This window comes from Oncorhynchus masou, chromosome 1 (genome assembly GCF_036934945.1).
Source record: "Oncorhynchus masou masou isolate Uvic2021 chromosome 1, UVic_Omas_1.1, whole genome shotgun sequence".
Taxonomy (NCBI): Eukaryota; Metazoa; Chordata; class Actinopteri; order Salmoniformes; family Salmonidae; genus Oncorhynchus; species Oncorhynchus masou.
Genome location: NC_088212.1, coordinates 54,859,425 through 55,003,603, shown reverse-complemented (window position 1 = coordinate 55,003,603; position 144,179 = coordinate 54,859,425). Strand labels below are relative to the sequence as shown.

The following is a 144,179-nucleotide window of genomic DNA, read 5'->3' as shown; positions in this document are numbered from 1 at the left end:
CGTATATTGTGGTTTCTGAAGGGGTTCTTCAAGAATCAATGGCTATAAAAAATCATTCAAAAGTTTAAAAAAATTGACAGATAAGACAGGTATACAAAGATACCAATTCCTCTGTGAGATCATGAAATGAATTGAAACAATTCAAATGAATATGGAATAGAACATAGTTGTATGAGACGATGTTCTGGGCGACACAGTGGGTGGTACATTTTCGGGGGTCAGTTTGTGTCGACCTACATCTGAGTAATTGTGATGTAATTAGCTTGGGATTTACAATAGAACGTGTGTGTGTGTGTGTGTGTGTGTGTGCCTGACTATGCCTATGTCCATGTCTGTGTGTGCACTTCTACAACCAAAATCAATAGTCAGCCAGAGCTTTATAATTGAGCGCTATTCTACAAGCTGCTCTTATCCCTCAATCTCCCAGCAATAAGGCTTAATCTACCATTACCACTTATATCCCATTAAACCCCCCTCAGTTTCCCTGCTACGAGCCCTAACACCGGTTTCCTTTAGGTTCTTCTTTAATAAGCCTTAACTGAAAGGCTGCATTTGCTCTGCATTTATCCAGCTTGTCCAGTACTTTATTCACACAATGCTGACTGTGTCCCCAGCTCTTAAAATGCCGCAATACCTCTAACTAACTCGTGAAAATCTTTAGAAACCCTTACAGTCCTAATACCCCTAATAGCTTCACAGATTGCCTTAAAATCTCGACTAACCCCCCTCTTAGCCCCCAAATACCCTCCCCGTTTGTTAATTTATACTCAGAGCGTTGGAGTACATTTTGGCGGTACATAATGCCAGTTCAATGATGCTTCATAGGATAATTTTTTGTTTGACATTTATTTTATCTTTATTTAACTAGGCAAGTCAGTTAAGAACAAATTCTTATTTTCAATGCCGGCCTAGGAACAGTGGGTGCTTTTTAGTGTAAGAGCTAATTGAAAAGACTGCCTGAAATGTCAGCCTGTTTTGGTGGGAGGGAGTTGTGACCTACCTGGTGAAATCAAATTGGTTAATAGACCAAGAAGACAGATATTTCCAAACCTCTGCCAATAACAGCTAGTTTTCAGTTTCCCCCACCCCACTCAGACCACTCCAAGACAGTCCTAGCAAAAGTTTTGCTTGAGAAATTGCTCTTTGCTAAGAAGCTATTTTTGTGTCTTTTTGACCATTTTCATTGAAAAACAATCACAGGTTTCCATCCAATTTGTGACAGATTTTCAAGCAAATAGAAAAATAAATCTGCATAAAACAATAGGGGCATTTTCCACCAGAGATGTGTTTTCATCAAACTGACTTTTTGCGGATCAAAGGCTGTGCGTATATGTAGTGCACTTAGAAATAACTTTTGCCGTTAAATTCCGTGTCTTGAAGTTTAGTGGGTTTCCATCACATTTTCAATTCTGCTGATTCTCAATTCAATTCTCTATTGAGATAAATGTTCCCACTCTATTGAGATAAATGTTCCCACTCTATTCAGATAAATGTTCCCGCTCTATTCAGATAAATGTTCCCACTCTATTCAGATAAATGTTCCCGCTCTATTCAGATAAATGTTCCCACTCTATTCAGATAAATGTTCCCACTCTATTCAGATAAATGTTGCCACTCTATTCAGATAAATGTTCCCACTCTATTCAGATAAATGTTCCCACTCTATTCAGATAAATGTTCCCACTATTCAGATAAATGTTCCCACTCTATTCAGATAAATGTTCCCACTCTATTCAGATAAATGTTCCCACTCTATTCAGATAAATGTTCCCGCTCTATTCAGATAAATGTTCCCACTCTATTCAGATAAATGTTCCCACTCTATTCAGATAAATGTTCCCACTCTATTCAGATAAATGTTCCCACCCCATTCAGATAAATGAAAATGACTACATTGGATCTTTAACCTTATTGACCAATGGACGGACAACAGTGTAGATGGATGAGTGGCCGAGTGTGGATGCATTTTGTGTGACTGCGGCGGATGGATGATGAATAACACTGACAGCGGAGAACCACTTCGATTCCTGAGAAAATATGTCTGTGTAAACACAGAGTAATGGACAGTGTTGTCACCATCACTGCTGATCTGAGTTTAATTGATGCACATTATTCTCTCCCTGTCTATGTTCTGTTCTGTGGTCTGTTCTTTTCTGTTCTGTTGTCTGTTCTCTTGTCTGTTCTGTCTTATCCTGTTCTGTTCCGTTGGCTGTTCTGATCTTTTCTGTTGTCTGTTGTGTCTGTGTTGTGGTTCCTCTATGCAGTGGTGTAAAGTACTTAAGTACAAATACTTGGAAGTACTACTTAAGTAGTTTTTTGGGGTATTTGTACTTTACTTTGCTCTTCATATTTTTGACTACTTTTACTTTTAATTCACTACATTCCTAAAGAAAATTATGTACTTTTTACTCCATACGTCTTTCCTGGCACCCAAAAGTATTCATTACATTTCGAATGCTTAGCAGTTCAGGAAAATTGTCTAATTCACACACTTATCAAGAGAACATCCCTGGTCATCCCTGGTCATCCCTACTGCCTCTGAACTGGAGGACTCACTAAACACATGCTTCATTTGTAAATGATGTCTGAGTGTTGGAGTGTGCCCCTGGCTATCCGTAAATAAAATAAATAAAAATAAAATGGTGCGTCAGGTTTTCTGAATATAAGGAATTTTAAATAATTTATATTTTTCCTTTTACTTCTGATACTTAAGAATATTTTAGCAATTACATTTACTTTTGATACTTAAGTATGTTTAAAACCAAATACGTATAGACTTTTACTCAAGTAGGAATTCACTGGGTGACTTTTACTTGAGTAATGTTCTATTAAGGTATCTTTATTTTTACTCGAGTATGACAATTCGGTAGTTTTTCCACCACTGCCTCTATGGCCTATAATTCCTTTATGGTTCCATTTTGTCTGTTTTCTGTTCTGTTTCTGTTCCATTCCGACTGTGTTCCTATGTTATGTTGCATTCTGTGCTCTGATCTATCTTTGGTCCCTTTCTTCTCTGTTCTGTTCTCTTCTAATTTATCTGTGGTGTTCTAACTGTACTCACAAACAGTCTGTTCACTGTGTCCATCCCGAACATCGTAATTGTTGCAAAAAAAACGATGGACCGAGAGAATGTTAACCTCGTTCGACCATCGTAAACGAGCAAGCTTCCATTCTGAAACTAAATGAGAGTGCAGCGGTCAACATGGCGGATCAGTCTAACAGAATGTGGCATCAGGCAAAATAAGGTAGAGACCCATGGTCTACACTTTATCCTGTCCATGTCATTCTGCAGAGACCCCTCTGACATTTGCGGCCCATCTGGATAACGTGGTGGAGATTATAAAGGTTCTGAAGAATGGAGGGGCCCACCTGGACTTCAGGGCCAAAGATGGCATGACGGCCCTACACAAAGCCGCTAGGTCCAAGAACCAGGTGACTCTGATGGTACGGACACACACACACCAACTCACGCATGCATACTCATATGCACATGAACACACACAACATTAACCCTGCCACTCTTAAGCTTACTCATACTTTGTATTGATAAGTATTGTAGTTGTATTTATTGTGGATCCCCATTAGCTGCTACTCTTCCTAGGATCCAGCAAAACTAAGGCAGTTTATATTTTAAAAACATTACAATATATTCACAACAGATTTCACATCACATTAAGATGCATGTGTCTCTGCCTGTGTTTGTGTCTCTTCACAATCCCGCTGTCCCATAAGGTAAATTTTAAATCTAATGTCAATGTGTGTGCGCCTGCCTGCATCTGTGTGTATGTGTGTGTGTGTTGCAGACCCTGTTGGAGCTTGGTTTGTCTCCAGACTATAAGGACAGTCGGGGTCTGACGGCGCTCTATCACACAGCCATGGTGGGAGGAGATCCGTTCTGCTGTGAGTTGCTGCTACATGAACACGCCACCGTCTGCTGCCAGGACGAAAACGGCTGGCATGAAGTCCACCAGGTACACACACACACACACACACACACACACACACACACACACACACACACACACACACACACACACACACACACACACACACACACACACACACACACACACACACACACAGAGAGGCTGAGGAAAAACACACACACAGGCACACACTTGTACACACACATTTTCTTCTCTGTACGTGTGTGTATTTGTGCGTGTGCATGTGTGTGTACTGATGGTTGATAGCTCTCCTAGACCCTCTCCCTTCCTGTTCTACTCTGATTGCTATCAGCTCTAGCCAGCAGTAATGTCACACTTCCTGACGTACTGTGCTGTCTCTCCTCTAGAACATGTTACTGCCAGCATATCAAACACAACCCTCCTCTAGGTTAGCCTATCAGTTAACTATCATCAAAACGCATTAATTTTCATCCCCCGAAAACGAGCCTTGCCCATGGGCTACGGAAATGCCTGTTTCCTTTGCTCTCTCCCTCGCTCCCCCACTGACTCTCTTTCACTCACTCTCTGTCAACCTGATACTATAAATTACTTTGGATCTATGTAGGCTTTCGAATTATACTTTGATACATCATTCCTAATTTAGCACGGGTGTCTTTCTACATCTGTTCACTACACCCCCCTAGAATTGATTCTTCCATCTGATGACTGGGTTCAAACTAAGGACATAATATCACAAACTCCAAGGCCTCAGTGCTGCCTCTTATGCCGAACACTGACATCTACTGGACGTGACATGTAACTGCAGCCTGAATCTCGGGAAACGCCAAGACTGAGACTGTTAAATAGCTTGTTTCACCATGTGTATCATGTGTGGTATATTTAACCAATAAAGCACGGGGGGGTGTGTAAGAACAGCTAAGGGCTGTTCTTACAGACAACGCAATGCAAAGCGCCTGGATACAGTCCTTAGCCATGGTATATTGGCCATATAGCACAAACCCTCGAGGTGCCTTATTGCAATTCTAAACTGCTTACCAACATAATTAGACCAGTAAATAGTATTTTCTTTGTCATACTCATGTTATCTGTTAATTATAAAAAGGCTGGTTCGAGCCCTGAATGCTGATTGGCTGAAAGCTGTGGTATGTCAGACCGTATACCAAGGGTATGACAACACATATTTTTACTGCTCTAATTATGTTGGTAAGTATTCAGAACCTTTGCTATGAGGTTCAAATTTGAGCTTAGGTGCATCCTGTTTACATTGATAATCCTTGAGACCTTTCTAGAACTTGATTGGAGTCCACCTGTTGTAAATTCAATTGATTGGACATGATTTGGAAAGGCACACATCTGTCTATATAAAGTCCCACAGTTGACAATGCATGTCAGAGAAAAAACCAAGCCATGAGGTCGAAGGAATTGTCCGTAGTGCTCTGAGACAGGATTGCGTTGAGGCTCAGATCTAGAGAAGGGTACCAAAATATGTTTGCAGCATTGAAGGTCCTCAAGATCACAATGGCCTCCATCATTATTAAATAGAAGAAGTTTGGAACCACAAAGACTCTTCCTAGAGCAAACTGAGCAATCAGGGGAGAAGGGCCATGGTCAGGGAGGTGACCAAGAACCTGATGGTCACTCTGACAGAGTTGCAGACTTCCTCTGTGGAGATGGGAGAACCTTCCAGAAGTACAACCATCACTGCAGCACTCCACAATTCACAAGACCTTGATGATAGAGTGGCCAGACGGAAGCCACTCCTCAGTAAAAGGCACATGACATCCTGCTTGGAGTTTGCCAAAAGGCACCTCCTAAAGGACTCTCAGACCATGAGAAACAAGATTCTCTGGTCTGATGAAACCAAGATTGAACTCTTTGGCCTGAATGCCAAGCATCACATCTGGAGGAAACCTGGCACCATCCCTACGGTGAAGCATGTTGGTGGCAGCATCATGCTGTGGAGATGTTTTTTACTGGCAGGGACTGGTAGACTAGTCAGGATCGAGATAACGATGAACAGAGCAAATTACAGAGAGCTCCTCAATGAAAACCTGCTCCAGAGCACCCAGGATCTCCTACTTTAGCAAAGGTTCACCTTCCAAAAGGACAACAACCCTAAGCACACAGCAAAGACAAAGCAGGAGTAGTTTCGGGACAAGTCTCTGAATGTCCTTGGGTAGCCCAGCCAGAGCCCGGACTTGAACCTGTTCGAACATCTCTGTGATCTGAAAATAACTGTGCAGCGATGCTCCCCATTCAACTTGACAGAGCTTGAAATAATCTGCAGAGAAGAATGAGAGAATCTCCCCAAATAGAGATGTGCCAAGCTTGTAGCGTCATACCCAAGAAGACTCGAGGCTGTAATCACTGCCAAAATTGCTTCAACAAAGTAAAGTGTCGGGAATACTTACAGTATGTAAATGTGATATTTCAGTTTAAAATGTTTATTAAATGTGCAAAAAATAATAATGTTTTTGGTTTATCATTATGGGGTATTGTGTGTAGATTGATGAGGGAAACATTTTTAAATACATTTTAGAATACGGCTGTAAATGTAACAAAATGTGGAATAAGTCAAGGGGTCTGAATACTGTATATAAACTGTATATGTGTATCTAAAAGTGATTAAAACCTCTTAGGGATAGGCGGGACGCAAATGTCTCAACTGGCCAATTGCCAGGGGAAATGCAGAGCGCCAGATTCAAATAAAATGATATAAAATTCAAACTTTCATTAAATCACACATGTAAGATACTCAATTAAAGCTACACTCGTTGTGAATCCAGCCAACATGTCAGATTTTAAAAATGCTTTTCGGCGAAAGCATAAGAAGCTATTATCTGATAGCCTGCACCATCTGCACCAGCAGTGAACAAAGGAGCTAGCATATTTCAACCCTGCAGGCGCTACACAAAACGCTGAAATAATATATAAAACATGCATTACCTTTGACAAGCTTCTTTTGTTGGCACTCCAATATGTCCCATAAACATCACAATTGGTCCTTTTGTTCGATTAATTCCGTCCATATATATCCAAAATGTCCATTTATAAAGCGCGTTTGATCCAGAAAAAAACAGCATACAAAAAAACGCAACGTCACTACAAAATATTTCAAAAGTTGCCTATAAACTTTGCCAAACTATTTCAAACTACTTTTGTAATTCAACTTTCGGTATTTTTAAACATTAATAATCGATCAAGTTGTAGACGGTGCAATCTGTATTAAATACAGGAAAGAAAACAAACCAGCGCTGCTTTTCACGTCTTGCGCACCTCACAAAAGTGTCCCCAGTTCCGAGTTGGCCTACTTCTTCATTGCACAAAGGAATAACCTCAACCAAATTCCAAAGACTGGTGACATTCAGTGGAAGCGGAATTTGCAAATAAATTTCTGGATTTATTTTCTCATTTTGTCTGTCATAGTTGAAGTGTACCCATGATGAAAATTACAGGCCTCTCTCATCTTTTTAAGTGGGAGAACTTGCACAATTGGTGGCTGACTAAATACTTTTTCGCCCCACTGTATATCTATTGTTTTTGTCAAAATTGCAAAATTTGGTTGGGGATCATTGATGGACAGCGATATTCAAACCTTATCTCGGATTTTCAATCAGATTTAAGTCAGGACCGAGACTGGACCCCTCAGGAACACTGAACTCCTCTTGGAAAGCTAATCTGGTGTGTCATTGGCATTACAATTGCGACAAGCATACACACACATACCATGACGATGCCCAACCACATAAATTGACAATACAGATGGTTTCACTCTGTGTGATTTATTGGATTGGAAGTTTTTATTTTGAGCGAAAAAGTTTATTCCCTTCTCATTTTGTCTTGCAGTACTACTTAAGGACCTTTTTGCAAACATAATGGAGGATTTAAAATAAATGTTTTAACACAGACTGTCACGATTGCAGTCGTCGTAGAAATGACCGGACCACAGTGCAGCGTGGTGAGCGTACATTTTTCTTTATTATAAATGTTGCATACAAAACAAGAAGCAACAAAAACGAACGTGAAGCTTACTAGGGCTATACAGGCCACTAACAAAGACAACTACCCACAAATACAAAAGGAAAAAAGGCTGCCTAAGTATGATTCCCAATCAGAGACAACGATAGACAGCTGTCCCTGATTGAGAACCATACCCGGCCAAAACATAGAAACAAAGAACATAGAATTTCCCACCCGAGTCACACCCTGACCAACCAAACATAGAGAATAAAAAGATCTCTACGGTCAGGGCGTGACACAGACTTCCTTTTTGTCACTTTGTCATACCGGCCAGTAATGTGGAGAGAATGCAATGTTGTGAAACCCTCTGTATTTTCGAGTATTTTTGTTTTTGTATTTATTAGGGATCCCCATTAGTTCCTGCCAATGCAGCAGCTACTCTACCTGGGATCCAAACACATTAAGGCACTTACATTACATATAAAACAGTGCATCATATAACATTAGCGCCTGTGTGTGTATGCGTGTGTATGTACCTTTGTGTGCGTCTCTGCACATTCCCCACTGTTCCATAAGGTGTATTTGTACCTGTTTTTTAAAATATGATTCTACTGCTTGCATGAGTTACCTGATGTTGAATAAAGTTCAATTTAGTCATGGATCTACTGTATGTAGTACTGTGCACCTCCCATAGTTTGTTCTGGACTTGGGGATTGTGAAGAAACCTCTGGTGGCTTGTCTTGTGGGGTATGCATGGATGACCGAGCTGTGTGCTAGTAGTTTAAACAGACAGCTCGGTGCATTCAGCTTGTCAACACTTACAACTACAAGTAGTGATGAAGTCAAGTTCTCTTCAACTATAAGCCATGAGAGATTGACATGCATATCCTTAATGTTAGCTCCCTGTGTACCTTTAAGGGCCAACCATACTGCCCTGTTCTGAGCCAATTGTTCCTCTTTGTGGCACCTGATCACACTACTGAACAGTAGTCCAGGTGTGACAAAACTTGGGCCTGTTGGACCTGCATTGTTGATAGCATTGTTAAGAAGGCAGAGCAACACTTTATTATGGACAGACTTCTCCCCATCTAAGCTACTCTTGTATCACTATGCTTTGACCATTACAGTTTACAATCCAGGGTTACTCCAAGCAGTTTAGTCACCTCAACATGCTCAATTTCCACATTATTAATTACAAGATTTAGTTGGGGTTTAGGGTTTAGGGACTGATTTGTTCCAAATACAATGCTTTTAGTTTTTGAAATATTTAGGACTAACTTATTCCTTGCCACCCATTCTGAAACTAACTGCAGTTCTTTGTTAAGTGTTGTAGTCATTTCTGTCGCTGTGGTAGCTGACGTGTGTAGTGTTGAGTCATCTGCATACATAGACACACTGGCTTTACTGAAAACAAGTGGCATGTCGTTAGTAAATATTGAAAAACAGTAAGGGGCCTAAACAGCTGCCCTGGCTAATTCCTGATTCTACCTGGATTGTGTTGGAGAGACTTCCATTAAAGAACACCCTCTGTGTTCTTTTAGACAGGTAACTCTTTATCCACAATATAGCAGGGGATGTAAAGCCATAACACATACATCTTTCCAGCAGCAGACTATGATCGATCATTTTAAAACAGCCCTCACAATCGTTTTATTATCAATTTCTCTCAGCCAATCATCAGTCATTTGTGTAAGTGCTGTGCTTGTTGAATGTCTTCCCTATAAGTGCGCTAAAAGTCTGTTGTCAATTTGTTTACTGTAAAATATCATTTTATCTGGTTAAACACAATTTTTGGTGGTGGCAACATCATTTTATGGGTATGCTTGTCACCAGCAGGGACTGGGGAGTTTGTCAGGATAAAAATAATTATGAAAGAAGCTAAGTCCAGGTAAAATGTTAAAGGAAAACCTGCCTCGGTCTTCTGAATACCTAACCCTGCAATAGAGTTTTATTTTTCAGTGGGACAATTACACAAATATTAATGAACACACATAATGGCTTTTCAATAGGTGTGGAGTGCTCCCAATAAGTCCAGTCTCAGTCCTGACTTTAAATATGCTTGAAAATCTGAGACAAGGTCTGAATATTGCTGTCAATCCATAATTCCCAACAAAATTTTTCTGAGCTCGAACAATTTTGCCAAAAACAACAGATATATGTTGCCCTAAGAGTTGTCTTGAGCTGGTAGAATCATCAAAAAATGATTTACAGTTGTAATTGCTGACAAAGGTGTGTGTGTGTGTGTGTGTGTGTGTGTGTGTGTGTGTGTGTGTGTGTGTGTGTGTGTGTGTGTGTGTGTGTGTGTGTGTGTGTGTGTGTGTGTGTGTGTGTGTGTGTGTGTGTGTGTGTGTGTGTGTGTGTGTGTGTGTACAGGCTTGTCGGAATGGCTATGTCCAGCACCTGGAGCATCTGCTGTTCTACGGGGCGGACATGAGCGCACAGAATGCCTCAGGGAACACAGCGCTGCACATCTGTGCTCTCTACAACCAGGTGAGGTGTGTGTGTGTTTGTTTGTTCATACAAGTATAACTGCCCTTCTCCCATCTGGTTTGATTGTGTAGGCCTGGAGGTCTTCCTGATGTTTCTCTGTTAACCTATTCTACTTGTGTTAAAGTCTGTTAAGTGTCAGCGAATGAACTGAACACATCACCACTCATCATTGACCTTAGAGACACACACACACCTGCTTCTCGTTCCGTTCATATGAGTTTGAAGTATATCTACAATTAAATCGGCAGTTATTCTCGTTAACATAATTCTTTTCCGCAATTAAGAGAAATTGGAGGATAGGATCATGAGTAAGGGTGGAGAATGTGTGGCAAGGGGTTAAGTCTGTCTCTCAATCCCACCATTCAGCACTCCTACTCTAGACTCAATGAGACCCCAGATTTGCACATGTTCATTAGCTAAATGTGTTCTATTGAACATCACATCGTACATCATAGCATTTCTTAAATGCATTTGAGTCCTGACCCCACTCTTGCTTGAAAAGCTTTTCACATCTCAACCCACTTGTTTCTCAACTCTCCCACTACATCCTTATTCAGAATCATCTGACTCAATTAGCACTATGGCCTAGAATAGAATAGAATAGAATTGCGTACATTAAAAACATAGAGGACATTAGTACATTCACTTACAACCGACCTCTGTCCCAGCTGCACTGGATAGATAAGACATATACCGATACAATTTACTTTGCATTTAGTAGTCCAGCACAAGGAACAAATGAATGAACAGCACAAGGAAGGAAAGAATGAACAGCACAAGGAAGGAACAAATGAACAGCACAAGGAAGGAACGAATGAACAGCACAAGGAAGGAACGAATGAACAGCACAAGGAACGAACGAATGAACAGCACAAGGAACGAACGAATGTTTGAACACGCTCTTCTATCATGTCTTGTATCTATCCTCCTCTCTGTCTCTTCCTCTCTCTCTCTTCCTCTTCATCCCTTTCAGATTTGGGGATTTTTCTGCAAATGGTTGAGGGCGGAATCCCCACGTCTCCTAATGTTCGGTAGTTTAGTGTCTGTACACACACACTGTTCTCCTGGTATTTAAACCTTCAAGTCGTATTATCCTGTGACAGGGCTACAATTAGAGTTGGGGGAGGGGTCAGAGTGAGAGAGACAGTGGGAGAGAAAGAGGACGGGCAGAATGAGAGAGAGAGGGGGGTTTACACGTCATCCATTTCTATTTCCAAATAAGCTTCAATGCAAATGGAGGGTGTAAAATGCCAATACATGGGACTGTTAGTTTTTTGAACGTGTCAAAATATAGAGAGCATATTATGCACTCTGCAAATGCCAGAATTCACATCCTTCATGTTAGTTACTTTGCAAACTGGCATGAGTACAGAATTGATTGTGTGTGTGTCTTTGTGTGTGTGTTAATGTGCGTGTTTCTGTATACAACACTGTTCATGCGTGGTTGAGCACTCTGTGGGCGAGTTGTGCTGCACATTCACACCCTTTAACTGTCTCTCTCTTTCTCTCTTTCACACTCTTTCTGTTCAACAGCTTTTTTCCTTTCCTTCACACATAATCTCCCTTCATACAGGTAGCTGTGTGTCTGTCAATATCTATTTTATTCTCTCTCTCTCTCTCTCTCTCTCTCTTCCATTTTTGTTTTTTAAAATTTGGGGGTTGTGCCCACCTATGTTGCTTTTTTTCCAGTCTACTTGTTTACTGCTAGTTCAAATAATCGAAAACTGGCTTCTGGACTATTCGGATTACTGTACAAGTGTTCTGTCTTTGTCTTTGTGAAACTCAGAGCCGCTCCTCAAAGTCCCGTTCTTCCCTGTATTTTCTCAGGATAACTGTGCCAGGGTGCTACTGGTCCGTGGAGCCAACAAAGAGGTGAAGAACTACAACAGCCAGAGTCCCTTCCAGGTGAGACCCGTAGTACATCCTCCCAATCCAAAAGCATTACCGTAGTTCTGACATATCAGTGCCGTGGGTTTACTTCCATCATGGGCTATCCAATATATTCTGGGTCATATTCTGCCTGTTAGCTAATGGCTTTAATGTCCTCCAACGTTCCTCCTACATTCAGCTAATGCTCTCATAGTATTGTGACGTTGGTTCAGATGGAGAGAGAGAATGTGTACCGTCTCAGACTTCTTTCATGTGCTGCTGTGGGGAAGTTTCCTTATCAGCAGGTGAAACCTGGGTCAGAGATGGCAGTGTGAATGGGACTCTGTTGAGAAAAACACACGTTTCAAGTCCCAAGTAATACCAAGGATGCATCTCAATAGTCGGAAGTGGCTTCCTCTACTGTAGCTAACTCCTCTACTTGACTCCTCTCCTGTATCTGCATCTGAAAAGCAAGTGCTGAAGGGAATGGGTTGAGTCTTACTAGGCTACATCGTTGTGTGTTTGACGCAGTTTTAGACATCTCACAAAGTTGCATATGTCCATGGGTTGGCTAGATATTCTGCGTGTGTCTCGCAGAGATAATATGTAATTGCTTGAATACACAGAAGGCAGTGCAGCTGACATTATTGATTCCAATGAGAGTCCCGCATGAGTCACGTCTGAGTCACAAAGGAGCGTTTTGATGTAAGGCAGTCCTCGGATCCTCGATGGCCCTCCACAGGCACTTCAGTGGCCCTTTTAATTACTCTGGCCTTCAGTGGGGTTGGACAGAACAAGTTTAACTTGTCTAATTGTCTCCTATTCTTTTCCAATTGGAGAGAAGGAAAAGACACACGCAGAGGATGGCTCAGTGGATTAGAACATGGTGCTCCCAATGCCATGGTTGTGGGTACAATTCCCGTATGGGTCCCAGAAACGGAATATAGGTGTCTCTACCAACGTTGCCAATTAATTGATCAAGTATTGGGGCAGAGTTCAATGGAGTGGAAAAAATAGTGTGTGTCTACCTGTGTATCTGGAGCTAAAAATAGAGTCCCAGCAGTACAATGAGATCCAGCAATTAGAGCTCTGCTGAGTGACTCAAAATCCCTCCTCTGTTGGCCCTAGCCTGTTGTATATAGGTGTTTCACAAGAGTCTTATATTCAGCGTTTGCCTATTTCAACCTTCCTCTCCCCCCTGTTCCCTTTCTCGCTCCCTTCTTCCCAGACATGTCCTTTATCCCTTTCACATGTTTTCATTTTCTCTCCTCGTCACTCTCTTGTTTGATTCTTTCTTCACTATTCCCTTTCTACTTTATTCCCATTCTTTCTCATTTCCTCTCCCTCAGCTCTATTCTCTTTTTAATGTTTCACATTTTCTCTCCTTTTCTCTCCTCTCGTTCTCTTTAAATGTTCTGCTCACTTGTCTATCCTTTCTCCCATTTATTATCCCCCCTCCCTCTCTTTCTCTCTCTCTTTCCATCTCTCCCTCTTTCTTTCTGTCAGCAGTGGAAAGTGAGAACAGTTTCTTTCACTGTGTTGCATTCAGATGAGATTGGAATCCCGCTGGGCACACACTGGTTGAATCAACTTTGTTTCCCATGTAATTTAATGTAAATTACGTTCAACGGTCTGTGCCCAGTGGGATGTGGAATAAGAAACTGGAATGAGATGAAACACTGGAATCAGTGAAACATGCAGAAGTGTTCAACACTATACTGAAGCTCCAATCGCTATTTGTCTCTCGGCGAAAGTCTACCCTTTTAGCCCAGGGTATGGGCTGATCTTTATCAGTATTGAGAAACTCATGATGGGAAACAAGAATATGCAAATTCAAGAACGAGGGGAAGGGAAAGAGAGTATTTCGGCTCTCTGTCTCTGCATCTCTAACAATTCCTCCTTTTCCATCTCCTTTCCAATCTCCTCCATCTTCCCTACTCGCGTTCTCCTATGTGCCTGGCCCTTTAAGGATTCTCCCTGGTCTTGAATCAGAATTAATTTGTTGGATGTAATTTCAGGCACAATTCTCCACCCATTCCTCCTCCCCTACCTCATTCTCTTCCTGCTACTCCTCCTCTCATCCATCACCATAGACAACAATGTGTCTTCATGGGATACAAGGGGTCATTCCGAGCATTTTTATGCCGTGGGAACGTGAAGGAGTAAGGGAGTGAAGAAGGGGATGCAATCAAGGCGTTAGTGGACTGGTTTCCCCTATACAAGGCTATGCACTACACTACAGCCGTGTGGGTTAGATGTGGTCTTTAGACTTTGAACCACACAACAGCTATACACTGAGCAAAAAGGGTTCAAAAAGAGTTCTGCCGTTGTCCCCATAGGAGAACCCTTTCTGGTTCCAGGTAGAACTCTTTTGGGTTCCATGTAGAACCCTTCCCAAAAGTGGTTATTCAATGTGTTCTCCTATGGGGACAGGCGAAGAACCATTTTTGGTTTAGATAGCACCTTTTTTTAAATCAGCTGTAGGCTTCATTCTGTACCTTCCATCGCCTCAGTGCTATCGCTCTCAGTTGACCAGTGTTCAGTTATGATACCCAGTGATCTGCAATCGGTGTTATACCTATCACAGCGGCTCATAACAAATGAGGGCATGTTATGTTTAAGCGTGGAAGGTTTGGATTTTGTCTCGTCAAAGTCTCGTCCAAAAAGACTGCAGTAAAACCCCCCACGTACCCCCCCCCCCCCACCCCCAGCCCCCTACTCCCCCCTACTCCCTCTCCCAGGAATTAGTTCTCCTGTAATGTAATCAAAGCACTGTCCCTCTCACTGTACACTATATGTACATCCACTGCACCCTGGGGACAATATGATATTGCGCCCTTTCCTCCAGTGGGTAAGACTGAGGGTGACTTATCACCAACCCATAGATGCCCATGCTGCCATGTTGACCAGCTGACGGTGGCGCTATGGTGCCAAAAGGCTTAAAAACGGTCATGGCTGCTTGCTGCTATATTTACATTTTGTTTTTGTCCTCTGATGGAGAAGTGGTAATGAAGAGAAAGGGCAGAGAGGAGGAGAGAACGAGAAAGATGAGAGAGGAGAGTGAGAGGAAAGAAAGATGAGAGGGGACGGGTGAATGTGGGTTTATGATTCTTTCATGTCACACGAGGCTAGTGAGAGGGTCCTTCTTCCATTAGAGCCATGCTAACAGGATGCCACAGCTGACCCGCCAGCCACCACACTCGGTCTCTCTCATGTGTAGGTAGGATGGCCTCTCAAGCTTTTCTCACAACATATCCCTATATCCCTCTCTCTGGCGACCCTTTGCTTTCTCTCTCGTCCCTCTCTCTCTCTATTAAAAACTATTGCTCCCTCTCTTCACTTTCTTTCTCCTACTTGCGCTCTTCCACCACTGCTCTCTCTCTCACCATCTCTCACTCTTTCGCTGGTGGGTGTGGGTGTGTGTGTGTGTGCTAAAAGGTCAGGATTTGTAACAGGTTGCAGATGGTTAAAACCAGATAAGAATTTAGTGGAATCATGTCCAGATTACTACACACACACACACACACACACACACACACACACACACACACACACACACACACACACACACACACACACACACACACACACACACACACACACACACACACACACACATACAATGAATTGTGAACAGAAAACTAAATGTGGCCCTCAAATTGCAATCCTCCTGATCCCCCCTCTCTCACAGGTGGCCATCATAGCGGGGAACTTTGAACTGGCCGAACTGGTCAAGAACCACAAAGAGACAGATATAGGTGAGTAACCATGGTTACCCTCCTGTTTTCTATGTCTGAAATGGATATATTATCGGATAATAGGTTGTCGATCTTTTCTTGTGTCTGTATGTGAGTGCATCTGCCCCTCTGCAAGTATGCTCTCCATCATTTTATTTAACTAGGCAAGTCAGTTAAGAACAAATTCTTATTTTCAATGACAGCCTAGGAACAGTGACTTAACTGCCTTGTTCAGGGGCAGAACGACAGATTTGTACCTTGTAAGCTCAGGGGATTCAATCTTGCAACCTTTCGGTTACTAGTCCAACGCTCTAACCGCTAGGCTACGCTGCCACATGTGTGAGTGCGTGTTAGCGTGGGTGCTAGGAAACCATGACAGGATTTGACATTCAGTACAGCCCCCCCTTCGTGGGATTACCCTATCACACTGGGGAATCCAGGATCCTTCAGGTGGCATATGAGAGAAGGGTTAGGGAGGGATAGAATGGGGGCAGAGATATTTCCTCACAGACTCTCTACTAAATCCCTGCCGAAAAAAGGGTGTCCTTCTTCCAAAGGAATTTAAAAAACAGATTTCTACTTTCTCTGTGGGTTTATCTGCCATGCACTCCACACCCCCCACGGCCCGACAACAGCATCATCTTTCTTAATTAAACTATTTCACATGGAGGGAAAAAGGTTAAGCAGGAGGGATTACCATCCCCAGACAAATGAAATAAAAATGTAATAAATAAATAGAAAAAGAGTGACTAGATAAATAAACAAAATCATCTAAAGATGTAATCCACGATTGCCGCCCCCCCCCCGAGCGAAATTCCCGAGGCCTCACAGCTGCAGCGAGGGCTAGATGAAACGCAGCGCTGCAGGATTACCCCGTGTCTCTCACATCTGCTGCTGTCGTACCCGCTCCCCCCTCTCAGAACCCCCATCCCGCTCCCCACGTTCAGCATGGACCCTCTCACACCGGGACGCCGTCGCACCACAAACTCTGGTGGGGCCATGAGAGCCAGCCACGCCCGAACTCTGCCATTGACCAGTAGATGTTGCTAGCGGAATGAAAAGTCCCGGATAACTGTCCTCTGTTACAGTCCTCGTTGCTTTTTCTTTCTCTCTGTCTTTCTCTCTACCTCTTTCTATCTCTATCTTTCGGCTCATTGTCAGTTTGTGATGGGATATTGGCGATGCTGGATTATCGGTGATGGGTTCTGCATGTTGCAAAGCAAAGAAAGGTGGGTGCTCTGAAGCTCAACCACCCCCCTCCTACCTCCTATACCCTCCAACCCTCTGCCCTGTCCAGCCATCCCTAGTCCCCTTCTCGCCTGTTCCAGGTGGGTGGTAGCTTGCTATGTTGGGAGACAGGTCGAATTCTGTTTCTGCGGTATGGTGGGTAGTTGTCTATCCTGCCTGAGCTGAGGCATTACCCCGGCATGGGTACATAATTGTGTGTGTGTGTGTGTGTGTGTGTGTGTGTGTGTGTGTGTGTGTGTGTGTGTGTGTGTGTGTGTGTGTGTGTGTGTGTGTGTGCGTGCGTGTGTGCGTGCGTGTGTGCGTGTGTGTGTGTGTGTGTGTCTGTATAGTATTTAGAATGTGCACTATCCCAGATGTGTGATGGACAGTGTCAGTGACATTATAGTCTCTCTCTATCTCTCTTTCTTTGTGTTGGAGTTTGATTATAAGATAGGCATGAATTTAATCCTGTACAAGAGAGCACAGAGCACTTCAGCTAAGCCTGACACTGCCTAGCCCTAGAACCCAACTCAAGGTTCTCATGAATCAGTGTATTATTTATTTACTATCATGGTATGTCCCAACACTCATATTCAATTAACTAGTCTGTTATTCAATGACTGTATTAGACCCTTAGGAGATACCAGAGAATCAGACCAAAACAGTAGAAATGATTGGATAGATTATGGTGGATGGGTTATATTACCATATAATGTATGCTTAGGGTTTTGGACTGGGTTAGCAAACACAAGGCTAATATATGAATATTAAAGTAGATGAATTAATCTCCTCGGAGGACGAGGCGTCATTCTCTAGCTCAGCCTATATTGAGAATTCCCAAGTGTGTGTGTGTGTGTGTGTGTGTGTGTGTGTGTGTGTGTGTGTGTGTGTGTGTGTGTGTGTGTGTGTGTGTGTGTGTGTGTGTGTGTGTGTGTGTGTGTGTGTGTGTGTGTGTGTGTGTGTGTGTGATCTACATCCATAGTAATGACACAGACAATGGCGGGAGTGATGAGAGGTGAGTCTCGCTATGTTCATCTCTTTTGAGTCAGCGGACTCTCGCTCCTAGTGAAAGCAACACACACCTCACCGGCAAACAGGTTACCATGGCATCAGAGCCTGTGTGCTAATCATTACAAGACTATGGCATCTGGCTGATGTCCCAGATGGTAAGAGAACGTTGGGCAGAGGTACAATTCCCAGTTTGAAGGAAAGTTATAGAGAGGGGATAGTTGGAGATAAAGGAGATAAAGGAGGGGTGGGGAGGGGTGGTGGAGAGATGGAGTAGAAAGAGAAGTATAGATGGAAAGGGGTAATACTGTAGATAGAGATAGGGATGGGAAATAACTAGTGACAGAGAGGGATCTCGTAGAGAGAGAATTGTATAGAAAAGAATAGGACTTTATTGTTCATTTGCATAGAAATGTGTATTTTTACTGACACAATACTCCTGGGGCAGTAACCGAAAGGTCGCTAGTTCGAATCCACGAGCTTACAAGGAGAAAAATGCCCCAGGGTCGCTGGATAATGAGCATTCTGGCTGTGACCCCATTCTCAGGGGGTTTCTAAGGGAGAGTTAGGATATGCCAAAAATACATTTAGGATAAAGTTAAGCACCCATCCATATCCTTATATCACTCTGACACAGCAACATGGTCAGCCACAGAGCAGCACCCCAGGAGAAGTTTAGCAGAGAGGGGTGGCAAATAAAGATGGTGAGAGCTATAAGTAGATATAGGGGTTAGTAAGTAGAGGTTAAATTGACATAGGAGTTAGTGTGCAATGTGTCCAATCGATCAGTGCTTTAGTATCTAGGTGTGACTGAATGTGTCCAGACACTCTGCTTTGGTAGACAGGCTAGTAAATCTGTTTCTTAAATCCAGTTAGTTTTTTTCCCATTCTGCCGGTAAGCCTCTCTAAGAATGATTGGCAGATGTGTGTATTAGACATCACGCTGCAAGAGCGTGATAATCCGACATGGGGGTCAAATCAAACACACAGATACACAATGTGCGTACCATACACAAACATGCACACAGAGACACGTGCACGCACACACTCAACACACTCAACTTAGCACACAAAAGGCCATCCAAACAAACACTCAACTAAACACCCAGACGACCAAACACACACTCGACCAATGCTCAGCGACAACATGGCATACTCTTGCAGGGCCATGACGTAATTTAATAAGCCAATTTTTAGTAGCATGTCTCCTCCTTAGTGTACCATGGTAGTGAATTATTGTCTTAATGTCACTGACTAGCAAATTCAGTCTCCCTAATTAAAGAACAAACACAGCCTGCGTGGCTCTGAGTAGCTGGTCACACGGTTCACTGCAGCCTGTTCTACACAGCTTTTGATGAGACAGCCAGAGAGCACCCTTTAGTGATGGGATTTAGAGGAGACAGCGGGAGATGAAAGGAAGTGAGGGAGCTACTTCCTGCTGTTGAGGAGAAGGTTGAGTAGTGTTGTGGAATATATTGTGTGTCCTAGTTTGCTGCGGTGGAACGTGTGTGGTGGGTGTGGATTAGGGTTTAATGGCGGAATCAGGGTTACCGAGATTTACCGAGATTTCCCACCAAAACCCATTCACTTTTCCCAATTAAGTAAAATGTTAATTTCAATAAACATTTACCTATTGCATTCGTTACCATTCATTAGCATTAGTTAACCAAAACAATCGATGGTACGCCTATTTCTAGCAATAAAGTAACATTTTAATTTAAATAAACTTTTTTTTAAAACATGGAGAAATCAGAATCTACCAATTTTCCATCCCCAGAAAATAGCAATAAATGAACGGTCTTTCCAGTATTCCCATTTAAACCAGAAGTGCTATTTAAAAGCAAATAATTCAATTTAAAAAAATCGGACATGATTATAACACCAACGCATCACCGGGAGCACACTGCCTGCCCTCCAGGCCACCTACAGCACCCGATGTCACAGGAAGGCCAAAAAGATCATCAAGGATATCAACACACAGAGCCACGGCAATAGGTAAAAGCGAACATTTACCGATTGCATTCGTTACCATTTATTAGCATTAGTTAGCCCAAAAAATCTATGGTAATCCCATTTCCAGCAATAAAGTACAATTTAGATTTACATTTTAAAACTAGTGTTTTAACATCAGTATTTACAGTTGAAGTCGGAAGTTGACATAAACTTAGGTTGGAGTCATTAAAACTCATTTTTCAACCACTCCACAAATGTCTTGTTAACAAACTATAGTTTTGGCAAGTCGGTTAGGACATCTACTTTGTGCATGACACAAGTCATTTTTCCAACAATTGTTTACAGACAGATTATTTCACATATAATTCACTGTATCACAGTTCCAGTGGGTCAGAAGTTTACATAAATTGAGTTGACTGTGCCGTTAAACAGCTTCGAAAATTCCAGAAAATGATGTCATGGCTTTAGAAGATTCTGATAGGCTAATTGACATCATTTGATTCAATTGGAGGTGTACCTGTGGATATATTTCAAGGCCTACCTTCAAACTCAGTGCCTCTTTGCTTGACATCATGGGAAAATCAAAATAAATCAGCCAAGACCTCAGAAAAAAAATTGTAGACCTCCACAAGTCTGGTTCATCCTTGGGAGCAATTTCCAAATGCCTGAAGGTATCATGTTCATCTGTACAAACAATAGTACGCAAGTATAAACACCATGCGACCACGCAGCCGTTATACTGCTCAGGAAGGAGACACGTTCTGTCTCCTAGAGATGAACGTACTTTGGTGCGAAAAGTGCAAATCAATCCCAGAACAACAGCAAAGGACCTTATGAAGATGCTGGCAGAAACAGGTACAAAAGCATCTATATCCACAGTCCTAAATCGACATAACCTGAAAGGCCGCTCAGCAAGGAAGTAGCCACTGCTCCAAAGCCGCCATAAAAACACCAGACGACGGTTTGCAAATGCACATGGGGACAAAGATTGTACTATTTAGAGAAATGTCCTCTGGTCTGAGGAAACAAAAATAAAACGGTTTGGCCATAATGACCATTGTTGAGTTTGGAGGAAAAGGGGGAGGCTTGTAAGCCGAAGAACACCATCCCAACCATGAAGCACGGGGGTGGCAGCATCATGTTGTGGGGGTGCTTTGCTGCAGGAGGGACTGATGCACTTCACAAAATATATGGCATCATGAGGTAGGAAAATGATGTGGATATATTGAAGCAACATCTCAAGACCAGTCAGGAAGTTAAAGCTTGGTCACAAATGGGTCTTCCAAATTGACAATAACCCAGAGCATACTTCCAAAGTTGTGGCAAAATGGCCATCACAAAGCCCTGACCTCAATCCCATAGAAAATGTGTGGGCAGAACTGAAAAAGCGTGTGTGAGCAAGGAGGCCAACACACCTGACTCAGTTACACCAGCTCTGTCAGGAGGAGTGGGCCAACGTATTGTGGGAAGCTTGTGGAAGGCTACCCAAAACATTTGACCCAAGTTAAACAATTTAAAGGCAATGTTACCAAATACTCATTGAGTGTATGTAAACTGCTGACCCACTGGGAATGTGATGAAAGAAACAAAAGCTGAAATAAATAATTTTCTCTACTATTATTGACATTTCACATTCTTAAAATAAAGTGGGGATCCTAACTGACCTAAGACAGGGAATTTTTACCAGGATTAAATGTCAGGAATTGTGAAAACTGAGTTTAAATGTATTTGGCTAAGGTATATGTAAACTTCTGACTTCAACTGTACCTTTAAATGTTACTTTATTGCTAGAAATAGGCTTACCATAGATTTTTTGGGGGCTAACTAACAAATGCAATAGGTAAATGTTCACTTTTATGTCAAATATAACCTACCTTAGAATGGCATATGATTTATGGCGAGTTTCGATTCATGTACAATTGATCAACCACAGCGCTATCCATGGTATTGAGTATTTTTGATTAGCAGAAAATCGGGATATATTCCTCCTGACAAGATCACCACAATAAAAAAAAAATGGAAAACAGCAACAACCTTCCCAATTCCCTCGATGGCCAGGTGCAAGGGGATAGAAAATGACAAAGCTGCATCTTTCAGTGAGCTAAAATGAATGTCAATAGAGTCTAAACTCATAATCGTTTAGCAGTTGGCCAACAGTGGCCAGTTTAAAACTAGACGACGTCAACAAATTTGTGCGGTGACATTGAGAGAACTTTGAGTTGATTCATTTGCAACAAATTACAACAAGAAACCGTTCGATTCAATGTGTATGTTTCATATCAGATCAAATGTTATCGTTCACCAACACACATTTAGCAGTTGTTTTTGCGGGTGTAGCGAAATGCTTGTCTTACTAGCTACAACAGTGCAGTAGTATCAAACAATACAACAATACACGCAACTCTTAGAGTAAAATAATGGAATTAAGAAATATATAAATATTAGGACGAGCAATGTTGGAGTGGCATTGACTAAAATACAGTAGTGTAGATTACAGTATATACATATGTAATGAGTAAACCAGTATGTAAACATTATTAAAGTGACTAGTGATTCCAGGTCTATGTACATGGGGCAGCAGCCTCTAAGTTGCAGGGTCGAGTAACCGGGCGATTCCCAGTTAGTGATGGCTATTTAACAGTCTGATGGCCTTGAGATAGAAGCTGTTTTTCAGCCTCTCGGTCCCAGCTTTGATGCACCTGTACTGATCTTGCCTTTTGGATGGTAGTGGGGTGAACAGGCCGTGGCTCAGTTGGTTGATGTCCTTGATGGTCTTTTTGGCCTTCCTGTGACATCCGGTGCTGTAGGTGTCCTGGAGGGCAGAAAGTGTGCTCCCGGTGATGCGTTGGGCAGTCCGGACCACTATCTGGAGAGCCCCTCAGTGGTATAATCATGTCAGATTTCTTTCACTGGTATTATTTGCTTTTAAATAGCATTTCCAAAGTAAAAGCATAAATAATTTCAAATTCCTTATATTAAGCAAATCAGACAGCACAATTCATTTTTTAAAGTTCCGAATAGCCAGGGGCACACTCCAACACAGACATAATTTACAAACGAAGCATGTGTGTGTTTAGTGAGTCCGCCAGATCAAAGACAGTGGGGGAAACCAGGGATGTTCTCTTAATAAGTGCATGAATGTGTCCATTTTCCTGTCCTGCCAAGCATAAAAATGTAATGAGTATTTTTGGGTGTTAGGGAAAATGTATGGCGTAAAAAGTACAATATTATTTTTATGAATGTTGTGAGGCTAAATCTTTTGTAACCGCTCTTTCAGATTGTAATGGGAACCCAATTAAATTCAGGGAAAACTGTCAAATTCCTAAAGTGTTCTTCCTCCTCTCTGCCACTGCTAAAGTGTGCAAAGCTGCAATCAAGGCTGTAATTAAGGCAAAGGGTGGCTACTTTGAAGAATCCTAAATATAAACTGTATTTTGATTTGTTTAACACTTTTTTGGTTACTACATGATTCCATATGTGTTATTTCATAGTTTTGATGTCTCCACTATTATTCTACAATGTAGAAAATAGTACAAATAAAGAAAAACCCTAGAATGAGTAGGTGTGTCCTAACATTTGACTGGTACTGTATGTTATAATATTGTCTTCGTATCTCAAAAGCATTGTAGTGTGGTTAACATTAAAAATCTAAATGAAAATTTTTAAAATCTAAAAGATCAAATTCAACCAGAGAGCACCTTCAGATTGTGCTGAAAGGCTCACTCCGCACTCTTGCACTCCAGATTGAATTTACGTACACACTCTAGTTCTACAACTTTCCGACCTAAGGATCACTAGCGTCATGATTTGACCTCGTATTTTTCAGAGTTCCCAGTTGTCTTGTAAGCGCTATAAATCTCATGGTAGGCTACCCTTCTTCAGCTCATATCTGTGTGAAGCTGGATTCAGTGCTTTTGTCTGCATTAAAACCAAATATCGAGTCAGGTTGGATGTGACAGCAGAGGCGCACTGTCGACCACACCCCCTGACTTTGAAAAGCTCCAACTTTACGTATCAAGCAGTGAAGGCTGGTGAACACACGGAGAACACACGGAGACAACAAATTGTGTTTCAAAAATGGTCAAAGACAAAAACGTTTAATAAAGACATTTATAGTACAATATTAAGGGGAATGGGAGGGCTACTTACATCGTGTTGGAAAGGGATCACAGCAGTGATTGAATGAGGGTATGAGGCATGAGTTGAGGTGTTCAGAGGCTTGACCAGTACAGGACAGGATTTGACTAGGAAGACAAAAAACAATTACACAATACACTACACAGTTAGACAAAATAGCTAAGAATGAGTTAGTCCAAGCAAGGAGTAAAATCATTGATGTGTAATAATGTGAATGTGTATGTGATTGACTCTACATATAGTAATGAGAGACAATTGACAGGGGTACTCACAGTGCTTGCTTGGAGGGGAAACATTCAATGTGCCAGTGGATGAGCGGGCACATGAGATGTGGTTTCAGTTCATGTCAGGAGAAAGTTGACAATGGTAGTGGAGTGGTCATCACCTCTTAATCAGGGAACAGGAGGTGACTTTGCTGTAAATACAAATAGCAGATACATTCCATTACAGCTGCACCATCATAGGTTTGGACAACAAGTTTCTCTATGAACTTAAACTCAGACATCTCAAAATTCATGAAGTCAAACACAGACTGCACATCTCACCCTCTTAACACATTAAAGTATCCCAAGAAATGTTCCTGAATAAAGCCCTGATCATCTACATACCTGACAACTGCAAGCAGACTGGTGGCACCATTGGTCCCGGTGGGAGCGGTGGGGCAATTTTTACCCTCTGGAGCCTGGTTTTTCCTTATATGTTAACCTAACTAGGAAAACGGTGGACCCTATAAGGTATGACATTGATTAATCTGTTGTAAAAAGGTTTGATATGGATTGTGATGGGACCAGTTTTTCCTAATCAGGTCACATGGTTTTAAAAAAACTTCTAAAAAACAACTACTGGTCCTGGGGGGGATGAAAACCCTTTCAAACTGCAGCTACCTTATATTTGGTGATATACAATTAGACTAGATTATGAGGGGGATTACCTCTAACCAGACATATAGACAACAACTAATAGACAATATAACTCACAGGGCAAAGCTTGCTTTATGCATGTTTGCATCATGCAGGCCTATGCAACTGTAGGCCTTACAAAAGAAATGTAATATAGAATATAGAAGGGTTCCAGACACTGCCATCCTCCTTTCCCCGATGGGAAAAGTAGGGAGTGACTGGCACACAGACATTGTGAAGCCAAGAGATAATTGGTTCCCCCTCAATCATCCCTTCACATGGTTTAAAAGATATGTTTACATATGAAGACAAGCTTGACCTCTCCCCTTTCTGTGGCCCAAGTAACTGATCCCTGACAGAGAACAGATAACTGCAAACGGCCAACACTATAGTACAACAAAATACATTCTAAATGACAAGTATCTCACAAGAATATTATGAAAATAAATATATCTATGTTACCCAACTAATTCTGATTCTGCTACAACATCTGTCATCACTATTATGTTGAATCAATAATTCCAGTTAATAATTTTGGATTAAAAACATATAGGTAGCCTAGCCAGCCCAATTTTGAATATATTTTGAATATTTCTCCTGGCACACAAATAGACCATAAATACATAATGTTACTAATTAGTTTACCCTGACCAGATCGACAGGGCGCTTAGGCTGTATGCAGCTGCTCTTATTAGTAGCCAACGGTCGATCAGACTGAAAAATAGTCTCATTTTCAACCCATACAGCATGTCAGATTTCTAATGTTTAGGTGTAGCCTAAGCTGCTGACACATTTATATCATGAGTTTTTGCTTGTGCCTGTCCGGATTGATTATGTGTTATCATCTTTGCTAAATAAATACTGGAGGAAAGTGAAACGCCTACTTGAGTGGACGCAAATAAATGCACTGCGTCTACCTCTTTATACATTTAATGGATAATGTGATGGAAGCTATCAAATCATTCGGAGTTGACAGTCGAAAGTTTGAAATGTTCAACAAGTAAAGCATCGTAACGTGCAATTACCTCTGCAACCGTCTTGTAGTTGCCCCTGTCAGTGGAACTTTCCCTCGTGTCCTCTAAAAGCAAATTATTGCATGCCCAAAAACGCAGTGCTGTTGATACAGTGTCTTGCGAAAGTATTCACCCCCTTGGCATTTTTCCTATTTTGTTGCCTTACAAACTGGAATTAAAATAGTTTTTTGGGGGGGGGGATTGTATCATTTGATTTACACAACATGCCTACAACTTTGAAGATGCAAAATACATTTTTATTGTGAAACAAACAAGAAATAAGACAAAAAAATGGAAAACTTGAGACCCACATTTTGCATTAATTACAGCTGCAAGACTCTTGGGGTATGTCTCTATAAGCTTGGTACATCTAGCCACTGGGATTTTTGTCTATTCTTCAAGGCAAAACTGCTCCAGCTCCTTCAAGTTGGATAGTTTCCGCTGGTGTACAGAAATCTTTAAGTCATACCACAGATTCTCAATTGGATTGAGGTCTGGGCTTTGACTAGGCCATTCCAAGACATTTAAATGTTTCCCCTAAAACCACTCCAGTGTTGCTTTAGCAGTATGCTTAGGATCATTGTCCTGCTGGAAGGTGAACCTCCGTCCCAGTCTCAAATCTCTGGAAGACTGAAACAGGTTTCCCCTAGAATTTCCCTGTATTTAGCGCCATCCGTCATTCCTTAAATTCTGACCAGTTTCCCAGTCCCTGCCGATGAAAAACATCCCCACAGCATGATGCTGCCACCACCATGCTTCACTTTTGGGATGGTATTCTCGGAGTGATGAGAGGTGTTGCGTTTGCGCCAGACATAGTGTTTTCCTTGATGGCCAAAAAGCTCAATTTTAGTATCATCTGACGAGAGTGCCTTTTGGCGAACCCCAAATGTATTTACTTTTTTTTCTTTAAGCAGTGGATTTTTTTCTGGCCACTCTTCTGTAAAACCCAATTCTGTGGAGTGTACAGCTTAAAGTGGTCATATGGACAGATACTCCAATCTCTGCTGTGGAGCTTTTCAGCTCCTTCAGAGTTATCTTTGGTCTCTTTGTTGCCTCTCTGAGTAATTTAAAATTTAAAAAAATATTTTGCTGGATTGACAACTTTGATATTTTTTATTTTAAATGGATACTTCAGGATTTTGGCAATGAGGCACTTTATCTACTTCCCCAGAGTCAGATAAACCTGTGGATACCATGTTTATGTCTCTGTGTCCAGTATGACAGAAGTTAAATGTAGTTGCACAAGCATGCTATCAGATACTCATAGACTTCCAATAAGCGTCTGCCTCTGGTTCCAAAGGTTGCATGTTCAAATTGTTGGGTTCTAAGGTTCTGAGAATATGAAATATACTTATTCATGTCACTGAGGGAGTGCTGAGGTTTAGAGGGTATACACCAGAAGTTAATCTGCAGGGGGGAAGGTATATAGTGTGGGCAATTAAGCTTGGAATGTGTTGAGTGCAGGGAAGCGATCACGTGGCAGGTGTTGATAAGGGGAGAGAGCCATGGATTAGTGATGAAGGGGGTCAAGATCAGGTCAGGTCACGTTAAGGGAGAAATAAACATTTATATCCCGTATCACTTAGTGTCCTGCCTAGCAGTAAAGATACAGTGTTTGTACAGATGTGTAGGAGAAGACTCGTAGGAAGGGTTAAATATCAGTGCTTGTGTGAAAATGTTTTTGTCTAATGCAGCTGTATTGACCCTCTCGGAAGAATAAACTTGGTTAAACTCTCATAGTGTCTGATGAGTTTTTTACTCTGGGAATTAGAACCTAGCAGAATCCAGCGATAGAAAGTTGTTTTGGATATTTTTGTTTTAAAGGGATACTTCAGACTTCATTCGACAGTGGGTGGACCGGCGGCCATCTTTCTAGTAGTAATTGGAAGTTAAAGTTTCAATTCAATTTAAATGTTAATGGTGTATCCGCTGAATTGCAGGGCTCTGAAGTGATAGGTCCATTCTATGAATTATATTTCTATGATTGAAATGACACCCACCATGTATTCAAGAGGATACTGTGTCTCAACCAATTACTGGCACAACACAAACACTTCAAATTATGTAAAATAGAATCTAAGCTACAACAAGCTTTAAAAAATTACATAGTTGTTTAATTAAAATAATATAATAGTTTGACAACCCTGTTTGTAAGCTTTCACATTATATCAAGCTTAACCACTTACATGGATGTCTCATGGTAGGATAGGGTATGCACAATGGGTCAACTTTGAGCACCTCTATCTCCTGAATGTTTTGTCATTCAGGTAACTTTCTGGCCTCTTCCACCATGGGCAAATATGTATGAAACGTTTCGTTAAAATCAGGAGTGCAGTCCGAAAATGATTGAAATCATGTGGAATGATCTTTTAATGAATTAACAACATCAGTCAATGAAACATTATGTCAAGTTCACCTTAAAATCCGTATATTTCCAACTAGTCTATATTTCCAACTAGAGAGAGAGATATATATATATATAGAGAGAGAGAGGTGGATGGGTGGCAGTATGGCAGTGAGTGTGCTTTCACACCTCTGCCAGGTGGGGTCATGTGCGTGGCGCTCGGGCTCCCGATTTCCAGCGAGCTAAACTCCATTGGTCGCTGCTACATTCTTCAATTACCACAGTGAAAGTCTTCATTTTTTCCGTGCTGTTTTGAAAGGTGCACTGATTATGCAAGTATTGTGAACATTGGAGTAACGTTAAAAAAGGGTGAAAATGAAGTCTTTTCTCAATGCCTTAAAAAAGGAAGGTAGGTCTATCACCTTTATGAGTCTGGGTCCAAGTTTTATTTGCTTTTGACTCATAAATAGATGGAATTGTCTACCTTTGCTACTGCGTGTTCATTTTCAACTTTCTCAGGGGGTATTTTTATCCAAGTTCAATCATTTCATCTGCTCCAGGAAGTAATTCTACATGGGCTTTTTTGAATGTGACGAATATAGCAAGGTCTTTGCGTTGTGGATTCATGCGTGCAATTGTCGTCCTAATTTAAACTAGTGGTACCTATAAAAGGAGATGTGTGTCGTTCTTTTTGGGCTAGAGGTTCTTTAACATGCAGGATAAATTATAGGTTATGTCATAGATTAAGTGTTGGCACGCATTGGAGTGGTTTCCAAATAAATGTGTTATGATTCAGTCTTCTACAAAAGGTATTTGTAGTCTCCTCCACCAATCACCTACCGTATGTAGATTATAGCCAGCGAGAGGACACACGGCATATCTATCGATCTCCTGGTCCACGGGGGAGAAAACACACCCACCAAAATGAGTGGATGACTTACGTCACCAAAACGGCTCTGCTGGGTGCATTATGGATCCATCTGCTTGTGTGTGAAAACAGTTGGTTCCTTAACCCTTTACTTCCAACAGACAGACTATTCCTCAATGAGATTTACTCAAAATGGATATATGAGTACAGCATTTTTGACTTTTATTTCAAAGCGTGGTATAGTTCCATTGGTAGGCTACATTATGTCAAATCCCTTGGTTGCATGACACTGACCAGAGCTGATCACTCATTGCCCTTTGAACTTAGTTCTCTTAGTATTAGGGAGCAGCAGTAAATTCTATAGATCACACTGATTGCTTTCCTCTCTTATATAAGACAGCTCTGGATGTTTGTCATCTTCTTTTCCTTGGTTCTCTTTTCCTACAGAGGGAATGTGTGCTTATTACATTCCACAATTGAGAGCACAATTAAGAGCTGTGTGTGTGTGTCCGTGTGTGCATGTGTGCATGCATATGTCTGCATACATGCATGTACAGTGCCTTGCAAAAATATTCATCCCCCTTGACGTTTTTCCTATTTTGTTGCATTACAACCTGTAATTGAAATAGATTTTTATTTGGATTTCTTGTAACGGACATACACAAAATAGTCCAAATTGGTGAAGTAAAATGAAAAAAATAACTTGTTTCAAAAAATGCAAAAAAAACTAAAACGGAAAAGTGGTGCGTGCATATGTATTCACCCGCTTTGCTATGAAGCCCCTAAATAAGATCTGGTGCAACCAGTTACCTTCAGAAGTCACATAATTAGTTAAATCAAGTTCACCTGTGTGCAATCTAAAGATCATATGATCTGTCACATGATCTCAGTATATATATACACCTGTTCTGAAAGGCCCCAGAGTCTGCAACACCACTAAGCAAGGGGCACCACCAAGCAAGCGGCACCATGAAGACCAAGGAGCTCTCCAAACAGGTCAGGGACAAAGTTGTGGAGAAGTACAGATCAGGGTTAGGTTATAAAAAAATATCCAAAACTTTCAACATCCCACGAGTACCATTAAATCCATTATTAAAAACTGGAAAGAATATGGCACCACAATAAACCTGCCAAGAGAAGGCTGCCCACCAAAACTCACAGACCAGGCAAGGAGGGCATTAATCAGAGAGGCAACAAAGAGACCAAAGATAACCCTGAAGGAGCTGCAAAGCTCCACAGCAGAGATTGGAGTATCTGTCCATAGGACCACTTTAAGCTGTACTCTCCACAGAGTTGAGCTTTACATTAGAGTGGCCAGAAAAAAGCCATTGCTTAAAGAAAAAAATAAGCAAACACATTTAGTGTTCGCCAAAAGGATGTGGGAGACTCCCCAAACATATGGAAGAAGGAACTCTGGTCAGATGAGACTAAAATTTAGCTTTTTGGCCAACAAGGAAAACGCTATGTCTGGCACAAACGCAACACCTCTCATCACCCCGAGAACACTATCCCAACAGTGAAGCATGGTGGTGGCAGCATCATGCTGTGGGGATGTTTTTCATCGGCAGGGACTGGGCAACTGGTCAAAATTGAAGGAATGATGGATGGCTCTAAATACAGAGAAATTCTTGAGGGAAACCTGTTTCAGTCTTCCAGAGATTTGAGACTGGGACGGAGATTCACATTCCAGCAGGACAATGATCCTAAGAATACTGCTAAAGCAACACTCGGGTGGTTTTTTAACATTTAAATGTCTTGGAATGGCCTAGTCAAAGTCCAGACCTCAATCCAATTGATAATCTGTGGTATGACTTAAAGATTGCTGTACACCAGCAGAACCCATCCATCTTGAAGGAGATGGAGCAGTTTTGCCTTGAAGAATGGGCAAAAATCCCAGTGGCTAGATGTGCCAAGCTTATAGAGACATACCCCAAGAGTTTTGCAGCTGTAATTGCTGCAAAAGATGGCTCTACAAAGTATTGACTTTGGGGGGTGAATAGTTATGCACACTCAAGTTCATTTTTTTGTTGTCTAATTGCTTGTTTTTTTCACAATAAAAAATATTTTGCATCTTCAAACTGGTAATCAAATGAGGTTGTAAGGCAACAATATAGGAAAAATGCCAAAGTGGGTGAATACCTTCGCAAGCTATGTCAAATTTGTTCAAGTACTTGATTTTTGCCCAGTACAATAGAACGAATCAAAGGAGTCGAAAAGTTTGAACTCCATTCTCCCTGGCGGGTAGGAGTGTTGGGCCAGTAACCGAAAGTTTGCTGGATTGAATCCCTCAGCTGACAAGGTAAAAATATCTTGTTCTTCCCCTGAACAAGGCAGTTACCCACTGTTCCCCTGGCGCGGATGACGTGGATTTCAATGAAGGCAACCCCCCCATACCTCTGAGTCAATGCTTAATTTTTTTTATTTAACCTTTATTTAACCAGGTAGGCAAGTTGAGAACAAGTTCTCATTTACAATTGCGACCTGGCCAAGATAAAGCAAAGCAGTTTGACACATACAACGACACAGAGTTACACATGGAGTAAAACAAACATACAGTCAATAATACAGTAGAAACAAGTCTATATACGATGTGAGCAAATGAGGTGAGATAAGGGAGGTAAAGGCAAAGAAAAAGCCATGGTGACAAAGTAAATACAATATAGCAAGTCAAAATGCAGAAGACACATTTCAGTTGAATGCATTCAGTATTACAACTGACGAGGTATCCCCCTTTCCCTTCCTTTCCTTACTTCCAGATCACCTCAGTTGTGCTAGGCATTGACCTTTTATTTGTTCCAAAGGTCACAACCAAAAATGTTTGGTGAGGATACCTTCAGCCACGATGGTTCTGGCCTTTGGAACAGCCTGCCAGACGTTTTATTTATTTTATCCCATATTATATATTTTATTTATGTTTATTTATTTTAATGCATTAGTCTCTCATATCTTTTTTTATAATTGTTTTTACTATTTGAATATCTATTTTAGAAAATGCAGTGTTTTATTTGTCTTGATTGGGGTGGCAGGTAGCCTACTGGTTAGAGCGTTGGGCCGGTAACTGAAAGGTTGCTGGAACGAATCCCAAGCTGACAAGGTACAAATATGTCATTCTGCCCACGAACAAGACAGTTAACCCACTGTTCCCCGGTAGGCCATCATTGTAAATAATATTTTTTTCTTATCTGACTTGCCTAGTTAAATGTTATTATTTTTTAAATGTAGGTGTATTCATTGCCTTTGTGTGTATCGTAATCACGTCAGTGACACCAAGCATGTTCAGCATCCTACAACACAAATGGATACTGTTTTCTCACCCCACAAAACAGATGTGCACTACTATGGTTTACTGTAAGTGTTTGGAATGTGGTTCCTTATCGTTGTGGTAAGATAGCAGTGTGGTCCAGGTTGTAGTCGGGGAGTGTGGTTGTGGTCAGGGTATACACTCTGCTGGTGAAGTGTTACTTCAAGTGTGGTTGTGGTCAGGGTATGTGTTTGTGATTTAACAGGATGTGGTTGTGGCCAGGTGGTTTGTAAAGCAGTGTGGGCCTGGTTGAAGTTGAGTTAGAATTGATCAGGCTGTGGTTGTGATAGTAGTTATGATAGTGTATTAAGATGGCTCCAGTCTCTGCTAAATCCAAAAGCCTGGCTGGCACATACACACACTCTCTCTCTCTCTCTCTCAAGCACACACACACACACTCTCTCAGGTGTGTGTAACAACCCCCGCAGTGTGTGTGAAACACATGCGGTTCTAGTTCAGTGCGCTCAATCAAAGGCTGCTTCATATCTCATGCATTTATGAGGAATCAGATTGTTGATCGCCTTCTCACATTGAAAACATTATAGGGTCTTTGGTGCGACTCCAGGCTCCTGCTACTTCCCCCACTGCTTTAATTTCGAGTGGAGACGAAAGTGCCGCAGTTACACACTTGTCAGTGTGATATTATACTCTAATGCTGAAACTCCACTGGGAAATAAGGTTCAATCATACCATTGCTGGTGGGGCAGAGGAGCTCAGCTGTACTTGGTGCAATAATCATCATCATCATACTGGGATCATAATGACTTGGATTTTTATGAGAGGGCCAGACAGGGCCATCGAATAATGCAGAGCAGACATCCCCCAGGCAAGGGTGTGTGTGTGTGCGTGTGTGTGTGTGTACGTGTGTGTACGTGCATGCAGTGTGTGTGTTTAAACTGTTTTACAATAAGGGATAGATGAACGCCTTTGGGGAATAAATTGTTCTTGACTGATTCCCATCAAGAAAATCAATCAGACACATCGCCCTACAGGTAGCGATTGATACTCTGTGTTCATGTGCGTGTTAGTAAGCAAGTAAGTGTGTAAGTACGAACATGCTTGCATGTGTGCTTGTGTGAATTTGAGTAAATCGCAGGGCAATAAATGAATTATTGAAGGTTATCTCTTGGAGTGCTCTCCATTTCATTCTCTACCTATCAGGTAGGCTCGTCCCAGAACAGTAGATGTGAAGGAAGGGAAAGGGAGGAGTGCTACTCTGTTCCTCATGTGTCTTTCCACCACAACGTCTAGCTCTCTAAGACATGAACATTAACAGAGAGTGAAATGGCTCGTCAGACACAGACACCTATTTGCAAGGGTCAGGTAGAACTGGTTCATCAGATAATCAATGACTGTCCCTCTCTCTTGCTCTTTCTTTCTGTCTCTCATACCCAGTGCCTTTCCACGAGGCCCCGGAATACTCCAAGCGGCGTCGGGTCCCTCCCTCTACCAGCAGCAGCGGTAGCTGCCTGGTGGCCCCCCGGGTCCTGCTGCGCTCCAACAGTGACAACAACCTCACAGTGAGCCAGGGGCCTCCCCAGGACTGGTCCCAGCCCCAGGGATCCCCCCAGCACCACGGATCCCAACAGGGAGGGGTCGGACCCCCCACCTCCACCTCTCACCGTAGCCTCTCTCCACAGCTGCTCCAGCAGATGCAGGGGAACCCAAATGGCACTGTGAGGACCATGGGCCAGAGGTCCCGCAGTACCAGCGTGGGGGTGGTCCTGCGGAGTCCGTCCCCGTCCCTCAACCGGCTGGGAGAGGAGGCCTGCAGGCCACACCCGCAGACACATGTACAGACACAGCAGACTCAGCACAGAAAGACCAGGTCAGTAGAAGGAGGAGAAGCAGCAGAGACACACAGCCATGTACGTCGGCACATACTCTTTACCCACACACCACCCACACACACATGAATGCGTATGCACATATGTGTGTGGCTGTATGTTTGTGTGTGTGTGCGTGCGTCCTGCGGATTAGACACTGAAGGCTTTATATTGCTGGTGACGTAACCTTGGCTCTGCACAGTACTGATTAAGACACCATGCTCCCTGTCCTCCTTGACAGATTAATACAGACATATGGCACTGTCTTTCATCCACACACTCTGTCGAGAGAGAGAGAGAGAGAGAGAGAGAGAGAGAGAGAGACCAATTAAGAGCTTGACAAAGAGAAACAATGGGCGAGAGGCGGGGAATATAGGGAGGAGAGAAGACATACGGAGTGAAGGTAAACAAGGGAAAGTCAAAAAGAGAATGAGGTGATAAGTGTGTCTTTTGCCCTTACATGATGACAGCCATGTCATTTTCCTATTTTGTATGTTTAACACTGCAACCCTGGAGGATGGGTTAGACGTTGGAGTTCCACTTCATCTCCATCCTCCCCTCCAAGTCCTTCCCAATCCCATGTCCATCTTGCCTCTGGTCCTGTCCACTTCTTCATCTCCTTCAATCCCTTCTTCTTCCATCCATCAGCCTTTCCCTCCTTATTTCTTCCCTCTTACCACTCATTCCATCGTACTCTCCTCTTTGCTCTCAGTCCATCCTCCACCTCCATTTCCCCCTTAAGGCGTCGGCATGCTTCAGTTCGGCTGACGCCTAGCTGAACCAATTGTGCTCGAATACTTCCTTAAAAGACCTTAGATTGAAAAACAAGAAAAAAGCGACAATAGTACTATTTGTCAATTTTAAGACGCCGTACCAAGAATACCATTCCTCAAAATAGTCAGCATTGAACTAAAATAACTAATTAAATTCATTAATCTTTCATTTGTAAGTTTTTTGCTCAAGAGATCTTAGTCACACAATTAACTAAGCTGTGTGGTGTAGTACTTTTCTAGGATTTTTATTAATGAAAACGAGTTGTATCTTGTTGAATGACAACAAAGACTTTATTGAAGAATCCCTACAGTTGACCAACGAAGGGGCGTAGACTTGTCTCCAAACTTTAGCTTGCCTCCAGAAACATGTTTGTGTGCCAAAACAGCCGGGGAAAAAACCTCACCGAAGTCCAAAATGAACAAAAACGTCACAAAATCTCATGGTAATATATGCACAAACTCTACCAAACTGTTTCGGCAGGGAAGCATGCGGACACCTTTATTCTGCCCGTTCCCTCCATCCTACATTTTCCCCTATTTTCATCAACTCCCTCCCTCGCTTCTCTTCTCCCTCTCCTCTCCCCTTTTGTTAACCCTCCTCAATCTTTCCATCCATCCTCTCACCTCTATTTTTTCCCCTTTCCTTCTCTCCTCTGACTTTTTTGCTCTAGAAAAAAAAACTCAAAGCATAGCTGAATCAGAAACTATGGCGACGGATCCTCGTCCTATAGCCTGAGTTTGTGCCTAATTCACGTACTCTCCAGAGAGTCTAGACAAATCAAATGAGATTCCCTCTCTCCTGCAAGAATATTCTTACCCAAGACTTTCCAATACAGAAATACGATGTGGACTAAAAGATAAAATAAGATCAGTATTTGACTCTGGAAGTCTTGCTTAGTATAGTGTGTGTTGTAATCTTAACTGCAACCTGAAGATTAATATTAGCTGCCAAAGCTAATGCCTTGGGCTATAGCTTGCTAAGGTCGTCTTCAGCCACCGAAATGACCCAGATTAGTTTCTGCAATCAATTGGGACAAAAAAAGGAGCAGCCAACTCTGTTGAGCATAACCAACGTTGATTTAATCGGGTTAGGTTTTATTTTGTGTGGACGATCCCTTTATACTGAAAATCAGGCTGAGCACCGTCTGAGAGGATGTGTCAAGGCAAGTCTCTCTCTCTCTCTTTCACTTTCTCTCTCTCTCTCTGAGGGCATCATTGATTAACTGTGTCAACATACGCAGGAGGTTTTAGCCAACACAGATTATGTGCCCAGTCATCTGGAGGAGACACTGTTTTTTCACCTCTTTTTCCTGTCCTTTCCCATTGTTGTCACTGATCTAGAGGGATCAATGGAGTTGGTGAAAGCAATATGATGGACCCTTCTTGGCACATATTTCCCAAATGTAGCGTTTAGAACTGACACCATTTGGAAGTCTTTGCATTTGATCGGTACATTCTTTATTTCTATTTATGGTTTGGAAAGTCATGCCCCCGATTTGTTTTTATACAACCCTGGCCTTCCCCTAAGTGTGTGTGTGTGTGTGTGTGTGTGTGTGTGTGTGTGTGTGTGTGTGTGTGTGTGTGTGTGTGTGTGTGTGTGTGTGTGTGTGTGTGTGTGTGTGTGTGTGTGTGTGTGTGTGTGTGTGTGTGTGTGTGTGTGTGTGTGTGTGTGTGTGTGTGTGTGTGTACTTATTTTTCTATCTTATCAGCACGCCAATTTCCTAACAATTTACCCGTATGTCCTGACATGGTAGGAAAACAATAACTTTTCTGAAAAGTCAGGACTGTTTTAATGTCCTGTATTTGTTCAAATGTTATTTTAAGCTTAAGGGTTAGGTTAAGGGTTTTGGGTTTAAGGTTAGGGTTATGTTAATGATTAGGGGTAGGGTTAGGTGTTAGGGAAAATAGGATTTCTAATGGTCAAACATTTTTACTCCCCAAAAAGTACTGAAATTTAACAAATATTAAAAGGTGTGTGTGTGTGTGTGTGTGCGTGTGTGTGTGTGGATCTGGAATGGGGCTAGATCTCCATAGGCTCAGGGTTGAGGAGAGGAGTGGTGTTCAGGATAAGGTGACCCACTTACCGTGTCTCTCTCTCACACTCCTCCTAAATGCCTCCTCCCTCTTTCTCTCCCCTCTCTCTCTCTCTCTCTCTCTCTCTCTGACAATCACTCTCATTTTATCCCACCCGCTCACTGTCTTTCTCTCTGTTTGACTGTGTTTGAATACTTACAATGCTGCTGTTGCTGGGGTTTACCACCAAGTGGCGCTCCAATACAATACTCTAACAGATCAACCCACACACCAATGGATACACAACATTAGGTCCATCTCAGTAGTGTAGTAAACATGCGTTTTCATCTGTAGTTGGACTCAAGCAAATGTACACGTGTGCTTGTTCCTCTCCTTTGGTTATGCTGGCGGGGTTTTGGCGGGTACACAAAAAAAAAATAAAGACTTCCTGTAGGAAATGTATCAATTGCGTCTCAGAAAGGAAAGCACAGACTCTCTCTCTTTTCCCTGAGTTGGGATGTCTTTCTGTTTGTGTGGTGGGTGAACCCAGCGTCCTTTCTTCCCTACTCAGAGGACACTGCAGGGATGTGCGATACTTTATGTGTCAGCTTCCATCCTGCCCCATATACAAGCTCCATAAGGATAGCGGTGTAACTTAAGAGTTTGCAATATATACTGTGTATACTGTGGTACTCTGTCAAATGTGGCATGTACTAATATGCACTACTCCTCTATCTGCCTAGTTAAATAAATGTTAAATAAAATAAATACAAATAAAATATTCCTCCTTTCTCCTTTTCTCTTCCATCTCCTCTCCTCTCTTCCCTCTCCTCTCTTCCTTCCTTCCCACCTCTCTGTCCCCACCCTCAGCCCCAGTGGTCATGTGGAGGTGGTGGTGCAGCGGAGGAAGCTGTACAGTGCCGTACCAGGTAGGCACTTTGTGGTGGTCCATTCCTACCATCCACGGGCCGAGGGAGAGATCACCCTCTACAAGAACGACAGGGTCAAAGGTGAGACATTAGGAAATGTTAAGGAGAGAACATACAGATACAATTGTATTATGCTTAACGCTGCTCTACCACTGGATACATTTGTGACACCAAAGGAAATGAGTTGTGTATATTGCCAAATCTGGTTCAACATTTGTTGCACATGTGGTCCCTGAGAAATAAACTAATAGAGAGCAATAATAATGGCGTCTTTTTGTAAGCACTAACTCCACCATGGCTTGTTGGCCAAAGCATATGGGGGTTTTGGAGGGTGGTTTGGATACTCGTAGAAAAAAAGTTCTGTGGTAAACACAGGCTTAAGAGATCTTACACGTTTTGTTCAATGAGATCATCTTCATCAGCTGAAGCATTTATGTATTGTAACAATGGTGTAACAATGGAGCTGGAGAAGAAGGCTGACGTTTTACGTGTCCCCAACCGATTGTGTTTTTTATTTGTAACTTATTTTTTTTAACTTATTTTGTACATAATGTTGCCGCTACAGTCTCTTATGACCGAAAATAACTTCGGACTGGCAGAATCGTTTTTTTCCTTTAACGAGGCTGACGAGCCCGGCACGAAAGATATACTGTTTTCTCGGGAACAGGCCCAGATCCCCGTGATTTGCGTGAAGAGGAGGCAGAGAAAAAGGGGACAGAGGGCGGGCTGCATTCTGAGAATTTGTAGGCAATCGAATAAACCCCCACTTCCTTCAATTCTGCTAGCAAACATACATTCTTTGAGGAATAAAATGGTTTACTCCTCAATGCCCTCGGAGGAATCGCGGAACATATTTCAGTCTGTGCTAGCAAAACAGTCCTGTAGCTTAGCATCTCCTTCATCTGACCACTTTTTTTATTGATCTCGTCACTGATGCTTCCTGCTTTAATTTTTGCTTGTAAACAGGAATCAGGAGGATCAAATTATGGTCAGATTTGCCAAATGGATGGCGAGGGAGAGCTTTGTATGCGTCTTTGTGTGTGGAGTAAAGGTGGTCCCGAGTTTTTTCCCCTCTGGTTGCACATTTAACATGCTGATACAAATTTGGGAAAATGGATTTAAGTTTCCCTGCATTAAAGTCCCCGGCTACTACGAGCGCCGTCTCTGGGTGAGCGTTTTCTTGTTTTCTTATGGCGGAACACAGCTCATTCAATGCTGTCTTAGTGCCAGCCTCAGTCTATAGTTGTATGTAAACAGAAAACTCTCTAGGTAGATAGTGTGGTCTACAGCTTACCATGAGATACTCTACCTCAGGCGAACAATTGCTCGAAACTTCCTTAGATATCATGCACCAGCTGTTATTTACAAAAATACATAGTCCGCCGTCCCTTGTCTTACCAGATGCCGCTGTTCTACCCTTCCGGTACAGCGTATAACCCGCCAGCTGTATGTTGATAGTGTCATCTCTCAGCCACAACTTCGTGAAGCATAAGATATAACAGTTTTGAATTTCCCATTGGTAGTTTAATCTCATCGACGGGGCTGCAGTGGCGCAGGTTGAGAGCTTCAAGTTCCTTGGTGTCCACATCACCAACAAATGAACATGGTATTAGCACCCCAAGACAGTCGTGATGAGGGCATGACAAAACCTATTCCCCATCAGGAGACTTGGCATGGGTCCTCGGATTAGGCATGGGTCCTGAGATCCTCAAAAGGTTCTACAGCTGCAACATCGAGAGCGTCCTGACTGGTTACATCACTGCCTGGTACGGCAATTGTTCGGCCTCCGAACGCAAGGCACTACAGAGGGTAGTGCGTACGGCCCAGTACATCACTCGGACTAAGCTGCCTGCCATCCAGGACCTCTACACCAGGCGATGTCAGAGGAAGGCCCTAATAATGGTTTAAGACCCCAGCCACCCCAGTCATAGACTGTTCTCTCTACTACTGTATGGCAAGCGGCACCGGAGTGCCAAGTCTAGGACAAAAAGGCTTCTCAACAGTTTTTACCCAAAAGCCATAAGACTTCTGAACGGTTAATCAAATGGCTTCCCGGACTATTTGCATTGTGTGCCCCCCCCCCGACCCCTCTTTTATGCTGCTGCTACTCTCTGTTTAACATATATGCACAGTCACTTTAACTATACATTCATGTACATATGTACATACTACCTCAATCAGCCTGACTAACCGGTGTCTATATGTAGCCTCATTACTTTTATTCCTCACTACTGTATATAGCCTCGGTACTGTTTTTCACTGTCTTTTTACTGATGTTTTTATTTCTTTACTTACCTATTGTTCACCTAATAACTTTTTTTTCACAATTGGTTAGAGCCTGTAAGTAAGCATTTCACTATTGGACCTAGACTTTGGCGCACGTGACAAATACACTTTGATTTTATTTGACATGCACATATTACCTCAGCTATCCCGTGCCCCCACACATTGACTCTGTACCTGTACCCTAGTGAGGTTAAGGGCTCGTAAGTAAGCATTTCACTGTAAGGTCTACACCTGTTGTATTTGGCGCATGTGGTTAATACAATTGTATTTGATTTATTCAAAACAAGCACATAAACCACATGAAGGCTTCATAATTCTTAAAATAATGTTAACTGGCTGATATTATCTCATACAACAAAACGTATAAGATCTCCTAAGCCTGTGTCAAAACCCCATTCTTTCACTATTCACAGGAATGGCTGAACGAACCAGAGGTAATTAATAAAATAAAAATTAGGACTACAAGCTGGCGAGCTCTATAAACACAGGTGCCATGCATTCCGCGAGTGACATTTACTACAGTACATGTGCTGCCTATAATGATTCCCTCCCTCCCTCCAGTTCTGAGTATCGGAGAGGGGGGGTTCTGGGAAGGCAGTGCCCGGGGCCAGGTGGGCTGGTTTCCTGCGGAGTGCGTGGAGGAGATTCCTGCCAAGGCCAGCGAGGAGAGGACGCGTAAGTCATTAAGCATGCTGACCCAGATATTTGGGAATAGGAGAGTTGGAAAGAGTGGTTGGGGAGCTCTGTGGAGGAGGAGGGATGATTTCTGCTCTATGGATCCCCCTGGTGGCATCCTAGGGCACCGAGACCCACTTTTCCACCCAGTAGATGGGCTCTGCACAGAGACTGTTCAGTGTGTACAGATCCAAAATATTTGGATTGGTGTAATGTGGAGGAATATGGAGGAAAGTCCCCTAAGCCCAATTAACACACTAGATGGAGCCATCAGCATTTGACTGCCTACCAAAGGTGTGTAGGGGCTCGGGCAGACCTAGGCAATTTCAGTCCTCGGGGGGCCTGATTAGTGTCACACTTTTACCCCATCCTTAGCAAACACAGCTTATTTAATCTAATTGCATTTTTAACTGAAGATCATGATTGCTGATTATTGGAGTCAGGTGTGTTAGCTCGGGCTGGGGCAAAAGTGTGACACCAATCAGGCCCCTGAGGACTGAAGTTGCCCAGGCCTTGGCTAAGGGGTCTTTCCAGGCTGACAGGAAGGAGGAAAGAGAGGTAGAGTGCGAGAGACGGAGGAGGGAGGGAGTTGTCATTGTTACCGCCCGTTTGGATTTGGCTTCACACCAACGACATCACATCAAAAGCAAAACTTAATTTACAAAAAAAAATTGAATTGTAGCATTTCGTTGTGTTTTTGTTCTCTGGTGGTTAGATAGCTGAAATCATCCCTTTCTTAAATGAACTATGGAGGGAGATAGGGATTTGGACTTTTGGATTCTAGATACTGGGCAATGATTATAATGGCGATTCTGATCCAACCATAAATGCATACATTGTGCCCCTGGGCCTGAGATGAGGAATGTTCAATGTAGCTAGCTAGATGTAATAGGCTAATGTTAACTTGCTGGGCTTGCACGTCGTTGCCCATGAAGGAAGTTAGGATAGCAAGCAAGCATTTTAGCCAGGTAGCCTAGGACAACAAAAACTTAAAGTGTGTACTGTATGACAGACAGACAGTTTTGGCAACATGAAAAAGAGGAGGATGTCATTGGTGTTTCTCTAGAAGTAGGGTGAGTCAACATGTTTTTTCTACTGGCACGCATGACACACACACACACACACACACACACACACACAAAATCAGTAACATGGGTAGCCACATCATATTTAGCTTACGTTGATTGGACGAAATCGTTTTTGGTATCTTTTAGTTGTCACTGTATTAGACCACGCATAGGTGATTTGATGATGAATTTGAGGCAGCTCCCGTTTTCTTTTCGACTTGCGGTAACTCTCTGTGATTCTAAACCAATGGTTGTTTATTCGTCCGAAAATGTTGTAAACATTAACTTTCTGGACCATGCTATAGGTCATGTAACTGTTTGCTACATGCAATATGCTTTGTGGACTTCAGAGGTTTCTCTCTGGTTTTGTGATGAAACAAAGGTGTGGTTGAATTTATTCTGCCATTGTCTGCTTATTCTCTAGGCCTTAGGCCTATATACCGCGGTAGCAAGGCAAATAAACAGTGGAGGCTACTGAGGGGCGGACAGCTCATAATAATGGATGGAATGGAGTCAATGGAATGGCATCAACCACATGGAAACCACGTGTTTGATGTGTTTAATATAATTCCATTGACTCCATCCCAGCCATTATTATGAGCCGTCCTCAACATCAGCAGCCTCCACTGGTATTAACTAACAGGTTATAGAGCAAACAATGCAATTATCACAACACATAGGTTGTAATATGGCTTTCTTTCCCTGGCTTGGCTTCCCCAGTGATTTTATCTATGCACCGCTACTATGCTTTGAGCTAGTATGTTACTGTGTGTATGTTCACTGCTGTGTCATCAAAGGCCCTTGGATATATTTGCCAGCTTTGTACTGTATGATTTGCCGCATGCCCTTTAAAGCAAGGGGTCTTCTGGGGATTATACACTGGCATGCTGGCACAAGTGTGACATCACTCCTGTATGTCGTGGTTGTCATTCTATTGCTGATAACCACAATAATTTCTAGGAAAATAAATAAATAAATAATAATAATAATATTTCTGGAGGCTTAGCTTGGGTTCCTTCCCATTCCCATACTATTGGTCAATAACCAAGTTAGGCTCCAGAGTGGCGCAGCGGTCTAAGGCACTGCACCTCAGTGTTAGAGGCGTCACTACAGACCCTGGATCGATTCCCGGCTGTATCACAACTGGATGTGATTGGTAGTCCCATAGGGCGGTGCACAATTGGCCCAGCGTTGTCCGGGTTAGGGTTTGGCCGGGTTAGGCTGTCATTGTAAATAAGAATTTGGTTAAATTAAAAATCTATAAAAAAAAACAGCATTAGCAATCACTCTATCTGTGCTAGCTCAGTTATTGTGTTGCTAAGCATAGTTCTGTAAACATAACAGAAATCAGTGCTCTGCTTTGTGCTACCTATAGCACTGGAATGGTCTTAGCAAGAGCCAACTTGCAATTCTACTTCTGTTAGCCATAGCAAAGGATCATTAACATTACAATTACAATTTTCAGACTCAGTGTTGGCTAAATGTACTAGCTAAAGGTGAAGGGATGTCAAGGAAGGAAATGATAGTGTGTTAGCCTCTCTCTGTCTCTCTCTCTCTCACTCTCTTTCTACATATACATGTGCTCCATGTGAATGGGCCCTGACTCTCTGTTCTCTGCTACGCTAGGCGCTACACTGCGCTGCTAAATCAGCTGTGTTCTAATGTCCTCTGGGCTGCAGGGGAATGAACACATCATGCTCCATCCCCTTCTCTCTTTCTTTCTCAAGCTCTCTTTCAAATGGACCATTTATTCTATCTATGCCCACTCTCTCTCCCCCACATTTTGTCACCATACTCTCTCTCTCTGTCTATGTCAATATTCCTCAGTTTTATTTTATTTACTCTGTCTCAATTAAATTATATTAAATTGTGCTTTGTTGGCATAATTGCATAATACAATATGCATTATATCTTACCCTTCCTAGCTACTTCTCTCTCTCTCTCTCTCTCTCTCTCTCTCTCTCTCTCTCTCTCTCTATATATATATATATAGTCACGTGTGCTTTATTGCGCCCACGTGTCACCATCGTCACACGCATAAGCGCCTAATGATACTCACCTGGACTCCATCATCTCCTTGATTATCTGCACTCACTCCCTTTGGTTCCTTCCCCAGGCGTTATTGTCTCTGTTTCGTGTCTGTGCGCTGTTCGTGTTTTGTATTATGTTTTGTTAATTTATTAAATTATTCACTCCCTGAACTTGCTCCCCGACTCCCAGCGCACATGTTACAGAATAACGCCTTACCAAAGGGAAGCATCAAGGAGTGTTTTTTTGTGTTGGAGGTGATGTCGGGTCCGGGTGTCGGTACAGCAGCTACCAGGGAGGCCTCAGACAGTTTCGTCGGACTCTCATGCCTCAGCTGGATTGACAGGTTCCCACGCCTCAGCTGGATTGACAGGTTCCCATGCCTCAGCGGGTTTGATGGGTTCCACTGCCTCAGCTCACTTGACATGTTCCCACGCCTCAGCGGGTTCGATAGGCTCCCATGCCTCAGCGGGTTCGATAGGCTCCCATGCCTCAGCGGGTTTGACAGGCTCCCATGCCTCAGCTGGCTCAACAGTCTTCCATGCCTCAGCAGGTTCGATAGGCTCCCATGCCTCAGCGGGTTCGATAGGCTCCCATGCCTCAGCGGTTTCGATAGGCTCCCATGCCTCAGCGGTTTCGATAGGCTCCCATGCCTCAGCTGGGTGAACAGGTTCCCGTGCCTCTGCCGACGCAACCAGGGAGGTCTCAGCCGGCTCATCAGGCTCTCACGCCTCAGCCGGTTCGTCAGGTTTCTGTGCCTCAGCGGAGACGACCAGTCCGCTCCTGATCCCCAGGACTCGTCCCTTTGGTTGGCGTCCTGCGGCTGGAGCTGCGCACCGTAGAGGGGGTACTGTCACATATGCTCTCTCTCCGGGATTGTCATTTTGGTCGGAGTCCTGCGGCTGGGGCCGTGCGTCGGGGAAGGGGTACTGTCACGTGTGCTGCCTGTCCAGCCTCTAGGTCACCAGACTGCTGATTATTGAGCATACCTGTCACCATCGTCACGCACATCAGCGCCTAATGACACTCACCTGGACTCCATCACCTCCCAAAACTATCTGCCCTATTTATGTCACTCCATTTGGTTCCTTCCCCAGACGATATTGTTTCAGTTTCATGTCTGTGCATTGTTCGTGTTTCTTGTTTTGTATTATGTTTTGTTAATTTATAAAATTATTCACTCCCTGAACTTGCTTCCCGACTCCAAGCGCACACATTACATATATATATACAGTACCAGTCAAAAGTTTGGACACACATACTCATTCCATGGTTTTTCTTTATTTTTACTATTTTCTACATTGTAGAATAATAGTAATAATAGTGAAGATATCAAAACTATAAAATAGCACATATGGAATCATGAGTGTGCAAAGCTGTCATCAGGGCAAAGAGTGGCTACTTTGAAGAATCTAAAATCTAAAATATATTTTGATTTGTTTAACACTTTTTTGGTTAGTACATGATTCTGTATCTGTTATTTAATAGTTTTGATGTTTTAACTATTATTCTACAATGTAGAAGAAATAGTAAAAATAAAGAAAAGCCCTTGAATGAGTAGGTGTGTCCAAACTTTTGACTGGTACTGTATATACAGTGCCTTGCGAAAGTATTCGGCCCCCTTGAACTTTGTGACCTTTTGCCACATTTCAGGCTTCAAACATAAAGATGTAAAACTGTATTTTTTTGTGAGGAATCAACAACAAGTGGGACACAATCATGAAGTGGAACGACATTTATTGGATATTTCAAACTTTTTTAACAAATCAAAAACTGAAAAATTGGGCGTGCAAAATTATTCAGCCCCTTTACTTTCAGTGCAGCAAACTCTCTCCAGAAGTTCAATGAGGATCTCTGAATGATCCAATGTTGACCTAAATGACTAATGATGATAAATACAATCCACCTGTGTGTAATCAAGTCTCTGTATAAATGCACCTGCACTGTGATAGTCTCAGAGGTCCGTCAAAAGCACAGAGAGCATCATGAAGAATAAGGAACACACCAGGCAGGTCCGAGATACTGTTGTGAAGAAGTTTAAAGCTGGATTTGGATACAAAAATATTTCCCAAGCTTTAAACATCCCAAGGAGCACTGTGCAAGTGATAATATTGAAATGGAAGGAGTATCAGACCACTGCAAATCTACCAAGACCTGGCCGTCCCTCTAAACTTTCAGCTCATACAAGGAGAAGACTGATCAGAGATGCAGCCAAGAGGCCCATGATCACTCTGGATGAACTGCAGAGATCTACAGCTGAGGTGGGAGACTCTGTCCATAGGACAACAATCAGTCGTATATTGCACAAATCTGGCCTTTATGGAAGAGTGGCAAGAAGAAAGCCATTTCTTAAAACCTGTTGAAACTCCCCATCCCGGATCCGGGATCGTGACTAAAGCCTCAGGCTCATTAGCATAACGCAACGTTAACGATTTCTGAAAATCGCAAATAAAATGAAAATAATGCGCCTGCTCTCAAGCTTAGCCTTTTCTTAACAACACTGTCATCTCAGATTTTCAAAATATGCTTTTGAACCATAGAAATTGACTAATTTGTGTAAGAGTATGCAAAGCTAGCATAGCATTTTGAGTAGCATTTAGCACGCAACATTTTCACAAAAACCAGATAACCAAATAAATAAAATCATTTACCTTTGAAGCGCTTCGGATGTTTTCAATGAGGAGACTCTCAGTTACATACCAAATGCGCAGTTTTTCCTGAAAGCGTCTGTGTGTAGGAGAAATCGTTCCGTTTTGTACATCACATTTGGCTACCGAAACGAACCGAAAATTCAGTCACCTACAACGTCAAACTTTTTCCGAATTAACTCCATAATATCGGCCGAAACATGGCAAACGTTGTTTGGAATCAATCCTCAAGGTGTTTTTTCACATATCTCTTCATTGATATATCGTTCGTGGAAGCCTGCATTCTCCTCTGAATTCTGTGGAAAAATACTTGCAGCTGACTTTTGCGCACCAATTTCGGCGCAGGACACCGGGCGGACACCTGGTAAATGTGGTCTCTTATGGTCAATCTTCCAATGATATGCCTACAAATACGTCACAATGCTGCAGACACCTTGGGGAAACGACAGAAATTGTGGGCTCTCTCCTTGCGCATTCACAGCCATATAAGGAGACAATGGAAAACAGAGCCTCAAAAATCCTGCTAATTTCCTGGATGCCGTCTCATCTTGGTTTTGCCTGAAGCTCACGTTCTAGGGCACGCACAGAAAATATCTTTGCAGTTCTGGACACGTCAGAGTGTTTTCTTTCGAAAGCTATCAATTATATGCATAGTCGAGCATCTTTTTGTGACAAAATATCTTGTTTAAAACGGGAACGTTTTTCATCCAAAAATGAAATTGCGCCCCTAGAGTTTCAACAGGTTAAAGATATCCATAAAAAGTGTTGTTTAAAGTTTGCCACAAGCCACCTGGGAGACACACCAAACATGTGGAAGAAGGTGCTCTGGTCAGATGAAACCAAAATTGAACTTTTTGACAACAATGCAAAACGTTATGTTTGGCGTAAAAGCAACACAGCTCATCACCCTGAACACACCATACCCACTGTCAAACATGGTGGTGGCAGCATCATGGTTTGGGCCTGCTTTTCTTCAGCAGGGACAGGGAATATGGTTAAAATTGATGGGAAGATGTATGGAGCCAAATACAGGACCATTCTGGAAGAAAACCTGATGGAGTCTGCAAAAGACCTGAGACTGGGATGGAGATTTGTCTTCCAACAAGACAATGATCCAAAACATAAAGCAAAATCTACAATGGAATGGTTCAAAAATAAACATATCCAGGTGTTAGAATGGCCAAGTCAAAGTCCAGACCTGAATCCAATCAAGAATCTGTGGAAAGAACTGAAAACTGCTGTTCACAAATGCTCTCCATCCAACCTCACTGAGCTCGAGCTGTTTTGCAAGGAGAAATGGGAAAACATTTCAGTCTCTCAATGTGCAAAACTGATAGAGACATACCCCAAGCGACTTACAGCTGTAATCACAGCAAAAGGTGGCGCTACAAAGTATTAACTTAAGGGGGCTGAATAATTTTGCACGCCCAATTTTTCAGTTTTTGATTTGTTAAAAAAGTTTTAAATATCCAATAAATGTCGTTCCACTTCATGATTGTGTCCCACTTGTTGTTGATTCTTCACAACAAAATACAGTTTTATATCTTTGTTTGAAGCCTGAAATGTGGCAAAAGGTCGCAAAGTTCAAGGGGGCCGAATACTTTCGCAAGGCACTGTATATATATATATATGGGCAGATGGGACACAGCATACCCTTATTTCCTGTCTGGCTGTTCTCACCCCATCCCGCTGAACCCCCTTTTGAACCAGCCCTGGAGCAAGGAGAGCTTGTCTCACACATTGCCAGATCAGAAGTACCTTAGGGTTGCCCCCAAGAATGCCTGTCAGAAAAGGGGAACACAGTATGGTGCAGGCCTTTCATGTGTTCATTACAAATGCATGGATAGCAGGACGTGTAAGTGTGAAGATTGGGTCTAATTGTTTACCGTACTTACTTAGTACTCTTCTTTATTTTTAAAGGCAACACTTTTTATATTGGAAAATCAGTAACTACCCAGCTTAAAATTGTAGGGAGAGAGAATATTTTTGTAATGTTCCCTTAATGTTCCCTAATATTTGACTTTCCAGTTTTCTGTTAGTTAGAGGAACATTCTATCTATGTGAGCAAAAACCTTCTGTGTAACAGAAGATCTGTTTCACCTGTCTTTGTGCTTGTCTCCACCCCCATCCAGGTGTCGCCCATCTTCCACATTATCCCCAGTGTATTTATACCTGCGTTCTATGTTTGTCTGTTGCCCGATTTGTTTTGTTTGTCAAGCCTACCAGCATTTTTCCCTTTGCTCCTGACTGTTTCTAGTTCCTGTTTTCTAGTTTTCCCGGTTTTGACCAATTCTGCCTGCCCTGACCCTGAGCCTGCCTGCCGTTTTGTACCTTGTCACATCACACTGGATTATTGACCTCTGCCTGCCCTGACCCTGAGACTGCCTGCCATTCTGTACCTTTTGGACTGTGTTGCTTCGTGGTCTGATGGAAGGGTTCAAGACCTTGGCCGAACGCCATGACAGAGCGTTGAACACATTGCTGGAGCAATTCAGCGAGTTGTCTGTTAGGCAGCCTACCACGACAGTAACTTCCCAGCCCCTCGGTAACCCAGCTGTTAGCAGCGCCTCCTCCCCGGGCACCCCGGGTTTCCCGAGAGCTGCATCATCGAGCTGCAGCCCTCCTCCTTCCTCTCGGACCGCTCAAAGACAGTGTACCTCATCACACTAATGTCCAGGAGGGCTCTCACCTGGGCTACGGCAGTATGGGAGCAACAGTCGCCGTATGCTTCAGTCTGGAGGAGTTTGTGGCAGAGGTAAAGAACGTTTTTGATGCCTCATTTTCAGTGAGAGGCTGCCCGGAAGTTACTCCATCTTCGGCAAGACTCCCACAGTGTGGCAGACTATGCGGTGGATTTCTACACGTTGGCAGCTGAGAGTGCCTGGAACCCGGAAGCACTGTTATGACATGCTCCTGTATGGAGCTTTGGAGGAAGTAAAAGACAAGCTTGCAGCCCAGGAACTACCGATGGATCTCATCACCTTGACCATTCGGATCGATGGGCGACTAAGGGAATGAACGAAGGAAAGGAGATTCGATTTCACTCGCCCGCCCAAGGATTCCACCTCCCCTCTGGGGCATACTGGAAGTCTCTGTCGGCTCCGTTGCCGAGAGAACCCGAGGCTACCCGAGTTCCCTCGAGAGTCTCCGAAACCAGCCGATTCAGCTCTTCCCGAGCCAATGCAACTAGGCAGAGCTCGACTGTCTCCAGCCGAACGACTATACAGGCTTCACACTCAGAGTAGCCAGTATGCGGGACTACTGGTAATTTCGTCTCCATTTATCCAAAACCAGGCTCACCGGTAGGAGCGAGTACTCTGGTGGGCCATACAGAGAACCTTTCTTCTCCCCTTACTCGCATCCTTTTTCATGCCATTTTGCTGTGGGGGAACCAATCGAAATCTCTCCGGGTACTCATCGACTCTGCGGCCGATGAGAGCTTCATGGGAGCTCTCCTGGCGTCCGAACTGGGCATCCCCACTCAGCCCCTCTCCATTCCCATTGACTCTAGAGCGCTGGACGGGCACTCTATAGGCTGGGTCACCCACCATACAACCCCCATCAACCTACATGTGTCAGGGAACCACAGTTAGATGATCCAATTCCTGCTCATTAAGTCTCCTCAGGTTCCCGTGGTATTGCGATTCTCTTGGCTCCAGTGACACTATCCTCTTATTGACTGGTCTGCTGGTGCCATCATGGGCTGGATCCTGTTCTGCCACGCTCATTGCCTGAAGTCAGTGCAGCCTGCCCCAGGATGTCTTCCTGGGCGCTCGGAAGTTGCCCGGACCTCTCCTCCATTCCCGCGGAATAGCAGAATCTCCTGGAGGTGTTCAGTAAGGTCCGGGCCACTTCGCTTCCAACGCACGGTCACTATGACTGCGGGATTGAACTTCTCCTAGTCACCACTCTGCTGTACTCTCTGTCGGGTGACAGTACTCTCTGTCGGGTCCGGAGACAAAGGCTATGGAGACCTACACTACCGTTCAAAAGTTTGGGGTCACTTAGAAATGTCCTTGTTTTTGAGAGAAAAGCACATTTTTTGTCCATTTAAAATAGCATCCAATTTATCAGAAATACCAAGTAGACATTGTTAATGTTGTAAATTACTATTGTAGCTGGAAATGGCTGATTTTTTAAATGGAAAATCTACATAGGTGTACAGAGGCCCATTATCATCAACCATCACTCCTGTGTTCCAATGGCACATTGTGTTAGCTAATCCAAGTTTATAATTTTAAAAGGCTAATTGATCATTAGAAAACCCTTTTCATATTATGTTAGCACAGCTGGAAACTGTTGTCCTGATTAAAGAAACAATAAAACTGTCCTTCTTTGGACTAGCTGAGTATCTGGAGCATCAGCGTTTGTGGGCTCGATTACAGGCTCAAAATGGCCAGAAACAAAGACATTTCTTCTGAAACTCATCAGTCTATTCTTGTTCAGAGAAATGAAGGCTATTCCATGCGAGAAATTGCAAATAAACTGAAGAGATCTTACAACGCTGTGTACTTCTCCCTTCACAGAACAGTGCAAACGGTCTCTAACCAGAATAGAAAGAGGAGTGGGAGGCCCTGGTGTACAACTGAGCAAGAGGACAAGCATATTAGAGTGTCTAGTTTGAGAAACAGACGCCTCACAAGTCCACAACTGGCAGCTTCATTAAAAAGTACCCACAAAACACCAGGCTCAACGTCAACAGTGAAGAGGTGACTCTGGGATACTGACCTTCTTGGCAGAGTTATTCTGTCCAGTGTCTGTGTTCTTTTGCCCATCTTAATATTTTCTTTTTATTAGCCTGTCTGAGATATGGCTTTTTCCTTTGCAACTCTGCCTAGAAGGCCAGCATACCGGAGTCGCCTCTTTACTGTTGACATTGATGATTTTTTTGTGTGCAGTTTTCCTAAAAGGTCCTTATAAATAAGAATGTACCCGTGTTTGAGCCTGTGTGTTGCTAGCAACTCCTTGGCATTAACATTGGGTAGGCCGTACAGCCCAGTACATCACTGGGGCTGAGCTCCCTGCAATCCAGGACCTCCATACTAGGCGGGGTCAGAGGAAGGCCCTAAAAATTGTCCAGCCACCCAAGTCATAGACTTATCTCTCTGCTACCACACGGCAAGTGTTAGATACATTGTTAGTTAAATAGTTAGTCTGTGTAGCTATTTGGTTAACTATTTAACTATCTGTATTGACCCTTTTTTGACTCATCACATAGGGTGCAGCTGCTGTTTATTATCTATCCTGTTGCCTAGTCACTTTATTCCTAGTTATATGTACGTAATTGAAGTAGATATGTACGTACCTTGTACCCCTGTATATAGCCACATTTTAGTTTCTCATTGTGTATTTATTATTACTTTTATTATGTGTTATTGCTTTTCTATTATTTCTCTATTTTCTGTTTCTCTGAATTTTTGGGAAGGGCCCGTAAGTAAGCACGTCACTGTTAGTCTACAACTGTTGTTTACGAAGCGTGTGACAATTCTTTGGGGATTTGATACATAGGTGGGGAAGCTCAACTTCTCATGCTCTTTGCATACATCCTGGAATGCTTTATGTAAGTAAGAAAATACTAATTCATCATCAGGGATGATTTCAACTCATCAATGTTAAGAACATAATGTAAAAAGCACTGAGTATCAAACTGCTTTTAGCATGAAGTTAGCCCCGATTTGGTAGTGGGTGGAGACACACACACAAAACACACACATTGGCATGCACACACTTTCACACTGTACAGAAGCAGAAACGTTCTCATGCGAACACACACACACACACACAAAGCCATGGTAAAACTAAAATGTTAGTAGATCACAACCTGTGACAATGAACTCTTAAACTCTCGTTCCTGGAAAGAGGGACATTTCATGGAATCATCTGAAGTGGGGTTAGCACTTAATGCCATCATCAGTAGCAAACTTACCATCAGGCAGAAGAGGCGAGGCAATTGCCTCACATCTTCAAGGGGCTTCGTGAGCTGTGTATAATTAAATAAATAAATAATACTAGTAATCTTTTTTTTTACAAATGTATTTTCTCATAGTATTAACAACACTGTCATCTCAGATTTTCAAAATATGCTTTTCAACCATAGCTAAACAAGCATTTGTGTAAGAGTATTGATAGCTAGCATAGCTATAAGCCTAGAATTCAGCCAGCAACATTTTCACAAAAACAAGAAAAGCATTCAAATAAAATCATTTACCTTTGAAGAACTTCAGATGTTTTCAATGAGGAGACTCTCAGTTAAATAGCAAATGTTCAGTTTTTCAAAAAATATTATTTGTGTAGGACAAATCGCTCCGTTTTGTTCACGTTTGGCTATGAAAAAAACCTGTATCCAGTTATAGCCTCAAGCTCATTAGCATAACGTAACGTTAACTATTTATGAAAATCGCAAATGAAATGAAATAAATATGCTATCTCTCAAGCTTAGCCTTTTCTTAACAACACTGTCATCTCAGATTTTCAAAATATGCTTTTCAACCATAGCAAAACAAGCATTTGTGTAAGAGGATTGATAGCTAGCATAGCATTTAGCATAGCATTTAGCGGGCAACATTTTCACAAAAACCAGAAAAGCATTCAAATAAAATCATTTACCTTTGAAGAACTTCGGATGTTTTCAATGAGGAGACTCTCAGTTAGATAGCAAATGTCCAGTTTTTCCTGAACGATTCTTTGTGTAGGAGAAAAATGCTCCGTTTTGTACATCACTTTTGGCTACCAAAAAAAAAAAAAATCAGTCACCAAAACGCCAAACTTTTTCCAAATTAACTCCATAATATCGACTGAAACATGGCAAACGTTGTTTAGAATCAATCCTCAAGGTGTTTTTCACATATCTCTTCATTGATATATCGTTCGTGGAAGTCTGCTTTCTTCTCTGAATTAAATGGAAAAATACTTGCAGCTGAGGTTTACGCACCAATTTCGACGCAGGACACCGGTCGGACACCTGGTAAATGTGGTCTCTTATGGTCAATCTTCCAATGATATGCCTACAAATACGTCACAATGCTGCAGACACCTTGGGGAAAAGGCAGAAATTGTGGGCTCTCTCCTTGCGCATTCACAGCCATATAAGGAGACATTGGAAAACAGCGCTTCAAAAATGTTGCTCATTTCCTGTTTGAAGTTTCATCTTGGTTTCGCCTGTAGCATCAGTTCTGTGGCACTCACAGATAATATCTTTGCAGTTTTGGAAACGTCAGAGTATTTTCTTTCCAAAGCTGTCAATTATATGCATAGTCGAGCATCTTTTCGTGAAATAATATCTTGTTTAAAACGGGAACGTTTTTTTATCCAAAAATGAAATACTGCCCCTAGAGTTCAAAGAGGTTAACAAGTGTCATTAATCACCCACAGACTGGTTCATAATAGAGGACTATTCAACCCTGACAGAGTTCCTGTGCATTGTTTCACGCGCTATGATTGCAAACGTGACTTTCGTTGAAATTAAGTTGCAGGAATGAGGCGCTTTCAGAGCGGGGTAGAGAAACGAAAAAGAAAGAAGATTTCATTTTAACAAAAAAATTACCTACACTACCAGTCAAGAACTTTAGAACACTTACTCATTCAAGGGTTTTTCTTTATTTTTTACTATTTTCTACACTGTACACATCAAAACGATCATGGAATCATGTAGTAACCAAAAAAGTGTTAAACAAATCAAATTATTTTATATTTGAGATTCTTCAAATAGCCACCCTTTGCCTTGTTGACAGCTTTGCACACTCTTGGCATTCTCTCAACCAGCTTCATAAGTTTGTCACCTGGAATCTATTTCAATTAACAGGTGTGCCTTGTTAAAAGTTAATTTGTGTAATTTCTTTCCTTCTTAATGCGAGAGAGAAAGACACAAACACACACATGCGGGTGTTTCTTTGAGAAGGGGAATGCCGCACAGACAAAGGTCCTTATTCTCTATTTTGTATTTAAATTTTTTGGGTGGGGTATTTAAATTTTCTCCTCTATTTGCAAGACAGTTAAAGATAGTATTGGCATGTCTGTGTTTCTGTTTGTTTCAGAACTTCAATCATATACAGTGGGGAGAACAAGTATTTGATACACTGCCAATTTTGCAGGTTTTCCTACTTACAAAGCATGTAGAGGTCTGTAATTTTTATCATAGGTACACTTCAACTGTGAGAGACGGAATCTAAAACAAAATTCCAGAAAATCACAATGTATGATTTTTAAGTAATTAATTTGCATTTTATTGCATGACATAAGTATTTGATCACCTACCAACCAGTAAGAATTCCGGCTCTCACAGACCTGTTAGTTTTTCTTTAAGAATCCCTCCTGTTCTCCACTCATTACCTGTATTAACTGCACCTGTTTGAACTCGTTACCTGCATAAAAGACACCTGTTCACACACTCAATCAAACAGACTCCAACCTCTCCACAGTGGCCAAGACCGGACAGCTGTGTAAGGACATCAGGGATAAAATTGTAGACCTGCACAAGGCTGGGATGGGCTACAGGACAATAGGCAAGCAGCTTGGTGAGAAGGCAACAAATGTTGGCGCAATTATTAGAAAATGGATGAAGTTCAAGTTGAAGGTCAATCACTCTCGGTCTGGGGCTCCATGCAATATCTCACCTCGTGGGGCATCAATGATCATGAGGAAGGTGAGGGATCAGCCCAGAACTCCACGGCAGGACCTGATCAATGACCTGAAGAGAGCAGGGACCAATAGTCTCAAAGAAAACCATTTGTAACACACTGCGCACGCAAGGTCCCCCTGCTCAAGCCAGCGCATGTCCAGGCCCGTCTGAAGTTTGCCAATGAACATCTGGATGACCCAGAGGAGGAACGGGAGAAGGTCATGTGGTCTGATGAGACAAAAATAGAGCTTTTTGGTCTAAAATTCACTCACCGTGTTTGGAGGAAGAAGAAGGATGAGTACAACCCCAAGAACGCCATCCCAACCGTGAAGCATGGAGGTGGAAACATAATTATTTGGGGATGCTTTTCTGCAAAGGGGACAGGACGACTGCACCGTATTGAGGGGAGGATGGATGGGGCCATATACTGCGAGATCTTGGCCAACAACCTCCTTCCCTCAGTAAGAGCATTGAAGATGGGTCGTGGCTGTGTCTTCCATTATGACAATGACCCGAAACACACACGCAACTAAGGAGTGGCTCCGTAAGAAGCATCTCAAGGTCCTGGAGTGGTCTAGCCAGTCTACAGACCTGAACCCAATAGAAAATCTTTGGAGGGAGCTGAAAGTCCGTATTGCCCAGCGACAGCCCCGAAACCTGAAGGATCTGGAGAAGGTCTGTATGGAGGAGTGGGCCAAAATCCCCGCTGCAGTGTGTGCAAACCTGGTCAAAAACTACAGGAAATGTATGATCTCTGTAATTGCAAACAAAGGTTTCTGTACCAAATATCAAGTTCTGCTTTTCTGATGTATCCAATACTTATGTCATGCAATAAAATGCAAATTAATTACTTAAAAATCATACAATGTGATTTTCTGGATTTTTGTTTCAGATTCCGTCTCTCACAGTTGAAGTGTACCTATGATAAAAATTACACAGACCTCTATATGCTTTGTAAGTAGGAAAACCTGCCAAATCAGCAGTGTATCAAATACTTGTACTCCCCACTGTAATTGTTGTGCCTTTGCTGTGTAAGCCTTCAAATACTTTAAACCCTGCTCAGTTCTTTTATTACTCATAAATCATTTTATATTTGTCTTGCTCATTTTGTGTCCTTTTCATTCCCCCAGTAGGAGGGAGTAGGAGGGAGGGAACAAAGGAGGGAGGAATGTGGGAGGAAAAGTAGAAAATAGGGAAATGCAGGTCAACAATGACCTCCCTTCACATTGAACTGTAACCGAATCAGTAACCGTCCCCCCTCACACACACACACACACACACACGCACACCCTTCAATTATTCTACCACTCCACCTGCACACCCACACATTCAGATGTAGACACACACACACACACACACTAAGGAAAACTTCACAGCGACCACACATGCACGTCATGTACCTTCTCCATTGATCGGTGGTCATGGAAACAAACTCCATACAGTACACTGGTGGTTGCTATGGAGTGGGCCTGTTGTGATGAAGTATGTATCTCTTTCACCTCCCTCCTCTTTATTCTCTCTTCTCCTTTACATTATGTTCTCTTCTCAGCAATAACCACAGAGCTCAACCCAGATTATATCCTTAACGCTCAGTGGGATTGCCTGTCTGGTTTTCGGGCTTTTCTCTAGACACTGTGGATTTGGGCATTTCTGGACATTCAAGGCATGTCCCTGCCACTGATTGCATCTGAAAGAAAGGGAGAGAGAGAAAGAGGAAGAGCGAGGGAAAGACATAGAAAGCGTGTCTGAAATAATGAGAGTGATAGAAAGACAGTGTATGTTAAAGACAGAAATTGAGGGAGAGAAAGAGGGAAGAGACATTTAGGAGTGCAAATGGAAAAAAATGGCTCTATCGGGAGGAAAGTTTGTTTTGGAGGTAACTGTGTGTGTGTGTGTGTGTGTGTGTGTGTGTGTGTGTGTGTGTGTGTGTGTGTGTGTGTGTGTGTGTGTGTGTGTGTGTGTGTGTGTGTGTGTGTGTGTGTGTGTGTGTGTGTGTGTGTGTGTGTTGCTTGAGTTGATTTATTGCTTAAGTGTTGTTTCTTTTTACCAAAGGAGATTGTAGTTATTTGCGTTACAGTGGTGCACACTTCTGCAGCTTGTTGTTATCAGTCACCTTATCCAATCCTTTCAGAGTTACATACTTGAAGTGCCTATATGGTGGCAGGGGTTGGGGTTCAATTTGTCATTTGTCATTCGTTTTGTACTTTTAGAATGAAAACTGGAGTGTGTCCATATTTCTATGGTTGTTTGCACAGTTGATTGGATTGCAGAGCTGCACTTTCTTGTAAAGGAGTTTCACAGTTTGCATGTTGCTGTTGTTTGTATATCTCTTTCTATTAGGGATGATGAATTGATTTCTGTAGCCATGCATGCGGTAGGTGACTAATGTGGTCAATGACTGTTGGTCCTCCTGTTCTTCCACAGACACAAGAGCTGACCGCTCGGACAGGAGGAAACTCTTCCGACACTACACTGTGGGGTCCTACGATAGCTTTGATGCCTCCAGGTAAGGTTACTCAGATGCCTTTATTAAAACACACACACGCATACACACACAAGCACACAGGGTGATTAGCTAAGTGGAAGTTTACGTGAAGTGGTAGCTTGTCTCAGAGCAGTGTTTTGAGGTTTGTTTTTGCTCTAGTTTTCAGTTGTTATCATTACAGTTTTCTCTTCTTCTTCTCTCTCATTGTCTTATCCACTCCCAGTCACAGGCCGACTTTCCAATGTGTTGGATATGACCACTAGGCAATTTTAGACCACTAATCACAGCATGAAGTGTGATATAGGCATATCTCCCATAAGGGGCCGTTTGAAAATTACTGTGGGGGACCAAGATAGGAGAGGGAGGGGTGTAGATTTTTTCTTTGCTTTGTGGAGGGTTCCGTAGTTTTTTATTGGACACACAGTGGAGGGTATAGTGCATTTCCCCCCTATTTACATTCACTGTTTTGGCAGGTTTTCCTATATTCCATCCTAGCCAACTTTCCCATCTAATTAGATATGCCTCTCCTATGGAACCTGTGGTTCGACCAATAGAAAATATTATATGGGACACCTGTACTGCCACTGACAGGCCGTGCACTGCAAGACACAGCTTGGTTGGGTTGTGTATCGGAGGACGCATGACTTTCAAACTTCGTCTCTCCCGAGCCTGTACAGGAGTTGTAGCGATGAGACAAGATAGTAGCTACTAAAAACATTTGGATACCACAAAATTGGGGAGAAAAAGGGGTCAAATTAAAAAATAATAATAATAATAATTCCAGGTGAAGCTGGTTGAGAGAATGCCAAGCGTGTGCAAAGCAGTCATCAATGCAAAGGCTGGCTACTTTGAAGAATCTATCTAAATATATTTGGATTTGCTTAACCCTTTTTTGTTACTACATGATTCTGTATGTGTTATTTCATAGTTTTGATTTCTTCACTATTATTCAACTTCTGACTGGTACTGAGAGAGATGTGTGAGGACTGATGGCAGGTGCCAGTTTTGTGCTTCCTCTCTTATTAAATGGGAGGAACTGAAGCGGACACTCCTGTCGTAATTTAATAATCTTGTAATATTTTTGGTAGCCTCCATTATTTCTCTCTCATTAGCCTCTCCAACCACTTTGAACAACATATTGTAATGAGAATAGTAGGGAGAGTGAGCTCGCCCGCCGAAGTGGTAGGTGGACCCTCAACCTTCTATCCCATAGCCCAGCATGGCATCAACTGTGCCACAAAATCAAGCTTAAGTGGCAGAGTCGATATCGGCGCTTAGAAACACAGGGTTGCTACACTATTGCCAAGGCAGTTACTGTTGTCTTAATCACTATTAAGTTAATTAAACAAAACTGGAGGGTAATATAAGTGTTTTCAAGTATAAGGTGAGGGTCAGGTGAAAATATTTTTTATGTTGGGCAGGGAGGTAAAAAAAAATCATGACAACTCGAGGAGGGGGGTTGGACCCCTCCTCCCCCCTAATAATTTTCGAATGGCCCCTAACTCAACCAGATAGTCAGACCCTTTGACTTTTTCCACATTTAGTTTGATTAAATAACTAAAAATCTACACACAATACCCCATAATTACAAAGGGAAACAGGTTTTAGAAATGTATGCACATTTATGAAAAATAAAAGACTGAAATACCTTATTTACATTAGTATTCAGACCCTTTGCTATGAGACTTGAAATTGAGCTCAGGTGCATCCTGTTTCCATTGATCATCCTTGAGATGTTTTTACAACTTGTTTGGAGTCCACCTGTGGTAAATTAAATTGTTTGGACATGATTTGGAAAGGCACACACATGTCTATGTAAGGTCCCACAGTTGACAGTGAATGTCAGAGCAAAAACCAAACCATGAGGTCAAAGGAATTGTCCGTAGAGACCAGACACAGGATTGTGTTGAGGCTCAGATCTGGGGAAGGTACCAAAACATTTATGCAGCATTGAAGGTCCCCAAGAACACAGTGGCCTCCATCAGTCTTAAATGGAAGAAGTTTGGAACCACGAAGATTCTTCCTAGAACTGGTCGACGGCCAAACTGAGCATTCGGGGGCGAAGGTCCTTGGTCAGGGAGGTGACCAAGAACCCAATGGTCACTCTGACAGAACTCCAGAGTTCTTCTGTGGAGATGGGAGAACCTTCCAAAAGAACCAGCAATCTACCAATCAGGCCTTTATGGTGGAGTGGCCAGACGGATGTCACTCCTCAGTAAAAGGCACATGACAGCCCGCTTGAAGTTTACCAAAAGGCACCTAAAGGACGCTCAGACCATGAGAAACAAGATTCTCTGTTTGGATGAAACCAAGATTGAACTCTTTGGCCTGAATGCCAAGCATCACATCTGGAGGAAACCTGGCGCCATCCCTACGGTGAAGCATGGTGGTTGCAGCATCATGATGTGGGGATGTTGTTCAGTGGCAGGGACTGGGAGACTAGTCCGAATCGACAGAAAGATGAACGGAGCATAGTACAGAGAGATCCTTGATGAAAACCTGTTCCAGAGCGCTCAGCACCTTACACTGGGGGAAGTTTCACCTTTCAACGGGACAACGACCCTAAGCACACAGCCAAGATTATGCAGGAGTGGCTTCGGGACAAGTCTCTGAATGTCTCTGAGTAATCCGAAGGAACATCTCCGGAAAGAAAAAATAGCTGTGCAGCGACGCTCCCCATCCAACTTGACAGAGCTTGAGAGGATCTGCAGAGGAGAATGAGAGAAACTTCTCAAATACAGGTGCCAAGCTTGTACTGTCATACCCAAGAAGACAAGAGGATGTTTTTTAATTTGTTTTTTTATTTCACCTTTATTTAACCAGGTAGGCCAGTTGCGAACAATTTCGCATTTATAACTACAACCTGGCCAAGATAAAGCAAAGCAGTGCGACACATGGGTTACACATGGGATAAACAAATGTACAGTCAATAACACAGTAATCACTACCAAAGGTGTTTCAACAAAGTACAGAGTAAAGTGTCTGAATACTTATGAAAATGTAATGTTACATTTCTGTATTTTTAATACATTGCAAAAAATAAAAATTTACTGTTTTTACTTTGTATTTATCGGGACTGCGTGTAGATTGATAAGTGATTTAAAAAAAATACATTTTAGAATGACGCTGTAATGTAGGAAAATGTGGAAAAAGTCAAGGGGACAGACTATTTTCTGAATGCACTGTAAATATGCAGGAGCTGTGTATGTACTGCATAGGTCAAGGTGAACAACTGATTGTGGCAACTGGCCATCACGGAATAGCCTATGATAACAGATAACTCAGCAATGAGCTGTCATTGCATCCAAACCTGACTACTAAGCTTCTATTATCTGTATCCCAAGTTGAAGTAGGGCTTAAAAAATGCTTCTAATTAACTGTTTGAAGTTGTGGACAGGTGTCTTTTAAACTGATAACAAGTTCAAGCAGGTGCCATTAATACAGGTAACTGGTGGAGGACAGAGGAGCCTCTTAAAGAAGAAGTTACAGGTCTGTGAGAGCCAGAAATCGTGCTTGTTTGTAGGTGACCAAATACTTATTTTCCACCATAATTTGCAAATAAATTCATTCAAAATCCTACAATGTGATTTTCTGGATTTTTTCTCCTCATTTTGTCTGTCATAGTTGAAGTGTAGCTTTGATGAAAATTACAGGCTTCTCTCATCTTTTTAAGTGGGAGAACTTGCACAATTGGTGGCTGACTAAATACTTTTTTGCCCCACTGTATGTCTATATAGGACTCGTTTTACTGTGGATATAGATACTTTTGTACCTGTTTCCTCCAGCATCTGCTATTGTTCTGCAATTGATTTGCACTTTTCGCACCAAAGTACATTCATCTCTAGGAGACAGAACACATCTCCTTCCTGAGCGGTATGACAGCTGCGTGGTCCCATGGTGTTTATACTTGCGTATTATAGTTTGTACAGATGAACATGGTACCTTCAGGCGTTTGGAAATTGCTCCCAAGGATGAACTAGACTTGTGGAATTCTACAATTTTTTTCCTGAAGTCTTGGCTGATTTATTTTGATTTTCCCATGATGTCAAGTAAAGAGGCACTGAGTTTGAAGGTAGGCCTTGAAATACATAATACAGGTTATTCCAATTGACTCAAATGATGTTAATTAACCTATCAGAAGCTTCTAAAGCCATGACATCATGTTCTGGAAGGTTACAAGCTGTTTAAAGGCACAGTCAACTTAGTGTATGTAAACTTCTGACCCATTGGAATTGTGATGCAGTGAATTATAAGTGAAATAATCTGTCTGTAAACAATTGTTGGAAAATGTACTTGTGTCATGCACAAAGTCGTTGTCCTAACCGACTTGCCAAAACTATAGTTTGTTGACAAGACATTTGTGGAGTGGTTGAAAAATTAGTTTTAGTGACTTCAACCTAAGTGTATGTAAACTTCCAATTTCAACTGTAAATGGCTCTGCCTGAAACAAGAAAGGACAATTTAGGTATTTTGGCAAACACAAAACATGAAACATGACTTAATATAGAACATTAATAGACAAGAGCAGCTCTAGGACAGAACTACATTAATAAAAAATTGACTTAAAAAAGGCATACGTAGCCTACATATCAATACCGGTCATTTGGTTCGACATTTGAATTAGTGCAGTGGTCACATCACCAGGACTACCATGCGTTGATATCCCACAGAAGCCTTTTGTGGGCTTGGGTTCTGGCCTCACATTGTACACGTTTTGACACTTGTATCTGTTATTGTCACTCGGGTAGTTGGATAGAGATGATTCAATCGATAACATGCAAACTCTCCTCTGTCAAACCATAGGAAGTTGTTAAATCAACAAAGCGGCGTCGCTTCAGGTGATAACGGTGCGATTAATGTCATTGACCACTGGACTCCATGTGTGACAGTTCATGGGCGATAACTTCATGGGCTATTTTAATGTGTGATCTTATTGCTTTTGATCTTGCTGATTATCCTGACAAGTTAAAGTGACTGGGTGTTTTGAATAAACTTTATTTAAATAAAAAGTTGTATTACTACTATAATAATAATAATAATAATAATAATAATAATATAACCAGTATGTTGTCCTTTTTTTCTAAACAGATTGCGTTGCTAAGGAAACTCTGCATTTGATGCTCTGTTGCTAGGAAGGCAGTTGCAGCTCTCTATCGCTCCTCTCATCCCTCACCATATGCCTGTTTAATGTGTCCCATATCTCATCCACTGTCTGGGTGGATTTTACAGTTTTTTTACCCCTCATTTGCAATTGTAGAGTACACACACACACACACACACACACACACACACACACACACACACACAGAGAGAGCTTCTTGGGGGCCATCGTGTGAAGGAAGGATAAAATTAGGGAGATTGTGAGATTTACTGCCAATTGGAAGTTCAATAGGTGTCTTTCATTCCACCCTAATCCCAGCTCTTATGGCAGATAAATGTTAGCAAATGTGTATGCCACACTAGTCACACTGTGTATATATATAAAACACTGTCTATGTGCATATATATTTACATTACCGTTCAAAAGTTTGGGTTCACTTAGAAATGTCCTTGTTTTTGAAAGAAAAGCACAGTTTTTGGCCATTAAAATAACATACAATTGATCAGAAATACAGTGTAGACATTGTTAATATTGTAAATGACTATTGTAGCTGGAAACGTCTGGAAACACCAGTCTCAACGTCAACAGTAAAGAGGTGACTCGGATGCTGGCCTTCTTGGCAGAGTTGCAAAGAAAAAGCCCTATCTCAGACTGGCCAATAAAAAGAAAAGATTAAGATTGGCAGAATAACACAGACACTGGACAGAGGAACTCTGCCTAGAAGGCCAGCATCTCGGTGTCGCCTCTTCACTGTTGACGTTGAGGATGGTGTTTTGTGGGTACTATTTAATGAAGCTGCCAGTTGAGGACTAGACACTCTAATGTACCTGCCCTCTTGCTCAGTTGTGCACCTGGGCCTCCCACTCCTCTTTCTATTCTGGTTGGAGCCAGTTTGCCCTGTTCTGTGAAGGGAGTAGTACACAGCATTGTAAGATATCTTCAGTTTATTGGCAATTTCTCGCATGTAATAGCCTTCATTTCTTAGAACGAGTATAGACTGACGAGTTTCAGAAGAAAGTCCTTTGTTTCTGGCCATTTTGAGCCTGTAATTGAACCCACAAATGCTGATGCTCCAGATACTCAACTAGTCTAAAGAAGGACAGTTGTATTGCTTCTTTTATCAGAACAACAGTTTTCATCTGTGCTAACATAATTGCAAAAGGGTTTTCTAATGATTAATTTGCCTTTTAAAATTATAAACTTGGATTAGCTAACACAACGTACCATTGGAACAGAGGAGGGATGGTTGCTGATAATCTGCCATTTCCAGCTGCAATAGTCATTTTGAATATTAATAATGTCTACACTGTATTACTGATCAATCTGAATTTTAATGGACAAAACGGTGGTGTATACAGTCGTACCAGTCAAAAGTTTGGACAAACATACTCATTTAAGGGTTTTTCTTTATTTTGACTATTTCCTACATTGTAGAATAATAGTGAAGACATCAAAACTATGAAATAACTCATATGGAATCATGTAGTAACCAAAAAAAGTGTTAAACAAATCAAAATATGTTATATTCTTCAAAGTAGCCACCCTTTGCCTTGATAACAGCTTTGCACACTCTTGTTATTCTCTCAACCAGCTTCATGAGGAATGCTTTTCTAACAGTCTTAAAGGAGTTCCCACATATGCTGAGTACTTGTTGGCTGATTTTCCTTCACTCTGTGGTCCAACTCATCTCAATTGGGTTGAGGTTGGGTGATTGTGGAGGCCAGGTCATCTGATGCAGCACCATCACTCTCTTTCTTGGTCAAATAGCCCTTACACAGCCTGGAGATGTGTTCTGGGTCATTGTCCTGTTGAAAAACAGTGCAAACCAGATGGGATGGTGTATCACTTCAGAATGCTGTGGTAGGCATGCTGGTTAAGTGTGCCTTGAATTCTAAATAAATCACAGTGTCACCAGCAAAGCATCCAAACACCATCACACCTTCTCCTCCATGCTTCACTGTGGGAACCACACGTGGAGATCGTCCGTTCACCTACTATGAACAATATTGTATTTTTCACTCCATACCTTTTCCCTGACAACCCAAAGTACATGTTACATTTAGAATGCTTAGCAGGACAGGAAAATTGTCCAATTCACGCATTATCAAGAGAACATCCCTGGTTATCACTTATCAAGAGAACATCCCTGATAAGGTGCAAGAATGGATTGATAGGGCTGACAATCACATTCTTCTCAAACAACCCCGCATACAGATATGGATAATTAGATGCTATTTTTTAAACTGCAATGACCATGATCCATTGCGCGTCTTGTCTGTTTATTTTACACCTGCTATGTAAAAGAGACAGAAGAATGCACAATGCTGTGCTAACATAATTGCAGAAGGGTTTTCTAATAATCAATTAGCCCTTTTAAAATTATAAACTCGGATTAGCTAACACAACATGCCATTGGAAGACAGGAGTGATGGTTGCTGATAATGGGCCTCTGTACGCCTATGTAAATATTCCATTAAACATCAGCCATTTCCAGCTACAATAGTCATTTACAACATTAACATTGTTGACACTGTATTTCTGATCAATTTGATGTTATTTTAACGGAGGTTTACATACACTAAGTTGACTGTGCCTTTAAACAGCTTGGAAAATTCCAGAAAATGATTGACATCAAGTACCTGTGGATGTATTTCAAGGCCTACCTTCAAACTCAGTGCCTCTTTGCTTGACATCATGGGAAATCTAAATAAATCAGCCAAGCCCTCAGAAAAATAAATTGTAGACCTCCTAAAGTCCAGTTCATACTTTGGAGCAATTTCCAAATGCCTGAAGGTACCACGTTCAATAGTACACAAGTATAAACACGCAGCTGTCATTACTGCTCAGGAAGGAGACATGTTCTGTCTCCTAGAGATTAACGTACTTTGGTGAGAAAAGTGCAAATCAATCCCAGAACAACCGCAAAGGACCTTGTGAAGATGCTGGAGGAAACAGGTACAAAAGTATCTATATCCACAGTAAAACGAGCCCTATATCGACATAACCTGAAAGGCCGCTCAGCAAGGAAGAAGCCACTCCTCCAAAACCCCCATGAAAAAGTCAGACTACGGTTTGCAACTGCACACGGGGATAAAGATCATACTTTTTGGAGAAATGTACTCTGGTCTGATGAAACAAAAATAAAACTGTTGACCATAATGACCATTGTTATGCTCGGAGGAAAAATGAGCAGGCTTGCAAGCCGAAGAACACCATCCCAACCGTGAAGCACGGGGGTGGCAGCATCATGTTGTGGGGGTGCTTTGCTGCAGGAGGGACTGGTGCACTTCACAAAATAGATGGTAACATGAGAAAGGAAAATTACGTGAATATATTGAAGCAACAACTCAAGACATCAGTCAGGAAGTTAAAGCTTGGTCGCAAATGGATCTTCCAAATGAACAATGACCCCAAGCATACTTCTAAAGTTGTGGCAAAATGGCTTAAGGACAACAAAGTCAAGGTATTAGAGTGGCCATCACAAACCTCTGAACTCAATCCCATAGAACGTTTGTGAGTAGAACTGAAAAAGCGTGTGAAAAAGCGTGACTCAGTTACACCAGCTCTGTCAGGAGGAATGGGCCAAAATTCACCCAACTTATCATGGGAAGCTTGTGGAAGTCTATCCGAAATGTTTAACCCTAGTTAAATAATTTAAAGGCAATGCTACCAAATTCTAATTGAGTGTACAGTATGTAAACTTCTAACCAAATGGGAATGTGGTGAAAGAAATAAAAGCTGAAATAAATGTTTCTCTCTACTATTATTCTGACATTTCACATTCTTAACTAAAGTGGTGATCCTAACTGACAGGGAATTTTTACTAGGATTAAATGTCAGGAATTTTAAATGTAAATGTATTAGTTTAAATGTATTTGGCAAAGGTGTATGTAAACGTCTGACTTCAACTGTATATATATATATATATATATATATATATATATATATATATATATATATATATATATATATATATATATATGTATGTATGTATGTATGTATGTATGTATGTATGTATGTGTATATATATATATGCACATAGACAGTGTGACTAGTGTGGCATACTAATTTGCTAAACGTTTATCTTGCAGAACTAAGAACAGATATAGCCCTAGGTTCACTCCTGACTTTACTTGCACTTGACCAGCACAAAAACATCCTGTGTCGTGCTGCATTAGCATCAAATAGCCCCCGCGATATGCAACTTTTCAGGGAAGTTAGGAACCAATATACACAGTCAGTTCCGAAAGCAAATGCTAACTTTCTCAAACAGAAATTTGCATCCTGTAGCACAAATTCCAGAAAGTTTTGGGACACTGTGAAGTCCATGGAGAATAAGAGTGCCTCCTCCCAGCTGCCCACTACAATGAGGCTAGGAAACACTGTCACCACCGATAAATCTACGATTATCGAGAATTTCAACAAGCATTTCTCTACGGCTGGCCATGCTTTCCACCTGGCTACCCCTACCCCGGCCAACATCTCTGCACCCCCCTCAGCAACTTGCCTGACTTATGTGGACAACTACAAATACCTAGGTGTCTGGTTAGACTGTAAACTCTCCTCCCAGACTCACATTAAGCTTCTCAAATCCAAAATTAAATCTAGAATCAGCTTCTTAGTTTGCAACAAAGCCTCCTTCACTCATACCCTTGTAAAACTGACTATCCTACCGATCCTTGACTTCGGCGATGTCATTTACAAAATAGCATCCAACACTCTACTTAGAAAATTAGATGTGGTCTATCACAGTGCCATCCGTTTTATCACCAAAGCCCCATATACTACCCACCACTACGACCTGTACGCTCTCGTTGGCTGGCCCTCACTTCATATTCGTCGCCAAACCCACTGGCTCCAGGTCATCTATAAGTATTTGCTAGGTAAAGCCCCACCTTATCTCAGCTCACTGGTCACCATAGCAACACCCACCCGTAGCACCTGCTACAGCGGGTATATTTTACAGGTCATCCCCAAAGCCAACTCCTCCTTTGGCCGTCTTTCCTTCCAGTTCTCTGCTGCCAATGACTGGAACGAATTGCAAAAATCACTGAAGCTGGAGACTTATATCTCCCTCACTAACTTTAAGCATCAGCTGTCAGAGCAGCTTACCGATCACTGCACCTGTACACAGCCCATCCATAAATAGCCCACCCAACTACCTCATCCCCATATTGTTATTTATTTTACTCTTTTGCACCCTAGTATCTCTACTTGCACATCATCATCTGCACTTCTATCACTCCAGTGTTAATGCTAAATTGTAATTATTTTGCCACTATGGCCTATATATTGCCTTACCTCCCTAATCTTACTACATTTGCACACACTGTATATAGATTTGTTCTATTGTGCTATTGACTGAACGTTTGCTTATCCCATGTGTAACTCTGTGTTGTTGTTTTTGTCGCACTGCTTTGCTTTATCTTGGCCAGGTCGCAGTTGTAAATGAGAACTTGTTCTCAACTGGCCTACCTGGTTAAATAAAGGTGAAATATATTAATATTTTTAAATAATACATCTGCCAAAAGAGCTGGGATTGGGGGGGAATGAAAGGCACCTATTGAATTTTCACTTGGCACTAGACACTTATCTCACAGTCTCACTCATTTTATCCTTATATATAGTATATAGATAGACTGAACGGTTCCAGCAGCAGATGTGGCAGGTAAAGGGTATATAGCAGTACTGCTGGTAGCCTGGTTGCCCTACTGTGGTGTTGATGGGGCTGTATTGCTTGGACCACGTCTTGCTGCTGGTAGATGTTTTTTTCTGGAAGTTATAGAGGTGAAGAGATGTCTGAGAATTGAATAGCCTGATTGAATGTGGCTGTGACTGACGTGGTGGCATTCTGTTTTTGGAGTATGAGTGCACATGTTGGAGTTATCACCTTTGTTCCCAATCTCTTTTGGAGTCAGGCTGATCCAACAAAAATAAACGTTATAAAAACTATATCAACGCCCCATCCGTTATTTTAAACCACAGCAATCAAAATGAAAGAAACATAATTACCTGAATATATTTCCCTCCCTGTCTGTTTCGCTCATCACTTTGCTTGGGCGCATCTGTCGCCTTGGATTACATAAATGTCATGCAAGTGCATGAGGGCTGCGGGGCTCTGTGTCATCCACCGCCACCCCACGCCACTGAGTGAGAGGACACCCACTTCTCGACTCGAGTGAAAGGGTCAATCACTCACGCATTGCCTCCTGTCGTCGTGCCTGCGCACTGCCATGCTGGTCCCTCTCTCTTTTCTCTCATCCGTTGCGCGCACTCCTCGCCTAGGACTATTTTAACTGCCTGCCCTACGTTCCGTTTCTCTCCCTCTCCTCTGCGCCAAGCCACGCTTTCATCATCATTTATTTAGTCGGTAATGCTGCTTCTATCTGACGTCACGCTTCGACTTAGTCGCCAGCTCTGGCCTCCGCTTGTCGCTCCTCCGAGTGGTTTTCGGCGGCAGAGGATAGGAGAGGAGCGGCGGCTGCTTTTCTGGAGATGCGGGCGCCGGACTCCCACTGCCAGCGTTGTCGCGCACTTCATTTGAGCTAAAAGGGGCCGAGGCAAGGAGCCCCTCCATCGGGGGCTGCCCAGAGTAGTTTACCGCGATGAACCTGCACTCGGGGCGGGCGGCTGTGGCCATGATGCGGATGATGGGCTGTAATAACGGGCGCTTTGCGCGGTATTTTCTCCACAGCGACTGCGTGGTTGACGAGAAGACGGTGGTCTTGACCAAGAAGGAGAATGAAGGCTTCGGCTTCGTGCTGCGAGGGGCCAAAGGTAAGAGGCTACCCTGGTGTCTCCCACATTCTCCTTATCCCTTTCTCATGGTCACTGTATATGTAGGCACTGCACATTAAACAAGATAATAACAGCCTATGTATTTGATCTATGTCTCTATATGGTAAAAGGTTAATGAGATTAAAATGGTTTTGCCCACCTGATGTAACCACAGGAACCCCTCCACTCTGTATGGCAATCTGTCTGTCTGTCTGTCTGTCTGTCTGTCTGTCTGTCTGTCTGTCTGTCTGTCTGTCTGTCTGTCTGTCTGTCTGTCTGTCTGTCTGTCTGTCTGTCTGTCTGTCTGAGCATCAATATCAATGTCTAGCCAGCCAGGCACAACACACACGCATAAACACACACACAAAGACTAACAGCACTTCTGTCCACCTCTGAAGCAAAGCCCTTCATGTGTCCAAATAGTTGGACCCGTTCCGAAATGGACCTGGGGCTTTCCCATCTCCATAAATACATGTTTTAAATATAGAGACCTGTTCCGAACGGACCCGAGGAGAACTAAACCCGTTCCTTATAGATCTGGCCGGCTCCAGACCCGGACGGATCCGAGGGAGAGAAGCAGCAGAAAGTCCATTTTAAACTCCTTTTTTAACCAGAGCTTTTTTTTAACAAGCATTTCGCTACACTCGCAACAACTTCTGCTAAACGAGTATGTGACCAATACAATGTGATTTGATTTCAAGTGGAAGGAAGAGGGGCTAGTTACAAACACAGATACAAACAACAACAACTCCATTCAGAATATAAAGTCGTAGCCTACCTGTTGGCTCTTGGTAATTGTAACCTATTCTTCTCCTTTAACTTTTAATTCCATCACTTTAATTGCATCTTCCGTTGATTAATATCTCATAACTTATTGCCCACATGGAGGCTCTATGACTGTAGCCTATTGCCTCGTTGATGACTTATGATTGGCCAACAATGCCTCATGCGCCACTCCGGTGAAAATCAAAGAGCAGAAGGATAAATTATACATTTCTCTCTCTCTACTGCAGCAGTCACATTCAGATCTATATGGGTCCTTCCAGACAAGTCTGTCAAAATTACACATACCCGAGACCCATGACAATAATATCAGTTCCTACCAGACCCTTGACATTATTTAGAATTCTGGATCTCGGGTGTCCGGATAGAGGTGGATCTGTGAAGACCTCTAATCTAGAGCACACACTCGCAAATGCACACACACACACACACACACACACACACATCAATATCAGCCTGCGTTTAGGACATGTTGTCAGGACATTAGTGCGATTGTCCACACATAATTTGATATTCCACCCCTCGTGATGCTGTCTAAAAATAGCCCGCTGAGCGGCTGTTTTGGTTTCTATGACGATTACAGCCATGTCATAATCCACACTGTCAAATGCTGCGAGGTGGCATACTCTCATTGGTCTGCACTGTCGAGAGGTACATTTTCTTTTTTAGAGACATGGATAGAGGAAGAAAGTGACAGCGAGAAGAAGAGAGAGAGGAGAGTCATTTAGCATTAAAAACAACAAGCCGAATGTACTACAGTTGTTCTGACACTGCCATCACCCAAGGGAACTGAGCCAGCCTTCTTTATCCTCTGGCACTGTGCACTTCACACACACACACTCTGATGCTCACAAACACACACAACGGAAACACACAAAATCGCACAAAAACACAGACACACAACGCACCCACTCTCACATAAAATCACAAATGAATGCTTGCGCAAACACGCTCCCACGCACACAGTGCCTAGCATCTCTCTTACAGCAAGAGGGAGATTGATCAGAAATGTCACTTGTCACCATTTGTTTCTGGCTGCCACAAGGACATCATGTGAATATCACTGGTCAGTGGAAGGTGGAAGAGAGGAGAGGAGAAGAGAAGAGATGGGAGAGGGGAAAGAGAGAGAGGGTGACAGGGGAAAAGGGTGATGATAGGGAGAAGGGGAGAGAAGATAGACAGGAGTATAGGAGATGGGAGAAAGAGATCTTACTGGCCCCTACCACCAGAGCAAACCTTGTGTCTAGACACACACACACACACACACACACTGCCATGCATAGACATTAGGACAGCAGTAATCTAATCTGGCTGTGTTGATGACAGCACAGTGTCTGCAGCCTTCCACCTTATTGAATTGGCAATGACCTTTGTGGGTTTATTGGTGATGAATGGATTCTCTCTGCTTGTCTCTGGTGAATACTCAGATGTTTGTTTTGTTTGTTTGTATGTTTGTCCGCCGACCACAAAGCCAATGCTAAACCCTGTTATTTCATTCTCCCCATCCACCCTAAAAATGTAATGTAAATAAAGCTGATTGTGTGTGCGTGTGTGTGTGTGTGTGTGTGTGTGTGTGTGTGTGTGTGTGTGTGTGTGTGTGTGTGTGTGTGTGTGTGTGTGTGTATGTGTGTTTGTGTGTGTGTGTGTGTGTGTGTGTGTGTGTGTGTGTGTGTGTGTGTGTGTGTGTGTGTGTGTGTGTGTGTGTGTGTGTGTGTGTGTGTGTGTGTGTGTGTGAATCTGGAATGGGGCTAGATCTCCATAGGCTCAGGGTTGAGGAAGGGAGTGGTGTCCAGGATAAGGTGACCCACTTACCTTCTCTCTCTCTCTTTCTCTCCCATAGCGGACACGCCCATCGAGGAGTTTACTCCCACCCCTGCCTTCCCAGCCCTCCAATACCTGGAGTCGGTGGATGAGGGAGGAGTGGCCTGGCAGGCGGGGCTAAGGACCGGGGACTTCCTCATCGAGGTAAGTGTGTGTGTGTACGTGCGTGCAGGAGTGTTCATGTATGCGCTTTTGTGTGTGTGTGTGTGTGTGTGTGTGTGTGTGTGTGTGTGTGTGTGTGTGTGTGTGTGTGTGTGTGTGTGTGTGTGTGTCATACTACTCTTCACTTCCTTTCCCAAACAGAGTTCTTTCTTCCTGCTGCAAGAAGCAATGAGATTAGTTGTAGAGATCCTTTTTGGGATGAGTGAGAGCTGATTGGTGATATCTGTTGGCACTTGATCTTTGGTTCAACTTGATCTTAGGTCCCTCTTTATTTTACAGACCGCTATTTACCTGGCATTTACTTAGAAAGCACACGATGGTATGATCATTATGCAATAATAATGTTATAATTAAATGTTGTTTAGGATTAATTACAACAAGCCCAACTTTGCAGCTTTTTGATACCAGGTATCCCCACTTGTCCTGTCTCTGCTCAATTCTTTGAGTTTTGGAGTGCTTTTGAATCAGACCAGTGAGTCCCAAACTCTGGGTCAGGATCCACCACCAAGTCTAGGGTAGTTCCATGTCTGGTGGCAGATGAAGATGTGATTATGTCCAGTAGGATTGGTTTGTTTATTTGTGGTGTAAGGCATTAGGTGGGTCACAGCCAAGGATGTAGTGGGAAGAGCTACATCCAGGTAGTGATAGCCAGCTTAGGCTAGTATCACACAATAACAATCCGGAGACCTGAAGAACTGTTTATGTGGGTACTTTTTGTGTTCTGTTTTTGTGGGATAGTGGTTATGATGGTGCTGTTTGAGAATTGTTATGAACATGGTTGTGAATCCCTGTTGGGCTTGCGTGCAATACTGTATGTGTGTGTAACGAGTGCAAACAGTGCAACTGTAATCAGTGCAGTGCTGTGGTTGGCTCTTGCCAAATGGAGCAGCAAATGATGAGAGAGAACTGCATCTATCTGCAACTCTCCCTCGCTCTCGGCCTCCATCTCTGGCTTTCTCTCCTCTCTCTCCCTCACTCCTCTCTCATGAGCTGTTACACACACTCTTTCCCCTCATCTCTCTATTACAGCATCTTAAATCACAGACCACCCACTGGGCAAAAACTGGTTCAATCAACGTTATTTCCACATCATTAAAAAAAATCTACGTGAGGATGTTGTGACAACGTGGAAAACTGATTAGATTTGCAAAAAGTCATCAATGTTAGGGCATTTAATTTTTTTTAACCTAAATCCAATAAAAAATTTTATACCTGGTCGACCAGGGTGTCAGCTGTGAAAGTCGGCGATGAGGGCCAGGTCCAGGATGTCCTAAGCAGGGACCCAGCACTTCTCCTCCAGGCCATAACCTTCCCAATCAACCAGGTACTGGAAACCCTTGCCCAGAGGTTGAACCCTCAGGAGGCGTCTCACTGTGTACGCCGGATGGCCGTCAATGAGACGGGAGGTGGGGTGGGCCTGGAAACAGGAGACAAAGGACAGTGAGACAAGGCTTAATCCTGGACACATGAAAAGTGGGATGTATACGAAGGGTATGGGGCAACAGAAGACGAACAGCAGTGGGACTAAAGACTTTAGAGATGGGGGAAAGGACCAATAAAACGGGGGGAAAGTTTACGGGACTCCACCCTGGAGGGGCAGGTCCCGCATAGACAGCCATACCCTCTGTCCGAGATGATAGTTAGGAGCCGGAGTCCGGTGGTAGTCCGCTTGTCGACGATACCTGGAGGTGGCCTTGAGAAGAGCAGACCGAGCTCTCTTCCAGGTACGCCGACAGTGGCGGATGAACATCTGGACCGAGGGTACGTTAACCTCTTCTTCTTGCTCTGGGAAGAGCGGGGGATGATATCCCATGGAACACTCGAAGGGCAAAAGCCCAGTGGCCGGGCAGGGAAAAGTGTTCCGGGCGTACTCCACCCACACAAGTTGCCGGCTCCAGGTGGTGGGGTTGGTTGAGATGAGGCACCTAAGCGCAGTCTCCAGGTTTTGATTGGCTCTCTCCGTCTGGTCGTTAGACTGGGGATGAACCCCGGAGGACAGGCTGGCCGACGACCGAATGAGGGTGCAGAACTCCTTCCAGATTCTGGATAAGAATTGAAGACCAAGATCAGAGGCAATGTCAACAAGGAGTCCATAGATTCAGAAGACGTGCTGCACCATGAGCTGGGCTGTCTCCTTGGCGGAAGGTAACTTGGGGAGAGAGATGAAATGGGCGACTTTAGAGAAACTATCCACTACTGTCAGGATAGTGGTGTTGCCATCACGGAGGAAGCCCAGTGACAAAATCCAGGGATATATGGGACCAGGAGCGATGAGGAACAGGTAGTGTGCTGAAGGAGGCCAGCCGGAGCCTGCTGCAGAGTCTTAATCTGAGCACACAGCATGCATGCGGTGACGAAGGCTGAGACGTCAGAAGCCATAGTGGGCCACCAGAAGCGTTGTCAGAGGAAGGCAAGGGTTCGACAGGAGCCGGGATGGCAGGTGAGCTTGGAGGAATGAGCCCATGCTCGGGCCGAATCAGGGACAAACATTCGGTCCAATCCATCCCCACTCTCACATTTTCAGGATCCATCTGAACACTCCCTTCAGCAATGACATGTCCAAGAAAGAAGATAGCGGAGCAGTGAATTTCACATTCCTCAGCTTTCACAACTGGTTCTCTAGGAGGCGCTGAAGGACTTGTCGGACATGGAGGACGTGTTCTTGAGCAGGACGGGAGAAAACAAGGATGTCGTTGGAGGTAGGCAAACACAAATCTATTCAACATGTCACGGAGCACATTGTTGACCAGGGCCTGGAACACTGCGGGAGTGTTGGTGAGTCCAAATGGCATGACCAGGAACTCATAGTGTCCACTAGCTGTGTTGAAGGTTGTCTTCCGCTCGTCTCCTTCACGTAGTCAAACTAGGTGGTCGGCATTCCGAAGGTCCAACTTGGAAAAGATGGTTGCCCCCTGAAGATGTTCGACAGCCGAGGAGAGGACTGGTAGAGGGTAACGATTATTCACTGTGATGTCATTGGTAGTCGATACATGGACGCAGGCTCTTGTCATTTTTCCCACAAAGAATAACCCTGCGCCGGAAGGGGAGGCAGATGGACGAATGCTCCCAGCAGCCAAAGTGTCCTCAATGTACTCCTCCATGGCCTTGGTCTCAGGGCCAGACAGGGAATATAGCCACCCACGAGGCAGTGTTGTGCCCGGGAGGAGATTAATAGCGCAATCGTAGGGACGATGCGGAGGGAGGGGGGTGGCGCGAGCCTTGCCGAACACCTCCAGGAGGTCCTGGGATTCTGTGGGAACAGCGGAGAAATCCGAGGTGTTACCAGAGCCCGCAGGAGGACATCCCAGAACAGGCTGAGCCACCTTCAGGCAATGTAAGTGGCAGAACGGGCTCCAACCCAGAATATAATCAGTGGTCCAGTCAATAACGGGGTTGTGTTTCTGGATCCATGAAAATCCCTAAACAACAGGAACATTGGGAGATTCAATGAGAAGAAGCTGTATGGACTCACTGTGATTGCCCAACACACACAGGTTAGTGGGCACCATGCTGATCCTGCCTATGGTGTACTCGTCCAGTGCTCTGGAGCCATAGGAATGGAGGGGGGTTGTGTGGAGATACCAAGCTCCAATACCAGAGTAGCGTCCATTAAACTCTCATCAGCTCCAGAGTCAATGAGCACCCGGAGATATTTAGACCAGTCACCCCACAGCAGGATAACATGGAAGAGAGAATGAGTAATGTGAGTTAGAAAACTCCCAGTATGACCCACCATGGTACTCTTACCTAGCTGATGAGTCTGGTCTTTTACTGGACAGACGGATTTGTAATGCCCTCAAGCACAACAATATAGTCAATTGTTGGAGTTAAGCCTCTGTTGTCATTCCTGAGGTCACAATCTAGCTCTGCCCTGTTGGATAAGCACTGTAGAAAATAAGTCGCTCGCTCACGATGATTCCCGAGGGGTCTCGGGTGACTTCGTATCCTGTTAGTGCCAAAGGTTAAAGGTGGCAGTTTTACTGCAGGCTACTGGTAACATGAAATACACAGTTCCCCAGGGCCGAGTTCACCAAGCTGCGTTTGGAGATGAGGGATCTCCTCCACTCCCCTCTCTTCTCCTCCCCTCTCCTCTGTTAAACTGTCTGTAATGTTGAGACTCCTTGCTGTGAGAACACTGTTTATGTCTGACCTCTTGTTCCTCAGACATTGCAGTTTTTGGCAAATGATTGTGCCCTTAGCTGATGGGCGAGACTGTATCCCAAATGGAACTCTATTACCTTTATAGTGCACAAACATTTACCAGGGTCTTGAACAGGATGCGCAATATAGCAAAACACTTTTTATCCCCAAAATGATTTGGCAGTTAATGCCAAAAACATATTTTTCATTGAACTTCCATTTCCTTCCAAGAGGCTGAATGTCTCTTGCCTATTCAGTCTATAAAGGCTACGGCTTAAGAACCAGTGGCTTACTAATGTTAAGTGGAGTGTATGGCCCAAAGTATGGAGTGATTTCAGTGCCAACGGAAATTGTATTTCAATTTCATAATTTAGAAGTTGTATTATGATATTGAATTTTAATTTTATATATATATATATTTTATAATACATAAATAAAATCATTGAATTCATAAATTGAACTTGTATTTCATGATTTGAAGCTAATTTCAATTAATATTGCATTTAGTTTTTTACATTTCTTGAATATTCAAATTCAATATTTACATATTTATTTTCAATGTGGTAGCTATTACATTCAATGTCTGTGAATCAAGTTTACAAACTATAATTTCAAGTTTATCAAAGTTAAAAAAATTAAACTTCTAAGATGCATTCAGATTCCGTTTTCATTTCAGATTCAAAACCAGAGACAACATCCTGGTACTTTGTCAGCCAGGAACGGAGGAGAATAGATAGAAGCAAATGCTCTCTGTGGTAAAATTACATTTTAAGTAGAGAAATTGTAGAAATAGGCAGAATTTATGAATTTGTGGCTGTGGTAACTACTGAAATCGCTAAAATACAAGTAAAGTATTTTGGGTATACTGGACTGTAAGTGGCTGCCACAGCAGTTTTTGAGCAGATTGCTACAGTACATAGTCATTTCTCAAATGTAGCAGCTCCCCCCTCTCACTTTCTCGCTCTCTCTTCCTCTCTAATTCTCCTACAGCAGTTCATGGAGATTGCTGGCATCCAAGACAATGAATATGGTACAGTACAGTACACGGATGTTCTCGCTGTATCTCTCTGCCTGAGTGTGTTTGACTAGAGATAGCTAGATCCGGAGGAAGACTGTTATATAATGCTCCGCTTTCCCGGGTCAGGAGAGTGCTGTGTGTGACCACTGTATGTATGCAAAGGCAGCTGCTCCCCTCAACCCCCGGGTGTGTTTGTGTGTTTCTGTGTGCGTGCGTGACAGTCAGATCTCTTCCCCACTGCTGCATATTCTGAGCACTTTACTGTCAATCTAGTGCTACACAAATACAGCAGATACAAATGCAAAGTCTCTTACCAAACCACAATTCTACCAGTGGACTGATAACGATATCTCTTTACCCAGTCTTCGTCATTTTAGCGCATTGCTAATCAACACTTTGCTGTGTGATATTCTAGCACTGTAAAAATGCTACGTTGCTAGCTAGCTCAGTTCCATGGTATTATAACAGCCAAACATGCTTTCCCAACAGCCCCCATGTCTGTGGTCAGTGATATTGATTGGATTACAACCATTGCCCTTGACCCAATTATGCCTGAGTGTGTGGCCAATTTTCTCTCTGACAAGCAGTATTGTGATGATAGCTAAAGGGTCTGTAATATCTAGCGCTGCAACCTGTTAACCTGTAAGCTGCATCCACTTAGCACTATGGATATTCTTATAAAAACTAGAAGAGAAACAGTTAATCCATCCTCAACCCTTAACCAGGAAAGACTGGCATGGAAGTTGTTGATGTTGTTTCTGTATGTGCAGGTAAGGGCGTGGTGTGCTTTTTTTTGAGCCAGCTGCAGCTTTGCTAGGTCTTTCTAGGTCTTTCTTTGCTGCAATTGACTATATTACCAGACAGTAATCAAGATGGGACAAGACCAGAGCCTGAACCATTAGTACAGTTGATTTCTGTCAAAAACGCAGGACATCTTTTTATAACAGACGTACCTCTCCCCATCTTCACACCAACTTTATCAATTTTTATTTTTATTTATTAGGGATCCCCATTTGCTGCTTCCGAGGCAGCAGCTACTATTCCAAGCTCATTAAGGCACTCACATCACATATAAAACAAGATAAGACAGTACATCATATAACATTATTGCAACACAACATGCAGTGCCTTGCAAAAGTATTCTTCCCCCTTGGAGTTTTTCCTATTTTGTTGCATTACAACCTGTAATTGAAATAGATTTGGATTTGGATTTCATGTAATGGACATACACAAAATAGTCAAAATTGGTGAAGTGAAATAAAAAAAATTACTTGATTAAAAAATGTTTGTTTTTTAAAATAGGAAAAGTGGTGCATAGAAACATCCTCTCACTGTCAACTATGTTTATTTTCGGCAAAGTTGGGGCGGCAGGGTAGCCTAGTGGTTAGAGCGTTGGACTCGTAACCGAAAGGTTGCAAGTTCAAACCCCCGAGCCGACAAGGTACAAATCTGTCGTTCTGCCCCTGAACAGGCAGTTAACCCACTGTTCCTAGGCTGTCATTGAAAATAAGAATTTGTTCTTAACTGACTTGCCTAGTAAAATAAAGGTAAAGAAAAAAGGTTAATGTGTAAATATGTGTATGAATATAACAAGATTCAACAACTGAGACATAAACTGAACAAGTCCCACAGACATGTGACTAAGAAATGGAATAATGTGTCCCTGAGCAAAGGGGGGTAAAAAAAACAGTCAGTATCTGTTGTGGCCACCAGCTGCATTAAGCACTGCAGTGCATCTCCTCCTCATGGACTTCACCATATTTTCCAGTTATTTCTGTGAGATGTTACCCCACTCTTCCACCAAGTTCCCGGACATTTTGGGGGGAATGGCCCTAGCCCTCACCCTCCGATCCAACAGGTCTCAATGGGATTGAGATCTGGGCTCTTCACTGGCTATGGCAGAACACTGAAATTCCTGTCTTGCAGGAAATCACGCACAGAACGAGCAGTATGGCTGGTGGCATTGTCATGCTGGAGGGTCATGTTAGGATGAGTCTGGAGGAAGGATACCACATGAGGGAGGAGGGTGTCTTCCCTAACGCACATGTTGAGATTACCTGCAATGACAACAAGCTCAGTTCGATGATGCTGTGACACACTGCCCCAGACCATGACGGATCCTCCACCTCCAAATTGATCCCGCTCCAGAGTACAGGCCTCGGTGTAACGCTCATTCCTTCAAAGATAAACGCAAATCCAAACATCACCCCTGGTGAGACAAAACCGCGACTCGTCAGTGAAGAGCACTTTTTGCCAGTCCTATCTGGTCCAGCAACGGTGGGTATGTGCCCATAGGCGACATTGTTGCCGGTGATTTCTGTTGAGGACCTGCCTTACAACAGGCCTACAAGCCCTCAGTCCAGCTTCTCTCAGCCTATTGCGGACCATCTGAACACTGATGGAGCGATTGGGCATTCCTGGTGTAACTCGGGCAGTTGTTGATGCCATCCTGTACCTGTCCCGTATGTGTGATGTTCGGATGTACCGATCATGTGCAGGTGTTGTTACACGTGGTCTGCCACTGCGAGAATGATTAGCTGTCCGTCCTGTCTCCCTCTAGCACTGTCTTCAACGTCTCACAGTACGGATATTGCAATTTATTGCCCTGGCCACATCTGCGGTCCTCAAGTCTCCTTGAAGCATGCCTAAGGCACGTTCACACAGATGAGCAGGGACCCTAGGCATCTTCCTTTTGGTGTTTTTCAGAGTCAGTAGAAAGGCCTCTAAGTTTTTTCATCTTTAAGTTTTCTCTAAGTTTTCATAACTGTGACCTTAATTGCCTACTTTCTGTAAGCTGTTAGTGTCTTAACGACCGTTCAACAGGTGCATGTTGATTCATTGTTTATGGTTCATTGAACAAGCATGTTTAAACCCTTTACAATGAAGATCTGTGAAGTTATTTGGATTTTTACGAATTATCTTTGCAAGACAGGGTCCTGAAAAAGGGCTGTTTCTTTTTTGCTGAGTTTATATTCACCCCCTTTGCTATGAAGCCCCTAAATAAGATCTGGTGCAACCAATTACCTTCAGAAGTCAGATAAATACAGTTGACGTGTGTGCAATCTAAGTGTTACATGATCTGTCCCATGATCTCAGTATATATAGACCTGTTCTGAAAGGCCCAGAGTCTGCAACACCACTAAGCAAGGGGCATTACCAAAAGCTGCTCTCCAAACAGGTCAGGGACAAAGTTGTGGAGAAGTACAGATCAGGGTTGGGTTATAAAAAAATATCCTAAACTTTCAACATCCCACTGAGCACCATTAAATCCATTATTAAAAACTGGAAAGAATATGGCACCACAATAAACCTGCCAAGAGAGGGCCTCCCACCGATACTCACGAACCAGGCAATGAGGGACCAAAGATAACTCTGAAGGAGTTGCAAAGCTCCACAGTGGAGATTGGAGTATCCATCCATAGGACCACTTTAATCCGTACACTCCACAGAGCTGGGCTTTACGGAAGAGTGGTCAGAAAAGCCATTGCTTAAAGAAAAAAATAAGCAAACACGTTTGGTGTTCTAAAAGCATGTGGGAGACTCCCCAAACATATGGAAGAAGGTACTCTGGTCAGCCTAAGATGTATTACCTTTTAGTTTTATGTTTGGCATTAACACAACCAGTCACAATGTTTCAATCTGATTAGGCTACTTCAAATGTCTTCTGTAGGCTACCTGCGCACGCTTGTCCACTCAAATTCCAACATCCAAACATTTGATGAATGGAAAGAGACCTGTTCCAAAACACCAAAAAGTTTAATGACATTCAGAGATTGTCAAGCCAAGCCTTCAATAATGGGTGCAAGGTTAGGGAGGGATGTATTTTCTGTTTGTCAAGATTGGCATACTCTACTGCAAACCATGATGTTGAAGTGTCCGAAGTCAGTATGCAGTTATGCTTTGCTCTGCTTATTGGTTGTGTGAAGCATTAGCACAGGAACCTGCTGGTGGAAAATCCGTTGCATGTTTTATATAATTATAAATATAGCATAAAAATTTTGAAAATCGGATTTCCCCCTAACTGGTCGTTGTCTGCAGCCAGCTCTGATTGTGACATGGTAAGGTTGGACCAAGGTGCAGAGAAGAGACCAGATGAGGAATCAGTGGTTAAGGATAAACATAATACTTTACTGAGAAAGGGTAGCCACATGATCACAGTACACTTGAAATAACAACAAACACCAAGTCTCAAACTCACTCAGGAAACAAACGCACACTGTAAACAATTCAAGCTTCTGCAAAGCACAACAGAAAACACACCTCTTTTAACAGAGAAATCATAATGAGTAAATTGGACACACCTGAGCGTCGTTAATGTCTCTAGGACAGTCTCTGCCGCCCTCTGGTGACAGGTGGAACCACTGCAGGGTATCTCGGACCAACAGATGCTGAACAGTGTCGGCTGGGCGACCATCAACAAGTTTAGGGGGCAGAGGGGCAGGTGTGGGAGGAGAGAATGGACTGGTCCTCACCATCTTGAGATGGGAGACATGGAAGAATGGATAGACACTCATAGACCTGGGAAGCTGGAGACAATAGGTGACCGGGTTGATGCGACTCAGGATCTTGAATGGTCCTATGTAGCGTGGAGCGAGCTTCTGCGAGTCCACCTTTAAGGGAAGATCACAGGGGACAGCCACACCCGTTGACCTGGTCGGAGGAGCCGAAGAGGCCTTCAGTGCTGTCGGGCAGAGGAGTGGAGCAAAGAGGATCGCCCTCTGATCCAGGTACGGCGTCATTGTCGAATGATTGCCTCAGCTGATGGCACCCCCACTTCGGCCGCTTCTTCAGGAAACAGTGGCGGGGGGCAAACCCGAACTCACACTCAAACGGTGACAGTCCAGTGGAAGAGTTCGGCAGTGTGTTGTGAGCATACTCCGCCCAGACGAGGAACTTCCTCCAGTTGCTGGCCTGGGTGGAGACAAAACAGCGGACAAACATTTCCAGCTCCTGGTTTGCCCTCTCCGTTTGCCCATTTGACTGTGGGTGGAATCCCGAGGAGAGACTCACTGACACCTCCAACAGGGAGCTGAAGGCTTTCCAAATCCATGCAACGAACTGGGGCCCACGATCCGAGACCTGTCCTGGGGAAGTCTGTGTAGTTGAAAGACATGGGTAACCATGGGTAACTTGGGTAAGGCAATGAAATTGACTGCCTTGGAGAACTGATCAATGACCGCCAGGATAGTGGTAACCCCTTGGGATGCAGGTAACCCTGATAAAGTCCATGGACAGGTGGGAACAGGGCCAGCTGGGGATGGTCAGAGGTTGGAGCAACCCAGCCACGTGAGGGAGAAGCCTTCTGAGCATGTGCGCCAGAGAGACACTCTGGTATCGGCAGAGAGCACAGGAATCAAACCTTATTGATGATCAGGTCTGAAACCCTGAGTTCGGAGGAAGGAAATAATAGCGGAGTAGGCCAAAGTTATGTCACGTCAGTCCAAACTTTGTTGTGTATCACTACACCTTTTATTCACAGGAGGTTGGTGGCACCTTGAATTCAGGAGAACAGGTTTGTGCTAATGACTGGAGTGGAATAAGTGGAATAGTATCAAATACATTAAACACATGTTTTCCAGGTGTTTGATGCCATTCCATTTGCTCCGTTCTGGACATTATTGTGAGCCGTTCTCCCCTCAGCAGGCTCCTGTGCTTTTATAATAGATAATTATTGGCTGATAGTTCATTAACTTATTATCATTACAGAAGGTATGGTCTTTGCTTTGGTACCTGATTTGATGTATTTGAATGAATAAGTAAAAATCTTTAAGAATTCTAAGGCATAGATTAAAATACATATTAAAGGGATCCTTATGTATAGTGTAATGAAACTACAATGATTCGCCCTCATCACGATGCTCCTTCCTCAAGAATATTTGAAACCATCGTGTGTGTGTGTGTGTGTGTGTGTGTGTGTGTGTGTGTGTGTGTGTGTGTGTGTGTGTGTGTGTGTGTGTGTGTGTGTGTGCGTGTGTGTGTGCGTGTGCGTGTGCGTGTGTGTGTGTTAGTATCTTAGTATCACATGTGGTCTGTGCTCTGGCATTACATGGTTTCACTCGCACACATTCTGATCTGGAACATCTGAATGGATTAGGTTCCATGGCAATTGGACCAAATTCACACCGTCATAACTGTATTGTGTTATACTGTTGTGTGTGTGTGTTAGGGCACAGATATATAAATATGTGTATTGTAAGAGTATGTGTTGTGTGTGTTGTTAGGTGAACCAAGAGAATGTGGTGAAGGTGGGCCACAGGCAGGTGGTCAACATGATCCGTCATGCAGGGAACAGCCTCATCATCAAAGTGGTAACGGTCAGCAGGAATATGGACCCTGAGGATACCGCACGTAAAAAAGGTACTACACCCCTACACCACTTCCTGTTATGGTAGAAAAAGGTACGCACCATCTCAGTAGTAGCACAATGCTGTCCCAACAACCAACGCTCATGCAAAAATGCTAAATGTATTTTGGGTGTTGAAATGTGCCAATAAAGGCCAAATTCCAAATGTATTTTTCTCTCAGCCTCTCTCTCTCTCTTAGCCCCCGCACCGCCAAAGAGAGCCCCCACCACCGCCCTGTCTATGCGCTCCAAGTCTATGACCTCTGAACTGGAAGAACTAGGTAAGGGGCAATCTGATAGGCTCTCACTAAGGAGTCACTGAGATGAGACTCTCTAACCACGCCCTCTTTTCGATCTTTCTCTTCTGTCCCTATTGGTTTGTTATTTATCTCCCATTAGTGGAAAACAGTAAAGGTAAGGAGTGAAGCTAAACATACACTAAGTGCATCTAATATTCAACATATTCAACATGCTGATTCATTGACATTTTATTCATCTTTTGAACCCGTGAAGCGAAGCTATAGTGTCAAGCCCATTGGTTCAAACCTAACATGCTGTTAATTATGTTAATCATGTATTATTTTAGATTGTAATATTTTTGCTATTATTTTTCACTGGGATTTCTCAGTGATTTTCTGCATCATTGCATGAGAAGTGGTCGTTTGTGAAAATACCTCCACAGAATTTTTTTGTGTAACTACCATGGAAACGAGGAGCTGGCATGTTGTAAAGATGGCACTGGAGTTGCATTAATGTTTGAGTGGAAGAGAGATGGCGCCAACAGAAATGGTCGCCTCACTTCGCGTTCTTAGGAAACTATGCAGTATTTCATTTTTTATGTGTTATTTCTTACATTGTTACCCTAGGAAATCTTAAGTATTTATATGTACATAATCTTATTCATCCCTTTACAATTGTGTGTATGAGGTAGTTGTTGTGAAATTGTTCAATTACTTGTTAGATATTACTGCACTGTCGGAACTAGAAGCACAAGCATTTCGCTACACTCGTATTAACATCTGCTAACCATGTGTATGTGACCAATAACATTTGATTTGAGTTAGAAACACAGACACGGTTGTGAATGTGTGTCTGTGTGATTATGATACTCCGTTTGTGAGTGTGTGTATGCACGTGTGAATGGGTGTATGTGTGTTGGGCCAAGATCTCATTCGAGGGCCCGTGTGTGGAATGGGAGCGCAGTGTGGTGGTAATGTGTTCTGACAGAGGGAACAGTCAGCTCTTCTGAGAAGGGTTGCTCTAGACCACCGGTGAGAGGAGGAGAAACTGGTGGGTAGCTAGGGACACACACTACGCTATAGCACCACAATTATAACTTAGCTAGGGGAAAGAGAGACAGAAAGAAGAGGAGGAGGAAAGATGGATGGAGAGAGAGAGAAGAGGTCAAATACAAGAAATAGGGAGAAAGAGAGAAACAGAGAGGGAAAATGGGAGGGAACCAGGGAGAGAGAAAAGAGAGAGAGACGACTGGGAGGAAAGACAGAATAGGGAGAGGAAGAGAGAGAAACAGAGGGTGAATGGGGGTGAAACTTGTGGTGTTAATTTTGGCCTCTATTTTCAATGTATTTTTAGTCTTAGTCACATTTTAGTCATTTCATCCTTTGTTAGTTTTAGTTAAATTCAGGACAATGTTTGTGTAGTTTTAGTCATAGCCATTTTAGTCACATAATAGTCCGTGCATTTCTTTTCTATTAAAGCTGCAACATGTCACTTTTTAAGTTACCTGAACAAAAAAATGTGAGTTATAGATCGTTCATTCGCTTTGAAAGCCAGTTTAAGAAGCAGTAGATATGTTCCATGTCGGCTATTTCTATGCTTCCTGTTCTTAAGTTTAGTTTTTGCGTATTTTACTTAAAGTTTTGTACACTAGCTTCAAACAGCTGAAAATACAATATTTTTGGTTATGGAAAATATATTTCACAGCGTTTTAGATGGTTTAATGATTCTCTATACTATACTTGTTTTGTCACATGAACTGAAGTTTTTGCAACCAGGAAATGGCATGCAGTGGTTACTCCTTTAAAAGTTGTGCCACACTACAGGAGACCTTGTGGGCTGCTGCAGCATTCTGTGGCACGTTATCTAATTGTCACCCATTGTTTCTGTTAATGCAAGTTAGTGCTAGTTTGACCACCAGAGGGCATCTTTGAGAAGCATTTGATAGTCTTCCATATTTGCATTACTAAAGAATAAACCTTTTTTGTAATAACATAGCATATGGGATTGATTTTAAGAAATGTGGGTTAATTAATTTGATTAATATTATGGTGTTTTTATTCCGATAAAAATGAAAAAACAAAATCTTCTGGGTTTCCGTTAAGATGAAATGGAAAATATGGCGCTGTAAAACGTGATGGTCGGGAGTAGGCTACAGCATAACAATTCTAAATTGTTTGCCTTCAGTAGAAAACTTTGTTCCAATGTTTCTGTAAATCAGTGATATTTATTCCCAAAGTAATTCGTCATGAATCCATAACTAAATAATCAGCATTTTGAAAGAGTATTTTTATCATCATTTTATTAAAGAAAGCATAAAAGATGCTGATAAAGAAATACAGTACTGTACAGTATATGCTTTTACATTTGGATAATAAAGCATTTTGAAGATAAGCCACCTCCATTTGTTTATTAGGCTGTGCAGTCTGACAAGTAAACATAGCCTACAGTACATACTGTAGGAAACATGGGAAAGTGCTTAAATCCTTACATAAGGGAGAGAAAGCCATGTCCAGACTTTCTTGGTGAACTCAAGTACTCATTAACTCTGTCTTTAATGCTTTTTCGGGTTGCATCAGTCATGGAGAGAAACTTCTGAGACACAGTATTAATGAGGAACACCCGGAGGTTCATTGGTAAGCCACATTTGCCTCGGATCCATCCCAGTTTGTATTCTGTACCCGCCCGTGGTATCTCTTTGGTTACACATCCTTGGAATAGAAGAACAGCATATCGGTCTGGGCGGCCCTTGCTGTGCCTGGTGAGCAGTTGGTCAAGTTATGTTGTCAGAAGAGGAATGGAAATGTCAGTGTGAACCGACGACCTGACGAACCCGCCACATATGTTGACTCTGCCTGTCGGAGGTGGAGTTCCAGAGCTCACATATGTATCTGATATGGATTGTGACTCCATCTCATTACTCACCCTTTTCAACACGTCATTCTCCACCTGACTCTCCACAAATGCCACCTGGCTCTGGACCAATTGCATCAGCTGTCGCCAGTATTTCTGCCCTCAGATAATGTTTCTCTTTCTACTGGTCTGCCTTAACTTCTTGGCTCTACCCATCCTGTTAGCGGGATCATTTTCGTTAGCAACCGCTGAATAGCATAGCGCCACAGTCAAATAATATTACAAAAAAATATTCATATTCATGAAATCACAAGTATAATTCCGGCGCCGACAGAGATGGCCGCCTCGCTTCGCGTTCCTAGGAAACTATGCAGTTTTTTTTTTTTTTTTTACGTGTTATTTCTTACATTAGTACCCCAGATCATCTTAGGTTTCATTACATACAGCCGAGAAGAACTACTGTATATAAGATCAGCGTCAACTCACCATCAGTACGACAAAGAATATGTTTTTCGCGACGCGGATCCTGTGTTCTGCCTTACAAACAAGACAACGGAATGGATCGCATGCAGCGACCCAAAAAAACGACTCCGAAAAAGAGGGAAACGTGGAGGTCTTCTGGTCAGACTACGGAGATGGGCACATCGTGCCCCACTTCCTAGCATTCTTCTTGCCAATGTCCAGTCTCTTGACAACAAGGTTGATGAAATCCGAGCAAGGGTAGCATTCCAGAGGGACATCAGAGACTGTGACGTTCTGTGCTTCACGGAAACATGGCTCACTGGAGAGACGCTCTCAGATGCGGTGCAGCCAGCGGGTTTCTCCACACATCGTGCCGACAGAAACAAACACCTTTCTGGTAAGAAGAGGGGTGGGGGTGTATGCCTTATGGCTAACGAGGCATGGTGCGATGAAAGAAACATACAGGAACTCAAATCCTTCTGTTCACCTGATTTAGAATTCCTCACAATCAAATGTAGACCGCATTATCTACCAAGAGAATTCTCTTCGATTATAATCACAGCTGTATATATCCCCCCCCCCCAAGCAGACACATCGATGGCTCTGAACGAACTTTATTTAACTCTTTGCAAACTGGAAACCATTTATCCGGAGGCTGCATTCATCGTTGTTGGGGATTTTAACCAGGCTAATCTGAAAACAAGACTCCCTAAATTTTATCAGCATATCGATTGCGCAACCAGGGGCGGAAAAACCTTGGATCACTGTTACTCTAACTTCCGCGACGCATATAAGGCCCTGCCCCGCCCCCCTTTCGGAAAAGCTGACCATGACTCCATTTTGCTGATACCTGCCTACAGACAAAAGCTAAAAAAAGAAGCTCCCACGCTGAGGTCTGTCCAACGCTGGTCCGACCAAGCTGACTCCACACTCCAAGACTGTTTCCATCACGTGGACTGGGACATGTTTCGTATTGCGTCAAATAACAACATTGACGAATACGCTGAATCGGTGTGCGAGTTCATTAGAACGTGCGTTGAAGATGTCGTTCCCATAGCAACGATTAAAACATTCCCTAACCAGAAACCTTGGATTGATGGCAGCATTCGCGTGAAACTGAAAGCGCGAACCACTGCCTTCAATCAGGGCAAGGTGTCTGGTAACATGACTGAAAACAAACAATGCAGCTATTCCCTCCGTAAGGCTATCAAACAAGCTAAGCGTCAGTACAGAGACAAAGTAGAATCCCAATTCAATGGCTCAGACACAAGAGGCATGTGGCAGGGTCTTCAGTCAATCACGGACTACAGGAAGAAATCCAGCCCAGTCACGGACCAGGATGTCTTGCTCCCAGGCAGACTAAATAACTTTTTTGCCCGCTTTGAGGACAATACAGTGCCACTGACACTGCCTGCAACGGAAAAATGCGGTCTCTCCTTCACGGCATCCCCAGCCGTGCCCTCAGAGCATGCGCAGACCAGCTGGCTGGTGTGTTTAAGGACATATTCAATCAATCCCTATATCAGTCTGCTGTTCCCACATGCTTCAAGAGGGCCACCATTGTTCCTGTTCCCAAGAAAGCTAAGGTAACGAGCTAAACGACTACCGCCCCGTAGCACTCACTTCCGTCATCATGAAGTGCTTTGAGAGACTAGGACCATATCACCTCCACCCTACCTGACACCCTAGACCCACTCCAATTTGCTTACCGCTCAAATAGGTCCACAGACGATGCAATCTCAACCACACTGCACACTGCCCTAACCCATCTGTCAAGAGGAATACCTATGTGAGAATGCTGTTCATCGACTACAGCTCGGCATTCAACACCATAGTACCCTCCAAGCTCGTCATCAAGCTCGAGACCCTAGGTCTCGACCCCGCCCTGTGCAACTGGGTACTGGACTTCCTGACGGGCCGCCCCCAGGTGGTGAGGGTAGGTAACAACATCTGCTCCCCGCTGCGTTCTGAGCCCTCTCCTGTACTCCCTGTTCACCCACAACTGCGTGGCCACGCACGCCTCCAACTCAATCATCAAGTTTGCTGACGACACAACAGTGGTAGGCTTGATTACCAACAACGACGAGACGGCCTACAGGGAGGAGGTGAGGGCCCTCGGAGTGTGGTGTCAGGAAAATAACCTCACACTCAACGTCAACAAAACTAAGGAGATGATTGTGGACTTCAGGAAACAGCAGAGGGAACACCCCCCTATCCACATCGATGGAACAGTAGTGGAGAGAGTAGCAAGTTTTAAGTTCCTCGGCATACACATCACAGACAAACTGAATTGGTCCACTCACACAGACAGCATCGTGAAGAAGGCGCAGCAGTGCCTCTTCAACCTCAGGAGGCTGAAGAAATTCGGCTTGTCACCAAAAGCACTCACAAACTTCTACAGATGCACAATCGAGAGCATCCTGGCGGGCTGTATCACCGCCTGGTACGGCAACTGCTCCGCCCTCAACCGTAAGGCTCTCCAGAGGGTAGTGAGGTCTGCACAACGCATCACCGGGGGCAAACTACCTGCCCTCCAGGACACCTACACCACCCGATGTTACAGGAAGGCCATAAAGATCATCAAGGACATCAACCACCCGAGCCACTGCCTGTTCACCCCGCTATCATCCAGAAGGCGAGGTCAGTACAGGTGCATCAAAGCTGGGACCGAGAGACTGAAGAACAGCTTCTATCTCAAGGCCATCAGACTGTTAAACAGCCACCACTAACATTGAGTGGCTGCTGCCAACACACTGACACTGACTCAACTCCAGCCACTTTAATAATGGGAATTGATGGGAAATTATGTAAATATATCACTAGCCACTTTAAACAATGCTATCTTATATAATGTTACTTACCCTATATTATTCATCTCATATGCATACGTATATACTGTACTCTATATCATCGACTGCATCCTTATGTAATACATGTATCACTAGCCACTTTAACTATGCCACTTTGTTTACATACTCATCTCATATGTATATACTGTACTCGATACCATCTACTGTATCTTGCCTATGCTGCTCTGTACCATCACTCATTCATATATCCTTATGTACATATTCTTTATCCCCTTACACTGTGTATAAGACAGTAGTTTAGGAATTGTTAGTTAGATTACTTGTTGGTTATTACTGCATTGTCGGAACTAGAAGCACAAGCATTTCGCTACACTCGCATTAACATCTGCTAACCATGTGTATGTGACAAATAAATTTGATTTGATTTGATAATATTGCAAAACACAGCTTAACCTTTTATTAATCTACCTGTCATCTCAGATTTTGAAATGATGCTTTAAAGCGAAAGCAATCCAAGCGTTTGTGTAAGTTTATCGATAGCATAACATAACATTATGTACACTAAGCATTATGTAGCTAGGTCACGAAAATCAGAAAAGCAATCAAATGAATCGTTTACCATTGATGATCTTCAGATGTTTTCACTTACGAGACTCCCAGTTACACATTAAATGTTCCTTTTGTTCCATAGAGATTATTTTTATATCCAAAATACCTCAGTTTGTTTGGCGCGTTATGTTCAGAAATACACAAGAAAGAGCGGTCATGACAACGCAGACGAGAATTCCAAATAATATTCGTAAAGTCCACGGAAACATGTCAAACGTTTTTTATAATCAATCCTCAGGGTGTTCTTAAAATATATATTCGATAATATATCAACAGGGTGTGTAGGTTTTTAATAACACCGGGAGAAACAATGGCCGCTTTACTCTGTAGCGCAAAACTCACTCACCTATAACACTTACGCAATGTGATCTTTCACGCTCATTTTTCAAAATAAATACTTGAAACTATGTCTAAAGACTGTTGACACCGTAGGGAAGCCATAGAAACGGAATCTGGTTGATATCCCTTTAAATGGAGGATAGGCATGCATAGGAACAGAGATGTTTCAAAATAAGAGGCACTTCCTGATTGGATTTTCTGCCTGCAATGTCAGTTCTGTTATACTCACAGACAATATTTTTACAGTTTTGGAAACTTTAGAGGGTTTTCTACCCAATCGAACTTGTCTGGCATTTTCACACCAGTAGCCGGGCTATAAAAAGTCTGTTGTCCTGCTAATAGTAAAAATTTGCATGATGGGCTACACCTGCTACAGTACACTTGTGGAAAAACAAGTGTTTGAAAACCTGTTTGAAAACCTGTTTTCAAAATGCTTCCAGTTGTCCATCACTACTGTAAATAGAACACATCTTGTTTACAACTTGTTTACATTCTTTATTGTAACCACAATGTCACAGATTTGTACAGTTGAAGTCGGAAGTTTATATACACCTTAGCCAAATTTCCCTGTCTTAGGTCAGTTATGATCACCAATTTATTTTAAGAATGAAATGTCAGAATAATAGTAGAGAGAATTATTTTTTTTCAGCTTTTCTTTCTTTCATCACATTCCCAGTGGGTCGGAAGTTTACATACACTCAATGAGTATTTGGTAGCATTGCCTTTAAATAGTTTAACTTGGGTCAAACGTTTTGGGCAGCCTTCCACAAGCTTCCCACAATAAGTTGGGTGAATTTTGGCCCATTCCTTGACAGAGCTGGTGTAACTGAGTCAGGTTTGTAGGCCTCCTCGCTTACACAGGCCTTTTCAGTTCTGTCCACAACTTTGGAAGTATGCTTTGGGTCATTGTCCATTTGGAAGACCCATTTGCGACCAAGCTTTAACTTCCTGACTGATGTCTTGGGATGTTGCTTCAATATAGCCATTTTAATTTTCCTGCTTCATGATGCCATCTATTTTGTGAATTGCACCAGTCCATCCTGCAGCAAAGCAACCCCACAACATGATGCTGCCACCCCCGTGCTTCACGGATGGGATGGTGTTCTTCGGCTTGCAAGCCTCCCCCATTTCCTCCAAACATAATGATGGTCATTATGGCCAAACATTTCTATTTTTGTTTCATCAGACCAGAGTACATTTCTCTAAAAAGTACGATATTTGTCCCCATGTGCAGTTGCAAACCCTAGTCTAGGCTTTTATATGGCGATCTGCTGAGCGGCCTTTCAGGTTATGTCGATATAGGACTCGTTTTACTGTGGATATAGATACTTTTGTACCTGTTTCCTCCGGTATCTTTACAAGGTCCTTTGCTGATGTTCTGGGATTGACTTGCACTTTTCACACCAAAGTGGGTTAATCTCTAGGAGACAGAATGCATGTCCTTCCTGAGCGGTATGACGGCTGCGTGGTCCCATGGTATTTATACTTTTTTACTATTGTTTGTACAGATAAATTTGGTACCTTCAGGCATTTGGAAATTGCTGGCTGAGTCATGGCTGATTTTACTTTGATTTCCCATGATGTCAACCAAAGAGGCACTGAGTTTGAAGGTAGGCCTTGAAATACATCCACATGTACACCTCCAATTGACTCAAATTATGTCAATTAGCATTATGTCAATTATGTCAATTATCAGAAGCTTCTGAAGCATGACATAATTTTCTGAAATTTTCCAAGCTGTTTAAAGGCACGGTCAGCTTAGTGTATGGAATTGTGATACAGTGAATTATAAGTAAAGTAATCTGTCTGTAAACAATTGTTGGAAAAATGACTTGTGTCATGCATGAAGTAGATGTCCTAACCGACTTGCCAAAACTATAGTTTGTTAACAAGAAATTTGTGGAGTGGTTGAAAAACAGGTTTTAATGACTCCAACCTAAGTGTATGTAAACTTCCGACTTCAATTGTACATGCAGACACAGCATCATTCAAAGAATGGAGTTTGATACACCTGGTTTTGGATATGACTGACAGAAAACCTTACTAAATAGCGATTTTCCTAAATTAACTTTATGACAAAAAATATGCACAATCGTTTGTCTCTACTTTAACTAACATATTCCTCTCAATTGTACATTGTTTGCTTGATTCATTATGACGTTATAGTTACTTACATTTGCTTCCACCGTAATGTTTTGTCAGCCATCTTTGCTGAAGAAAGTTGCAAGCGGCAGGTGGCTCACATCAAATTCGTCATTGGAACCACTAGATATGAGTGGTCATATTAAAACCATGGGACCCAAATTCATAATGAGTTCTCTAACTCCCCCTTTTGGTGGTCCGGAGCAATGAAGCCGTGATGCTGGGTATCTCTAAGTCCCACGGTGTAAGCTCGCAACTTTTAAAGGAGGAACCACTTTAGTGCATCTTTAAATAATTAATATTTAGGCTACCTCTAACCTCCATCATGTGCACATTCAGAAAGTGTTGTCCAACTAGATCTACTATCCACTTGTATACCTTAGCTGGTAATATTGATATTGTGGAAGATTGTATCCAATGCCAACATAATTAATTAACCATATAGGCTAAAAAGCCTTCGCTAGAGGTTAAACAATTTACAGCTCTGATTTTTTCTCCATCATAACTGTCAAGGGTGTAAATAGAAGCAGTTTCCTTGAAATGGGGAGAATTTGAGCTTTACAAAATGCCAGAAGTATTACTGTTCTCTTAATATTCAGCAAATAGCATTCATTTTTCCCATAGGAAAAAAGCAACCGCAACTTGAATTTGCAGACTGTGGCACAAGAGCTTCAGTACAGATGGGAAAATAGAGCTTCTGACGTGATCGAAGCAAAAATAGCCTCCATGAAAGTAAGAGAGAGTGTAAAAATTGTTTCTAGTTGAGGTTAGTTACAAGTCAAGTGTCCTGGCTTCGCATCAGTTCAAAAGATTGACTAATGACTGAAGTAACCACCTGGGAGCTGTGTAGGAGAGCCAGGCAGATCAGCTCAATGAGACTGGGCAACTGAAAGATGTTAATTCTGCCAATGAGGGGATTGCATGAAATATTATGCATGCACGTTTAGGATTGGACAAAACGGTTAAAAACAAACTTCATGTCAAATTACATGTCCATTAGTCTCACATGGAATTCTCATCACATTTTCATCACTGAAATGAAAAGTAACTTATAGTTTTTTTCCAGGGCCTTTTGTCAAGAAAAATAGGTAGTTGACAAGTGTCAACTAGTGTGAAATTAACACTGGGTGCAAGGTAGAAAACAGGAGAAACACTTTACACATCAAAAACACTACTGAAGGAACACAGTGGGAGGAAAGGAAGAGAGAGATTGAGATAAAGAGGGGAGATAAATTAAGGGAGAGATGAGAGGCTGAGGATAGAGAGAGAAGAGGAGAGGTGAAGAGAGAGAGAAAGGGAGATCTTGCTGAACTGAAAAGTGTCAGGCCAATGTCACTATTGTATGTTATGTCCCTGATCTCAGTTGACGCATGCATGAATTCTACTACTAATTTTACTGTTCATTGCTATTTTAATACCGTCTTTTCTTGCTGTATAGGATAGAGAATGTCAGAGTATTATCTCTCTGGCTGCTCATTACAAATTTGGTGCATGCATACACATTTACAAAAAGTATGTGGACACCTGCTTGTTGAACATATCATTCCAAAATCATGGGCATTAATATGGAGTTGGTCCCCCCTTTGCTGCTATAACAGCCTCTACTCTTCTGGGAATGCTTTCCACTAGATGTTGGAACATTGCTGTGAGGACTTGCTTCCATTCAGCCACAAGAGCATTGAGTGAGTGAATTTGGGAATTGATGTTTGGCGATTAGGCCGGGCTCCCAAACTGTCGCCACGAAGTTGGAAGCACAGAATCGTGTAGAATGTAATTTTATGCTGTAACATTAAGATTTCCCTTCACTGGAACTAAGGAGCCTATGCCCGAACCATGAAAAACAGTCCCAGACCATTATTCCTCATCCACCAAACTTTACAGTTGGCACTATGCATTCTGGCATGTAGCGTTCTCTTGGCATCCACCAAACCCAGATTATTCTGTCGGACTAACAGATGGGGAAGCATGATTTATCACTCCAGAGAACGTGTTTCCGCTGCTCCAGAGTCCAATGGCGGCAAACCTGTCAGCAACGGGTGTGGCTGAAATAGCCGAATCAATTAATTTGAAGGGATGTCCATATACTTTTGGCCATGTAGTGTACTTTTCATCAGACCCAGGTCAATTACACATCAAATACAGAACATTCTTTCTCTATCCCTCCCAAGCTACACTAAGGAAAAAGAAAGGTGGTAAGTTACGTAGGCATGTTTCACACAAAGTACAGTATGTTGTATGGATGACTTGAGGACTAACCCACAAATCACTGACTTGTGTATTGGTTTTATTGAATGTATTAACAATATTTTTTAAATTATATTTGTATCATTTACAAAATGTGTTTCCCCCTGAGAAACATACCTACTTAGTATGTCATTGTCTGGTAATATTTCAATGTTTTCCACACACGTAGCTACGTGTAGCCTACTTGGACACCTCGTCTCCACATTACCCAATCTCCCACACCGAATAACCTGAAGCCATAGGGCTCTTCTCGTAAACTCTATTTCCTTATGTGGGAGCATTGCAAACCGTAGGTTGGGATTTTTGACCTGTCTACATGTACTTTGAACGACACAGCAGCTTTTCAGCATGTTTAATTATATCTTGCATAACAAAAAAATCTACAACGAAGTTGTCTCTTTTACAATGGGGGTCAATAGGAAAGTATGAGTGTTTTCCACAATTTGTGGTCGTGGTCCAGGGGAATTCCTTTTTACATGAATACCAACTGTAACTATTCAGAAAGTAAACAAAATTCCAATTCCGAATATCAGCTAACTTCCGGAATTGACTGGAAATTAAATTGAATTGACTGTAGTAAGTTGATTTGTCATTGAATGTAATTGTTTGAACCAATGAGAATGCATGATTTTATTCCAGTCTAATCTCTGTGCATACTGAATGGACATCACAGACTCAATAACGTGATAACATGGTATTATATTTCAAACATTGCTTATGTCACATAAGCTGAAAATCTAAACTTTGGTTTATTCAGGTAACTCAAGAGCTATTAAATGGATAGTTCACCCCAAAATCAAAGTTTGTCAGAGGTTTTCACATCTCAAAACTGGTTCATGCCATCTGTTTTATTGATGCTGCTACATGAATTAGGTGCACAATTGGCACAGTGTCGTCCAGGTTTGTAAATAAGAATTTGTTCTTAACTGACTTGCCAAGTTAAATAAAAATAATAATATTAAAAAAATGAATTAGAATAAATCTGCAATTCAATCCCATATGAATAGAAAAATTGGCAACAGATTAACAATAATGTTAAATAGCAGGATCTACACGGCGTAGCAGATTGTATGGAATATGGATGAATTTGGAGTGGTTTCATTTACTGAAGTGGCATTGGAAACAGAATCTATACACATCATGCCTCAGAAAATGGCCAGATAGAAGAAGTCACCCATAGTGTCAGAATATGTGTGTATGTTCGTATGATTCTGTGTGTGTGTGTGTGTGTGTGTGTGTGTGTGTGTGTGTGTGTGTGTGTGTGTGTGTGTGTGTGTGTGTGTGTGTGTGTGTGTGTGTGTGTGTGTGTGTGTGTGTGTGTGTGTGTGTGTGTGTGTGTGTGTGTGTGTGTGTGCATTTCTTTGTATGTGTGTGTGTATTAAAGGTTGTTACTAATCTAAGTCCTGGTTAAGGCTGAATCCACTCTATTCCCTCTGTGTGTAGATGGTCAGAAGAAGAGGATATGTTTTCAAGTCACTCTAAGTACAGTAACATCCCCAAATGCATGGAGCCTTTCCAAAAATGAATACACCTAAATATTACATAATATAAGCTATATAAGGCTTGCAATATAAGGCTTGCACGGCTTCCAGGGCTGGCCTCTTCCCAAAATTACATGTTTTTTAATGTATTTTTATTGTGTTTATTTTTTCTCTGTTTCAGCCTCAGTTTAGTTTGGAAACTGAGGAAGGGGTTATGAAAATGACTGGCTTGCGAACGCATTTGGCCCATGACATATTTAGGCTTAAGGAAGTCCTGCCCTATTTACCCTGTCACTCATAGGGGATGGGTTTTGTCTTGCAGATAAAGTGGACGAGGTGTCACCTTCCCAGAAAACCGTGGACATGAAGGTGGCCACCATTAAGCCACGCCCCTCCAGCCGCTGTTTGGTCACGCCTACTGACATGAATGTGAGTTACTCCACACAGTATAATATATGCCATTTAGCAGACGTTTCTATCTAAAGCAATGTACAGTACGGTATTGGTCAATACTTAGTGTGTTGTGAATATGTCAAACTCTAACCCTACCCAACTCTGGTTTACAGTCCATGTACGACCGCCAGGGTGGAGTGGCAGTGGTACCACCCACTGTGCCAGGCAGTCCTAGAAGGGGGGCATTCCTGGGCATTCTTGCCAAGGGTGGCACCATGAGGAGACAGAAGTCCATAGGTATGTGTGTATGTGTCTAATGTCTAATGCCCTTTACTATGATTACCGTTTCCAGAGAGTTCACTTCAGAGAGTAACTGGCTTCATTAAGTGTGATAATGAACAAATTAGAGTGATCCACTTGCCAAATTGTGCTCTGAGGCGACAATATTATACCCCATTAACCATACACTGAAACCACAGTCTATGATTTAATAGAAATGAATTATATTAATGGTCCATCCAATTCATCACGGCACTCAGAGCCAATAGTAGCCCAAAGGCAGGTCTGTGTGTTATGACTGCAATAGCTACAGTAGCTAGTAACTTCAGTATATGTCTTGGTGTCCCAAGACGGCGTAGCCGTTGGACGCATTTTTGTCTTGTCCCATGTAATTAGTCTGTTTCTTCATTTTTTTCCCGTATATATTTTATTCTTACTTTCCATCTACAAACTAAATATACTTCCTGCAACCCGCCTCACCCAATGTGGTACGGATCTGCTATTTTTATTCTTTATAACTGGAATCTCCATCAGGTGCTAGCCAGCTAACTAGCTACTAGCTATTAGTCATTGTTAGCCACTGCTAGCAGTTCTTCACCATTAGCTTGGACACCAGCCAGCTTTTGCTTGGTCAATACCTTACAGTCTGCACAGCGCGATATCAACCCAGAGCATATCGGACTGCTTTTCTCTACCACATCACCGGATTACTGCCGCAAGCTCTGGACCATTACACAGGATCATCGCAGCTAGCTAGCTGCAACCGAGTGGCTATTGTTGGCTAACGCCCCTGTCCCGAAGCAAGCACCAGTTAGCCTTGAGCTAGCCTCGAGCTAGGCCCATATTCCGGCTAGCTGACAAAGTATACCAGCTAATTCTTGGGCTACAATACCTCTTTGGCCAATTAACCTGGACCCTTTATCTTTGACACGGAGCCCCGCAGATCCATCACAACCTATCTGCCGCCGTAATCGTCCGATGTGGTTTCAACAGGCTTTTCCGTTGCGATGTCGCCAAACACCCATCTGCTAGCCCCGGCCCGCTAGCTTTCTGAACGCCTTGTCTCACGCTCGCCTAGCGTAGCAGCGACTACCGAACGGCTCCCTGACTCACCTATTGCTGCTCATTGGACCCTATGATCACTCGGCTACACAGCTGATGCCTGCTGTACTGTTCACATACACGGTACCAAATTTTGTTTTTCTGTCGGCCCCATTCTCGAACTCAGGTCCTGTGTGTACCTAACAGACCCTCTCTGCCCATTCATCGCCATTTGCTTGTTGTTGTCTTAGCTCTGCTGATCAACATCTGTGATTGCTTTATGCCTCTCTCTAATGTCAATATGCCTTGTCTACTGCTGTTTCGGTTAGTTCTTATTGTTTTATTTCACTGTAGAGCGCCCAGTCCCGCTCAACATGCCTTAGATAGCTCTTTTGTCCTACACCCCACACATGCGGAGACCTCACCTGGCTTAACTGGTTCCTCCAAAGATGCAACCTCTCTCATCGTCACTCAATGCCTAGGTTTATCTCCACTGTACTCACATCCTACCATACCCTTGTCTGTACATTATGCCCTGAATCTATTATACCATGACCAGAAATCTGCTCCTTTTATTCTCTGTTCCCAATGCACTAGGCGACCAGTTCTTATAGCCTTTAGCCAAACCCTTATCCTACTCCTCCTCTGTTCCTCTGGTGATGTAGAGGTTAGCCCAGGCCCTGTAGCCCCCAGTACTACACCTATTGCCCAGGCGCTCTCATTTGTTGACTTATGTAACCGTAAAAGCCTTGGTTTCATGCATGTTAACACCAGAAGCCTCCTCCCTAAGTTTGTTTTATTCACTGCTTTAGCACACTCCGCCAACCCTGATGTCCTAGCCGTGTCTGAATCCTCACTTAGTAAGGTCAGCAAAAATTCAGAGATTTCCATCCCCAACTACAACATTTTCCGTCAAGATAGAACTGCCAAAGGGGGCGGTGTTGCAATCTACTGCAGAGTTCTGTCATACTATCCAGGTCTGTGCCCAAACAGTTCGAGCTTCTATTTTTTTAAATCCACCTTTCCAGAAATAAGTCTCTCACTGTTGCCGCTTGTTATAGACCCCCCTCAGCCCCCAGCTGTGCCCTGGACACCATATGTGAATTGATTGCTCCCCATCTATGTTCAGAGTTTGTACTGTTAGGTAACCTAAACTGGGATATGCTTAACACCCCGGCCGTCCTAAAATCTAAGCTAGATGTCCTGAATCTCACACAAATGATCAAAGAACCTACCAGGTACAACCCTAAATCCGTAAATATGGGCACCCTCATAGATATCATCCTAACCAACTTGCCCTCTAAATACACCTCTGCTGTCTTCAACCAGGATCTCAGCGATCACTGACTCATTGCCTGCGTCCATAATGGGTCCGCGGTCAAACGACCACCCCTCATCACTGTCAAACGCTCCCTAAAACACTTCAGCGAGCAGACCTTTCTAACTGACCTGGCCCCTGTAGAGGATGCCTGCCTCATCGCGTCAGTAGAGGATGCCTGGTTGTTCTTTAAAAGTGCTTTCCTCACCATCTTAAATAAGCATGCCCCATTCCAAATAAATTGAACTAAGAACAGATATAGCCCTTGGTTCACTCCAGCACTAATTCCAAACAGTTTTGGGACGCTGTAAAGTCCATGGGGAATAAGAGCACCTCGTCCCGGCTGCCTACTGCACTGAGGCTAGGAAACACTGTCACCACCGATAAATCTATGATAATCGAGAATTTCAAAAAGCATTTTTCTATGGCTGGCCATGCTTTCCACCTGGCTACCCCTAGCCCGGCCAACAGCTCTGCACTCCCCGCAGCAACTTGGCCATTCCCCCCCCACCCATTTCTCTTTCACCCAAATCCAGATAGCTGAGGTTCTGAAAGAGCTGCAAAACCTGGACCCCTACAAATCAGCTGGACTAGACAATATGGACCCTCTCTTTCTAAAATTAAAATGCCAAAATTGTTGTAACCCCTATTACTAGCCTGTTCAACCTCTCTTTTGTATTGTCTGAGATCCCTAAAAATTAGAAAGCTGCCACAGTCATCCCCCCTCTTCAAAGGGGGAGCCACTCTTGACCCAAACTGTTACAAACCTATATCCTGCCCTGCAAACAAACAGATCACCGACCATTTAGATTCCCACCGTACCTTCTCCACTATGCAGTCTGGTTTCGGGGCTGGTCATCGGAGCACCTCAGCAACGCTCAAGGTCCTAAACGATATCATAACCGCCATCGATAAAAGACAGTACTCTGCAGCCGTCTTCATCAACCTGGCCAAGGCTTTCAACTCTGTCAATCACCGCATTCTTATCGGCAGACTCAATAGCTTTGGTTTCTCAAATGACTGCCTCGCCTGGTTCACTAACTACTTCTCAGATAGAGTTCAGTGTGTCAAATCGGAGGGCCTGATGTCTGGACCTTTGGAAGTCTCTATGGGAGTGACACAGGGTTCAATTCTCGGGCCGACTCTTTTCACTGTATATATCAATGATGTCACTCTTGCTGCTGGTGATTCTCTGATCCACCTCTATGGAGACGATACCATTCTATATACTTCTGACCCTTCTTTGGACACTGTGTTAACAAACCATCCAAATGAGTTTCAATGCCATACAACACTCCTTCTTTGGCCTCCAACTGCTCTTAAATGCTAGTAAAATGAAATGCATGCTCTTAAACCGATTGCTGCCCGCACCCGCCCACCTGACTACCATCACTACTCTGACTTAGAATATGTGGACACCTACAAATACCTAGCTGTCTGGCTAGACCATAAACTCTCCTTTCAGACTCACATTAAGCATCTCCAATCCAAAATTAAATCGAGAATCGGCTTCCTATTTTGCAATAAAGCCTCCTTTACTCATGCTGCCAAACATACCCTTGTAAAACTGACCATCCTACCGATCCTTGACTTCAGCGTTGTCATTTACAAAATAGCCTCCAACACTCTACTCAGCAAACTGGATGTGGTCTATCACAGCGCCATCCGTTTTGTCACCAAGGTCCCATATTCTACCCACCACTGCGACCTGTATGCTCTTGTTGGCTGGCCCTCTCTTCATATTCGTCGCAAAACCCACTAGCTCCAGGTCATCTATAAGTATTTGCTAGGTAAAGCACGGCCTTATCTCAGCTCACTGGTCACCATATCAACACTCACCCATAGCACGCGGTCCAGCTGGTACAGTGCCTTGCGAAAGTATTCGGCCCCCTTGAACTTTGCGACCTTTTGCCACATTTCAGGCTTCAAACATAAAGATATAAAACTGTATTTTTTTGTGAAGAATCAACAACAAGTGGGACACAATCATGAAGTGGAACGACATTTATTGGATATCTCAAACTTTTTTAACAAATCAAAAACTGAAAAATTGGGCGTGCAAAATGATTCAGCCCCTTTACTTTCAGTGCAGCAAACTCTCTCCAGAAGTTCAGTGAGGATCTCTGAATGATCCAATGTTGACCTAAATGACTAATGATGATAAATACAATCCACCTGTGTGTAATCAAGTCTCCGTATAAATGCACCTGCACTGTGATAGTCTCAGAGGTCCGTTAAAAGTGCAGAGAGCATCACGAAGAACAAGGAACACACCAGGCAGGTCCGAGATACTGTTGTGAAGAAGTTTAAAGCCTGATTTGGATACAAAAAAAATCCCAAGCTTTAAACATCCCAAGGAGCACTGTGCAAGCGATAATATTGAAATGGAAGGAGTATCAGACCACTGCAAATCTACCAAGACCTGGCCGTCCCTCTAAACTTTCAGCTCATACAAGGAGAAGACTGATCAGAGATGCAGCCAAGAGGCCCATGATCACTCTGGATGAACTGCAGAGATCTACAGCTGAGGCGGGAGACTCTGTCCATAGGACAACAATCAGTCGTATATTGCACAAATCTGGCCTTTATGGAAGAGTAGCAAGAAGAGAGCCATTTCTTAAAGATATCCATAAAAAGTGTTGTTTAAAGTTTGCCACAAGCCACCTGGGAGACACACCAAATATGTGGAAGAAGGTGCTCTGGTCAGATGAAACCAAAATTGAACTTTTTGGCAACAATGCAAAACGTTATGTTTGGCGTAAAAGCAACACAGCTCATCACCCTGAACACACCATACCCACTGTCAAACATGGTGGTGGCAGCATCATGGTTTGGGCCTGCATTGCTTCAGCAGTGACCGGGAAGATGGTTAAAATTGATAGGAAGATGGATGGAGCCAAATACAGGACCATTCTGGAAGAAAACCTGATGGAGTCTGCAAAAGACCTGAGACTGGGACGGAGATTTGTCTTCCAACAAGACAATGATCCGAAACATAAAGCAAAATCTACAATGGAATGGTTCAAAAATAAACATATCCAGGTGTTAGAATGGCCAAGTCAAAGTCCAGACCTGAATCCAATCGAGAATCTGTGGAAAGAACTGAAAACTGCTGCTCACAAATGCTCTCCATCCAACCTCACTGAGCTCGAGCTGTTTTGCAAGGAGGAATGGGAAAACATTTCAGTCTCTCGATGTGCAAAACTGATAGAGACATACCCCAAGCGACTTACAGCTGTAATCACAGCAAAAGGTGGCGCTACAAAGTATTAACTTAAGGGGGCTGAATAATTTTGCACGCCCAATTTTTCAGTTTTTGATTTGTTAAAAAAGTTTTAAATATCCAATAAATGTCGTTCCACTTCATGATTGTGTCCCACTTGTTGTTGATTCTTCACAAAAAAATACAGTTTTATATCTTTATGTTTGAAGCCTGAAATGTGGCAAAAGGTCGCAAAGTTCAAGGGGGCCGAATACTTTCGCAAGGCACTGTATATTTCACTGGTCATACCCAAAGCCAACACCTCCTTTGGCCACTTTTCCTTCCAGTTCTCTGCTGCCAATGACTGGAACGAATTACAAAAATCACTGAAGCTGGAGACTTATATCTCACTCACTAACTTTAAGCATCAGCTGTTAGAGCAGCTTACCGATCACTGCACCTGTACACAGCCCATCTGTAAATAGCCCACCCAACTACCTCATCCCCATATTGTTATTTATTTGCTCTTTTGCATCGCTGTATCTCTACTTACGCATCATCATCTGCACATCTATCACTCCAGTTTTAATACTAAATTGTAATTATTTCACCACTATGGCCTGTATATTGCCTTACCTCCCTAATCTTACTACATTTGCACACACTGTACATAGATTTTTCTATTGTGTTATTGACTGTATGTTTGTTTTTCCCATTTGTAACTCTGTGTTATTGTTTATGTCGCACTGATTTGCTTTATCTTGGCCAGGTCGCAGTTGTAAATGAGAACTTGTTCTCAACTGGCCTACCGGGTTAAATATAGGTGAAATAAAAAAAATAAAAAATATGCAGTAGCTTGAGCATACTTTTATAATATCTGGAACATAGAATGCATTCCTCACACCTGACCCATAGACAACTTCCTAAAACTGAACAATATGAAAAAGTGAACAATATGTCTCAAAAAATGTTTCTCAATAAGAAAGGTGAAATGGAATTGAATCACACATATAAAATTGACAAATATTGCTTTCTCTCTCTCCATCTCTTATTCTCTCTCTTTATTTCTGTCTCTCTCAGGTATAACAGAAGAGAAGGCGCTCCTCTCCCCTCCCCCACTCAAGTTCACCCGCAGCCTCTCCATGCCCGACACGTCCGAAGACATTCCCCCTCCCCCGGCCATCTCCCCCCCATCTCCCCCCTCCTCCTACAACTCTCCCTCTGTCTCCCCCATGCCAAGGGGCTACGGCACCACCCGACCGGGCCTCACCCTCAACTCCGCTGGAAAATGTTCCAACGCCATTACCCTTGGCAACCGCATGGTAGATGTAGGGACGCTAAGGCGAGGTTATCACCGCCAGAGCTCAGAACAGTACGATAGTAGAAGCCGAGGACGGGCGCACGTGCCCGAGAACCCGTACTCGGAGGTGGGCAACAAGGCGCTGTACGTGCCCGCCAAGCCGGCGAGAAGGAAGGGCATGCTGGTCAAGCAGCCCAATGTGGAGGACAGCCCAGAGAAGACCTGCTGCACCCCGCCCTCAGGTGCCGTTTCCATGCCGACCACACCCACTGATAGGACCTTCTCGTCCATTCCCATCCCCACCATCATTGTCAAGGAGCCTTCCACCAGTAGCAGTGGAAAGAGCAGCCAGGGCAGCAGTATGGAGATTGAACCAACCACGCCCGAACACCCACCCTTAACGCCTAGGGCAGGGGGCAGGGGGCTAAGGCCTGAAGACCCCATAGTCAACAACCCCTTTGCGGCTGCCATCGCAGGGGCAGTGAGGGACCGGGAGAAGAGGCTGGAGGCGCGGAGGAACTCACCTGGCTTCCTCTCTACCGATATGGGAGATGAGGACTTGGGAGACCCCACCCCGGCCCCGCGGCTACGCCAGTCCAAGTCCATTGACGAGGGGATGTTCAGCAACGACGAGCACCTGCGGAGGATAATGGCACCCCTGCCGGCCTCCACCCTGCTGCTGTCCCAAGAAGGGGGTGACCGTGGCGGTAACGTGACAGACTTCAACACCCCTGAGCCCACCCAGGTGGTGAGGGAGCCTCTGACCGCACGTACCGGCCAGTACCCCAACCTGGACAGCCCCGTCAGTCTCCCGGACAGCCCCGTCAGTCTCCCGGCCACCACGCCCAAGACCTACAGCACAAACGGAGGATGGGGCTACCTGCACCCCGTCACGGGTAATGCCCTGGAACCTAACTCGCCCCTCGCCCTAGCGCTGGCAGCCCGGGACAGAGCCATGAAAGAGCAGACACAAACGACCATGGCAACGCAAGCCCCACCCCCTTCTCAACCTCAACCGCACCCCAAGAGCGACACCCCCCAGTCCCTCCCCCCCAACCCCCACAAACCTGGCCTCAATCAGCCCCTCTTCATCGATACCAAGCTCCGCTCCAGCATTGAGCCGGGCTTCGCCAACTCCACGACAACCCTGGGGCGAGGCATAGGGGGGGACCTGAAGAGTCATATGACGGAGCAGAAGTACGAGTCTGACAGAGAGAGGGAGGAGAGGCAGCAGGCGGCTGAGGATGGGAAGGGCATACAGATCGACGTTGTGGACACGTCACAAACGCAGAAAGTGGCCGGTCTGCTAATGGTGCACTCCAAAAACAGCCCAGAGGAGGAAGAAAGGGGGCAGGAGAACACACCAGCCCAGGACAACAGCATCCCCAGCGAACTGAGAGACCCCAACCAGCCAAACACCCCCACCAACAGCCACAGTACCAAGCCCTTGCCCCCCGTGCCACGGGGGAAGACCATCACGGCCGGGGGTTCGGTCGACGAGCCAGTCAAGCTGTCCTTCCGCATGCCCCCTCCCCCGCTGGCCTCGGTGGACATTGAGGAGGTGGAGGAGTTTGTCTTCTCCGAGCCCCTGCCGCCACCGCTGGAGTTCGCCAACAGCATCGACATCCCTGAGGACCAGGCAACGACCATCGCTGAGTTGCTCAAGCAACGGGACCAAGAGAGACGCAACGGGATGGGAACCAGGGGGCCACATCCGCCCCCCTACTACACTCACGCCCCGACCCCTGTCGGCCAGTACAGACGAGGGAGCGGGGTGTCCAATTGCATGCCCCCACCCTTCTATCCCCCTCCGCCCCCCGACGGTGGCTTTGAGAAAGGTGTCACTGACTCAAGCATCGAGGAGGTAGACAGTCGCAGAAGTGGAGACCCCCATGTAGAGACTACCAGCACCATTTCCACAGTTTCAAGCATCTCTGTACTGTCGTCAGAGGGAGGGTACAACAGCGCCCTGGAGAACACTTCTATGGTTTATACTGACGGCCAGGCTTACCTCGACGACCGACCCCCCGTTCCCCCCAAGCCCAAAAACAAGCCAGTCATCGAAAAGAACCCTGCACTTTACCACAACGTCCTCATGGAGGAATCCCTGGACTCCTTCGAGGCGCCCCCTCCTGTCCCTCCCCCTCCACCCGGGTCTATATCTCCCACAGAACTCCCCAGGACTCCCCCCCATCGGTCGTCCAAGCTGTGGGGCGAGCCCCCGGAGCTAAGGAGCCCACCCATGCCCGACCCCAAAGCCACGGTTATCAACGAGCTGAGCTCCATCTTATCACAGATGCACCGGCCCAAACCGGGGGACTCCCTGGACTCACCCACCAAAGGGGCCAGGGGCGGCTTTGGAACCAGGTAACACATAAATCTACCTTCCCTTTGACCTTTACCACTTACGCCGACACCTCTCACCTTTGACCTTTAAACAAACCCTACCCTCCATCTCCAAAGAGCCAAGCTGCGGGCATTAAGAATGTTAGATGGTCTATATTTTCTACTTTTATATATCCATCTGCTGATCAAATATTCCCTCTGAAAATTGGTCCTGGCCCCTCCCCCCACGGGGGTAAAGTTTTGGTTGTTTCCCTAGCACTACTCAGCTGATTTAAAATGACCAACTCATCATCAAGCTTTGATTATTTGAATCAGCTGTGTAGTGCAAGGGCAAAAAACAAATCTTGCACTCAAAACGTGTCCCATGACCAAGTTTGGAAAACCCTGCTCGAGCCCATCCTCACATAAATTATTCAAATTTCTGGTATATTTCTTTAGATAGCCCTAATGATGCAGTTATTTGTGACGTGCTGAATACCACAGGTGTAGACCTTACAGTGAAATTCTTACTTACAAGCCCATAACCAACAATGCAGTTTTAAGAAAAAATTCAAAGAAAATTAAAAATGAATAATTAAAGAGCAGCAGAAAAATAACAATAGCTAGGCTATATACAGGGGGTACTGGTACAGAGTCAATGTGCGGGGGGCACCTGTTAGTCGAGGTAATTGAGGTTATATGTACAGTTATGGGACACCTCAGACACATGCTACCTGGTCATTCCACCAATAGAGTGCCTTTTGGGTACAATTTAGGAAAAAGTTTTTATTCAATTTGTATTTCTAATTTTAACATTCTGTCATAAGGAGTGCATGTTCAACTTCATTACAAACTTGTTCCCATCTCAAGAAAAAAAATACATTACTGGAGTTAGTGCCAATTAAGTGCCAATTAAAGTAACAGGGTTAAATATTTAATCGTAAATCAGCTATAAATCCCTTTGTGACAGGAGGAAGGGAAGCATGATGTGTGCAACAGGGAAGGGCAATTGAATGCAAGCACCACAAACATGTATCTCTCTCTCCTCTTCCCCCTGTCTCTATCTCATTAAGATGAGGATGGGAGGGGTGGAAGTATTTAAGTAAGAGGGCTTGGCTCTGTTCTATTTCTAAGAGGAGGTTAGAGGTGAGTTTCTGTTCTACTTGTGTTGACAGGAAATGGTTGCCTAATGGATTAAAATTAATTGTTCCACTGCTCTATGTTTGCTACATAATTCACTCTGAGACTGCTATCATTGAAGCAAATGGTGACCTCACAATGAGGGGTGTTGCACAAAACAAAGTCATCAACGATTGGATCATCTCTAACCAATCAGTTTCAAAGCCATCTTGTGCCAAAATCATGGGCATTAATATGGAGTTGGCCCCCCTTTGCTGCTATAACGGCCTCCACACGTCTGGGAAGGCTTTCCACTAGATTTTGGAACATTTCAGCTGGGACTTGCTTCCATTCAGCCACAAGAGTATTAGTGAGGTCGGCACTGATTTTGGCGATTAGACCTGGCTCTCAATCGGCGTCCCAAGGATGTTCAATGGGGTTGAGATCAGGGCTCTGTGCAGGCCAGTCAAGTTCTTCCACACCGATCTCGACAAACCATTTCTGTATGGATCTCACTTTGTGCACGGGGGCATTGTCATGCTGAAACAGGAAAGGGCCTTCCCCAGACTGTTGCCACAAAGTTGGAAACACAGAATCATCTGCAATGTAATTTTATGCTGTAGCGTTAAGATTTCCCTTCACTTGAACTAAGGGGCCTAGCTTGAACCATGAAAAACAGACCCAGACCATTCTCTTCCTCAACCACCAAATTTGATTTGTCACTATGCATTCGGGCAGGTAACTTTCTCCTGGAATCCGCCAAACCCAGATTTGTTTATCTGACTGCCAGATGGTAATGCTCGGCCATGGAATCCTATTTCATGAAGCTCCCGACAAACAGTTATTGTGCTGACGTTGCTTAAAGACACAGTTTGGAGCTCGTTAGGGAGTGTTGCAACCGAGGACAGACAAGTTTTACACGCTACGTGCTTCAGCACTCGGTGGTTCCTTTCTGTGAGCTTGTATGGCCTACCACTTTGCGGCTCAGCCATTGTTGCTTCTAGACATTTCCACTTCACAATAACAGCACCTACAGTTGACCGGGGCAGCTCTAGCAGGGCAGAATTTGACAAACTGACTTATTGGAAAGGTGGCACCCTATGACGGTGTCATGCTGAAAGTCACTGAGTTCTTCAGTTAAGCCATTCTACTGCCAATGTTTGTCTATGGAGATTGCATGGCGGTGTGCTAAACCAACCATGTGAACGGGTTTGATAACATTTTAAATCTTAACAGTGATGTAAGTCGGAAGTTTGTGGAGCAGGGTTTTGTAAACAAAAATAGCGTAATGATGTGATCAAATCAAATTTTATTTGTAAAATGAGCCTTACAGTGAAATGCTTACTTACAAGCCCATAACCAACAATGCGGTTTTAAGAAAAATTAAGTGTTAAGAAAGTATTTGCTAAATATACTGAAGTAAACAATAAATGAATACAAATAAAAATGAAAAAAATAAGAAAATAGAAAGAGCAACAATGACATAACAGGAGCGAGGCCATGTACAGGGGGTATCGGTACAAAGTCAATGTGCTGGGTCACAGGTTAGTCGAAGTAATTGAGGTAATATGTACGTGTAAGTAAAGGTCAAGTGACTATGCATAGATAATTAACAGAGTAGCATCAGCGTATAAAAGGGGGGTTAGAAGCTGTTATGAAGCGTTTTGGACCTAGACGTGGTGCTCCGCTACCACTTGCTGTGCGGTAGTCTATGACTAGGGTGGCTGGAGTCTTTGGCAATTTTTAGGGCCTTCCTCTGACACCGCCTGGTATAGAGGTCCTGGATGGCAGGAAGCTTGTTGTTAGAGGAATTCTAAATTCCTATATGTTTTGTAGCCAAAACCAAATTCACACTCTATCTATTTCATAATAAGTTGTAAGTTTATCATTTTTGCATGAAATAGATCGAGACCAGTCTTAAACAAGTTCAGCATTTATTATTGATGAGTACTGACCCAAAATACAAAGAACATTACATTTTAAAGGGAAGATAAAAATGACGTCATCAGTTCTCACACTCTCTCCGATCCACACAATAGCGCAGTGTCTTCAGGTCTGGAGATTGTCTCCTACTCCCCTTATAAAGCAAACATTCCAATCTGTCTAAAAGACACTCTCCTCCACTAATGGAACATCAAAGAACATTCTTATCTTTCAGAAAAGATATAGCCTCCTTCTCCCTTAAACCCGCAAGGTACAGACAATTCATTCGTTTTACCTACAATTTCAGTCCTCCTTTAACCAAAAACCCATACATTTCATACCATAACATAATAGTATTAAAACTTAATGGTTCTAATAGAAATGTATACATAATTAATCATTTCAACTATAATTTCCTCCAACACTTGTCCCCAGTGATGTACTGGGACGTACGCACTACCCTCTGTAATGCCTTGCGGTCGGAGGCTGAGCAGTTGCCATACCAGGCGGTGATGCAACCAGTCAGGATGCTCTTGATGGTGCAGCTGTAGAGGATCTGAGGACCCATGCCAAATCTTTTCAGTCTCCTGAGGGGGAATAGGCATTGTCGTGCCCTCTTTATGACTGTGTTGGTGAGTTTGGACCATCACAGTTCGTTAGTCATTTGGACACCAAGGAACTTGAAGCTCTCAACCTGCTCCACTACAGCTCTGTTGATGAGAATGGGGGTGTGCTCGGCCCTTCTTTTCCTGTAGTCCATGATCATCTCCTTTGTCTTGATCACGTTGAGGGAGAGGTTGTTATCTTGGCACCACACTGCCAGGTCTCTGACCTCCTCCCTATAGGCTGTCTCATCGTTCTCGGTGATCAGGCCTACCACTGTTGTGTTGTCAGCAAACCTAATGATGGTGTTGGAGTCGTGCTTGGCCATGCAGTCATGGGTGAACAGGGAGTACAGGAGGGAATTGAGGACGCACCCCTGAGGGGCCCCCATGTTGAGGATCAGCTTGGCAGATGTGTTGTTACCCCCCCTTATCACCTGAGGGCGGCTGATCAGGAAGTCCAGGATCCAGGTGGGAAAGGGCAATGTGGAGTGCTATAGAGATTAGGTCATCTGTCAATCTTTTGGGGTGGTATGCTAATAGAAGTGGGCCTAGGGTTTCTGGGATAATGGTGTTGATGTGAACCATGAACAGCCTTTCAAAGTATTTCATGGCTACAGATGTGAGTGCTACTGGTCGGTAGTCATTTAGTCAGGTTACCTTGGTGTTCTTGGGTAAAGGGACTATGGTGGTCTACTTGAAACATGTTGGTATTACAGACTCAGTCAAGGACAGGTTGAAAATGTCAGTGAAGACACTTGCCAGTTTGGTCAGCGCATGCTCGGATTACACGTCCTGGTAATCCATCTGGTCCTGCGGCCTTGTGAATGCTGACCTGTTTAAAGGTCTTACTCACATCAAACAGTCGTCTGAAACAGCTGGTGCTCTCATGCGAGCATAGAAGTAATTTAGCTTGTCTGGTAGGCTCGTGTCACTGGGCAGCTCGTGGCTGTGCTTCCCTTTTTTAGTCCGTAATAGTTTGCAACCCCTGACACATCCAACGATAGTCAGAGCCGGTGTACTAGGATTCAATCTTGTATTGACGCTTTGCCTGTTTGATGGTTCGTCCAAGGACATAGCGGGATTTCTTATAAGTGTCCGGGTTAGAGTCCCTTCTCCTTGAAAGCGGCAGCTCTACCCTTTAGCTCAGTGCAGATGTTGCCTGTAATCCATGGCTTCTGGTTCGGGTATATACGTACGGTCACTGTGGGGATGATGTCATTGATGCACTTATTGATGAAGTGACTGATGTGGTGTACTCCTCAATGCCATCAAAAGAATCTTGCAACATATTCCAGTCTGTGCTATCAAAACAGTCCCGTAGCTTAGTATCGGTGTCATCTGACCACTTCCATATTGAGCGAGTCACTAGTACTTCCTGCTTTAGTTTTTGAGCCAATCAGTTGTGTTGTGGCAAGGTAGGGGTAGTATACAAAAAATAGCCCAATTTGGTAAAAGACCAAGTCCATATTATTGCAAGAAAAGCTCAAATCAGCAAATAGAAACGACAGTCCATCATTACTTTAAGACATGAAGGTCAGTCAATCCAGAAAATTTCAAGAACTTTGAAAGGTTCTTCAAGTCACAAAAACCATCAAGCGCTATGATGAAACTGGATCTCATGATGACCGCCACACCTGAGGATAAGTTCATTAGAGTTAACTGCACCTCAGATTGCAGCCCAAATAAATGCTTCACAGAGTTAAATTGCGATGGTTTGGGATGAATTGGACTGCAGAGCGGAGGAAAAGCAGCCAACAAGTGCTCAGCATATGTGGGAACTCCTTCAAGACTCTTGGAAAAGCATTCCCCATGAAGCTGGTTGAGAGAGTTAAGCTGTCATCAAGGCAAAATGTGGCTACTTTGAAAAATCTCAAATCTCAAATATATTTTCATTTGTTTAACACTTCTTTGCTTACTACATGATTCTATATGTGTTATGTCATTGTGTTGATGTCTTCACTATTATTCTACAATGTAGAAATTAGTAAAAATTAAGAAAAATCCTTGAATGAGTAGGTGCGTCCAAACTTTTGACTGGTACTGTTTAAAAATATATATATATATGTATATTTTCCTTTATTATTTTCCCCTAACCCTAACACCCCTTCCGTAATTGGAGTAGACTAATGGACAACAATACATAGGCTTCTACTTTTACGGACACAGTATATTTTACATTAGTTATCTTTTTTTGTTTTAGTCCCTCCCTCCAGCTACCCTCAACCCCTCCCATATATCTCTGAAGACCATCTATCTAATTACCATATTTTTGTTGCTGTGATGTTTCACAAAAGTTCTGAACCTTTCTATTTTCATAGTTTATACAGATTGTAAATTTAAGATAAGAGTGTTATTATATTATTGGTTGATTGACTATGACTTTTCAAATCAACCAGAAGTGATATTTGCAGAGTTAGCTTGAGATAAATGTTGCAATTCTTCAGCCATTCCTGGACCTGCAACCAAAAACAAGCATTTGGCCAGTACCAAAACAAGTGATATTATCACGTTTAGGAGAAGACCCAGACGCAGACAGTATCAAAGTAACAAAAGTTTATTACTAGAACAGGGGTCAGGCAAAACGACAGGTCAAGGGCAGGCATAGGTCAGTAATCCAGATCAGAGTGCATAAGGTACAGAACGACAGGCAGTCTCGGGGTCAGTGCAGGCAGAGGTCAATAATCCAGGGTGGTGTGACAAGGTACAGAACGGCATGCAGGGTCAGGGTAGGCAGAAATGGTCAAAACCTGGAAAACTAGAAAAAGACAAGAGCAAGGGGTAAACCGCTGTAGACTTGACAAACAAAACAAACTGACCACAGACAAACAGAGAACACAGGTATAAATATACTGGGGATAATGGGGAAGATGGACAACACCTGGAGGGGGGTGGAGGCAAGCACAAAGACAGGTGAAACAGATCAGGGTGTGACAGATATAATGATTCTGTCTCTTCACAACAAAATTTGCAGAGCTGGAATGGTTGTATATAACATTCTATTGGTTGCAAGAATTTTGTATAACAATAAAAAATGTAGAAACTAAGAACTGTTGAATCCAGCGTTGTTTTGTGTATCAGTTCATAAACCCTGTGTCATGGAATCGGTACATCGAAAATCTCTTCCCGACTATTTTGCAACCTGTATGGCGCAGCTGTATTTCTTTGGTCCTTAAATTAAACTGGTATACTTTTTTATTTATCACAATGTTCTTTGAACAATTTTGGTCTTTAATGCGGGGCTGACAGACAAGTTCCTTACCTTCTCCCCCTTCCACTTGTCTCAGTGGGTCAATCAGTTGGTTGTAATTTGGATAGAGCAGACATTTCCAGATATTTTTGCTAACTGCACATGTGACATAATTCCACCAGTCATGTTTATGATATAATTTACAAAGATTATACAGTTGTCTTTTTTTCATAAAAAAATGTTTTTATCAATTAGTATATTTGACTTCAGTCATAATATTTCTTGTAATATTTGTTCTGTCTTTCCTGGTGGATTAAAGTGCAATTGCAACCAGCTTTCTATGGCTCGTTTTAAAAATTGTCTTTTTTTCATAAAAAAATGTTTTTATCAATTAGTATATTTGACTTCAGTCATAATATTTCTTGTAATATTTGTTCTGTCTTTCCTGGTGGATTAAAGTGCAATTGCAACCAGCTTTCTATGGCTCATTTTAAAAATAGCGATATTTTGGGGATGATACATTTTTCAAATAACCGAAAGTGAGAGGTAGTAATCTGAATAAAGGGCAAAAGCCCATTCTTGAACATGGGGTAAGCCATTCTTACTAATCTGCTGGAGAACCAGTTTGGATTTAAATATAGCTTTTGTATGACTGAAGCCTTTAGTGAGAGGTCAAATGCTTTAATATTTAATCATTTCTGCCCTCCGAGTTCATAAAATAAAGTGGAAATAAAGTGGAATATTTTTTGCTCATATAATAAAGTAAAAAAAAAAAAGTCATTATGTGTAGGCAGGGCTATAAGTAAATAGGTAAACTGGGATATGAAAAACGAGTTAATCAGGGTGATCTTATCTATTTTTGCTAACTTTCTATTAAAATGTATTGTAGTGAGATTATTTCTTTATTTCAGGTTATGAATACTTCTCCAGTGTTTGCAGATCTGTTTTTTGACTAGGTATGAGTAAATTATATGGTGATGGTTTCCACTACACCTATCCCTCCAATGGACTGACCAGAGCTTCCTTCCGCTATATTGCTCACAGCTTTCTGGTTCGCCACAGATCTGCAAACACAGAAGAGATAGGTGCTAAGGAAAGGTTGGAGGCGAAGGTGTTTGGGACTGGCATATTCTGTCCATTTCAAGCTGATTGATTGGAATAAGTTGGACCAATGATATTGACCGAGTTTTCCGTAAAACTTGTTATATGGAAAACAGATAGACTACTTAGTGTAGGTTAAAGGGAAAGATGGCACTGTACTGTATAGTACAGCCTGAGGGAAGGAGAGAGATCATATAGAACAGTTGAAGTGAGCAAGTGTGTGAGGGATTAGGTAGCAGAAGGGGCAAGGTGCCATGTAGCTGAGCACATGGAGCAGATGGATATGAAAGAGAGGGTGGCCTATATTCTCTCTCTCTCTCTGTCTCATTCTCGGGCCTTCCATCTCTCTTTATTTCTCTGTATCTTTCTCTTTCTGTCTGTTTCTTTCTGTCTCAGTTTCTCCTCCCCTCTCTAACTTAGACAGGTTCATAAGAAACAGTCTCTCTCCGTCGTCAGTGTTGAACGCTACGACATGAGTGATTTGTTTTTCCTCCTTTTTAGCGTTCTTAAATGTTTTCCTTTTCACTTTTATCCCTGTCTTTGAGGTTCACAGATTAGTGCGCCAGTGAATGAAAAGAGTTGAGGCCTTGTAGCCTGCTGGAGTGGTGTCAGCGGGGGGGGGGGCATGTGTGTGTCAGGCCTAGTTCAGTGTCATCACAGTGTGCACATCCACATCACGTGCCACCTCTTTTACTAGGCCACAGTTGCATAACATATCCGAGTGTGTGTGTGTGTGTGAGAGACTAAGTGTGTGATTGTGTGCGTGAGTGCATGCAGGCATGCGTGCATGTCTGAGGGTGTGTGGTGAGCTGGAGAAAGAGTCTCATGACTGTTTTTGTGTGTGTATGCGTGTGTACAGTAAATTATATCTATAATGGTTCAATTCACTGCACTAAGTTGGAGCATCCAGTACTAACTCTGTAGAAAATTTGCTCAGATGATGTTGTGTGTGCTCTCTAGTGACACGGTCAAAGCAGACCCATTTATACACAGTAAACCATTCAGCTTCTGGGCTATTACATCTATGATGGAAGGTTGGAGCGAAAGCTTGGTCATTAAATCAAGCAAGTCAGAAGGTATCATTTCTACTTTCATTGCTGGATAATGTCTGCCCATGTGTTTGTCCAGGGTGTGTTCTGCTCTGTCACAGTAGGGTATTGACACCCTCATCCCTCTCCCACCTCGTCAGCATGATGGTATTGATTGTGATCACAAGTTCAACAGCAAGGTATTGTTCAGTTAGAAATTGATCAGTGTGTCAGATAAGGAAGCATCGACTTCTATAACTTTTATAAGTGCATTCATGGGGCATGTGCAGTTCATGGGCATGCACAGTATATGTGAAATAGACCAGACTGTGACTGAAATTACGAGATTTCTGTTCTGTGAAGTGAATTTTTTAAGTCCCATCTTCCCAAGCAGGTTATCACGTTGGAGTGAGTTGTCAGTTAAGAAGGACAGATGTTCTTTCTTCACTACATTTTGTCAGATTTTGTGTTCCACTTTTTCCCCCTTTTTGTGTGTGTTTTCGTGCGTGATAGAGGGTTTGTGTCTCCCCATGTGTTTTGTTGTTGTCTCATCTTTTCATGTGTCCTCTGTTTCACTCCATCTCTCACTCCGTCATGACGACTTCCTGTGGAAAAGCTGGTGCTGAAAAAACAAGCTGTAAGTTTTACCCATGGTGCAAAGTGCTACAGGTCCTGAGGGGGGACTGAGTGCTTTCACATTGGCCCAATTCCATTTGGGACAAATAACACCCTTGTGTTCTTCATTTCCCCTCCCTAACTTCCCTCAAGTTTATCCATATAGTACGAGGGAAAGAAGGGACAACCAACCCGGGCACCAAGGGCTGCTGTGTCTTCTGGTTTTGTCCAAACTTAGGAGTGTAATTACAGTATACAGTGGCAAGAAAAGGTATGTGAACCCTTTGAAAATGCATAATTGTTTGTGAGTTATTAGTTTAAACAGATTGTGTTTGTTTATTGTTGTGACTTAGATGAAGATCAGATCACATTTTATGACCAATTCATGCAGAAATCCAGGTAATTCCAAAAGGTTCACATACATTTTCTTGCCACTGTATTTAATGACTGCTACACATATATTAGTCGACGAATTAGCAGGCATTGCAGCCCTTCAGAGCCCGATCAGTATGGAACCAAAGAAGGAAGTTTAGAGGTGGAATTGAATGAGGGTGTTAATCTGATTGGAATGGAGCATAGTTGTGTTTGTTTTGGGGGGGAGGTGATGGGTTTGCCCTGTGTGTCCCTGCTCTCACACCATACGCCTCTTCATCCATCTCCCCATCGATCCATCACTCATCTCACCACTCCATCTGGTGCTGCACAAATCTCTGTGGTCTGTGGGGTGGCTGATATGTCCACTACACTACACTGTTCCTAAAAAAATCTATTTACATTAGATTGCAAACCAGATCTAGGTTCTCTCTTCTGTCCCTCTAGTGTTGTGTCAAGCCCACTGCATGTTTGTGTTAGGTATATATATTTTAGTGAGTCGAGGATACTGTGATGCTGAAGCCAGATGGTCAAATGGTATTCGTCTGGAATTAACTGCTGGATATGACAGTAATAATCACTACAGAATGATTCATCCCAGCTGTGCTGACCTCAAATACTGTATAATCCTCTTCCTCGATATGGTGCATTGTTGTTCTATGTACAATTCAACTAACAAAAGACGTGTGTGTGTTTTTCCTGGTTATCTGCGTTCTCTTAAACAGAGTCTGTCACTGTTACTGTTTTGTTAGACTTCAGTGCGGCTTTTGAAATTATCGATCATAGTCTGCTGCTAGAAAAATGTATGTGTTATGCCTTTACACCCCCTGCTATAGGTCAGGTGCCACAAAGAGGGATTACAATTGGCTCAGAACAGGGCAGCACAGCTGACCCTTAAATGTGTACAGAGAGCTAACATTAATAATATGCATGTCAATCTCTCATGGCTCAAAGTGGATGATAGATTGACTTCATCACTACTTGTTTTTGTGTTGACAAGCTGAATGCACCGAGCTGTTTGTTTAAACTACCAGCATGCAGCTCGGACACCCATGCATACCCCACAAGACATTCCACCAGAGGTCTCTTCATAGTCCCCAAGTCCAGAACAGACATTGTGAGGCCCATAATTCTACATAGAGCCATTAATGCATGGAACTCTATTCCACATCAGGTAAAACATGCGAGCAGTATAATCAGATTTAATAAACAGATAAAAATACACATTATGGAACAGAGGGTACTGTGAAGAGACATACACACAGGTACAGACACACGCATACGCACACAAACGCTAGCACACGCACTCTACACACACGTACATTGTAATATTGTTGTATGGTGGAATTATACATTTTGTATTGTAGATATGTAGTGGTGTAATAATGTTATATGATGTAGTGTTTTATCCTTTGTTAATATGTTTTGACCCCAGGAAGAGTAGCTGCTGTCTTGACAGCAGCTAATGGGGATCCCCTAATAAATACAAATACTGTATTGTGAACCTTAGAGGGAATGCCAGCTGAAATATGCAATGGTGAAAATCACATGTGATATATGGTTATTTCAATTTAAATGAATTTCCCAGTCAAATACTGTTCACTGTTTAAATGTTGAATGCCACATCCAAATGACAAAGTGTTTGTACCAATGATGTATATAAATCCTGAATTGAGGATGCTAAGTATTGGCCATTAAAAGGCTTTGAAGTCACCCATATTGGCACTCCGCAGGAGCTGTCTTCCATAGGAATGAAAAGGACAAAATTGCATGTAAATATAATTTTTGTTGTTGTACTGTGGACAGTAACATTAGCAGTCTCAAAAAAGTAGATTTTAAGGATTTGAAAAAAATAAAAATAAATTACTATGTTTAGCTCACATAATACAATTTAAAAGTATGTATTAATGTGTCTAATATAATAAATGCGGCCAAAATTAATGTAGTTATTAATAAAGGCATTTCTATAGCTTCCAAAATAAATATAAGGAGTGCCACGATGTAGGCACGGTGGCTTCAACACAGCACCCCTACAGTTATCTAATGTACAATGCATTCGAAAAGTATTCAGAACCCTTGACTTTTTCCACATTTTGTTACGTTACAGCCTTATTCAAAAATGTATTACATTTTAAAAATGCCAAATCAATCTACACATAATACTGCTTAAAGACGAAATGAAAACGGGTCTTTAGAAATTTCTACCGTTCAAAAGCTTGGGGTCACTTAGAAATGTCGTTGTTTTTATAGGAAAGTGGCATTTTTGTCCATTAAAATAACATCAAATTGATCAGAAATACAGTGTAGACATTGTTAATGTTGTAAATGACTATTGTAGCTGGAAAAGGCAGATTGTTTTAATGGAATATCTACATAGGAGTACAGAGACCCATTATCAGCAACCATTACTCCTGTGTTCCAATTGCATGTTGTGTTAGCTAATCCAAGTTGATGACTTTAAAAGGCTAATTGATAATTAGAAAACCCTTTGCAATGATGTTAGCACAACTGAAAACTGTTGTTCTGATTAAAGAAGCAATAAAACTGGTCTTCTTTAGTATCTGGAGCATCAGCATTTGTGGGTTCGATTACAGGCTCAAAATGGCCAGAAACAAAGAACTTTCTTATGAAACTCATCAGTCTATTCTTGTTCTCAGAAATGAAGTCTATTCCATGCGAGAAATTGCCAAGAAACTGAAGATCTCGTACTACTCCCTTCACAGTACAGCGCAAACTGGCTCTAACCAGAATAGAAAAAGGAGTGGGAGGCCCCGGTGCACAACTGAGCAAGAGGACAAGTACATTAGAGTGTTTAGTTTGAGAAACAGACGCCTCACAAGTCCTCAACTGTCAGCTTCATTTAATAGTACCAGCAAAACACCTGTCTCAACGTCAACAGTGAAGAGGCGACTCCGGGATGCTGACCTTCGAGCCAGCCAGCTAACGTTAGCTAGTTAAACAAAAATGAACATTGTGCCAACTCATGACGTTACTACGCCTTGCATGAATCTGCTGGTAGTGGTATCAAACAAATCAAATCAAATTTATTTATATAGCCCTTCGTACATCAGCTGATATCTCAAAGTGCTGTACAGAAACCCAGCCTAAAACCCCAAACAGCAAGCAATGCAGGTGTAGAAGCATGGTGGTTAGGAAAAACTCCCTAGAAAGGCCAAAACCTAGGAAGAAACCTAGAGAGGAACCAGGCTATGTGGGGTGGCCAGTCCTCTTCTGGCTGTGCCGGGTAGAGATTATAACAGAACATGGCCAAGATGTTCAAATGTTCATAAATGACCAGCATGGTCAAATAATAATAAGGCAGAACAGTTGAAACTGGAGCAGCAGCACGGCTAGGTGGACTGGGGACAGCAAGGAGTCATCATGTCAGGTAGTCCTGGGGCATGGTCCTAGGGCTCAGGTCCTCCGAGAGAGAGAAAGAAAGAGAATTAGAGAGAGCATATGTGGGGTGGCCAGTCCTCTTCCGGCTGTGCCGGGTGGAGATTATAACAGAACATGGCCAAGATGTTCAAATGTTCATAAATGACCAGCATGGTCGAATAATAATAAGGTTGCAAGTTGACAACTTGCAGACTTGTTTTCGAGTTGCTGTGCTGTGCGTTTTGTTGCCAACCTATCAAACCAACCAGGTTCAATGTTAGCTAGCTAAGGTGGGGGAGTGGCAATCTTTACCAAGGATCACCTTCAGTGCTTGGTTGTCTCCATCAAGACTGTCCCCTAACATTTTGATTTGCTGGTTTTAAGCATTAAACCAAGCATTCGTTGACTGGTGCTGGGTGTTATTGTCCTCCATCAGCACCAGCCTATACCCTACCTGCCCTAATTACTCTCTTGGCCCCTTACCCTAAGTCTGAATTTGTCCTGCTAGTCGACCTGGCCTCTGTAAATTGGTATAGAATCAGCTTGATCCCCTGTGTTGAAGATGCTTGGACCTTCATTTTTGATATTTTCGGTGTTATTAACAAACACGCCCCCATAAAGAAAATTAGAATTTAAAAACAGGTTCAGTAGAGTTACTCCACCTCAAGGCCAGCATCCTGGAGTCGCCACTTCGCTGTTGATGTTGAAACTGGTGTTTTGCTGGTACTATTTAATGAAGATGCCAGTTGAGGACTTGTGAGGCGTCTGTTTCTCAAATCTAGACACTAATGTACTTGTACTCTTGCTCAGTTATGCACCGGGGCCTCCCACTCCTCTTTCTATTCTGGTTAGAGCCAGTTTGCGCTGTTCTAAATCAAATCAAATCAAATTTTATTTGTCACATACACATGGTTAGCAGATGTTAATGCGAGTGTAGCAAAATGCTTGTGCTTCTAGTTCCGACAATGCAGTAATAACCAACAAGTAATCTAACTAACAATTCCTAATCTACTGTCTTATACACAGTGTAAGGGGATAAAGAATATGTACATAAGGATATATGAATGAGTGATGGTACAGAGCAGCATAGGCAAGATACAGTAGATGGTATCGAGTACAGTATATACATTTGAGATGAGTATGTAAACAAAGTGGCATAGTTAAAGTGGCTAGTGATACATGTATTACATAAGGATGCAGTCGATGATATAGAGTACAGTATATAGGTATGCATATGAGATGAATAATGTAGGGTAAGTAACATTATATAAGGTAGCATTGTTTAAAGTGGCTAGTGATATATTTACAACATTTCCCATCAATTCCCATTATTAAAGTGGCTGGAGTTGAGTCACTGTCAGTGTGTAGGCAGCAGCCACTCAATGTTAGTGGTGGCTGTTTAACAGTCTGATGGCCTTGAGATAGAAGCTGTTTTTCAGTCTCTCGGTCCCAGCTTTGATGCACCTGTACTGACCTCGCCTTCTGGATGATAGCAGGGTGAACAGGCAGTGGCTCGGGTGGTAGATGTCCTTGATGTTCTTTATGGCCTTCCTGTAACATCGGGTGGTGTAGGTGTCCTGGAGGGCAGGTAGTTTGCCCCCGATGATGCGTTGTGCAGACCTCACTACCCTCTGGAGAGCCTTACGGTTGAGGGCGGAGCAGTTGCCGTACCAGGTGGTGATACAGCCCGCCAGGATGCTCTCGATTGTGCCTCTGTAGAAGTTTGTGAGTGCTTTTGGTGACAAGCCGAATTTCTTCAGCCTCCTGAGGTTGAAGAGGCGCTGCTGCGCCTTCTTCACGATGCTGTCTGTGTGAGTGGACCAATTCAGTTTGTCTGTGATGTGTATGCCGAGGAACTTAAAACTTGCTACTCTCTCCACTACTGTTCCATCGATGTGGATAGGGGTGTTCCCTCTGCTGTTTCCTGAAGTCCACAATCATCTCCTTAGTTTTGTTGACGTTGAGTGTGAGGTTATTTTCCTGACACCACACTCCGAGGGCCCTCACCTCCTCCCTGTAGGCCGTCTCGTCGTTGTTGGTAATCAAGCCTACCACTGTTGTGTCGTCCGCAAACTTGATGATTGAGTTGGAGGCGTGCGTGGCCACGCAGTCGTGGGTGAACAGGGAGTACAGGAGAGGGCTCAGAACGCACCCTTGTGGGGCCCCAGTGTTGAGGATCAGCGGGGAGGAGATGTTGTTACCTACCCTCACCACCTGGGGGAGGCCCGTCAGGAAGTCCAGTACCCAGTTGCACAGGGCGGTGTCGAGACCCAGGGTCTTGAGCTTGATGACGAGCTTGGAGGGTACTATGGTGTTGAATGCCGAGCTGTAGTCGATGAACAGCATTCTCACATAGGTATTCCTCTTGTCCAGATGGGTTAGGGCAGTGTGCAGTGTGGTTGAGATTGCATCGTCTGTGGACCTATTTGAGCGGTAAGCAAATTGGAGTGGGTCTAGGGAGTCAGGTAGGGTGGAGGTGATATGGTCCTTGACTAGTCTCTCAAAGCACTTCATGATGACAGAAGTGAGTGCTACGGGCGGTAGTCGTTTAGCTCAGTTACCTTAGCTTTCTTGGGAACAGGAACGATGGTGGCCCTCTTGAAGCATGTGGGAACAGCAGACTGGTATAGGGATTGATTGAATATGTCCGTAAACACACCAGCCAGCTGGTCTGCGCATGCTCTGAGGGCGCGGCTGGGGATGCCGTCTGGGCCTGCAGCCTTGCGAGGGTTAACACGTTTAAATGTTTTACTCACCTCGGCTGCAGTGAAGGAGAGACCGCATTTTTCCGTTGCAGGCAGTGTCAGTGGCACTGTATTGTCCTCAAAGCGGGCAAAAAAGTTATTTAGTCTGCCTGGGAGCAAGACATCCTGGTCCGTGACTGGGCTGGATTTCTTCCTGTAGTCCGTGATTGACTGTAGACCCTGCCACATGCCTCTTGTGTCTGAGCCGTTGAATTGGGATTATACTTTGTCTCTGTACTGACGCTTAGCTTGTTTGATAGCCTTACGGAGGGAATAGCTGCATTGTTTGTATTCAGTCATGTTACCAGACACCTTGCCCTGATTGAAAGCAGTGTTCTGTTCAAGTGCTGATGCTCCAGATACTAAACTAGTCAAAGAAGGCAAGTTTTATTGCTTCTTTAATCAGAAAAACAGTTTTCAGCTGTGCTAACATAATTGCAAAAGGGTTTTCTAACGATCAATTATCCTTTTAAAAACATAACCTTGGGTTAGCTAACACAACATGCCATTGGAACACAGGATTGATAGTTGTTGATAATGGGCCTCTGTACATCTATGTAGATATTCCATTCAAAAATCAGCCGTTTCCTGCTACAATAGTCATTTACAACATTACCAATGTCTACACTGTATTTCTGATCAATTTGATGTTATTTTAATGGACCAAAAATGTGCTATTCTTTCAAAAACTAGGACATTTCTAAGTGACCCAAACTTTTAAACGGTAGTGTATAGATATATATATATAAAATACCTTATTTAATAAGTATTCAGACCCTTTGCCGTGAGACTCGAAATTGAGCGCAGGTGCATCCTGTTTCCATTGTTCATCCTTGAGCTCTTCTTTGCCTACACCCATTTAGCATCGTTTATACCCTCTTAAGCTTTAGCCACATCCATCTTGTTTCACTCTCGGGGGCGTTCAGAGCGCACACTTGATGCTCTGGCAGATGATTTGTTTACCTCTGGATAACATGAAAACAGCCTAACCAGCTCTGCTGGCAGCAATTTCATTGCGCTTTTTTTTGCCGATGTTTACTAACACCGGCCATATTCAACGGGTGTTGTGCGTTCATAAATTAATCAGTTATTCTGAAATCTGGCATACTCAGCTAGACAACAATACACTTTAGCGTAAAACATGTAGCTAGCTAGCTAGGTAACAATGAACCTAGCAATGGACCTAAGTAAACAATGTGTAAGGTCATACACGTCACATAACGTTAGCTAGCAAGCTGGCCAGCTAATGTTAGCTAGTTAAACAACAATGAACATTGTGCCAACTCATGATGTTACTATGTGGCGGCAGGGTAGCCTAGTGGTTAGAGCGTTGGACTAGTAACCGGAAGGTTGCAAGGTACAAATCTGTCGTTCTGCCCCTGAACAGGCAGTTAACCCACTGTTCCTAGACCGTCATTGAAAATAAGAATTTGTTCTTAACTGACTTGCCTAGTTAAATAAAGGTTAAGTAAAAAAACTACACTTTGCATGAATCTGCTGGCAGTGTTAGCTAGCCAACCACATTCAATGTTAGCTAGCTAACATTAGGCTCTAACTAACAAAGCAAATGGCTCTGAGGTAAGAATAATAACATCATACATGTAACGTTAGTTAACGAGCCAACCAGCCAGCTAGCTAACATTATATTCTAACTAGCCAAGCAAACAGCTCTGGGATACGAATAATAACATCAGTTAGCTAGCTAACAGAACAATTTAGCTTGAAATGAAACTACTTCCTGTCAAAATTAGAAACGTGCAATATCTGAAAATGTAGCTAGCATGATGGCCGCATCTCCTTGTCATGGATGCCATGCCACAGCTGCATGTGAGCTCACATTTTCAACATGTTTTTACAAAAAGATAGATTTGGAGTTAGATAAACTTGGATTTTTCAGCAGGGACATAAACAGGATGCTACCCTCCACAGCATAACATTCACTACAGATCAAAACTCCAATCCTACAAGCTAATTTTGGACAAAATGACCTGCAAGGATTGATACACCATCCAACCTGGCACTGAGACAGACCAGACAGACCATATACAACTTCAATTAGCACGTGTAAAGTGAGAGGTGTCGAAGACTTTGAGCCCAACCAATGGCAGGCTACCCCACCTAAATCCAGAGGCCTTGATGCCCACTCCTGCTGTTCAGGGACCATCCACTGGCGTTTTCACCAAGAAATCTGCTTCCAGAAATAAAAGCTTCTCCCTAGTGGGTATGACACCTACTCCCATTGCCTGCTACACTGCTGCTTGGATTCCACCTGGTGATCTGTACATCGTCTGCCCTGGTCATCTCCCCTGTCTGGTACAGGTACCCCCACCACACTCCCCCCTCTCTCCTGAGTTTTTGCTCACCTCAAGCACACAGGCACTGTTGGGGCGAGTGACTCCGAACTTACAATGGCTAGCCCCAAGTCGTTATAATTTTTTTCTTGTGCATTTTGCTATTTGCCTCATGACTCCTGCATGCTTTGTTGACTATGAACTTTCTTGTTTACCCAACCGTGGGACAGACTATGTTTGTTCCCACACTCGGGATTCTGACAATCTTTTGGTTACACTGACTATTGGCCTCCCATCCTTTTCTAACCCCCTCTCGCTGGCTTTGTATTCGTTACCTGATGACATTGCTGTATAATATGATCTTGTTGACATCTAATGCACATTCAACTGTCATAAATCATCACTGCAGAGCTCTCCCTGTCCTCTGCCGTGCCTTGATTGTATTAATGTTGATGATATCTGGAAATGTGCATGTCCCCCCTGGCCCATCTGCTGTTGCTAGCCCCAATTCTGACTTGTGTTCTGATATCTATTTCACTGATTTCTGCTCTCGTAAAAGCCTGGGTTTTCTGCACATTAACACTAGAAGCTTATTACCTGCAATGGATCAATTGGGTTCACAGCTCCAATCCAGATTGGTCATTACTGAGACATGGTTAAGAAAGAGTGTTTTGAATACTGATGTTAACCTTTCTGGTTTAAACCTTTTTCGGTAAGACAGATCTTCCGAAGGTGGTGGAGTGGCAATCTTTACCAAGGATCACCTTCAGTGCTCGGTTGTCTCAACAAATTCTGTCCCCAAACAATTAGATTTTCTGTTTTTAACCTCTTGAGTGTAGGGGGCAGTATTTTGATGTTTGGATGAAAACCTTACCCAAATGAAACTGCCTATTTCTCAGGCCCAAAGCAATGGGACTCCCTAAATCTTTCTCAGATTATTACCAATCCCACAAGGTATGACCCCAAGGCTAGACACCTGATGTTGCCCTCACAAATAATCCTGATAGTTATCAGTCTAGTGTTTTCTGTAATGACCTTAGTGATCACTGTTTTACAGCCTGTGTTCATAATAGCTGCTCAGTGAAATGACCTGTCCTGATTTGTCATAGAGGTTTACTAAAACACTTTAATGACAAAGCCTTACTTCATGATCTGGCCTCTGTAAATTAGTATAGAATCAGCTTGATCCCCTGTGTCGAAGACGCTTGGACCTTCTTTTTTATATTTTCAATGATATTGTTATTAACAAACACACCCCCTCCCCCACATAAATAAAATTTGAATTTAGAAACAGGTTCAACTGAGTTACTCCACCTCAAGAATTCCATTTGGCTAAAGGCTTGGCACACGCATACTCAGGCTGACTGGCTCTTGTTCGGGCAAATGAGAAATAAGTGCACTCAGGCTATCCGGAAGGCCGAAGTGATTTACTTTAAGGAGCAGTTCTCTGTGAGTCTAACCTCAAGAAGTTCTGGAAAACGGTTGAAGACCTGAAGAATAAACCTTCCTCCTCACAGCTGCCCATGTCCTTTAAAGTTGATGATGTGGTTGTTATTGACAAGAAGTACATGGCTGAGCTTTTAAATCACCACTTCATTAAGTCAGGATTCCTGTTTGTCTCAGCCATGACTCCTTGCCCATCCAACATTTCCTCATCTCCCACCCCTTCTAATGCGACTAGCCCCGATGCTCCTGTCTCTTTTTCCCCTGCCCCGCTACAAAGTTTCTCCCTGCAGTAGGTCACTGACTCCGAGGTGCTAAAGGAGCTCCTTAAACCTGACCCCTAAAAAATATCTGGGTCAGATGGTTTAGACCCTTTCTTCTTTAAGGTTGCTGCCCCTATAATCACCAAGCCTATCTCTGAACTTTTTAACCTGTCTCTCCTCTCTGAGGAGGTTCTCATTGCTTGGTGGGCAGCCACGGTTTGTCCTTTATTTAAAGGGGTAGATCAAGCTGATCCTAACTGTTATAGATTTGACATGGGTCCTGAGATCCCCAAAAAGTTCTACAGCTGCAACATCGAGAGCATTCTGACTGGTCGCATCACTGCCGGGTAATTGCTCGGCCTCCGACCGAAAGGCACTGCAGACGGCCCAGTACATCATTGGGGCTAAGCTGCCTGCCATTCAGACCTCTACACCAGGCGGTGTCAGAGGAAGGCCCTAAAAATTGTCAAAGACCCCATCCACCCCAGTCATAGACTGTTCTCTCTACTACTCTCTATCTACATGTACATACTACCTCAATCAGCCTGACTAACCGGTGTCTGTATATAGCCTCGCTACTTTTATAGCCTCACCACTGTTTTTCGCTGTCTTTTTACTGTTGTTTTTATTTATTTACTTACCTATTGTTCACCTAATATCTTTTTTTGTACCATTGGTTAGAGCCTGTAAGTAAGCATTTCACTGTAATGTCTACACCTGTTGTATTCGGTTCACATGACAAATAAACTTTGATTTGATTTATAGGCCTATTTCTATTTTGCCTTGTTTATCAAAAGTGTTGGAAAAACTTGCCAATAATCAACTGACTGGATTTCTTGATGTCTATAGTATACTCTTTGGTATGCGATCTGGTTTCCGCTCAGGTTATGGATGTCTCTGCAAACTTAAAGGTCCTTAATGATGTCACCATTGCCCTTGATTCTAAGCAATGTTGTGCTGCTATTTTTATTGACTTGGCCAAAGCTTTTGATACGGAAGACCATTCCATTCTTGTGAGCCGGCTAAAGAGTATTGGTGTCTCTGAGGGGTCTTTGGCCTGGATTGCTAACCACCTCTTTCAAAGAGTGCAGTGTATAAAGTCAGAAAATCTGCTGTCTCAGTCACTGACTGTCACCAAGGGTGTACCCCAGGGCTCGATCCTAGGACCCACGCTCTTCTCAATTTACATCAACAACATAGCTCAGGCAGTAGGAAGCTCTCTCAATCATTTATATGCAGATGATACAGCCTTCTACTCAGTTGGCCCCTCCTGGGATTTTGTGTTGAACGCTCTACAACAACAAAACATTTGGTGTCCAACAAGATTTCTCTGCCCTTAACCTTGCTCTGAACACCTCCAAAACAAAGGTTATGTGGTTTGGTAAAAAGAATGCCCCTCGCCCCACAGGTGTGATTACTACCTCTAAGGGTTTAGAGCTTGAGGTAGTCACCTCATACAAATACTTGGGAGTATGGCTAGACGGTACACTGTCCTCTCAGCACATATCAAAGCTGCAGGCTAAAGTTAAATCTAGACTTGGTTTCCTCTATCGTAATCACTCCTCTTTCACCCCAGCTGCCAAACTCGCCATGATTCAGATGACCATCCTAACCATGCTATATTACGGAATAAATCATTTATAGAGCGGCTAAATGTTCTTTACCATTCGGCCATCTGATTTGCCACCAATGCTCCTTATAGGACACTGCACTCTATACTCTTCTGTAAACTGGTCATCTCTGTATACACGTTGCAAGACCCACTGGTTGATGCTTATTTATAAAAACCCTCTTAGGGATCACTCCCCCTATCTGAGATATCTACTGCAGCCCTCATCCTCCACATACAACACCCTTTCTGACAGTCACATTCTGTTAAAGGTCCCCAAAGCACACACCTCCCTGGGTCGCTAGTATTTTCAGTTCACTGCAGTTAGCGACTGGTACGAGCTGCAACAAACACTCAAACTGGACAGTTTTATCTCAATCTCTTCATTCAAAAACTTAATCATGGACACTTACTGACTGTTGTGGCTGCTTTGCGTGATGTATTGTTGTCTCTACCTTCTTGCCCTTTGTGCTGTTGTCTGTGCCCAATAATGTTTGTACCCTGTTTTGTGCTTCTACCATGTTGTGATGCTGCCATGTTTTATTGCAACCATGTTGTTGTCATGTTGTGTTGCTACCATACTGTGTTGTCATATGTTGCTGCCTTAGGTCTCTCTTTATGTACTGTTGTGTTGTCTCTCTTGTCGGGATCTGTGTTTTGTCCTATATTTGTATTTATTTTATTTTTAATCCCTGCCCCCGTCCCCACAGGAGGCCTTTTGCCTTTTGGTAGGCCATCATTATAAATAAGAATATGTTTTTAACTGACTTGCCTAGTTAAATAAAGGTTAAATAAAAATAAAATAAAAATGGTTGCCCTTAGTATGAAGATGTAATCCGGAGATCTCTTTAGCTATCATACTCTAATTCCACTGATTTCAAAGCTCGATCCTCCAGAAAATGGAGATCAATATTTATGCAGCTCCACTATACAATACATAAAAAAGACGCGTTCGACAGGATTACCAACACAGACTGACCAGGAGAGCAGGGGAGCAGCGGGGTGACCAAGAACCAAATGGTCACTCTGAAAGAGCTCCAGAGTTTCTCTGTGGAGATGGGAGAACCTTCCAGAAGGACAACCATCTCTGCAGCACTCCACCAATCAGGCCTGGTATAGTGGCCAGGTGGAAGCCACTCCTCAGTAAAATGCACATGACAGCCCGCTTGGAGTTTGCTAAAAGGCACCTAATTGACTCTCAGACCATGACAAACAAGATTCTCTGGTCTGATGAAACCAAGATTGAACTCTTTGGCCTATATGCCAAGTGTCACATCTGGAGGAAACCTGGCACCATACCTACGGTGAAGCATGGTGGTGGCAGCCTCATGCTGTGAGGATGTTTTCAGTGGCAAGGACTGGGAGACTAGTCAGGATCGAGGGAAAGATGAACGAAGCAAAGTACAGAGAGATCCTTGATGAAAACCTTTCTCCAGAGCACTTAGTACCTTACACTGGGGTGAAGGTTCACCTTCCAACAGGACAACAACCCTAAGCACACAGCCAAGACAACACAGGATTGGATTTGCGACAAGTCTCTGAATGTCCTTGAGTAGCCTAGGCAGAGCCCGGACTTGAACCCGATCGAACATTTCCAGGGAGACCTGAAAATAGCTGTGCAGTGACGCTCCCCATCCAACCTGACAAAGCTTGAGAGGATCTGCAGAGAAGAATGGGAGAAACTCCCCAAATACAGGTGTGCCAAGCTTGTAGCATCATACCCAAGAAGACTCAAGGCTATAATCACTGCCAAAGGTGCTGAATACTTATGTAGATGTACTGTTTTTGCTTTGTCATTATGGTGTATTGTGTGAAAGATTGAAGAGGGGGGAGGGAAACAATTTAGTCCATATTAGAATAAGGCTGTAACGTAACAAAATGTGGCAAAAGTCAAGGGGTTTGAATACTTTCCGAATGCACTGTAACTAGCTATCAAGAAGCCATTTCAGGCTTTCGATCAAGTTAGAGTAGCTAGCTTGTCTGTCTTAGCTGGCATGCCTGCTGACAAGGTTGATAGACTTTAGAAAAGCAAGCAATTACTAAAAGTACTGAATAAGACCCACATTCCTTATCAGTATGCTTAAATATGCAGACAAATAAACATATTTTTTTACACAAAATTAAGTATAATGATTATGCCTCTAGATTGCAGGGGGAAAAAGCATTTTCAGGTGTTTGAAAAATGCTAAATATGGATAAGCCTACTTGTTAAATAGTAGACTGTAAAATACCAGTGACGTAAAGGTTTAGGTAAAAATCCACTTACAACACTGCACCCTAGTGGCTCTTTCAAGTATTTCAGTAGAATTCTGTGCTTAGATCAGTAAGATACTGAATGTTCATGAACTTCGTGTTTATTTAGAAAGCTCTAGGTGAACCCCACTTCCACACCAAGCCTCAGCAGGTTTACCACACGTCAAGGTCAGCGAACACTAGCCAGGTCTGAACACACACACACACAACCACACACGTATGCTGTAGTGGGGGGATGTGAGTCACATGTGGAGGGGGAGAAGTCTGCTTCTTGGCGGAGGTTTCTATCTGGCCAAGTTTCTCTGGGTTGCCATGGTCTTCTTTGGTTGCTATGTTCTGATCATTATGGTCTGGACTCGTTTGTACAGCCACTCTATACCATAGTTCATCACTGTGCCATACATATGTTAGGTTCTCATGATCTCTCTTTTCTCCCTCTCTATGTTCTCTTTCTCTCTCTCTCTTCAGCTCTCCAGCCACAGGAAGCCAGCGGAACTCCAGCGTGTCTTTCAGCCTGCCCCCCTCCTCCTGCACCCCTCCTTCCAGCCTGCCCCCTCACCTCTGCAGCCCCCCGGACACCTCGTCCCTCTCCTCGCCCCCCTGCCCCTCTTCTTTAACCCACTCTTCCTCACACAGCCTTAGCGACCTTTTCAGCCTGCCCACCCTGCCCATGGAGAGTGTGAGAGGCATCGGCAGCATGGGCGGTAGCCTTGGTGAAGGATCCTCGTGCGGTGGCTCGCGCTCCCCCTCGCCGCTCACCCTAATGCAGGCCATAGCCACCTCGGGCAAGCCCTTTGCCTCCAAGCCCGTGGAGCTGTGGAGCAAGCTGGACGTGGCCGACTGGCTGGACAGCCTGAATCTGTCGGAGCATAAAGACGCCTTCCTGGACAACGAGATCGAGGGCGCCCACCTACCTTCGCTACAGAAAGAAGATCTGATTGACCTGGGGGTGACGCGGGTGGGCCACCGCATGAACATCGAGAGGGCCCTCAAAATGCTGCAGGACAGATAAAGCCAGGGGGTGTGGATTTATCTGGAACACTCTCTCTCCTACCTGTTTTCCTTCTCAGTCTTGGAAAGTCTTGGACGATTTAGGAATCGGCCTCTGACTATTCCCTTCCTGCCTCGCCTCTGTGGCATGTTTGTGTTTGATCACTCCCATTCTGCTTCCCGAGTATCAGGGGATGTCGGAATCCTGGAGGAACTGCTGGGCATAGCCTGGAGAAAGGTGGCGTTCCCGAATCCAAAATGGAGAAAGAGTGGAAAAAATCCTGCATCTTTTTAGGGATGCTCACAATACAAAAGACCACACTTTGGAATACTCTTGAAACGTAGCCCTCAAACACTTTGAAATACTGATAGAAATCAGTATTGGAATACTCAATCCTTTTTCAAGCTCCCCCAGCGCGGGTGTTTGAAACCAGCTGAGCTGGTTGGCACTCCTTTTCTATCTTTGCTAGAGTTTCTTCAGAGAATATTTCTTCACTAGAGTAAAACCGTGGGTTATGTTTATGAATGCATCTGACGTTGTAGAGACATTTGAAAAACAGACATTTGAAAAACATTAGAAATGAGAACCTTTGCAGAAATGTTTAGCTGAATCCTAAACCATATCATTTGCTACACACACACACACACACACACACACACACACACACACACACACACACACACACACACACACACACACACACACACACACACACACACACACACACACACACACACACACACACACACACACACACACACACACACACGGCCTTCTCCTGAGGGGGAGAAACATGATGATGTGTTAGTCACTCTAATGCATGGCTGGAGGGGCTCCACTGTAGCAGGCACCACTGTCCCCTTCACATCCCTGTTCACTGTGTATGGTATGTGTATTTGCATTTTGTCAGAGACATGTTTGTGATGTACGTGTGTGTGTGTGCGCATGCTGTGGGAGGTTTGTTAAATGTGTTGTAGAAAGACATGAGTGAGAGTGCAAGGCCTAGATTCTGTCAGCCTATTCAAGGTGTATATTGCATCTCACATTCCAGTGTTTGAACTTGTAAACAGGGCTCCATGGGATTTATCTTAATGCAACTCCGTGCAGCCAATGGCAATGTCCGTTTTAGGTATAATGCTGGGAGCCGCTTGTGGATTTGACAGCTCTAACACAGTTCCACCTCCGACACCGCAAAAAGAACAGCTACGCGGGTGTTGGATGGCATGAATCTGATAGAATCTAGCCCTAAGTGTTGGCATCATGTGTGTTGTCATCGTCTTCCACACACTTGACAGCGACCCCGACAGGAGTGGGATGCAACCTCCCTACACCCTACCGCCCAACCGCCCAATCTCCCTTCAGGCCTATAACAGAAATAATCCACCTATCACAACAATTTGGGGAAACACAATTTTCTGCCACAATATCGCCATCTCTCCTCTTTGTTCAGCCATCTTTAATCATTTCTAGTTATTAAGTGATTCCTTTCGCAAATCAAACATTGTTTTTATATATCAGTACCAGTGTGTGCTGTTGTGGTATAGGTAAGGGCTGTATTTTCTTTGGTTGACATAATGATTCTCGGCGAGAATTTGAAGACGCCCACTTTGAAAGGATGAGAGCAAAACGGACGTTACTTTGTGGTCTCTGTTAACGTAGGACACTGTGGTTGACTGTGTGCTTGTTTTTAGACAGCTCACCTACAGTATACTGTGTAGTGCAGGGGCGAAGAATAATAGGAATAATAGGAATTCACTCAAAACTCAAAAATGTGTGTTCCTGAGTGGCGCAGCGGTCTAAGGCACTCCATCTGAATCCAGGCTGCATCACATCCGGCTGTGATTGGGAGTCCCATAGGGCGGCGCACAATTGTCCCAGCCTCGTCCGGGTTAGGCTGGGGTAGGCCGTCATTGTAAATAAGAATTTGTTCTTAAATGACTTGCCTAGTTAAATAAGGTTACATTAAAAAAATATATATAATAATAATAATAAATCTACTACCCAGACATTCACACAATCACCGAAGAGGATTAAAAAAAAAAAACGTTTACAAAGTTTGTGTATAATCAGTGCTTGCATCGCCGATGAATCACAAAACGTAATTATTGACAAGAAGAGGTGTTAATCCTATCTGGTGTTTCCAGAGGGAAGAAAATAGGTGTGACACAGCAGCACTGACCGAGCAGGCTTTAAATGATGCATTTGGTCCCTGTTAATTTGAGAATGAGAGGGAGAGTCCTCAGTAACACTTTACTTAAGCATGCAGGTATAACCATTCTTTAAGGCTTGCTTATAAAACGTTATAACGTATTATTACTACAGGCTTCAAGTAAAGTGTTACTGAGTCATTTTCTCAACACCAGTGATAAGCTCTCACACCAATGAGCAGGTAGAACAAGCTTATCTTCTAATCAGAAATCCCATCTGACAGCCAATCAATTGTCTCCATCCCTTTTCTTGAAACACCATTACTTCAATGTTAATATGAGAACTGCTGATACGTGAGTACCCAAGTGTTGGGTGGCATTGGTTTTACGTAAATTGAATATATTTGTTGCTTTGAATGTGTATAAAGGAATGATTTAAAGAAAAGAGTACATCTATAGAATAATGATATGTATAATATTTCTAAAAGGTTTAGAGAGAGAGTTTCTATGAAAGAATATGACCATTGCATCCACCCTCAGAACTTATTTCCTTGTCACTTTATCCCTGTTTTGTGTTTGGATATTGCCTCGAATAGCTCATTATTCTCTACATAGTGCCCCATTTCTGGCCTTTCTGCCTCTGAACTAGATTATAACTACCCCATAATGCACTGCAAAGAGAAGTGTGGAAGCCATGTATTCTACTGTACCCAGATCACCTATATATTATAACATATCACTAAAACGTGAACAGTATGTGTGATCATTTGATACATTATCCATGATTCTATCAGTTCACAGGGATGTTCTATGAACATAACCATGATTGTTTGGATTGTCTGCAATTTAGGGTCTCCTGTTGGACCAAACAAAAAGCTCCCTTGGTGAGATTCCTTTCTCTCACTCCCTGTCCCTGTGTGCAACTGTATGATGGTGAAGGGAAGACAAAGGGATGATTTTTTTTAAAAAAAAGAAGAAAAAAAATGAATACCAGGCTGACAGAAAGAGAGGACCTGCAGGAGTTAACGCTGCTATAATCCATTCATTATTTTAAAAGAAACAACAAAAGAGTGACATAGAAAAGAAGCACAGTATTTTTTATGATTATATAGAATTATATGGAATTTTCTAAAAGACATTTGTAGAAAAATGTTCAACTCTGAAGTGTGGTTTGCCAAAAATCATTTTTTTAAATATATATATATATATATATTATATATAAATATTAATTAATAGAAATTAATATTATCAGATTTATGAGGAAACTAAGAAGCAATATTTTTACTGAATGGATCTCCTTGGATGTGGTTTTTCCCAGTCTTAAGATGAGCTATCATGATATATCATCACCTGTTGATGTTATGAACACTGATAGCTGGAGTGGACAGAAGATATTTGTCCAATCAAAATGTATTTTATATACTATCCTCTGGCCATCACCTGCCTATCTTCAATATTGTAATTTTTGACAATTTCAATCACTTAGTCTGTGTATAATGTGTGTATAAATGACTGAAACGCTTTAAATGTATACATAAGCTCACAGTTCACTGGATCGAAAACTGTCCCGATGACACTTTTATGCTCAACTTACATAGACATGTACAAAAAAAGACTAGTTGTGACTGTTGACTTCATGGAGAAAAAAAAACATATCACTAAGCTAATTTATTTGCAGAATTATAGAACTGAATAGTCGTATTAAGATGCTATACAAACCATCACTGTGTGACTATAAGGCTATGCTACATAAGGACTGGCATGGCTCACTATCATCACTACCATCACAACACAGTCCTTCACTTACCCATCGGCAACTATTTTGATACTTTTGTTATTTTCTCTTATGGTTGAATTTTTTTATTTTATTTTTTATTCTACATAATTACAAAGACGTTTCCGGCTCTTTTGTGTATATTTGTGTTCATGTTCCATATGTTGTAATTCTGCATACTTAGAGTCGACTATCTAATTATCAAAATGAAAAAGAAAGAGAAGTTCCTTGTAACTACACTCTTCCTTCCCCCCAAATCCTCAATACTTCTTGTATGGCAACCAAACAAAAGTTACTGTAAGAAATAAATATAACATTGCACTATGGTTGTATTGATTTAATTCCTGATGTGCCGAATTTTGTGTTTCAAGCGTCTTGCTTCTTTAGATCCCTCTCGAAAGACCATGAAAAAGAGTGCCACCTCCCAAATCAACAACCAGTTATCCCAGTCATAACACCACTGTAATGGGGGTCACGCTGCCACTGACAGTATACTGTAGCCTCTTCACGAGCACTTACTACTACACGTGAACACCCTCTCACTACAAATGAACACCCTGTCAACAACTGCCTTAGCCAGCTAAGCCACCGAAAAAAACAGCAATTTGATAGCACAGGAGGTGGCATTGCAAGTGAGGTTAACCAATTCAACTCAGTTGCTCTTGTTGGCAGTTGATGTTACTCTTCAGTAACACAGACCCCAAAGCAAATCAGGGGGAGAAAAATAGGTTTATTCAAAGAGGACAAATCATAGATGTTATGCTGGGAGTTAGATATTCATTCTCCCCTGTCCTCGGTGATTCTCTCCACAGAACAAAGGGACAGGATGTAGTTTTATAACCCAACCCTAACCTGTGGTTGACTAATTAGAATTCATTGCAATTCAACTTGGCCAATATTCAAATAACAAGTATCCTATTTCATGCTCAATAAACAATTTGGACCAATGAGAACTTGCCTTGTAGCTATGAGACGAGCGCTGCCCGAACGGGAATGGGAGCCACCTGCGGCTCCCGCAGCGCGCCGACACTGGCCTCGGGGACGACCCGGGGGGCGAGGCACAGGGCGATCCGGGATGGAGGCGATGGAACTCCCTCAGCATAGATAGATCAATATGTCCCCCACTGGGACCCAGCACCTCTCCTCCGGCCCATACCCCTCCCAGTCCACAAGGTACTGCAGGCCCCTCACCCGGCATCTCGAGACCAGAATGGCCCGTATCATGTAAGACCCCTCGATGTCCAGAGGGGGCGGAGGGACCTCCGGAACCTCACCTTCGTGCAGGGGACCAGCTACCACCGGCCTGAGGAGAGACATATGAAACGAGGGGTTAATACAATAATACGAAGGAAGTAATAATCTATAACACACCTCGTTTATTCTCCTCGGGACTTTAAATGGCCCCACACACTGCGGATCCAGCTTCCGGCAGGGCAGGCGGAGGGGCAGGTTTCGGGGCGAGAGCCAGACCTTGTCCCCCAGTGCGAACACGGGGGCCTCACTGCGGTGACTGTCAGCACTCCTCTTCTGCAGTCCACTCGCCTGATGTAATGACCCCTGGACGGCCCTCCAGGTCTCCTTAGAGCGCTGCACCCACTCCTCCACCGCAGGATCCTCGGTCTGGCTCTCATGCCATGGTGCCAGGACCGGCTGGTACCCCAACACGCACTGAAACGGTGACATGTTGGTAGAGGAGTGGCTTAGTGAATTCTGGGCCATTTCAGCCCAGGGGGTGTATCTCGTCCACTCCCCCGGCCGGTCCTGGCAATACGACCTCAGAAACCTACCCACCTCCTGGTTCACTCTCTCCACCTGCCCATTACTCTCCGGGTGATACCCCGAGGTCAGGCTGACCGAGACCCCCAGACATTCCATAAACACCTTCCACACTCGTGATGCAAACTGGGGAACCCGATCAGAAACGATGTCCTCGGCCACCCCGTAGTGCCGGAAGACATAGGTGAACAGAGCCTCCGCCAGCTGTAGGGCCGTAGGGAGACCGGGCAACGGGATAAGACGGCAGGGCCGATCTACAACGACCAGGATCGTCGTGTTTCCCCGAGACGGGGGAAGATCCGTGAGAAAGTCCACCGATAGATGGGACCACGGCCGTTGTGGAAAGGGGAGGGGTTGTAACTTCCCTCGTGACAAGTGCCTCGGAGCCTTACTCTGGGCGCACACCGAACAGGAGGAGACATAGAATCGCACGTCCTTAACTAAGGTGGGCCACCAGTACTTCCCCCTAAGACTTCGCACTGTCCTCGAAATACATGGGTGACCCAACGAGGGTAGACTATGAGCCCACCAAATCAATTGGTCACGGACAGCAAGCGGCACGTACCTACGACCCTCCGGGCACTGTGGAGACGCAGGTTCCTCCCTTAGCGCCCGCTCGATGTCCGCGTCCACCTTCCATACTACCGGTGCCACCAGCCTAGCCACCGGAATGATGGGAGTAGGATCGATGGACCGGTCTTCGGTGTCGTAGAGACGGGACAGCGCGTCGGCCTTAGTGTTGAGGGAACCTGGTCTATACGAGATTGTAAATCGAAATCTGGTGAAATACATGGCCCACCTTGCCTGACGAGGATTCAGTCTTCTAGCTGCTCGGATATACTCCAGATTACGGTGGTCAGTTCAGATGAGGAAAGGGTGCTTAGCCCACTCGAGCCAGTGTCTCCACACCTTCAGGGCCTTAACCACAGCCAACGTGGCTTCGGTGGCGTACCCGAGCGCTGTGAAAGCACGGCTCCAACCCCCGCCTCAGATGCGTCCACCTCCACTATGAACGCTAAAGAAGGGTCCGGATGCGCCAACACTGGCGCGTCAGTGAACAGCGCCTTCAAACGACTGAAAGCCCCGTCCGCCTCTGCCAACCACTGAAAACGCACAGGTCCCCCCTTCAGCAGTGAGGTAATGGGAGCCGCTACCTGACCAAAACCCAGGATAAACCTCCGGTAGTAATTGGCAAACCCTAAGAACCGCTGCACCTCCTTTACCGTGGTCGGAGTCGGCCAATTACGCACGGCCTTGACGCGGTCACACCCCATCACCACCCCCGAGGTGGAAATGTGATAACCCAGGAAGGAAACGGCTCATTTGGAAAACTCACATTTCTCCGCCTTCACGTACAGGTCATGCTCCAGCAGTCGCCCAAGAACCTTGCACACCAGAGACACATGCACGGCGCGTGTGGCGGAGTAGAACAAGATATCGTCAATATACACCACAACACCCTGTCCATGCAGGTCTCTGAGAATCTTGTCGACGAAGGATTGAAAGATGGCTGGAGCATTCTTTAACCCGTACGGCATGACGAGGTACTCATAATGGCCAGATGTGGTACTAAACGCGGTTTTCCACTCATCTCCCTCCTGAATATGCACCAGATTATACACGCTCCTGAGGTCCAGTTTCGTGAAGAACCGCGCCCCGTGAAATGATTCCACCGCTGTAGCGATGAGAGGTAGTGGGTAACTAAAACCCACCATGATGGAATTGAGACCTCGATAATCAATGCACGGACACAAACCACCCTCCTTTTTCTTCACAAAAAAGAAACTCGAGGAGACGGGTGACATGGAGGGCCGAATGTACCCCTGTCCCAGAGCTTTCGCAACATTTGTCTCCATAGCCAAAGTCTCCTACTGGGACAAAGGATAAACGTGACTCCTGGGCAGTGCAGCGTTTACCTGGAGGTTTATCACGCAATCCCCCTGTCGAGGGGGTGGTAATTGGGTTGCCTTCTTTTTACTGAAGGCGATAGCCAAATCGGCATACTCAGCGTGAATGCGCTTGTTGGAAACATGGTCTGGACTCTCCACCTTCGTCGCACCGATGGAAACTCCTACACACCTGCCTGAACACTCATCACACCACCCCTGGAGAGCTCCCTGTCTCCACAAAATCCTAGGATTGTGAATAGCCAGCCAGGGGATTCCTAGCACCACCGGAAACGCAGGTGAATCGATAAGGAACAGACTAATCCGCTCCTTATGACCCCCCTGCATAATCACCTCCAGAGGAAGCGTGGCCTCCTTGACCAGCCCTGACCCTAACGGTCGACTATCTAAGGAGTGCACGGGGAAGGGGGGGTCTACCTGAACTAACGGAATCCTCAACCTCTGGGCGAGTCCGCGATCTATAAAGTTCCCCGCTGGGCCACGGGTTGGAACAGACAGGACCCTTTCAGAATGTCCGTGAGCAGCCAGCAGATGGTCTAGCCAGATCGACAGGTCTATGAGCTTGTTCAGGCTGAGCGTGGTGTCCCGACAAGCCAGCTCCCTGCGGACGTCCTCTCTCAGGCTACACCTATAATATTCTATCAGGGCCCTGTTGTTCCACCCCGCTGCAGCGGCCAAGGTTCGGAACTCCAGCGCGAAGTCCTTCGCGCTTCTCATCCCCTGCCTGAGATGGAACAATCTCTCACCCGCCGCTTGGCCCTCCGGAGGGTGATCGAATACTGCCCAAAAGCAGCGGGTGAACTCCGGGTAGTAACCCTCGCCGAGTCTGGCCCGTTCCAGACGGGATTGGCCCACTCCAGGGCTCTACCCGTCAAACAAGAGACGAGGACACTCACGCTCTCCTCGTCCGAGGGAGCTGGCAAATGGTGGCCAGGTAAAGCTCGAATTGGAGCAGGAATCCCTGGCACCCTGTCACCGCTCCATCGTACTCCCTTGGAGGCGCAATACGCAGGGTGCTGGTACCAGATACCGCTGGAGAAGATGGTAGCGTTGTAGGTGGGAGGGTTGGAGGGGAAGTAGGGAGACCACTCCTCTCCCAGCGGTCCATCCTCTCCATCATCGAATCCATCGCTGATCCGATGAAGGCTGGACGTGTGATGAAGGACGTGCTCCTCCATCGTCGAGAGAGGGGTGGTCGCTGCTCCTGTTGACTCCATTCTTTGTGGTGCGGGCTTCTATAATGCTCGAAGAGGATGGGTGTGAAGTCAGCCGCAGAGAGCAGAAGTATCTGGGGAAAAACGCTTTAATGTGCAAAAAAGGAACACGTACAATGGGTGACGCCCAACACAGATGTAACTTAATATCAAACCCAAGTGCAACTGGAAAATACCGGACAGCGAAAACCCAACAATAAACAGAGTACACCTCTCACATAAACAGTAACAAGCCCGCACAAACACAGGCGGGCTAACCAAACTTAAATACCCCAACCCAAAAAAAGGAAAAGAGGGATCGGTGGCAGCTAGTAGACCGGCGACGAGCACCGCCTGAACGGGAAGAGGAGCCACCTTCGGTAATATTCGTGACAGACACACCCAACATGTTGATATAAACTACAATAATGTTTGCACAAACGTTGCCTACAATGCCACAAGGGCCCGATTACGACCCAAGCTAAGCACGTGTAAATAGAATGTAATTCCTTTTTTTATGTGCTTTTCTCTCTATGCGTATTCTCACCTTGAACTTAAGCATGAGAATCGGGTGCTATACACCTGCTATTCATTTTGGTTTGGAGATCGAATACATGAAGGTGTTGCGGTGTGTCTGTCAAAAGATATGCCATATACTGACCTTTACTTCATTCCCTAATAATTCCACCGCCTTTAAATCAAAATCAAATGTTATTGGTTGAATAAACATATTTTGAAAATGTTATTGTGGGTGTAGTGAAATGCTTGTGTTCCTAGTTCCAACAGTGCAGTAATATCTAACAATACACAACAAAACACACAAAGCAAAAACTAATGGAATTAAGATATATAGAAATATTAGAAAGAGCAATTTCGGAGTCCGTAGTGTGTGCATTTACAGTTGAAGTCGGAAGTTTGCATACACTTAGGTTGGAGTCATGAAACTCGTTTTTCAACCACTCCACAAATTTCTTGTTAACAAACTATAGTTTTGGCAAGTCGGTTAGGACAACTACTTTGTGCATGACACAAGTAATTTTTCCTACAATTGTTTACAGACAGATTATTTCACTTATAAGTTACTGTATCACAATTCCAGTGGGTCAGAAGTTTACCTGCACTAAGTTGACTGTGCCTTTAAACAGCTTGGAAAATTCCTGAAAATTATGTCATGGCTTTAGAAGCTTCTGATAGGCTAATTGGCATCATTCAAATCAATTGGAGGTGTACCTGTGGATGTATTTCAAGGCCTACCTTCAAACTCGGTGTCTCTTCACTTGACATCATGGGAAAATCAAAAAGACATAAGCCAAGACCTCAGGAAAAAATTTGTTGACCTCCACAAGTCTGATTCATCCTTGGGAGCAATTTCCAAACGCTTGAGGGTACCACGTTCATCTGTACAAACAATAGTATGCAAGTATAAACACCATGGGACCACACAGCCGTTATACCGCTCAGGAAGGAGATGCGCTCTGTCTCCTAGAGATGAACATACTTTGGTGCGAAAAGTGCAAATCAATCCCAGAACAACAGCAAAGGACCTTGTGAAGATGCTCGAGGAAACCGGTAGAAAAGTATCTATATCCACAGTAAAACGAGCCCAATATCGACATAACCTGAAAGGCAGCTCAGCAAGGAAGAAGCCACTGCTCCAAAACCACCATAAAAAAGCCAGACTACGGTTTGCAACTGCACATGGGGACAAAGATTGTACTTTTTAGAGAAATGTCCTCTGATCTGATGAAACAGATAAAACTGTTTGGCCATAATGACCATCGTTATGTTTGGTGTAAAAAGGGGATGGCTTGCAAGCCGAAGAACACCATCCCAACCGTGAAGCACGGGGGTTTCAGCATCATGTTGTGGGGGTGCTTTGCTGCAGGAGGGACTGGTGCAATTCACAAAATAGATGGCATCATGAGGAAGAAAAAATGTGGATATATTGAAGCAACATCTCAAGACATCAGTCAGAAAGTTAAAGCTTGGTCGCAAATGGGTCTTCCAGATGGACAATGATCCCAAGCGTACTTCCAAAGTTGTGGCAAAATGACTTAAGGACAACAAAGTCAAGGTATTGGAGTGGCCATCACAAAGCCCTGACCTTAATCCTATAGAAAATTTACACAAGTCCTGCCGCACTCAGGCCTAACACACAAAGACATATGCGCACACACATAGCGATACTGCGTTACTACAAACATTATATAAAAGCAAACAAATTGAACTATTTGGCCATAATGACCATTGTCATGTTGTGGGGGTGCTTTGCTGCAGGAGGGACTGGGGCACTTCACAAAATAGATGGCATCATGAGGAAAGGAAAATTATGTGGATATATTGAAACAACATCTCACGATATCAGACATGAAGTTAAAGCTTGGTCGCAAATAGGTCTTCCAAATGGACAACATCCCCAAGCATAATTCCAAAGCTGTGGCTTAAAATGGCTTAAGGACAACAAAGTCAAGGTATTGGAGTGGCCATCACAAAGCCCTGACCTCAATCCCATAGACAATGTGTGGGCAGAACTGAAAAAGCATGTGCGAGCAAGGAGTTCTATAAACCTGACTCAGTTACACCAGTTCTGTCAGGAGGAATGGGCCAAAATTCACCCAACTTATTGTGGGAAGCTTGTAGGCTACCCAAAACGTTTGACCAAAGTTAAGCAATTTAAAGGCAATGCTACCAATACTAATTGAGTGTATGTAAACTTCTGACCCACTGGGAATGCAATGAAAGAAATAAAAGCTGAAAGAAATAATTCTCTACTATTATTCTGACATTTCACATTCTTAAAATAAAGTGGTGATCCTAACTGTCCTAAAACAGGGAATTTTTACTAAGATTAAATGTCAGGAATTGTGAAAACCTGAGTTTAAATGTATTTGGCTAAGGTGTATGTAAACTTCCGACTTCAACTGTACATATTAGTTCAGAAGCTAGCTATGAACCTCAGCTATCATAGCCAGTTATATCAATTTAAAAACAGTCAATGACATTAATGAAGCCTGTGGATTGAGTAGAATATAATATAACTTTGTGCCAAGGATGCAAATTGTATATACATGTAGTTATTACCATGCATGAGATTCTCACATTGTAGCCTGTATATTTAATATATTCACTGATCATGTACTCTACCTTGGCAAATAAAGGTGCAGGTATGAATGTCTAAGATTATTTTTCACTCATACCCAATACCATGAGTATCAAATT

The 144,179-nt window shown here is 43.3% G+C and overlaps 3 protein-coding genes across 3 annotated transcripts in view; all 3 read left to right on the top strand.

Moving 5' to 3' along the window:
• LOC135539444 (SH3 and multiple ankyrin repeat domains protein 2-like) overlaps window positions 1-10,509 on the top strand; it is a 17,370-nt gene extending 6,861 nt beyond the window's left edge. The window contains exons 4-7 of the mRNA XM_064965369.1: window positions 3,293-3,444; window positions 3,804-3,971; window positions 10,242-10,358; window positions 10,483-10,509. Coding sequence (XP_064821441.1) covers window positions 3,293-3,444; window positions 3,804-3,971; window positions 10,242-10,358; window positions 10,483-10,509 — 464 coding nt within the window. The remainder of the gene's footprint in view (window positions 1-3,292; window positions 3,445-3,803; window positions 3,972-10,241; window positions 10,359-10,482) is intronic.
• A 153-nt stretch (window positions 10,510-10,662) lies between these two features.
• Window positions 10,663-45,153, top strand: LOC135539371 (uncharacterized). Its single transcript, XM_064965250.1, has 7 exons — window positions 10,663-10,666; window positions 12,145-12,263; window positions 15,919-15,985; window positions 34,110-34,542; window positions 38,197-38,336; window positions 41,103-41,216; window positions 44,504-45,153. Exons 1-7 carry the CDS (start codon window positions 10,663-10,665, stop codon window positions 45,151-45,153), a joined length of 1,527 nt encoding a protein of 508 aa, XP_064821322.1.
• A 24,262-nt stretch (window positions 45,154-69,415) lies between these two features.
• On the top strand, window positions 69,416-136,408 carry LOC135546432 (SH3 and multiple ankyrin repeat domains protein 2-like). Its single transcript, XM_064974856.1, has 8 exons — window positions 69,416-69,939; window positions 72,563-72,687; window positions 84,085-84,220; window positions 84,407-84,487; window positions 97,706-97,812; window positions 97,950-98,073; window positions 104,697-107,283; window positions 131,641-136,408. Exons 1-8 carry the CDS (start codon window positions 69,768-69,770, stop codon window positions 132,182-132,184), a joined length of 3,876 nt encoding a protein of 1,291 aa, XP_064830928.1. The 5' UTR covers window positions 69,416-69,767; the 3' UTR covers window positions 132,185-136,408.
• Window positions 136,409-144,179: the final 7,771 nt, after the last annotated feature.

Excerpts from the sequence above, each read along its gene's own strand:
- LOC135546432 (XM_064974856.1), top strand. The coding sequence starts at position 69,768 with ATGAACCTGCACTCGGGGCGGGCGGCTGTGGCCATGATGCGGATGATG. Across the intron at positions 69,940-72,562 it reads CGTGCTGCGAGGGGCCAAAG|CGGACACGCCCATCGAGGAG; the intron begins GTAAGAGGCTAC and ends TCTCTCCCATAG. Across the intron at positions 84,488-97,705 it reads CTCTGAACTGGAAGAACTAG|ATAAAGTGGACGAGGTGTCA; the intron begins GTAAGGGGCAAT and ends TTTGTCTTGCAG.
- LOC135539371 (XM_064965250.1), top strand. Across the intron at positions 34,543-38,196 it reads ACTCAGCACAGAAAGACCAG|CCCCAGTGGTCATGTGGAGG; the intron begins GTCAGTAGAAGG and ends CCCCACCCTCAG. Across the intron at positions 38,337-41,102 it reads CAAGAACGACAGGGTCAAAG|TTCTGAGTATCGGAGAGGGG; the intron begins GTGAGACATTAG and ends CCCTCCCTCCAG.